The sequence below is a fragment of the Camarhynchus parvulus genome, chromosome 1 (genome assembly GCF_901933205.1).
Source record: "Camarhynchus parvulus chromosome 1, STF_HiC, whole genome shotgun sequence".
In the NCBI taxonomy this organism is placed as follows: domain Eukaryota; kingdom Metazoa; phylum Chordata; class Aves; order Passeriformes; family Thraupidae; genus Camarhynchus; species Camarhynchus parvulus.
Genome location: NC_044571.1, coordinates 28,367,830 through 28,512,008, shown reverse-complemented (window position 1 = coordinate 28,512,008; position 144,179 = coordinate 28,367,830). Strand labels below are relative to the sequence as shown.

At 39.5% G+C, this 144,179-nt stretch overlaps 1 protein-coding gene across 2 annotated transcripts; it reads left to right on the top strand.

The window, feature by feature from the left end:
• The first annotated feature begins 53,206 nt into the window (after positions 1-53,206).
• On the top strand, positions 53,207-138,936 carry NCK2 (NCK adaptor protein 2). Of its 2 annotated transcripts, none has more exons than XM_030961542.1 (5): positions 53,207-53,536; positions 85,209-85,280; positions 106,385-106,623; positions 126,369-127,090; positions 136,345-138,936. In XM_030961542.1, exons 3-5 carry the CDS (start codon positions 106,398-106,400, stop codon positions 136,537-136,539), a joined length of 1,143 nt encoding a protein of 380 aa, XP_030817402.1. In that variant the 5' UTR covers positions 53,207-53,536; positions 85,209-85,280; positions 106,385-106,397; the 3' UTR covers positions 136,540-138,936. The 2 variants fall into 2 exon arrangements, with proteins under 2 accessions (XP_030817402.1, XP_030817393.1); XM_030961533.1 differs by having other exon boundaries at positions 106,382-106,623.
• The last annotated feature ends 5,243 nt before the right edge of the window (positions 138,937-144,179 follow it).

The following is a 144,179-nucleotide window of genomic DNA, read 5'->3' as shown; positions in this document are numbered from 1 at the left end:
GATGTCAGGTTTTGGCTTTAGTGTATCAGTGCTATATTGCTGCTTGATTACTTCAGTCTTATGCATGAAATGGTGTATGACTGCTTTTTTGCAGGCTGTTTTGAGCTAGTCTTTATGTAACAACAGATGATATGAGGCAAAACTGAAGGACATAGGCCATACCCCATATATAATCATATTTAGTTTTGCGCCTTTGCTTCCAGCATGTGCTTTCAGGTCTCTGAGATAATTTTGCTATCATATTTTCTCTTGTACTCACCTCAAATAGGAATCTAGACATTAAGCTATTAAAAAAGGTCATTTAGGAGAAATTATTTTTTCTGTTGTGGGGTGTTTTTTTGTAGTTGTTGATTGGGTTTTTAATTATTTTTGATCAATTCCAAATGTTTATTAAAACTATAGAATTTCTGGACTCATTGAGAATGTTGAGCAGCAAAGGGGAGACACATTTGCTAATGGAAAGTAGCCCATCATTCAGCATGGTTGTGATTAAAGCTTCAAATGGTCTTGGATGCAATCTTTTGAACTCCAAATTATGGCTCACATGACAGGTTGATTCAGAAAAGGTTTACACTTCATTATGCTGTAAGATGATGGATAAGCTTGCAACTGCATTTGATCAGTGAAGTGTAGGAACAGGTCAGATGAAGTAGCAGATGGAGCAGGTTGAGAAATGAGGATAGAAAGTTAATTGTGGCCAAGATTAATTTCCTTTATTTGACTGTGTGGGAGAAGGGTTTGAAATTGTTTCAAAGGTGTTTCTAATTTCAGAAGACAATAAAAGTATTTAGCACTGCACATGACTTTAGGCACTAAATTTAATCTGTAGATTTCAAAGCACTGCACAAGCACAGCTGTTAATCTACTTGCTTGCATCTAGAAGGAGAGGCACAGACAATTTAGTGAACTGTTACTCTATTCCAACTTTTCCACAGCAGGTTTGATGCAGAGTCTGCTGTCCCCAGTTAACACACCCTCAGACCACAGATCAGGCATAGAAGCCAGCTCCTCTCTTAATGTCCTTGGAGAAAATTGTAAATGGGGTCTGTTCTTCCTGGAATATCCTTCTGAGTCCCAAGTGAAATCTGCGTGTAAATGGGTGGGGACAGGAGTGTCTTCGACCACATCTTGTGATGCTGTGCCAGGAAGACATCCTAATATTTAACAGCTAAATTAACCTGGTGGCACCTTCCAACAAGGGGCCTAGTCTGGACAGCTGGTTTGTCAGGATCTTAGAGGCATACCCATGCACCTGGCATGCAATTGTCTTTGTGCCTCTGCTGCACGCAGAACATACAGACATTTGTTCAAAATTACGGTGAAAAAAATAGTATTTCCCATTAGATATGTGGAAACTAGATATTTTCTGTGCACTTTTCCTAAGTTATGTATTGCCTTCTTCTTTGTTCTCACATTGCAAGGTTTCCTGAATGTCACTGGAGTTCTCCATGCTCTGTCCCATAACTGGGCATGCAACATCCAATCATCCCAAGTGTAGTTTGCAGTCCCCTGTAGCTTGTGATCCTCTATGCCCCTTAGAAATCACTGACTGATTTCTCACCCATTGAAATCAAATGCCAAAATCCTGTAGACTTCAATGACGTCAATGTTTTTCCCCTCTGTCTCTGAGCTCATTTAGCAGAAGCCATTTGACTTTATGTGGTGGCTAACAGCTGGCCTGGAGGCCTCACAGTCATAGATAACCCTCATTACAACTCCACCAGTCCATGCCATCAGGGCAAAGAAGTAAACATCCCTGTGAGGAAGGCACTGAGAAGCCAGGGAGATTTAAATTCAAACTACACCAGCCAGTCCCTGACAAGCATGGACACAGGCAGCTATTGGCCATGAGCTGGCTGGTAACCAAATTTAGCCAGTCAGGATCAACTGCATGTGTTTTTTGAAAACCCTATGAAAAGGAGCTGCGCTCAGTAAAATTCGCTGCATGAACTGCAGAGTGTCATGTTGTGTCCATCTCCACTGCAACAACTTTACATATTGTGTGCGCCATCATTGTGAATAAGCTGCCAAAAGAAAGGGAATATGAATAGTTTTTCAATAATTTTAGTTCTTCAGCAAATCTGGAGCTGTACACAGACCTTTCAGTTTTCTCAGTATGTATCCTGTCAATTTGTCTCCTCTTGAGAGAGTCCAATATCGTAGATGTCACAGTCATATTATAAAATAAGCCATTTCACAAAATAACTGATTTCACAATGTGATTGAAACATATTAAAAATACCATTTGCTGTATTTACAAATCCTGGCAGCTAACAGCGGCACTCGCAAGCAGATAGGAATCGCTTCAACTAGTGTTTACCAATTTGGGGTACTCTACTGAATAAGATATTTTTGTTAAGGGACTTTTTTATGTAGGGGTAGCTGTGTACTGATGCAAAGTAGGAGGGTAGCTTTTCTTGAGCAACACAATTAGATGTAGTCCTGATCATGACAACTAAATAGCACATCTCCTGGCACTTAGTAGTGGTGCAAAAATGGCAGATTGTTACATCAAAGGAACTGGAATTGGTGTGGGGCACAGATCCCACAGATGTTACAGAGGCAAAATGGCAGTGAAGTAATGAGGAATTTTGGCTGAGCTGTGCCTCTTGTCATTACATGGCTTTGAAATCTGAAAATGTAAGGCTTGAGCCCAATCATTCACACTTAGAATGTGAAAATAAATGAACACATAAAAAATGGTATAATCTAATGGTTTCTTCTCATGTAATCCTGGCTTGTCTGTACATTTCAGGTTCTGTGCATTTAAACAAAATAAAGTGTAAAAAAGTTCAAAGTATTATTTTATCTAAGCCCAAATTTTTTAAAATTATTGAAGGTATAGTTATTGTTGTGATAGCATCATATAGCAGCAATTTTGACAACATTGTTGTTCTAGAACGTTACTACATCACAAAAACAGTCACCTATATGATGTAACAATACATTACCTACTTCTATGGCACTTTTGTCCCAGAGATACCAACATGCCTCACACAGAAGGGCAGCCTAAGCATTGCAATTATAATTACTATTATCACTAGCCAACAAGAAATGTGCGTGTCTGCACAATACAGATGAACCCAATCAATGTATGTGTACAGAACAGAAATGCCTGTAAATATTAATCTGAAATATTATTTCAATAGCACATTTTATTGCATATTAACACAACTGAAGCTCTTTTTAGAAGGGCTAGTGAAAATTCTTTTCTACCAGTTTATACACTCAATACAGATGACTGGAAAAAAGGACAATGACCATGAAACTAGCATTAATCTTCACATATAATTGATGATTTAATTGTAGTAGTCTTTCATGAAGCTAAATAATCACTAGTTGATACAGAATTGTTCTCAAGGTTTACAGAGTAAACACCCATCACATTTTAGACATCACACGATAGCCCAAGCTATAATTATCAGTTCATCATTAGTATTGTTAAACATATCACGTAGACACTGGAAATCAATCCCAAAATACCAAAACCTCAAGCAGCATCCTAATTGATATAAAACAACCTTCATATTCAGGTTATTGACTGATTTAAAGAACTCTGCTTCTGCATTTCAAAGCATGATTCAACATTTTGAGGTAAACTATCATGTTGCCATGAAGAAAAAACTGTCAAGATAATAAAACATGGGAAGTAACAGAGATAAACTCCAGCAGTGGTAGTGCTAGAATATGTTATTCATTTTGGATTAGGTGTCAGTGATGGGTTTAACATTTACACTAGGGATCAGGTTGGAAGGATTCCTTCCTGTCCTTCTTTTCCAAAAATGGCCCCCTTTATGACCTCTCTGAAGTGTGATATGTGAACAATTCATAACTAAACTATAGGATGCTGCTAAAGCTCTGGCAAATAACAAAGGTTGTTGGCAATTATAAGTTGCAGCATACCATAGAGAAATCTTTGTCAGGAGTTTGCCACCATCTTTCAAAAGATGGTGGAAAAATCTTTATTGAAATGGGGAATATATTTGAGAGCAAAGCAAGTGATTACCTTGTTTAGCCAACATCTTGCCCATAGTGCAGTTGGTAACCATCTGCCTTTGTACTATTTGTCTGTGGCTCTGGCTGTGCCTGACCTACATGTGACACTTCTGAGCAGATGTGCATCAGGATACAACAGATGAGAGAATGCCAGCCCCTGCCAAAAGGACTCCACACATATTGGGGAAGATGAATACCAATAAATCAGGATCAGATGGGATGCATTGTATGGCTTTTTCAGAGTAGAGAAACAGTTGAATTGTTTTATCTATTAAATAAATGAATAAAGTATTTAGCAGTAATATGTCTTCCTGATGTATTTGTCTTAAGCAGTAATATAACATTTGTGTCCATCCACAGCCTTTTATTTTCAGGGCATTAGAGACTGAAGCACAGGTCTGATGTCTGGAAATTGAGATCCTCCAAAATGACATTAATTCCATCCTATTACCTTCCACTTACCTTCTATTCATACTTCATTTAACTTGTATGACTGACCAAGGCACATTATCAGAGTTCACAGGCTCAGAGTATATATATTTAATATATTATAGGAAATGGATGGGGGGGAGAAGGGGAAGAGGATACTTAAAAGGATTCAACAGAAATGAGTTGAATGCAAGTATGTTGGAAGAGGGGCTCATGAAATCTATGCAACAGCCAAGACAGGTAAAGTGCTATGCTGTCAACAAGCATCATGGAGAAATGGAGATAACCATGTGCTCAGCTAGTGTGCCATATCTGTCTAATACAAAGTAGCCTGGAACCCTTTATTTAAATTGAAGGAAATGGCATTTTGTGCTAGGCACTTGTCATTTGGAAGGTTATGTTCATTTGGCTAGCCAAGGAGAGCTCATCCAGAGGAATTTTTGAGGAACAGGCTCATTGGTGTTGAGAATAATAGGACTATGTATGGGACTGAAACTTCAATTCTACCATCTTTTCAATATTAGCTTTACAGTTCTGCTAAGTTCTCAACATAGTAGGGTCTTTAATTGCTACAGTATTTTTAATGAAGACTCATCTTAAGATCTGTTTAAAACCAGACAATGCCTGTTAAAAATACTTTGTACAGTGACTTCTTTATACAAAGAATGAAAATAGTTTTCTTATCTAATGTCTGCATGTCATCCATCATCAGTGGATATATCACAGGCAATTTATAAGCATTTTTAACAATGTAGTGAACTACATGATTCAAAATGCCAGAATTTTTCTTAAAAAGAACAAATGGGCAAAAATGAGATGCAAAATTGATGAGAAAACATAAAAACATTTGATTTAATGAGGACACATGCATCTTTTCAAATGCAGATGAATAAATTTAGAACAGAGGTATTTGTGCCTTTTCATATTATGATGATTATTCATATCAATAGCATTAATTTAGCTCTGTGTTATTTTAACCCCAATATGTTTTCAGAATCAGAGATAAGTTCTAGGTATCCTTGAATATACAGTAAAGCTGCATATTTATCAATAATGTTTTTCCTAGGGCTAACTTCCTCACAATATGCTCTTAGAGATCTCTTTGTTACCTGCTCCCAGTTCAGCTTTGCACCTGTTGCAGACATTACTGAGAGCCACAAATCTAAATGTTGTGATCTGAATGGTGACAATAAACTGTGTTACACTATAGTAAGCTGAATTAGGACTCTTTCCCTGAGGCATGTGCTTTGCAGGGCTACCAGGCTTGGTGTGGGCTCTCAGAGTCCTTTGCCAGTGATGCATGGCAACTGAGGAGCAATGTTTCTTTCCATGCATGTGTTCAAAGAGCAGAAGAGTTTTGCAAAATGTGTTGTTTGGCTCACACCCTCTTTATCTGTCTGAGCGCTGGCTGGTCATGCAGTTCTGGTTTAACCTTTCTGTCAACAGGTGACTAATATGCAGTTAATACTTGAGTAATACCACAGGTACCTGATCCCAGCTGGGCAAGTGACTATCTCCCAGAGGCTTAGCTCTTATAAAGGAATAAAACCAGGCCCTCTAGAGATAAGCCTAGGGTGGCACCCTGATGTTTGAGGGAGTGTGCACTAGATGCACTAGTGATGTCCTTTGGTTTGCCATCTCAGTGGAGGTAGGGGATGGAGATCCATGTGGCAGCTAAGACACAAGGGATATTGATGTGTTAGAAACCACAGAAATGCCTGAGAGTGGTAATGTAAGAATTAGGGCTTCTTCCTCACAAAAGTAACAGGAAAAATAGCCCAAATGAAGCTCATTTACACCAATGCACACAGCATGGGCAACAAACAGGAGGAGCTAGAAGCCATTGAACAGCAGGAAAACCATGACACGGTTGTCCTCATGGAGACATGGTGAATGACTCACACATCTGAAGTGCTGGATGGCTATGAACTGTTTAGAACAGATAGGCAAGGAAGATGTGGTGGAGTAGCCCTGTGTGTTAGGGAATGGTTTGATTGTCTGGAGCTAATGATGGTGATGACAGAGTTGAATGTTTGTGGTTAAGAATCGGGGGAAAGGCCAACAGGGCAGATATCCTGTTGGGAGTCTGTTATAAACCAGGATGAAGAGGCAGATAAAATATTGAATAAGCAGCTGGGAGTTGTCTCATGATTTCTGGCCCTTGTTCTGGCAGGAGACTTCAACTTACCATACATCTCCTGGAAATACAACACAGTGGAGAGGAAACTGTCCAGGAGGTTCCTGGAGTGTGTGGAAGTTCACAACATCCTGACATAGCATGTGAACGTCCCAGCTGGGGAAGGTGCCCTGTTGGACCTGCTGTTCATGAACAGAGAAGGACTCAGGGGTGATGTGACACCTGGAGGCCATCTTGGGCAAAGCAAAGGAAGGCACCTTCAGTCAGTTTGCAGGGGACAACAAATGAATTAATTTTACCTTCTTGGAGAAGTAAGGAGGGAGGCCAGCAGAAATGCTGCCTCGGACTTCTGGAGTGGCAGACTTCGGCCTCTTTAGGAGATGTTTGAGGGAGTCCCTTGGGAGGCAGTTCTGAGGGGCTGAGGAGTCCAGGAAGGCTGGACATTCTTCAAGAAAGAAATCTTAAGGCACCAGAGAGCCCATCCCCATATGCCAAAAGACAAGCTGGTAGGCAAGAAAACTGGCCTGATTGAACAGAGTGGTTTGGCTGGAACTCTGGAAAAAAAGGAGAGGAGTGTTTACTGCCTTTGGAAGAAGCAGCAGACAGCTCAGGAGGATTGCAAAGATGTCATGAAGTTATGCAGGGAGAAAATTCAGAAGGGCCAAAGCCCAACTAGAATTTAATCGGGCTACTGCCATAAAGGACAATAAAAAATATGCCTATAAATACACCAGCAACAGAAGGAGGGCTAAGGAGAATCTCCATACTCTGCTGAATGGAGAGAGAAACACAGGGACAAAGAATAAGGAAAAGGCTGAGATGCCCAATGCCTTCTTTTCTTCAGTCTTTAATACCAAAACCAATTGTTCTCCAGGCTCCCAGCACCCTGAGCTGGAAGACAGGGACAGAGAGCAGAACTCCCATAATCCAAGAGGAAGTGGTCAGAGACCTGATACACCACTTACACACATGCAAACCTATGGGACCAGATGAGATCCACACATGGATACTTAGGGAGCTGGTGGAAATGCTGACTGAGACCGTCTCTCTCATTTATCAGCAGTCCTGGCTAACCAGGGAGATCCCAGGTGTTTGGAAGTTGGCAAATATATTGTCCATCTGCAAGAAGAAGGGCTGGAAGGATGATCTGGGTAACTAGAGGCCTGCCAGCCTCACCTCAGTGCTGGGGAAGGTCATGGAGCAGATCATCTTGAGTGCTGTCATGCAGAGGTTCAGGAGAGCCAGGGGATCAGGCCCAGCCAGCACAAACATGGGTTTGTCAAAGGCAGGTCCTGCTGCACCAAACTGATCTGCTTCTATGACAAGGTGACCTATTTAGCAGATAAAGGAAAGACTGTGGATATTGTCTGCCTGAAATTTGCTAAAGCCTTTGACACTGTCTCCTACAGAATTCTCCTGGAGGAACTGGCTGCTCATGTCTTGGATAAATGCTCTGTTCTTTGGGCAAAAACTGGCTGGATGGCTGGCCCCAGAGAGTGGGTGGTAGATGGAGTCAAATTCAGCTTGCTGTCAGGTGCCAGTGGTATTTCCTGGAGCTCAGTACTGGGGCCAGTTCTGCTCAGTAGCTATTGATGACCTGGACGAGGGGAACAAGGGCTCCCTCAGTAAGTTCACAGATGACACAAAGATGGGTGGCAGTGTTGATCTGCTGGAGGACAGGAAGGCTCTGCAGAAGGATCTGGACAAGCCAGATTGATGGGCCAGGGCCAGTTGTATGAGAGTTAGCAAGGCCAAGTGCCAAGTCCTGTACCTGGGTCACAACAATCCCATGCAATGCTACAGGCTCAGAGAAGAGTGACTGGAATGCTGCCTGGCAGAAAAAGACCTGGGGGTGCTAGTCCAGAGCTGCTGAACAAGAAGGCCAATGACATCCTGGCCTGTATCAGACATAATGTGGCAGCTGGACCAGGGCAGTGGTTGTCCCCCTGTACTCAGCACTGATGAGACCACACCTCAAATCCTGTGTTCAGTTTTGGGCCCCTCACTAGAGGACATTGAGGAGCTGGAGTCAAGCGAGTGAGTCCAGAGAAGGACAGGGGAGCTTATTAAGGTTCTGGAGCACAAATCCAATGAGGAGCAGCTGAAGGAGATGATGGTGTTTAACCTGGAGAAAAGGAGGTTCAGGGCCGACCTTATCACTTTCTACAACCACCTGAAAGGAGGCTGTACCCAGGTGGGGATCAGTCTCCCCTCTCAAGTAACAAGTGATAGAACACCAGAAAATTACCCGGAGTTACACCAGAGGAGATTTAGGTATGAGGAAATTTTTTTTTCACCAAAAGGGCAGTCAGACATTGAAACAGGCTGCCTGGGAAAGTGGCTGCATCACCATCTCTGGAGAGTTTTAAAAGAGATATAGATGTGGCACTTAGGGACATGGTGTAGGGCTGAACTTGGCAGTGCCATGTTAACTCTTGGACTTGATGATAATGAAGGTCTTTTCCAACCTAAATGATTCTAAGATTCAATGATTCTAAAAGGTGAGGTGAGAGGAATTACAGTGTAACACTAAAAGTTCCCAGGCACTTTGCAGCTGAGACAGGATCTCCCATCAATATTTTTATCCCACATTTTCCACAAAAGCTACAAGATCTTAACTGGATTTTTAAAATAAGTAGCAGCAATTTGCAGAACCCCAGAATAAAATTACATCAGAATGACAATCTTTAAGGCTGAGCAAGGAAAAATTGTAATACTTTCTTCTGCACTAATGATTTGAGATGTATACCTAGACTTTTGGGAATAAGGATACAGAAATTAATTTTTGGTGGTTTTTATTGGTGCAATCTTTTTGTAAGTTTTCATTTCAGCACTTAAGCTCTGAGATTTCCTTTGCAATCACAAAACAATAGATTAACCACAGCGCTAAGGAAATAACCCTTTTATTTCCTGGAAGTTTTTTTTTAATAGGCTAACTTTTGTCCTGTTAGGAGTAATACAGAGAAAACAAAGCCTTGCCCTGACAGAAAGTCTTTGACAGACTTCCAGCAACAATGGTCAAACTGTCTAAATGGTCTCAGAAAAGTAAGTAGTCCTTGAGATTTTATGGAATGAATGCCAGACACTAATTCTTGATCTTTCAGAGGCTGCAATTCCTGTCACCTAAACGTAGGCATCTATAAAAGAGATGTCACCATCTGAGCTATTTTTTCTTATCAGCAGAGAGAAATGAGCCCTTCTCCCTTGTGATTCATCTTGTCCTGAGGTAATCATCCAAACCAGATCAGATGACTCATGAACTAGAAATGTATGTTTCTATCCATTAGTCTAGGAAGGGAACCCTGGTCTAGCTCAAGTGGAGACATCTACCTGGCAGATGCCTCAGGTTAGGCGGGATGAATGGGATGAATGCTATCAAGTGTCTCTCCAGCATTTCTGTCCTTGGTAGAGTAGACAGGAATAAAATTATTCAAAAGAAGCATTCAAAATAGGATCTTTCCATGTAATAGTTTGCTACAGGGCATGGTCCCTTTCTGAAAGGAAGGAAGAGCTGAAATAAGGCAGTTTCCCTGGAAGTGATAAAACATAAAACGCAGAAGTGGTCTCCATAAAAATTTAGGAATGCAATGAAATTGTACTTTGCTGGTCTAACAAAGGAGCCATCTTTCAGAATTCTAGAAATAAATGAAAGACAGCATGATAGAGATAAAGATCTCCCATACTCTTCTCATCACCCTGCTCATTTAGGGGGTGGGGAGTGGCAGATTCATCATCAAGGATTGTGTAATTAGAGGGATCAGGAGGAAAAGAAAGAACAATAAGGCATTTATAACTGATTTAAAAATTCCAGGTATATATTTGAGGAATACTAAAATGCTCAATTTCCTTTTGTTTGCAGTATATATCTTATTCTAAAATAGGTCTGATGTGAAAAACAGAGCATAGCTTCATATTTATTGCATTTCTGGAGATGTGCCTGTATTTATTACTGGCATCTGCTGTTAGTGACAGATTTTGAGCAGAATCCAGAAGTCCTGAATAACACTTGGCTTTCTTTATTATGGTAAAAAAAATTGCTATTGCAGGCTCACTGCAATTAGCAAAGATTGTATTTTGTTCTGCATGCCCTTTACTAGCAGTAATCCAATATTGAATTGCCTCAGAGGGTCTCAGCAATAACTGGGTCAAACTCTCTCATAACTCTTTCTGCTTGACCTGGAAAATTGACACTTCTATAGGAGTGCACAGTATATATTTATATGACCAAATCACCATGTGTATTTCAATCTGGCACTCAGTTCTTCATTTATTCACCTTCCTTTTATGATTTATTTGAAGTTCATCCATATCTCAATTTTCTTCCCAACATATTTAGCCACTAGATAAAGACCACTTAGCTGCTAGCAGGAGCAGAATTCATCTTCATACAGTGTTTATACTGAGCATGTTCTAATTAAGTCAGTTAAAGCAGCTATCTGCAATTCAGAATGTCTGAGCAACTCTTCATTCATCAGTGATCTCCTGTAAACACTTAGGACATCTTGACCTTGACTGGTTGTGAGCATAGAAAAGGAAACATGACTGAGATTCACAGGCTGCTTCTTGGCAGTAGAGTGGCAGTGTTTTAAGCTGCTTCTCCAAGTTATTCCTGGTCATGAATGCAAAGAACCAGGAGGAACAACTCACAGAGACCACCGAGGCTCCATGGCAGAAATGCAGTGTGCCAGGAGGGGGAAATCTCTTGGTGGGGTCAGAGACATGATGTGATATGATGGAGATTCTCTGCTTAATACTCATGCAAGAAACTGGGTAAACCATATTTTTTCTCCAATGTGAATGAAATATATTCTTACTTGATTTTGCAGAAATCCAGTATGTTAAAACTAGGCCCAGATTCAACTGACATAATATTTCCCCACCTACACCTGCTTTTTCTCCTTTTAGTTGACTCTCAGAAGCCGGTACAGATATCATCAAGGTTTCCTCATTACCATGGTCTGAATGTTCCACCAATTCTATGTACAACACCCATAAATATTTTCCGTTTTGGAAACTCCATACGTAAAGTTAACATTTTAGTAGATGTTATTATCTAGGCTTTTGAACTAGCAGAACAGATTATATGGAAAAAATGTATGGTTTGCATGCATGAAACCAGGACAGGAAAGTATAGCCACTCATGTTCCTGCGTTTTGCCCAAAGTTTAGAGATTAAAGCAATCCACAGAATATGTGAAATCCAGTTCTTTTTCCTGTCATAACCAAAGTGGATCTGAGTCCACACTCACCTCCCCAGAGTGCCTAAGTACCAGGCTCAGTAATATAAGGGTCTTCTGTCAGTGCCACTCCTCTTCCTATCTAAAAGGTTATTGGGGTAGAGACGGGTTCCCTGGTATTACAAGTCCCGAATGAATGCCCTGACCTCTACTCCATCTGTCTTTCTCTCCTGCCTCTGGCTCAATTTATATTTAACCACTAAGCCTTTGTATAAAACAAGCACTACATTCTTTACTTGCTTCCCTGCATTTTGAATGCCGTCTGTACTTTGCACTTCATTTCATGAGGGATTAAAATGCTTGAAATAGATTTGATATGTTTTCCTTCAGCCTGAAGTGATAATTGATATAATTTTCATCTACAGGAGAAATTTTTTTTAAGTTTTAATTTTATCTCAGGTTTCATAGTTCCTGGTTTTAACTTTTTTCAGTTTGAGGGATGAGCTAAAGAATATATATATGTTTTTTTTAAATCCCAATTTCTCTTTGTTCTGTTCTTTATACTATCTGCTGTCAACTGCCTTGAGGTTTTGGTAAGGTTTCAGACACTGAATGTCCTTGCCAGGGGAGACTAAGCTTAATAATTTAACAGCATTTTCAGTTTTCAAAGCTGGGAGAGTTTGAGTTGTTAAGCCTGCTAGTTGAAGTAGCTCAAAGTCCTATTACAGAGTATAAAACACTCATGATTTTCAATCTATTAAACCAGTCTCATTGCATTTTGCTCTTATTCCCCAATGTTAAAAAAAGCGCTAATTAAGCAAAATGAGTGCAACTCCAGTTTTATTTAAGGGAATTTTGCCTAAATTCCCTTAAATAAATTTCTTTAAACTACCCCAGATAAAAACTTTGGAGATGAGGTAAAGTGAGATAAATTTTAACTCTCAAGGAATGGATAAAGATATAATCAGGAGTTTATTATGACCTAGATATTTTTGGCATTCATATATAGACAGCAGATAGGTTTCCTGTATGCCATCCCTCTAGCAAAAGAGAGCTGAAGACAGGTGGATTTTATAATCCTATCCTTACTCCCCTCCCGGAAAGCTAAGGATCACAGTGAACGAAACATATTTTTCCCGCAGAGAAATCACAGTAAGAAACTTCCTTTAGCAGCAGGCTTTGCCTCTCCTCAATTGGCTGAGGATACATCTCCCCCTCAAGGGGTGAGGTTAGGAAACAATGGGGATCCAAAGAGAGGTAGCAGCTTCAAGCTCTTCTACAAAGAAGCCCTGATGAACATCCTGTGCTTTGCCTATTTTTGTCTCCATTGTGCTCAAAAATTTCATAAAAGCCCCTATTAAATTTCAGCATAAGAGCAGCTAGAGACAGGAACTGAAGGTTTGATGACATTAGGCTAAAGCTATGACTAGACTGGTGAGGTGAGGTAACCTGGATAAGGAGTGAGCATTATATACAAAAATAAGAAACACACATTTATATGAGGCCAAAAACCCCTCACCAGCAACTATTTGCATAAGTGGAGTTCTTTCAGAAGAAAGAAGTGATGTGACTATGCTTTTGATCTCACTGAGAAGTAAAGGCTTTGGATAGCATCCCCTAAATGCAGTGAGAAAGTAGTAAAGCACCCCCAAACAAACAGGAGATAAAGGCCTGGATGAAAAAGACATGGTGCTACCTAGAAGCATGTCACTGCCAAAGGTGATATTTTCTGCTGCCCATGTGGCTGAGACCGCACCCTGGGCATGACCACTGGCTACTAAGGAATTGAGGCCCTGGCATATACGCCAGGGATTTTTTGCCATCTGAGAAGCCCTGAAACCCCCAGTAGTTCCAGCTGCTGCTCAAAGGGGCATAGCCCTGTCTGATATCTCCCAGCCCCACATTTTCTATCCATACAAACAACTCCAACAGGATTAGACACTTGCATTTAGAAGCAGAATTCTAGAGAGGCCAAGGCTGCCAGTGGCTGCAATGGTACCTGTGTGTACCCCACAATGCACTGGTCCTTAGGAATAGTCCAGACTTACTACAACCCTTAATCGATTCTGATGAAGCTAACAAAGAACAGCAAGATGTTAAGGGAGCTAATGCTGATTATAAATTAAAGGGAATCCTATTTGACAGCTAAATCCTATTAAAGTAAGGAGGTGGATTACAAACAGCATGGTTGATAATGAAATGGGCATGTGCAAAATGTTATGTAGGCTAAAAACAAGAACACAGAACAAGTTCTTAACACAGGATGAGTGTCATGGCTTATTAACAGTTCACTTCAGTTATTGTGATGGCTGGTGCTGCACATGATAATATGGAAGAAATTACACGGCACACAAAGCAACCGGTACTTGTATATGCTTTCATTTGCTTTGTGATGGCAGGACCCTGCCCATTAATCACCAAATGTAAGACTCATCAAATGCCCATGCTGCAGACAACTGTATGAGATCTGGTAAGCCTGCCATAAACTGATATGTCAAGGATACAAGTTCCCTCACTTGTTTTGGCCGTTCCTCTCAGGGTGGAAAGAAAGAGGCCTATTCCTCTTCTGGTGGTCTGCTAAGGTGGGCAGAGGGGTCCCACTAGAGCTACCTGTGTGCTTCACAACTTGGTGCCCTCTTACACTGGCAAACACCAAATCCAACAGGACTCTTAAAGCTGGAGAACTGAACCTTTATGCTAAAAAGGGCATCTCACAAAATTTTGAGCTTAAGGCCTGTGTATTTTGGTCTCCTGGCTCTCAAAAACTGCTACGCTAGGTAAGCAGATCTGTAGAAGTGTTCACTGAACCTACTTTGATCCAGCTCAGGCTGTGAGCATATCGCTGAAGTTTGGTGTGGCACTCCAAGGCATCGCCGTGACCACTGTAGTTCATGTTGCTGGAGTTATTTTCACTGAGGAGCAGCTGGCTGTCCTGAGCTGAAGACCTGAACATGTGCCACCTTCCAGGGCTTTGTGGTGTGGTGAGTGCACGCTGGTGTTCTGAGTGATACCACACTCTCACACTCTTTACAGACACCATCTGTCACAAACTACGTCCTACTACTGCGTAAAAACCAAATGCCACCTCCAACTCATCAGAAAAAAAGAAGCAAACTCAAACCCCAGCAGCCTGACCTTTTTACAACATCCTCACTTAAAAGCATGCAGCAGTAGACGAAAGGCAGGCTCAACAACCGGTATTAAAGCAAAGGGACATTTGCAATGCAGTGGGAAAGGAAGACAGATGGGATGTCTCGCTGTGAAAGGGCCCTGCTATGACAGCACACAGCCATTTCACCGAGACAGACATCAGATGCTGAGGAGGAGGAGTTGCAGTCACTGAAAGGGAAGTTACTTGCCATGCTAGAAGATATTTGTTACAGTATTTCCTGACTCTGTATGCACGGAAAGCAGTGTTGTGGGAAAAATTCATTCCTTCAGATTATCTACTTTTCAAACCAACAGAGATTCAAAAAAGATGGAAATAAATCCATAATACGTGTATTATGTATCTATGTTCCAAATCAATATTAGAGATGGGCTACCAGTGTGAAAAGCCAGAGATCCAGGCCAGAGATGCATGCAGTATTACGGGGACAGAGAGAAATCTATACTCTCAGCGTATTTCTCTACATTCTATGCCAATATTCAAGCTAGTTTACCCATGTGAAAAATTAGTGCTACATAGTTTGGAGGGGGAGAACACATCAATAGTTTTACTGTGGAAATGTGTGCTAAATAACAAAGATCGCTTTCATGCCATGCCTGTTGAGTGCATCTATGTTGTGCAGAGAAATTCTACAGTCCCCAAAATACTGAAGTTAAGCAGCTTTTTTGAAAGAAAGGTATTTATGCTTTCCTGATAATTTTCTTCTAAACTTCTCAAGTACTGTGAAGTTACTTGCTCCACTTTGGTATTTTCTACAGCACTCATCACGGTAGTCAGGGGCCTGGCCCAGTCTGAGTAGTGCAGCACTGCCTCCACAGGGGCCAGACCTTCCCTCTGTGTCTTGTTTCCTTCCCCTGTGATCAGCAGTGTCTTCCTCTTTCCACACTCCACTGCTTGCCGTGCCTTTGCTCCCTTTTATGCTGAGCCGTTGTGCTTTGCAGTTGTGCAGCACATGAAAAGGAGAGGCAGGTGAAGCCTGATCCACCGTATTCAAATTTATGGGATTTGGTTGTTTACTACTAAAACCTTCTTCTTTTCCCAGCAGTCACTGCAGTATAGGTGGCACAGAGTAGGCACCGGGGGAAAAAAAGCTCCTCTCCTTACACAAGGCTTGCCCGGTCCCAGGTTTCCTTATCTCTGACCCTTGCACCCCTCACCCACATGCAGATTTATTGCTGCTCTCACAAAGGCTGCCTTCTGTGAGCACCAGGCTTGCACAAGCTGCCCTGCCCTGCTGTTCTCTTTTATCCCTCCTCTGTCTTTGCAGACATTTTCTTCTTTTTAGCTTATCAGCACCAGGAGGGGCTGGCTGATCTGAGCCCTTACTCTTTCTATGGCTGCGGTCTCACCCCTATCAACACCTGTCTCTTTCATAAATTAATCCAAAATCAGTCAATAACCCCATCAAATAAACCATGTCCCTTCTTTTGCACACACTTTTATCTTGCTCTGATTAATATCCCAACAATGAGTCACCAGCTGTTTAGCTTAATTTTGGGAACTCTACAATAGACCAGCCTGTTCAGCAGCTCACCATTTATTTTCCAGGTCAACAAAGGAGCCATTTCTTTAGAAAAAAAATACCCCAATGCCCCACTCAACATATTCAGGTCCTGATGAATAACTGTGCCCAAATAAGGCCCTTCCTTATTGAAACAACAAATAATATGAGCATTTGAGGGCTGCTTATGAGTGTACCTTGCAATCTTGTACAATACCAGTAAATCACAGCAAATCTGTAAGGGAGACATATTCAAGCAGCCCTGGGAAACATTTCAGATATATTTTGTTGGGTGTCTGATCTGGGCCTGCTCCTGGACTTGAGCCTGATAAAATTTGCTGAAGGTTCAGGGAAGGGTCTCCCCAGTTTGCCCCAAAAAACATTCTTATGCCTCTAAGGACTAATATGCAAATGAAGGTAATCAAACCCCACTCTCTGCATGCCCCCTCTAAATCGTTTCTACAATTAATTTCTTCCTGAGATGACTGTCAGATCTGTTGTCTGGCAATATTGCAGCTGTGAAGTCAGGAAAACTGATTTCAAGACTCCGGAAGAACAGACTGTGTTTTTATGAGTGTGGGGAGATGTGATAATTTTTGTCAAGAACTGTATGTAACAGGCAGGTAGTAGTTCATATTTTCTGCCATAGGCACTGCAATTAATGATGGAGAGAAGTGGGATTTTGGAAAGTGTCAGACTCATGTATTACACTGTTGCAAACATGGTGAAGAAGAAAACATACACCACTTATATTCAGGAAACATCTTTTTGTTTGAAGTCTGTCTTCTGACTTCTGCCTTATCTGACCATATATATCAGAAAACAGCTCATTTTTAGTTTAGTTTGGAAAGTATGTGATGGGTTTAGGCACTGGCCTGAGATCTCAACCCCTGGAGAGCAATTTCATGTCAGATTCTCATACCTGGTACCTCTGTGGCTTTGGGCGTGCCTGATCCTACAGGGTGCTCAGCATTGTGCAAGACCCAGGTCCCAGTCCACCAAAGATCTTAAACATATTTAGTCCCTTTGACTTCACCAACTAAACTGCTTAGATGGATTCACTCCTAGGCACTTAATCTTCCCACTTGAATTTCAATATTAGCCAAATGAGGATAATTCTTTCTTTAATATAGATGGGTACAGTGAACATTAATTAGTTAATATATGTGGAGTGCTTTGGAGACACAAAGGCTATCTACATGTTAATTTATGCAGTTATTGGAAGAAGTAGAGGGAAATAATTGCTGTATCTCACCTGTTCAGGGTTTCAGAACAGCATTCATTCCCTCACCCGCTGTAGAACAGAAACTAAATGCTGAGACAAGCCCACGCTTAGGAGACACTCAGAGCACGCTTATCAGATTTAACACACTTTCCCATTTAAGGGAAGGCAATCAGCTCTGTATTTGCATTTCCCTTGCAAATGAGCCTCACTGGCTCCTTAGGCTGGCTTTGCACTAGCTGCTTCTCCTGTCTCAGTGCCCTGGTAGCCAACTGCCTCAGCACTGTAGCATGCTTTCATCTATTCTGTGTCTGTACTTAATAACAAACCTGCCAAGGAGGCTCCAGCACTGGCGATTGGCAGATTCTCACCCGTTCTTGTTTTGAGATGCTGAACTTGGGCCATGTGAGATCTTGGATTGGCCAAATGATTACCTTGGATCTATGGATAGATAAAAAAAGCACATAAAAGGGACTGGTTTATCTCATGTCATTCTTTAAGTTGTTCATGCAAGGTTTTTTCCTAACAAGTTCTGTAAAGTGGCTTTGGTTAAGATGCCTTTACCATTGGCTCAGGAGGTCTGTGGATAGTATTGTTATCTCTCCAGAACTGGAAAGCCTTGGCAGCCCCAAGTTCCCTTTCCCACCTGACAGAAGTAATAAACCACTGTTAACCACAGATCCAAGCCTCTTGTCTTATCAGCTGGAGAAAAGCTGAATGGCAGAGACTCTGGAGTTTCCATCAAGGTGTTGATATTCCTGCATGGTGTTTCAAGCCCACCCTATCTGGCTGTGTTGTGAATTTGGTTGTTTTTCCACTGAGAAATTATTTCCCCAGCTAAGAATGGAGCATGAACATAAATGCAAGGCTTTATACTCAGCTGTTTATATGCTTGTGGACCTGCGGAAAATAGGAAGAGACTTAAACAGGGCTAAATAAACTATAAGAGAAAAAAGGCTCCAGGCAAATCCCTTGGAGATAAAAATATCAAGAAACTCTTTCTAATCCTGGTGGAGTTAAGCCTGAAAATACCTGCTGTCTGTCAGCTGGGAAACAGCTTGAAATGTGAGGCTGGGGGTCAGGTCTGCCCCATCCATCCTGTGGGATCCAAACATTCAGCAGGGATTCTGGCACCTAGGGGAAGCCCGGAGCTAGGACAGACATCAGAGGGGTCTGGCTGGGGGAGTACAGGCTACAGTGAGAGCCCTTCATACATCTCTGGGTGATGTGACAGCTCCCCTGAGTGCAGAAATAATTTAAAAATTCACCTTAAGTAAAGCTGCTACTGCCTGGAAAATGTTCCTGATATGTCAGAACAATATCACATAAAACATCAACAGCAACTCTATGTACCCATACTTTCTGATTTATATCTTCTCTTTCCTTAATCAAGTTTTATTGCTAGGAAGCCTGTTGATAATAGAAAACAAACACTCTGGATGAAAATGAAGAGAGTATGTTTTGCTCATTTTTTCTCCCTTGTTTACCAATTCACATTAGGTTCTAAGTAAACTTTTATTCTTTTCTAAGGTGAATACCAGCTATTCTAAATTACATCAATCATGTAGAAAATTACATTGATAATGCAGAAAATACTTGAAACTTCTGACTGATACCTTGTGGCTTCCCGGAAACTTGGACCTTGCCAGAAAAGAGCTGTCACCTGTAAGCCAATTGGTATCCAGCTCATGGAGGTAATAGCCACATGTCTGGGATTATTGCTAGCACAAGAATTTTACCTGCAGACAGCTCTGCTGACTGTTAGCAAAGTCAAGTTTTCAGTCCCTGTGCATAGGACTTTATTCAAATATTTAAATACAGCAGACATAGCCTACAACTTTAAAAACAGGTAAAAAATCCATATAGTAACACTATAGGAAAACTGCCAGTTAGTGTTTGCTCTACAGCCAACCCATCACAATGTTACAATGAGCCAGATTTTCTTAAAATTTATGATTGTCTTATCAGAAGCAAAGCACTTCAGTATTGTTTATTTTTTTAACACGCAAGCTTTCAAAAACTCAGCTGTGTATTTTTGTTTTTGTTATGGTATCATCCATAGGCTCTGCTTGAGATTGCTGGACACAATATAAACAGAAACAAATCAAATCAGAGAAGACCAAAACCAGACAGAGAGAAATGAGAAATCAGGAATCAGAAGCTGTCTGTACCTTGCAGGATTTATACTCTCAGCAGGTGAGGCAGATAGAGAGAGAGAGTAGTGCTGTAGCAGGGAAATCCATGTAATGATGGAGGAGCAGTGGCACAGAGAGATGAATTGACTTTGGCCAAGGTTATGTGAGAATCCTGAGCAGAGCCAGGAAATGAGGCCAGAGCTCCCGAGACCCTCAGCCACAAGGTAGTCCTTCCCACTCTGTACACATTTCTCTTCCTCTCTTTTTAAGGCAGAAAATGTTTCAGCTGAACATCTGCAATTCCCCAAATTCCTTCTACTGTTTGCCAGTCTGGGATTTTGAAGCCAAGCAAACCCCTCTTTATCTGGGCACACCCTCACATGTCTGCTTGTGTTTGACAGGTTTATTTTCAGGGACTGTCCTGATGATAATAATCATGACAGTGAGATTTTCAAAGCAGGGATAAGAGAATGACAATTTATTTGGCTCAGTTTCTCTGCCTAAACTAGTAAACAAATATTATCAATGCAGATGTGAGTAGGAACAGGATAGTCTCCCGCTATGCAGCATGCAATTCCCCACCACAGAGGCTGCTGCCTTTGGCAGCCTGCATGATTTCTAAATTCCAGTGTAAATGTCCATCACTGGGCCAGGTGACAATGAAAAGCAGCCAGCCCACTGGGTGGTGGGGGAAATGGACCATCCAGGACAGGAGGGGTATTTCCAGCTCTGTTCATCCCTGCAGCCTCTGTGCTCTGTGAGCCACAGCCCAGGCACAGATGAGCAGCCGATAGCAGGGCAAAGGCATCCAGTTCTGGTTGACAAGCCAAGCAGCGCCCGTGCTGTGGTGCAAATGAAAGAGGCAAGCAGCCACAGCTGGGGAGCTTGGAAGCGGGACCAGCTGAGTGAGGCTGACCGGTCTAGGGCTGTCTGGGAGCAAACCTGCACTACCACCTGATGCACAGCAGTGATGTGGGAGCAAGATGTCACCCAATCCAAACCATGTTGTAGATGGCTTCTCAGCTTAGCTAAGCAGTTCAGAGGGAGCAATAGTGTAATGTAATTACAGTGATGCTGGGATCAAAGCTGCATTGCACCACTGAGACATATCAGCTCATAGCCAGGAGAGCTCCAGCAAGGCATGGCATGCACTGGATAGAGCAATCCCTGTCTTGCAGAAATGCATATGTATGTATGAATAGCAGATGATGCTGTGGAGCAAACCTTGTGAGTACCATTTATGCAGCCAACACAGCTCTGGATCCCAAACCATGCAGGTGGTGCAGTCATGTTGCAACATTCACTTTTGGGATAATTAAAGGCACCAAGTGTTTCAGCAACTTGCAAGTGACTGCAGACAAAGCCTTTAGGATTCATGTTACTCATCTGTTCTAAATGCAAAGGGATGGGGAAGATCAGCTCGACTAGAAAAGCAAGGCATTCTTGTGAGGCATGGGGGGAAGATATTCTAAATAGACTTAGATAACATAGAAGAGCAGTAAAAATATGTTTACATGAAATAATAACTTACAATGATGTTAAGGAAGAAAAGAAGCTTACTTCTAAGTGCCATATTAGCCAACCTCTCTGAGCAGTGTTGTGTACAGGTTCATTATTGATATTTGCAGTACAGATGATGAAGGATGTCAAAGCAAGGACATCTATTGATCCAATATTGAAAACCAGTGGAAATGAGGATCAGTAAAAAGACCACAGTTCTTGGCTCCAATTACTTTTGGATGTCACCCTTTGCCAGCCAGTCATTGGTGCGCATGTCTGTTTCCAGTGATGCCTCTGCCACCCTGTTTAAGCACTTGTGAATGGAAAAGGTACTCCACAGGGAATTAATTCAGTGTTGTCAGTAAAACATTTGGGACAGTGTGGTTGAACAAACTCAGCCTAAAGAATGTAATTTCTTAGGAATGTAGGTGTTCATTTGCCTTGTCATAGTGTAGGTGTGTCATTATAAAGACCTCCTGAGTTAGTAAATGTGACTACTTCGTTCCAAATTTATACATAGCACTCTTGATAGAAACCTGAAATCACTGAGGCCTCAAGCCATCAGATGAAGTCCTTGCACAAAATGATAGTCAGCAGGGGCAGGAAGGGCACATGACCCTGAGCTGAACAAGGTTGTTTGCACTTCCTCGGTGAATCACCTGAGCATCCACAGCAGTCATTCTAACGAAATCTCACACTTCAGAAGTTCACAGGCAGCCCCAGTAGACTGCAGTTAATTAATGCATTGCTGTCAGCATTACTATCATTTTGACTTCTCCTGAAATATGAGAAGATGACTTGCACAATGATGGCTGTAGGATGGGTAACAAGGCTGGTGAGCCACACACAGGAACTTTCTGTATGCACTCAGACTCAACCAGTAGTCACAACTCTGCAGCCTGTTCTGTGGGGCTGGTGCACACTGCCAAACTCTCAGAATGACTCCTTCACAAATGAACTGTATGCAACTTTGCAAACACCTGCTTTGCACAGAAGGGATTATTTTGATACCAGATTTGAAGCTTCAAAAGTCAGGATGTGTCTACATAAACAGGTGTGGATGAATGCATGTGCTTTGCATATTCTCAAAGGCAGGTGCAGGAGGAGCACATCTGCCTGCACGCAGCTGGGCTACTTATTCTTAGATGTGTTCAAACCACCTCCTTTCTCTTTTCCCCTCCAAAGAAGGCTGACCAAATCACTCAGTCAATGCTATGTAAGTGGTTCACTCAGTTTATTTACTATTTCATCCTCTTTTACCCCAAAAAGAGCAATTGGTTTACATTTTTTCCTAAAGCATGCCCAAAACCAAAATAAATTTTCAGATTAATTTTTAGGCCTTTAAGGGAATAGAACTGCAGGTGTTTGTTACACATGCAAAAATGGGAAGTTGTCTGGCAGCCTAAAATTTTTACTGTAAGACACAGTAAATAATGAGACAGCTGGTGAACTGTGGGAAATCTGTGGCTGACAAAACTTTGGTGCAAGAAAGCTGATTAAGTGATATTCACAGTGCTTCTAATATTGACAGCAGCAGAAGCACAGCAGCAGGCTCAGCTTGGAGCATGAGCCTCCCATCAGTGGTGAGAGCAGCCCTTTCTAGACAGGCTATTGCCCTGTCCTGCATGATCAACATGGATGGGGAATCTGAAAGTGACTATTTGCTTTTCTTGGTCAGATAAACTTGCAGGGAAATTATGCCCATTTTCAATTAGATAGGTGTGAAGAGTGCAGTATCATATGATGGTTAGACTCATCCTACCTTTCAGACAAGGAAACTTCATGTTAAAAGGTGAGACAGGTTCTATTAACAAACCACAATGAGAGACAGGATAGAGAGGGAAAGACGGATAAATGCAGGAGTGCCACACTTCAGACCTGTGCAATAGATTCTGCTTTCTAATAGCTTACAGTTCTGGAGGTTCTGGAGCGAGCTCTATTTTGAGGTCTTTAGTTCCGACTATCCAATAACATGGAAGGCTAAAAACACATCCTGCTTTATACAGAAGGTGCAAGGAGAACTATGAAAATCCCATGGGCAAGGTATGATTTTCTTTCTGAGCCGCTTTTACTCCTGGGTAGCTTTTACTCTGTCATTTCTCTGAAATAAGGGCAGGGTACTGTGGTTCAATTCTGCTGCTGCTGAACTCCTAACTCAGTTCACAAAACACAACACTGGGACACATAACGTGGTGCACAAGAGAGGGTTCTCACAGTGTCTGAACTGGATGAACGTCAATCTTAGATTGGAAACTTTAGTTTTGAAATGAGAATGTGCCTTGAATGAGAGAAGCAGGATTTAATTCAGACAAAAGAGATTCTCACCTTCTCACCATTGTTTCTGAACACCCGAACTGGTGACTGGTGCAACCTCTTCTCCCAGGGAGTTATTACTGCAAGGGGCCAGATGGGCTCTCTTTGAATCAAAGAGAACACAGTCTAAGTAAAAACTGAAAAGTTTACACTGTCTCTTCAAGTGCTGGCAAGTTAGGTACATTCCCAAAAGGTATGGAAAGTATAAAATCAGTCAAGTTTCATAATGAACGGGTTTACTAATTTAGCAGACTATGGTTGAAGACTTTCCAGACTAATGTAATATCTTCTCCATTTCAAAATCTTACATATATAAAAGCAGTGATTTAGAAATAAGAAGTCTATTCAGCAAAGATGGCAAGCTACTGCACTTCCAACTAGTAAAGGGAGGGAAAACATGGAAACCTTGTGAAAAAGGATTGCCTAACAGAACCAGTGAAATCCTTGTATAGATGTGAAATAATGCAGAGTGCCTGGAGACAAAAAATGAGTGGAGGATAAATACAGGGCTATTGCAAGGCACAGACTGCCCATCTGCACCTTCATGCCACTTTTTGAATCACTACAGTGCCTTGGGGGTTAAACCAACAAATATGTCCATGTGCTTGTGAGCTCAGTTGGCATTTTAGAGCAGCTCTGCAAGCTTGCTTCCAACACACACTCATAGATATTGGATACTAAAACCTGTCACATTAAATGTGTCTCTGAATGTTCTGTCCACAACGTGACCCGAAGCATTTTCTTCAGAGTGGCTGATACATTTCAACTCAGTGCTGCAGCCCTCGGTGCCATGCTTGATTGAACAACTTGTCTCCACTATTAAAATGCAGACAGAACTTAGACAAGCATTTAGAAGCTTTGTCATTAAATAGTTTTCTTGTCAATTGATCTATCTTGTAGGGGAAAGACAACTACTAGATCCATCAAGTGCCAGCAAAAAAACTCGGAACAGGTCTTAGTCAATTAAATGGGCAAGTGTTGCTTGACAGCTCCCTTCGGGAGACGGTTCATTTGGGGCCTGACTATTCAGCAGGATTAGCAGCTTCAAGCACTGGAAAGCTGACCTTAGCTGAAGGTGAGCATGCATCTGCAATGTGTCTGTGGAGCACCACTGTGTAAAGGAGCAGCACAAACCTCTCTCTCTGCTCCCCTGCTGAGGACTGTAAAATCTCTTTTTTATTCTTTTTTTCTATGCCCAAGAGTTTCATGCAGCTTTTAAGTGCTATAATTTTTTTGCTGAAGCCTCGGTCTTTCCCCTTTCTGTTGATTTTTTTATTATCATGCATTTCGTGACCTGTGGTGTTCATCTCAAGCCCTGGCAGCTCTTGCTCCTCCCAGGGTGCCATACCTTGAACGAGCAGCAGCACATGTGGCTGGGGAGGTACACTGAGATGGAATTGGGCACAGACAGAGAGCTCACTGAGTCAAACTCTCTCTTCTCATTAATGAATGGCCAACAATGACCATACACAGAGTGCAAGGGAAACACGTGTTTACCTACAGCTGTGTCACACAGTGGCATCTCACTGAGCCATTCCCTGCCATTCCCACTTCTGATCTGAGTTTTAAGCATTCACTGTACACTGCCATTTTTTCCCAGAGTCCCAGGTCTTCCAGATGTCCCAGGACATCTCTATATCAGAAAAGCCTTGCATGGTTGTCACAGACACATCCCTGTTACTCTCTTACTCCTTGAGAAGCTGTTTCCATCTCCTTCAGCATTAGAAATTGTTTGTCCTGACATTTCTAATGGTTGCTGCTAGCAATGCTGCTCACAACCCCTGTTCAGCAAAGCCTCCAGGCTTGAAACAGGAGCCAAGATCCTGCGCCCATTTTATGAGTAAAACTCCCTAAAAGTTTCTCCATCTCTTCACTGAGTACCAAAAACTTGCTTTCTTCATGGGATTAGCTTGTGCAGGTGTGTGCAGAATGTGCTAAGAAAAAGCCAAGTGCTGAGCAGGACTTGATGCACAGATACTTGTAATATTTTCAACTCTATCATCACTTTGCAGAGCTTACCAAATCTGTTTTGCTTCTACTGCATGAAAGTAGAGTAACTCTCTCTTCCTGCCTGAGCTACGGCCCAAATGCTCTCAATGCACAACTACACTAATTATTACAGTTAGAAGTAAGGCAGCAGACAGTCAGATACTGTACTTCAGGCAAAAATCCCTGCTGAGATTCAGCCACTGCATGAGAACATAGCAAAATTTAAAATGTTCCCAATTTTTCAAAGCTACAAATTAATGCAAAAACTCAGATGAAGATCTTGCCTATTTAGAGATGTTAAAGATTGATAAATCATATTTGCCACCCTTGCAATCAGTTTGAATTTCAATTTAAGTAGAACTGAATCACCCAAGCATTTATTTCCATTACAGATAGGTGGATTCAGGCTGTAAGGTTTTCATGTCTAGATTTATTTTCCTTATGTTCTGCATCAATTAATTCTCCAGACTAACAAAAGTTGCAGAAAATAGTATTCACAGTGGATGTGCTCCAAAAAATTTGAAGCTCTGATGTCCATGAATACTACCAAATAATTTGGAAAAGTGATTTTCTGTGTCCTAAATTAAAACTAGATTGGTGATGGAAGTTCAGTTGTCTTTCACTTAATGATGTCATCACAGATACTGAGGGACATGCTCAGCCACTAATTACAAACATGGAGTTTACAAGGAGTCTGGGTGGAGATGAGAAATGCAATGGCCACTCTGTGGAAGGAATCACTGCTCATTTCTCCATTGCGTTTATAGAAAGTGATGCCAATGAATTCAGCAAAATACAGAATGTTTCACTGCAATCAACCCTTTAACTTGTAACAATTGCAATAAATCACCTTTCAGCCAGGGTAACATCTTTTGATGTGTTTTTACCTCCTGCCCAGCACAGCATGGCCATGCTCCAGCAGTGGGATTCCTTCAGCAATACCTGTAAGGGAGCAGCAGCTGCCAAGTGGCTTCAGCACAAGGGAGAACTTGGCTCCCTCCCACTCTGCACCTGGGGTGCTGCCAGAGGGATTCTTCCCACCCCTAGAGGCACAGCACACTGCCCATGAGAGGTTTTGCTGTACCTCTGCTGAGGACTACTTTTCAGAAAACCTCTGGAGGTTTTTTGGGGGTTGTTTTTTGGGGTTTTGTTTGTTTGTTTGTTTTTTGGTTGGGGTTGGGTTTTTTTTTGGTTGGGTTTGGTTTACTGGGGTTTTTTCAATAGGAAAGGAAAGCTCAGTAGCACTGCAGTCCACAGTCAGGAGCTCTCTGGAATGTGACTGCATTCTCTGCTCTGGGATGCCTGGGAGACCACTGAATCCCATTGGATGGAGAAGATAGCCAGACTGGGTTCAAGGTCTGAACCAAAGCCGGTGGTGCCCCAGCTTCTGCTGTCCTGCATTTGGGATGTGGATGAAGGGTGACTTGCCACCTTTCCACCCATGGGGAGAATTCCCTGGAGTGAACATGGGAGAGGCAGTACCCCAGACTCTGTCAATCAAAACCACTTCAGCCCTCAAGACCCATCTCCCAAGAGCTGCACATCCTAGTTGTTGGCAGCAGAGCACCCCCAGGGAGGCTCGGTCACAGAAACAGAAATGTTCCTGCTTCTCATTCAATGTAAAATAATTGCCTGAATCCATGTGAGGAAATCCTTTCCCCAGAGCAGCTTTGGGGATATGACAGAAGGCATGCTCCACTTCTGGCAGAGATAAAGCAATTTATCCTTCTTTTTGCTGTAGAAAGCCCTGAATTTCTTTCAAGAAATGACAGTGGTGTATATTAGTACATGATGAGGAAAGAAATTGCAAGAAATTGTCTGGGGTGGTTTGGTGGACTGGTTTTTTTGGACCACCGCAGGGCATTTTTATCTACAGAGTTGTGTCAGCGATTTCTGTGAGTTTATCCCCACTCTGTCGTTGTTGATGTTGGTGGTGCTGTAAATCTGCCTGTAAGGCACTGCCTGCAAAAGCAGCATGTAAAGCAGAAATTTGTCCTTTGTATTTTGAGCAAACTAGAGGCAGAAATTACATAAGCTGGCTCCCCAGTTCTGTCAGACAGTCTGTTTCACTGGTCTCCTCCCCTTGCAAAAGTTTTGGGGCTGAGGTGGCATTTATATAGCCCATATATATACACTTATATATTTGCATTGATACAAGCATGTATGAAAGTACAGATATATGCATATATGTGTGTGTATGCATATATATATATATATATATGCTTCTGTGTGTACATTTATATATATATACAAGACAGGTTTCAGATGAGGGGCTCTGTATCTGTAATTATCTAGATTCTTTTGGTGAAACTTATTGAACACATCTTTATTACAGAGAAAATGACTGAAGGTGTATTTTACATGTTCATTTCTCCTCTTCAATATCTATTTCAGTTTTGATTTTTTTTTTTTGCATTTTGTTCCTTCTTTTCCCCTTTCTGTCTAAACATATTGAATGATAAACAGTCTAAGATCAGCTTTGCAGAAATAGTGTTGTGAGGTCTACTTAGGGAGGAAAAAAATCTTCTGAAAAATTGTATGTAATGAAGATGAATTTGAATATACATTCTGTGTCTCTCATGAGCAATGCTCATCCCATATTTGCAGCTTAATGTAAAGATATCACTATGCTTATATGACATGTTATGGCAATGTGGTATTCAAGCACATATAGAAACATACACTTAAAAAGAATGATGAAAATAACATAAATATTTGTTAGCATACTTAAAATTCATGCCTACATCTCAACTCTAGCATCTTTCTGTATGGGTACATGTGCTTTGTTTCTGTAGGTATTAGCCAGCCCTCCTATGAGTGCATGTGTGTGGGAGGAAAGGATATGATTATGGATTTGCATAACATCCTGCATGAATGTAGACTGAAACTGAAAACATGGACGAAATTATATAATCTATTTTTAAAGTCTACATTACTGCAAATGTTGCTTCATCAAGCTCTTATCATTGCTGATTAATTATGTAGAATGCATGAAGACGAGTTCTAGCCTTATATTCCATGTCTGCATTGGAGAAAAAATTTAAGCAGGGACACTTAGGTGTTTTGGCAGACAGTGGAGTACCATAACCTTATTTTTTTGTCCCCTGGACATTCCAGTTACTGGTGTCTCTCCTCATGCATGAGATTATTGATCTTCATGGTAGTAATGAAAGATGAAAAGGTCAACTTTTAAATGTGAACAATAGGGACCACTTGCTACTACAGTGGCTGATGTAGGCAATGTCTGCCCTTGCCTTTTGCAAAGATCTCCATTATATCAATAATATTGATCTAATTGATCTAATCTAAGATTTTGCTCTCTTATATTTTTGTCTTCATACCACTTCTCTCCAGCACTTCCAGAATGAAACTTTTTATAGTTTTGATAGCTCTCTGCTTCCTAATTTTCTTCTTTTCCAGCATGGGAGGCCCTAAAGCACAGCTCTTGGCTGTGCTGGTGCCCTCCTGATGGCTGCTGTGGGAGGTGACCCATCTGGAGGGCACTTTTCCCACTACAGCACCCCAGCCTCTCCTTGCAGCCCCCAGTGGTGCCAAAAGGTGCCAGCACAGGAGAGAGCCCCTATGGCTGTTCTTGTAGGGGGGCTGTGCAGATCCAGGCTGTGCCCCAGGAGACAGAGGTGGGATTGAATGCACTGATGTAGTTTGGTACAATCAGATGAGGAAAAAGGGAAGCAGGATATGGGGAGTTAGGTTATTATATTTTGTTATTTAGGGAAAATGAAGAATGGGTACCAGGGATGAGAGCCCAACAAGAGAACCTGAGAAATTCCAGGAGTGACAGCCCCACATCTTGGGAATACAGGGACCAGGGAGCACCCCACCCTCATACCTGTGGTATGACAGTTACTGCAAATATCAAGGCATTTCTAAGCTGCAGACACAGCTGCATCATGTTTCAGATAATAAAGAGATAGAGTGCCTCAGTCTTGTCACCCATTTTTCCTTCCTTCCTTCCTTCCTTCCTTCCTTCCTTCCTTCCTTCCTTCCTTCCTTCCTTCCTTCCTTCCTTCCTTCCTTCCTTCCTTCCTTCCTTCCTTCCTTCCTTCCTTCCTTCCTTCCTTCCTTCCTTCCTTCACCTCTTTCTCTCTCCCGCTCTGTCTTTCCTCTCCTCTCTCTCACAGACACAGTGAAAAGTATAAAAGGATGCCGGTCCCACATGCTGAAAGAATTGAATCAAAAAAATCCTAACTTCTTTCCATGTTTTCTTGAATTCCCATGTTTATTTTTAAAAATCTTTTTAACAATATCACACAGTTGTAGACAGGAAAATTGATCTTCAGTTTTCTAGTTTTTGAGGGTTTGGTGCAGCTGTGTTTCTGTTAAGGAAGATACTAGCCTGAACTTATCTCTGTTCAGCAAGGCGATGTATTAGGCATGTGAGAAGAGTAGGAAAGCTTGATGCTGGTATTCAAGTTCAAGCAAGCAAACCCAAAAAAGGCATTGTAGAGGAGACTCCCACTAATAACCAGAAGTTTTGGATTAAATGTTTATTACAGGAGGGAAGAGGCACAGAAGAACATTTGGAAGGTATGAAGAAAACTAGTCACTATGATGCAGTGGAATACATCAACAAACAAGCCAACCAATGTGAGTTTCTGAGAAAGCTGGGGAACTCGAAAAGGAACCACAATTGCAGCATGTCTGTCTACATTCCCCACTACTCTTCATCCCTGAAATAGAAAACAGAACAGAGGAAGAAGTAGGCAGTGTGCCTTTGGAAATCCTGCTTGTCAGGCTCTGCTCAAGTCCCTGGGAAGAGATAAAACTAGCAAGAAAACAGAAGAAGTGAAGGGCAGCCAAAGGAGCATCAGATAAGATGAGTTCTGTCCTTAAGAGGAAGCAGACCCCATTTTAAAGAGAGAACTGAGATAAATTGTTGTGAAATGGGAATGATGCAGAACTATATTTAAACATTGTTTTATGTAAACTAAAATGAAGATGGATTGCTGGCAATTAGGAAGCATCAACAAAACTTTATCTATTGATAAAAAAGCATGTGAGACAACATTTGGTAAATTAGCTGTCTTGACTAAATTAATCCATAATATTGAAGGGATTAATATTGAATTGCATATCATTTCTCATGTCTCAGAAAAATGGAAAAATACATTAAGATGGGGAAACAATATAAGGAAAGAGTCAGCTTGCTGATTTAAGACACCCATAAGCAGGGAGGTACCTACAAAGGATGGATGCATCAGATGTCCCATTATACTTGCTAGCAGCTTAGGGCTTTGTTCAGTTGCTTACACATAGGCATGGCCTGATGGCCCAAGGGGACAGCAGACATGCACTGGGGACTAACAGTAGTATGACAGGAACTACAGGAAACCCATGTCTCTCTGGAGCATAGGAGTGGATGCCAGGAAGGAGAGGGCAGGCCTTGAGCATCTCAAAATGAGCTAGGCACCTCTGGTTCACAGCCAAATCAGGAGCTGGGAGCAGGAGACAGGTCCAACTTAAGGCTTCAAATGCCTGTCACCACAATTTAGCTAGATAGCAGATGTCCTATTGCATTCCCCTAGTGAAAAATAGTTCAGTATATCTATTGGCATCTAAGGATCATAGCTCAAGATTATGTCAGCTGACCTAAGGTACGGAGACCCAAGGCCCTTGAGTGAAAGATGCAGCAGAAAACATCAGCCCAGCAGCTGGGCTGTGTGATACATGGTTACCTTCACCATCCTGGTATCACTTCAGACCTGTCCTTTAGAGAGGTTTATGATGGAGCAAACTCCCCCTCCCCAGCTAATGAAGAGAGAGATGTACAGAGGTGCAATCTCTCTTGGCCCAAAGCAGACCTCTAAAATAAAAGGGATTCCCCTTCTTAAGTGTTTGTTGCTCCTGAGAGAGTGATTTTTCTTAGCATTTAGAGCAACAAAGCCAGGTTCCTGATGGTGCATGCGAAAGGAAAGCAGCTCTTTTTCTTCCTTCTGGGATTTGGACATGATTTCTCTTGAAGATGCTAGGAGGGCTCATTATATATGGCAAAATCAAAAAAGAACTGCAACATGCCTAATTTTCATCTCTGGCATGTTGACAACCATGCTGTAAAGTGAGCAGAGGCCTTGACTCCCCTCCCTGCAGAGCTGGATCTCCTACAGAGCTGGATCTCTGCCCCAGATCTAGCTTGTTCTGGCACTCAGGGTCCCATGGGGAGAGGCACCCACACCCATGGGGTTCTGCAAGGGTCCCTGGTGAAGATGGGACACCCAGAGTGAAGTGTGAGTCCCAGTGATGGGCCTGACCCAGGAAATGAGTCAATCACTCACCTTCACCCCTGTCGGGGTCTCATTAGCTACAGGCAGTTTTATTTAAAACCAAACCTCCTTCAGCATGTAAATGCATACTAACTTAACACCACGGCACAGCAGCCCTTGCCCATGGCTTCCTGCATTTGCTGCCTTCTCAGAGTGAAATGAATCCCGGATTCTTCTGGGTGAGAGTTGCAGGAAGTGTGCCCACAACAACACAGTTGGATTGGGTGATGAGCTGGAAAAATGGAGAGTGATTTTTCAGACGGAGTGTTGAGAATACTTCCTGCTGACAGTTTTGTGCCCTGGTGAAATACATCACATCTCTACCACTGCAGCTGCTGAAGAGGGCAAGTAAAATGCCAAGGGAAGGGAGAGATTCCTACAACATATATGTATATATATCTCATACAACTGGAAGAAGTTCAATTTGCAGAGATTAAGGTGAACATTAGAGCAGAAATTCCATAAGGATGACATCTATGAAATTACAGAGAGCAATTTGGGAAACTGTGCTTCTTAAGCACTAAGGGAAACAAGAGTGCATTGTAAGGCCCAGGATCTCTCATAGTTAATAGCTGTATTACAGTGATGTAGTGTTCATGCTATAGTTTAACATGAATCACAATGCTGACTGATGCATAAATACCATATTATTTTATATAGGCTATATATGCACCATGACTATGACATTATTTTTATCTGCCCCTATAATGCAAGTTTAGAACTTCCCTGTGCTAGTCCATAAGAGTTATGTACAATACTGGGCAAAACCCTTATGAAGTTTAATTTGACCAGTGCTTAAGGAATGTGCTAATTAATTTTTATTTTTTGCATTAGGGAGTAAATAAACTTCAGAAGTTTCCCTTGACAGTAAGCACAAGTTTATCGTCAAATGGTTTTGGACTGTAATGCAGTACTTACAAATGAAACTTGGGAGTTCCAGTAGTTATCTGGCAAGTGACAGACTAGGGTTAAGAATGTGACCATCCACTATGAATAGTTCCCACTTACATCTTTAGTATGTGTATTTATAGAACTACTTATTTGATGCTTAATGCATTTAGTGGTGAGATCACTGGAATTTGTTCCTGGGCCCACTTTCCTCAAAGAAAACAGTACAGACTGCTGTCTGCTTGGGGTTTGACAAGAGATGGTATTTAACATTTATCCTGTTTACACCTAAAATTGAGGAAAGAGTAAGCCTGGTATGCACAGATCTAAGCATTTGCTTGTCCATTTGCCAGTGAACATTCAATCACAGAAGTAGCACAAACAAATTAGGCATACAGCTATACAAACCTAGTTTGAAAAATTGGGCCATGAGTGGGTGTGTGCATCTAAATATTTTACAAGCTGAACAATTACCCTGGAGTATTTTAGGTTAGAGATAGATAAATGAGATGTCCATTGAAATTTACATCTAAGCAAAGATTCAAAGATGAATATGCATAAAATCTTTCAATTATCAGGTTTTCAGGCATTATGGGTGTCCTTCCTTCAGAACAATGCTGGGGAGAGCTCCATGTTTATGCAATTCAGTTACATGACACAGAAGTAGCAATAAGGCTACTGCCAGAATTCAGGTTAAGAAAAAGTATTTCCAGTAATCTATTTCATTGCTGCAGTATAGCAGATGTTAACAGTGATGAAAGCACTCAAAAAAGTGAACCAATGGAGTGGCTGAGAGAGGGGATGCCCAGTGCTACACTCAGCCACAGATGGGCAATGCTTACTGACAGGTTCAGGAGTTTGAGGGGAGTTTGTTGTCTCTCCTCAGCATTACTTCAGTTCAGCCCACAGGTCTCCATGCAATGTCTGGAGCCTGGTGATGTGGGGCTTTTTGTGGATGGGCAGTCTGGAGCCTTGCCTTTATATCTCAAACCTCCTGGGAGCAGGCAGCAACATCTGCTCCATGGTGTCATCTACATCCCTACATGGCTGGACTTTGTCCCCTCTCAATGGCTTCACCTTCTCCTTGATGAGGGCACAGATCTAGCAAGAAGAGTGACAAGCCTTACCCTCCTGAAGTTATCCTACCAAACCATTTTCTTTCCTGAATCCAGGACCTTCTTTTTATGTTTCATGCTGCAATTACAGAATCTAGCTACTGGCCCATGAAGTGGTCTGTCAAAAGTAAGCCTATGGCTAAGTCACGAGCAGAATTTGGGAATGGATTCGGAAACAGACACTAGCTTAGACCAAAGGACATCGTTTGTGTTCCAGCAGTTTAGTCTCACTGTTCAAGGGTGCTCCCAGGATTTCCAGGTGACTAAGGTTACCTCCTGGCACCAAAGGCTTCCCTGCTGTACTCAGTTGTACTTCAAGGCTCATATCCCATATTCACTTAAGTTAATTATTACTTGTATTGAAACACTCCCTTTTAATTAATGGGAGAGTTGATGATCTCATATGTTTATCTGTTAGCAGTTTTGTTACTTTTTAATAACTAGAACATTAGAATGACACAAACCCACTGCATCAAATGATGGTGCCTGATTGTCACCTCAAATGGTAGAGAGGGCTGTGGTTTGGGGAAAACCCTGCTATTCAGGGCCACGTTCTTCTATGTGGTGTTTGGTGTACACCATCAGCTAACAACCACTCTGAGACATGCAGCAAGTCTCTTTGAAGGACAGGCAATGGAAGGGGAAAAAAAAAGTCAACAACAATAACCTAGCAGCTTTTACATGACACACCTACAAGAGAGCAGTGCTCATTCCCATGAGGCCTGCAGATTACCACAGTTGCAGCTGACTGATCTGTCAAAAATTATGATTTTCTCTTATTTTCCTCAATGGAGATATTTTTATTTTGTCTGCTGACTTGAAAAAGCATCGCAGACACATACTTCCATTTCAGTTTCTACTCATCAGGATGGGGATGCAAGTGAGGGGAAAGGGAAGAAAAGAAAATGTGAACAACTCCCCACATGAATTTCCTGGTAGTGTCAACTGAACTGGTACATGTCAAGTCCAGAAATACAGAAGACAGAGCATACCAGAACTGTCTACAAACTATCACCTTTACCACTTTTCCAGCAGCATTGCCAACATGACATTTCTCTGCCCAGAATGTTCCTGAAAAACCAAGACTGGGAAAACCTGTGGGAAAAAAAAGGAAGCCCAAGCTACCTCATTTGCCCACAGCAGTCCCTACGGACAGCACCTATGTGTGTGCCTCTCCTCCCTGTCCCCCTGCCCTGAAATACTGAGGGCTGATGCCCATGGGTCTGGAGGAACCTCCTGAATGGGCACTGCAGAGAAGGCTCAGCCCACTTCTGGGTGCGGGACAAATGCAGACTGTCCAGAGAAGATCCTCCTGGTACAGATTTCAGAAAGTATGTTTTCTTCATCAGTAAACAAACAATGAGTCATTGGCTGTCACATGGGAGAAAATGAGATTACAAAGGATGTATAAGTAAATAAATTAGTTCCCATTAGTCATGGCAACAGCTCAGTGTTTCCACCCAAGTGTTTTATTCCAATTCATCTTTCTGCCTTTATTTTTGTAATATTGTTACTCTTTTACTTTGGGGAATGAAATTCTAATAAGATTCTCTTGTAAATACAGTTTTAAAAAATGCAGTTCTTGTATTAGACTACTTTTAAGGACACACACTTTATTTTTTTCACATTTATGTTCAGGGATGGAGCTGTGGGGGAAGAAATGAAGCTGTACCTACCCTCTGATAGTACTGCTGGTCTTGCATGTGGCCGTTTGTCACTCAACCTTGCAAAAGGAGCTTTTACCATACAGGCATCTGTTGCTCAGCTCCCTGCCCAAATGTGGGTGTATTATACTTTATCTCTTTTACAGATGCCATCCAATAGAGCTCTGGAGGTTTGCTGACCCCTGTCCCCAGGCATCAATGCCAGAATATTGTGATCCAAAGAAGTGTGTCTCTCTGAGGAAATGTCTATTTTAAAACATGCTTCTGCTCTGCTCCTTTCCTTTACATCTGCATCTCAGAGTAGTTGATAAAAACTTTTTGTGTTTACCCCAGATCCCACAGAGATGGAAATCTTGCAGAAGAGCTGTGTTTTCATCTGTGGTTTTAATTTTTTTTCCAAAGACTTTGTTTTGTTATAGATGCTAAATAGTCTACAAATAATATATTTTAAATATATGTATTTATTACAATTCCTATAATCTCAGTCCATGCCAAAAGCATGCCCTCCAAAGTAGGAGAAGTTGGAAATTATCAGAGTCACAACTTGATTTAAATGTCGCAGTTCTCATCTCTAAGCAAAAGTGGTTGTTACTGTTTTCACTAAGATATGAAAAAGACTTCAGAAATTATTCCAGAGAACTGAATTATTTAAGTATTACCATTATTGACAGATTTCCCTAAAACTATTTTCCAACTGGTTTTGTCCGCTATTGCAAGATGTAGGAGGAATTTAGGGCGATGGTGCCTTTTCTGGTACATTCTTCAATATGTGCAACAAAGAAAATCACTTCCTTTAAAATAATAACAAAAAGCATCTCTCTCCCTCTCTGAGTGCAACTGTTTTTATACCTGCAGATGCTGTTAAATGTATCTGTTCTAATTGTAAAATTCACTTCAAGCTGTAAAGGTGATGGCATTTTCTTGGGGCCGCTGCTCAGGGGTGACTCAGGAGCCACCCAGCAGGACTACAGATGTATGCTCCCAGGCAGCACTAGCAGTACAAGTCTCTTCATACTCTAAACAAATCAATTTGACTTGGTTGAAATTTTTAGGTCAGCAGACCAAAAATGTACTTGGACCCTTAGTTCCACTGTAATTCCTGCATTTTCAACGACAATACTTTATTGAGAGCATTGTCTTTAATCACCCAGCAGAGGTGATGAATGAGGAGAGGAGGGAAAGCAGTGTGGAAGGGACTTTAGCCCCTGTATGCACCAACAGGTGCTGCAAGATTTGTGAATGCACCAGGTAGACAGCCTGGAGCCATCCCTGCTGTTTATACAAGGACTCCTTTTACTCCTGTCTTGCAAACATGTTTAGGCTGCAATAAATTGAAACTTCCTTGTCAAATTCTCAAGGCTCTCAAAACTTGGAGGCAATGTTAATAAAAATTTTAAATAGGGGACTTCACAGATTATTCATGCAATCAACTTAAAAGGCTGTGGGATTTGTTGCAGTACAGCAGAGAATTTTTTCATTATTGGTGATAGCAATAATCATAAGCTGAGGCCTGTGATTCAGTTCATGGTGATCTTAATTTATGATGGAAAACTTTATATTTAACAACAAAAGTGAGAGGATAGCAAAATTCTGTTCAAAGTAATTAACTCCACAGATGCAAGGCTAAAGGCTGCTCTTAAGAGTGACAAAAACTCCAATCTATATGAGTGATGTCTATTATCCTCTTTCTTTCCAGCAGGTTAACTTTAAAGTATCTTCTTTTTTTAATTGGCACTCTTAATGAAACATTTTAAATACTACAGAACTATGTTTAGTTCCACTTATTGCTGTTGTCAAGGTCATTTCTACATGAAACCTGAACAAGAAAAGGTCAGGTGGAGCAATGTGTGGGTGAAAGCGCTTCCTCTACACAGAGTGTAGCAAGACAGATTGTACGTAAACAAGTACTGATTCATGGTCTTGTCTTTGAATGAAAGGGACAAATTTGTTTCTAAATTCTCCATCTTCGTTTCTGACTGGAGAACTGATTCTCTGATGCTGGACTGCATAAATCACAGCTTGCCTTCTGTTATTTTGATTTTTGCTTTTATTTAGAGGGTTTTTTTCTTTCAAGAATGGAAAGTAAATATATGAGTCTCACAGAGAAAAAATAAATTAATTTCTTTCAAGGCAATCCATCTGATTTGAGTTGTTCATTTAGCAGAGGAAAGTGAGGTTGAAAACCAACTCTCCAAAGGCTAGCTCTGACAGACAAAGAAGGTAAGAATTCACCCATCTCAACCTGTCAAGAGCTGATGCTATTAATCCCTACACTGCTGCATAACAAATGTGTAAGGTTAACAATTACAGGATGGATATTTTCATTCATTTAGATGATGGGTAAAGTTATAAATTGAGGGATGGGTTTATTTTTTTCAATACTTTTGAGACTTCAAAAGCACTTGAAGCAAAATAATTTTGATTCTTATTTTATGAATATAAAAGTATTTGTATTTTATTGTTGAGACAGTGGGTAGGAGCAGTGAAATCAGGAGCTTTGTATTGAATTTCATCTCTGATAATGAATTCATTTTTGATCAAAGGCAAGTCTCCTAACAGCTGCACGCTATAATTTCTTTGTCCTAAATGTAGCTGTATATAAAGTACACCCGCCTTTCGGGAGATTTCAGCAATGAATAGAACTGTATATGTTGAAAGTACTACATAATGCCACTGTAGCTGATATTTAGGTAGATGCTCTACAGCCTGGGTGCTCTCAGCACTTCTCTCGTTACCTCATTATTTTCTTTACTTGTTTATATGTGGTCTGTTCAGGTAGAACCCAGTGATAAGGCAGTGATAAGGAAAGATGTTTATAGTCAAGTCACTAAAAAGTCCAGAGCTTCTTTAGATATTTGAAATAATTGCAGCCACAATTGGAGGGGAATGGGAAGGATGGAGTTTGGACTTTGGGGGTTTTGTTTGGGTTTTTTTAAGACTCTGGTATCTGCAAACATTTGGAATGATTTAATGGTTCCCAAGTGTTGCCTAGCTCAAGATGATACATAATATGTAAATGTATCATCTATTTTCTGAGATTCTTGGAAAGTCACAATGTAGACTAAGGTTACCACCAGAGTCACACAGGTAATGTAAAAACTTGTGCACCCCAGAGTATTTATTTAGTAAGAAAAGTTTATGCAGCTTATGGAAGGATTACTCTGCAAGGAAATTCAATTTCAGTAGCTTTTTTATCTCATTTCCTCAGTTCCTCTGTCATCCCCTGAGCTCAACCCCTTCTTTAGGAGCCCTGAGTGAGTGGGGAAAAATGTGTTGAATTTAATGGTTGTCTTGGGAAGTCTTCCCCAAAGGACTGTTTGTCCACTATAACTGGCTGTCTGCTGCACTTATTTTGTTTTACTGGCTATAAGGACATGAGTACTTACATTTGCTCTCTTTCTCAAAATATTGTGGTTTGGCTGAGTGGTTTAGACTAAACTGAAGAGATATATCAGTACTAGAGAGTATGGTTTATTTTGGTTGTTTTACCTGTGTGTTTTCAGACTCCATCTGCACTGTGAGTATCGGGCTGTGTGTGGGAGTGGTGCTGCAGTGGGCGGATGTGCAGGAGCAGCATTCCTACATAGAGACAGAGAAGGGTTTTCCCCAAATGCTACACTCTGTTGTAGAGGGGAATTTGGAGATGGGAGCAAGGCTAGGGACCTTTGTCTAGGGACAGAAAGCTCGGTGTGCTGGGGGAAAGGCAGACTTCCCAGGGACTTAGTACCACGTCCCTCACAAGCACTGTGCAATTTAGCTGTAGGCAAGGCAGGGTTGACCACACTGTGACTTGCATTAATCACACCACCCGGACTGAGCCAGAAGACAGACTGCAGTCAAGGTCAACCAGGGCTGTCCTTGCAGTCACCCTGGCCTAACCATGGTACAGAGTGGCTGAAGCCTCTCACTGCCCCTTCAGCTTGGCTGTGGCGCACTGCTGTTCCTTGAGGACACTTTTCAGCTGAACTGCCCGGCTGTGCTGCTGTTCTGCTGAACGAAGGGACCCCCACCTTTCACCAGAATCACCTTTGATATAATGTTTCTTCTGAGGGACGGTCAATACGCCTAGGCCCTCAGAGCTCCCCAGTGGCTGTGTCTCTGGCAGGCTGTCCCCTGCAGTCCCATGCCAGGACGCCTGCTCGCCCACGGACAGCTGGGCTTGACGCCCGAAGAAACCTGTTCTCACTCTGGCTGCACTGAGTCCGGCAGCCTATTGCTCACTCCTTCTCTGGGAAACACTGCACTTAAAAGTCTGCAAAGCCCCCCTGAGCACACTCAAGTCAGATGCAGAAAAGATTTGGATTACAACTCTCCAGCTGCATGTGCAGCCCAAGCATTCTGGCCTTGTGCAAATGCAGAGGACTTTGCCTATTGAACTATTTTTTCCTCTCCAAGAGGACTTTCTTATGAGACAGTTGCTCAGAAATTAATTTGTGCCTCAATAGTGATTATATTGTTACTGCTCCCATGCAGCTATGGATAAAGACAATATTTTACAGGAAATCATGAAGAAAAGACTATTGCTTTGAACAAGGCTGTAATTTAAAGTTATCCAGAGGACATGACCTATGCTTGTAGTCTCACCTCTATAGCGTTGCAAGTGGTACAATGCCAGCTCTAGTCCAGGTGATGTTCTGACCTAGGTTTTCAACATGACCATGTTTATTCTAATTGATAGGTTTAACATTTTAGACCTGGTCCATAAGCCTAAAGTATGAATTAGTGAGCACTTAAACCTGAGGCAAAATTTTCTTGGGTATGAATAAGAGATGCAGGAGTCCAGTATATGTACTCAATGTAGAAATGCCTTCTCTCTTTTCCTGCCTGGGATGCATGAGATGTGTCTGCAGTTCATGGTTTTATTTTACAGAAGGTATATTTTATTCCCTCAGATTTCATGAAAATGAAAAAATCAGTGCTCATACTCAATTAGTCTAAATAGCATCACTTCATCATTTGGAACAGGAGACAAAATAACCTAAAAATATGCCCATGTAAATTACTTCTTGCATACATTCTATTTCTTTTATGTCATTCTAGTGTGAACATCCCCCTTGAACACTTTCCTGTACTGGACCTACTGATTACACTGTTCATTTAGCAAGCAGAAAATGAATGAAAGTGTTATTAAATATAGCAAAATCATTTGGATCAGAATATATCCACTTCCTTGAAAAATGAAGGTTGGGAAGAGCATGTAGGAATAACAGCAAACTTGTAAATGTAGAAGATGCAGTTCAGTCTGGGAGCTGAAAATGGAGGTGATGCTCCTCTATCTGGCTCTGCCTGGGCTGGCAGCAGCCACAGGGCAGGGTGAGTCAGGGCTTCTCCTCTCTGGGATCAGGGGTGTAACTGGGAGCAAAAGAAAATGGGTGGAGGGGATAGGATTACTGCCTGCTGTCTCTCCCAACCAGAATGAGGGTCAACCATGTTCCACCGATTTATTTGTGGGAGAGGAGTTAGAGGAATTAATTTACTTATCCTACACCCAGCCTCTCTCTCCCTGACTGCAGTCTTCCACTAATTTCCCAATATAGATTCTGTCTTCCTTTCTGCAGCTGTTTGTTATTTGTAATTCTTAATAAAAAAATGCTATTTCCTAAGACTTGGAGACTTTTATTTCTTCATAAAATCAACTTCCACCTAATGTACATAAAGGATTTATTCCTAATACATAAAAATCTGTAAACTAAAGCACATGTAGTAGATTTTTTCTTGTCTAAATACATCAATCAATTAAATCTGAGGAAATTAGACACCTGCTCTAACAGTAAATGAATGTTCATGAAAATTAGGGAGAATTAGAAGGTCAATTCTTCAATCACTTGCAAATCATTAACATATACTTTTTGAGTAGCCCTGAAATAGCTTGCAGTAGTAGTTTTCAGGTGGCTAAAGATGGCTCACTGCACTCCTGTAAGTTGCTCAGGTGAGACAATGTGGGGGCAGTGGCTCTACATGACATTGCTTCAGCTTCCTGATTGTATGACTGCAACTTAATGAGCTGCTTAGGGCTCGACCCAATGAAAGGTTTAAGTGTCTAAAAAAAGGCTTATGTATTATTAAGATTCCTGTACTCAACATTGCAAATCCATACCTTCCTGTTTGATTTCGTAAGTCTCTAAATGCTGCCAGCTCTGCACCTGCACGTGTCTGGGACCATCCCTGCTACTCTTGTCATGTCTGGCTGTGATTGCAACCCAAAAATACATCACTTATTTGCCTTAAGGTCCTGTCACAGTAGGCTTGGCACACAACCATTGGACAGATCCATCACAGAGGCAGCAGTGGTTATGGAGCAGCTTTGGCTATGAATATGCTCCACCTTTGTTTTTGAAGGTAAAGGCAAATCCATGGGGCAGGGAAAAGGGTGTGTAGTGCCACTGCGTAATATGTCAGGTACTTATATGGAAAAGAGGGAGTCAGTAAACTCCAGAGATCTCTATCTCCTAATCAGCAAAGCAAGTTCAGGATCTCTTCATCCTGGCCAGAGGAACAGGGGTGGGATTTCTAAGAGATGCTCATGTACCATGTTTCTTGGTGCTAGGTTGCTTCCTGCAGAAGGTGCTGGCAGAGAATGTCCATATTCTGATCCCTTTGCCCCAAGGATTTTGTATCACAAATCCCAGGGAGTCAAATAACCACTTTGTGCCCCCCAAAATTGAGGTCCCACCCATCACTCACAACCCTGACACCACAGAGTTTCTCTCTGTATCTTATGGTGACACCAGCACTCACATGTTGGCTTTGTACTTGAGTCACCTCAGTTCAACAACCTGAAAGAAAACAAACAACAGCCAATCCTACATAGCTTTATGCCACACTAGTGAGTCAAAGGGAGGGTCCAGTTAGGGCCAGAGCTGTTATAAGCAGGATGCAAAAATGGGAAAGGAGGAGAGGCACATGTTGCCTCTCTTCTTTGTCCTTAGCTGAACACTTTGGTGCCTGTATCCACATGTGTGCTCTGCAAGGAACACACTGCTGAAGAAGACCAGTAAAAATTAATTATAAAAAAATTAAGTAATATAAGAATAGACACCTGTACAAAGAGTCACAGCTCAAATGGTGGTTCCTGGGGACATGTTTGTATTAGATACATGCTCTCCTAGCTTTGAATAAATGTTTTCTCTCAGAGCAGAAACCTTTATGATTTAATCTAGGAATTAGCCTTAGAGACACCACAAATGTCTAGGGTAATATTAACCTTTGTCTCAGATAATCAATTGTTGTTGGCCAGCAAATAATGAATCTGATTTAAGGAGTTCTTAGGTGACACTGGTCAACCCCACACAGTTCTGCACTGCTGCAGGCAAAGAACTGCGACCAAAACACAGTTCTAAATGCGACAGGTTGCTTCATCCTTGGCACTAGCTCAACATGTAGGCAGCAGAGATCAAGCTTACTAAGACCTTTCTGCCCACCCTGCCCTTTAGAAGGCAAGAAACTGCTAGATGAGGGGTCATAAGTAGACCACAATTTGAGCTAGAGATACATAAAACCAATACAGCATTCATCTACTGAGAGAAAATAATTGGTAGATATGTTCCTCAAGCTGCTTTATTCTGCTTACATAGAATGTTACATTGATTGAAGACATAAGCAGGAAGAACTTGAGAAATGACAATTGAAAAGCGGATTTGCTATATGTCCTAATTTTACATTATAGCAAAAAACACATACAGGCCTATTTGAGATTGAAATCCTTTTTTAATATGCATATTATTAAAGAGAAAGAAAAAAAGAGAAAAAAGAAATTTAAAATAAAACAGGAAAAGGGAAAGCAGGAAAGAAAAATGTCTTTTGAGAGTTAATTCTTCAGCCATTTTCCTCTGTTTGTGAGCTGGCACTCCATGACAACATTTCCATTATATGTTGTCTCTGGGGTATTGCTATCAAAGCATACAGGACTTTTCCATTGAGTGGAAAATTGGTGAGCCTTTCTTGTTTACAACTGCAAAGGTAACAACTCTGATAAAGTAATGGACATAATTATGACACTTTTAGCTAAATTGTGGAAAAATAACCTTACGTTCCCTTAGCCTGGCCATTGCACCTGAATGTGTTATTCTTAAAATCAACACTGGTGTTGCTTGTTAACAGCATCCCTGCTCAGAGAGGGCTGTGCACACTCAGTGACCTCCTGGCTTCAACAAATCACGGTAAAAACACCTTCCTTGCAAGTGTAGCTTAAGGATTTTCACAGCAATTGGTGCTCTCAATAGGCTCAGCTTTGGAAAAAGAATGTGAGATTGACTTCTAGAGGCAGCAAGTGAAGCTCTAGGCTAGAAGGGGACTGGGCAGTTGTATCCCTCTCAGCAGAGTCCCTCTGCAGTCCTTCCAGGCTCCACTGTGGACTGCTGCTTCTTCCCAATCGCCCTTAAAATGTCAAGTCCCATCTAAGGCTGAAATACAAATGAGTAGATGCTGCATGTCATAGAATTATAAAATCATAAAATCATAGTATAGGCTGAGTTGGAAGGTCCCCATCAGGACCACTGAGTCCAACTCCTGGCCCTCTGCAGGACACCACAAGAATCCCACCATGTGCCTGAGACATTGAGTCCTTTCCTCTCCATCTCATAGTGCCTCAGGTATTGTAGGCTCTCTCACCACAACACTCCCTCCCCATCCTCACAGCTCAGGGAGTCAAGCACTGCAAACTCCCCTGAGCATCAAGCTCCAGACTCCAGCAAGTGCCTTGAATCCTTGTCTTCTGAAGGCAATTCCCTAGGAAGCAGCCTACTCTTTCAATGCTTTACCTTTATGGTTCTCAAAGCACTTTATGAATGTTTATCAAGCTTATGCTGTAACACCTGTGAGGGGTTAAAACACTGCTATTTTCCCAAGGTTGGAAAACACCCAGAACTACCAGCTTCTGGTGCACATAACTTGTGACTCAAAATAAGCACTATTAAAAATGCAATGGTGGGCTTGCTTTTATTTACCTCCCAGTAAAAAAAGAGTATAGAAGTAAAAACATTTTCAAGTGTGCCTCCACAATTCTGAGAGTAAGAAACTTTTTATTTGCTTGTACTTTTTTGCCTGAAGGGAGCTGAGACAACTTAACTAAAGATGAAATTCAGGCAGTTTGGTCTGTAAGTAAAACAAAGTACACACCATATTGGATGACTCATAGTGAAATTGCAAGAGCAGATGAAATCAGTGGGAGCCACGAGCTTTTCCGTAAACAATTTCAAAGTTACTGACACCAAAGCACAAGGCAGTGCAGTGTTAGGCACCTGTTAGGGGAAGATACAATTAAAATACATGATATTGTGAGGTGATGTGTTGAACAGGCAAACAGCAGAGTGGGGACCAGCACAAAACAGCATTTTAAACATCTTTAGATCAATGTGAACAACAGCACGTCAACATAAAGGCACATTTCATTCCCTCTGGATTGGATGTTTCCCAGGAATTCCCCTCCCGGGGGTATTTAGTGGAGAGGACCCAATGACTAGGAGGTTTGGGACAGGAATGAGGAGAATGCAACCACTCCCCGTTATCATTTTTCCCACCCACCCTCCCACAGTGAGGAGCTTTTCTCCCTCCCAAGGCTTTCATAGGAGCTCTGAAGCAGCTGGCAAGGGGAGGCATGCCAGCTACAGCCGTGCTGGTGGGGGCCCTTAAGGGGGGCTGCAAAGGCAACTGACCCTCTGCAGGGCTCCCTGTGGTTTGCTGGGAAACTCCTAAGGTAAATTAAACTGTTCTTCAGGGTGAGGGCAGAGGAAATGGTCTTTTCCTGAGCGATCTGCAAAAGGACTATCACAACCTACCAGTATCAATACAAAGTAAATTAGCTGTAATTAAGTTTGCCTACACAATTTGCCCTGTCAGCTGGGGACCTCAACCATCAAATTTTAAATCCCAAGAGAGCAGGTTACTGCAGTGTTGAGCTCCACAGAAAGTCAAAGTGTAGGTGATTTCAAACCTAGAACAGACATGATTGTTACTATTGGGTCAAATAACTCATTGATTGGACTGCTACTTTTTCGTGTGGCAGCTGGACAGCGCTGCGCCTCCTGTCTGGCATGCATTCACAGCTATGGCAAGCAATCTCCACTCAGGAGAGGTTTGGCATTGAAAGAGCTGCAATATTTTAAATTGGGATTTGAGGAACCATGCAGACCTTTGGTCTGGAATAGACTATTTCTTGCTGAGTAGAAATTGGTCCTGTATTTGGCAGACGTCAATTACTCAAGCGTTTATCCAGAGTGCTCTGATGCACATGTCCATTTATGTTCACAGGCTACAGATAAACATGCAGTGACTTAGGTTAGCATGACAAAGGTGTTTGGCAAATGAGTGTCAAAACTACAAACACAACTGATCCTCCCAAAATTTTTTGAAGAAAAAATAGCACCTGGTATATATCAGTTGGGTACTGGATTTGTCAGCTAAATCAGGACTGATTTTGCTGCTGCAAGCTGTAATGCTAAAATATACCACTTGTAAAGGATGCCCTCTGTGCTTTACCTCTACAAATTATCCCTCCATCATCCCAGTGAACTATTACTATAATCATATTAAACCAAGGAATACTGAACTATCAAAGCTTTCCTGACTAAGCCAAAGCTATACAGCACTTGGGTGACAGTTGAAAAACAAAGACTAGGAACACTGACTTCTGAATTATTTTTCCTGTCTCTAGACAATTCTTGTATGTAATAGAGATCAGGTAAAAGAATGGTAGTGATGCAGATCCAAGTTTACATATGCTCAGCCTGTTGTTATTGCCATGTCTTTGCAATAGCAGCTTAAAAAAGGGATTGCTTTAAAAAGCCCTACCCAAAACCAAGACAGCCCTAATTGTATTTTGAAAGCTATTTTTTCACAGCTCCTTTGTCATTATTAAAAAGTTTGTTCCTTAAAATAATTGTGATACAATCAATATTTAAAATAAATTTTACTTTATATCAGTTAACAACCCATAGCTATGATTTTGTACAGTTAAAAATTTTTTTAATCTCTGATTTAAGAATTCAGTTTTTCCAGATTTTTTAATGTAATATTTGTATTTGACCACTGATTTTTATAATGCTGTCTGGTATTCAGTTTTTCTGTTATGTATAATCATTCAGCAATTCCAATTATGACTGATGGAGTCAGGAAAATTTCACTTTCAACCATATTAAGTTCTTCACACTATTTTCTCCCAGCTAATTGTAATTTTAATTAGATTGAGCAGCAATTGATTGTACTGATGTACTATTCAATTAATTCCACAGTGATAACTGAGGTTATTTGCTGAGTGACAGCAAAATACCAGAGTACACCAAATTTCACAATAATTATGTACCAGTTCTGTTAGAAACAGTGGTCCATCATCTTGTATACTCAAATTCTGATTTTAAAGTCACACCTATTTAGGTATTTTTAATCAATTTCTCATTAGAAAATGAGGATGATGTCATTTGTTAAGTGTAGAGATCATAAGCTCTGTAACATTAAGAAGAAATTTAAAAAACTGACTATACAAAATATCTCAAATTTAAATTTTTCATCAGAGGCAGCTGGAGTCTTGGTTTATTGTTGTGTGCCCATTGTGTTTTGCCTCCCATTATTGTAGATCACATAGATACAGGGAAAATCATCTAGTGATCACACTACTTATGGTCTTGTCTTTTAATTCTGGATTGAAAAACAAAATACAGACTACACTTCTGTATTTTCTGAACCAGAAAAAAACAGATTAGACTATGACCATTGTAGATGATGTTTGATCTGCATGGATTGTACATCTGTCTAGACTGTAGACTAAAATCTCGTGCACTGCTTGGTAAGAGTCTGCATTACCCATTCAGACAGGAAATGTTGCATGAAGGTAAAATTCATGCCAGCATATAATAGCAGAAAATGACTTACACTGACTGACCTAATTCAGAATCGTCAACCTCAAACATTCAAAAATTCCATCACAACACCAATCATAGAACTAATGTAAAACCCTGATTTAAAAGCACATTGGTTTTTCTTTTATCTACAGGTTTCTAAGTTCACAGACAGCAGGCTTCCAGACCTTCCCTGGCAGTCATGAAGGACTGAAACATTGTCTTGAAGGTTGCATTTCTCAGCATAGGCTTATGCTTCTTGGGATCAGTGCTCTGAGAGATACAATACATTTTGTAAAACAATTAAAATAATTTGCATAATAGTTTTCAAAGGCAGGGCCCATGATTAGTCACCAGTTATTAGAAAATAATTGGGAAGGCTAATGGGGAGCATTTGTTTCCTTCTCTGCAGTTAACTACAGCATTGTCAGTTTGTGAAACTGACACCAGTCAGACCTTTCTAAAGGGTGAAGTCAGTCCTTTGATACGAAGTTGATAATTAAGGCTGTAGACACATAGTAGAGAGCCAAGTAGGAAGTTAAACCCTAGTCAGCGTGATGTCACAGGATTGTCATGCTGCCTTCACTCACAACCTGCAGCTGCTTTTTCAACCTCTTGGCCCAACACAGTCCCACCATCCCTCTGCTCCATTTGCCCAGGCTCTTGGGGTGACGTGATAAGGTAATGCATCTGTGGTTCTGCAGCACATCACTTTGCCACTTTTTGTGCTGCAGATCCACAGATACACTCTGCCTATCCCAGCTTGGTACAGCAACCAGACCATGGTCACTGTACCAAGATGGGTGGGCAGAGAAGAAGTCCTGTCCAGGCACACAAAAGCTGCAAGGTTGTGGCTGTGGGTCCTCAAGGAAGCTGCCATTGAACTTGGCCTATGGAATGAGCTGCCCTGCATCAGTAAACTACATACACTTGGAAAATGTTCCTCCCAAGCAAAGAAAGCACTGGTCCCTGGCTTTATACAACACATAAATTGGTAATGCAGCCTACTGGATCTCCAGGTAAGATAACTTCCTCTGTTTCTTTTCTGTTGCCTCTCCCTACACATTTTTCAGTCATGAGAGGGGAGTATCAGCTTGCAGCCCTGAGCAAAGTCCAATGTGGGCAATCCCATTTTGCTGACATAACCTACCATAGCAGTGGAATGCTATATCTGCACCACTGGCTCTGAACTGTTGCACAGCTGTGGCACATGTCAGGGGGTTGTGCTCCTCCCTTGAAATGGCTGCCCCTCATGGCTGGAAGATGCAATGCCTGTATCTCTGCACTGTGCAGAACAGCCAACTCTAGACAGAATCTGGTATTTAAGTGCAAAACGGAGATTACACAGCAGAGTCAAAACATTTAACAGCAGTATTTTGAATTTCAAAACTGTATGAAAGATCAGTTTTAACCTTTGAATAGAGTTCAAAAGATGTCCCTCAGCACACATCCACTTTTAAATAAACAGGAGAATCAAGGGCCCTGACATTTCCAAAGCCCAAAACACCAGTTTGTTTTCCTTACATAAATACTTTGAATCTCAGCAACTGTCTACAAAAGATAACGATAGAATTTGTCATAGTTAAATGTGATCTGCTGATAGATTTAGCTTGCAGTTTTACAGCACCTTTGGGGAGCTTTGGTCCATTGAATAGAAGAATTTGGATGTGTTGTGAGCTCTAAAGACACGTTCTTCCCCTCAACGTTTTTCATAAATGTCATTGAAGATGCAGCAGCCATGCAGTAAGCGAGAAAAGCAGCTGCCTTACCGTCAGGCTGAATTAGAATCATAGTGCAAATATACTTAAGTGACTCAGCAGTAACTAAGTGAGTATTTGAGATCTACTCTCCCCTGGCAGTGGTCATGTAATTCCCCTTCATCTACATGGGAATTGAACACATTTTAAGCAGAAACTAAATATGTAGTGATGTAAACCCTCCAAGATTTTTTTTTGTTTTTGAGAGAAAATACACTGACAGAAGTTTTCTGTTATCTTCTGTTACTGTTGTTTGTGTTATTAAAATGAGCATTTTTTGGCCAGGTTAGGGAGAATTAAAAGTCCCCTTTTTTCTTCCCCAAAGTGCCCAAGGTTTTTTTACCTTTCCATTTGTTACTGACACAGTAGTAACAACCCCATGTGTATAAATGGCATTTATTAGACTACTGATATCTTTAAAAGGTAGTTTTGAAATTCAGGAGTAGGGGGTTTTGAAAGAGGCTAATCACAGAATCATAGAATAAATTATGTTTTGGAAAGACTTCTCAGATCATGGAGTCCAACCTATATTAACTTAGATTAGGTATATTTTCACCCCAATGGACTAACACAGAGTGACCATACAACTTTACTGTACCTCTGAACTGGACAATGTTGTTCTCCAGATTTCCAACCTACGAGTCCCTCTGTCTCACATCCCTGCTAAAATGTCTCCCTATGGGAGTAGGTATTAACTCATACACTATATAGAGCAGCTGGTGAGAAAACCTGCTGCATCTGGAGAAAAGACCAGGTATTTGTGCAGAAGGAGCCACATCTGGGAGGTGGTTGTTGTCTCCTGCCCCTGTGTGTGTAAATATATTAGCCAGGTTTGGATCTGCATGGCTGGGATCCATTCATTCACATGCCCATCCTGTGGAAGCCACTGCTCTGCCAGGCCAGTGGGAAAGCACAAGCAGCAGCACAGAGGAGACAGAAAATGGGTAGTCATGAAAAAAGAAAGGTAGAAAAAAAAATAAGAACTATAAGCCAAAAGACATGCTATTGTTTTTTTTTAGCCTCTTGTGCAAAACATGAACATCAAGATGAATTGGCTACCATGATGTAACTGCAAAATAGGTCTATCACACAACCTCTGGGTCTGGGGTTTGCATGTAGCCCTGCCTGAAGCAGCAGTATGAGGCATGCTGTTTCTTTGCCAAAGACATAGATACATATTTCTATTACTTACCCTTTTTTTTTTTTTTTTTTAGTATGTAGTTATGCCCTTAGGCTGGGAAAAATATCTATGCTCTTCTCTCCGGTGTATATATTTTCTAAGGACAGCACCACTCTAATGCATATGCAAAAGTGCATACTTTACATATTTACTTTCTTTATACAAAAGTGTGCCTGCCACATCATGTACTGCTTTCACTTCTGTGCATATTCCCCCAAATTTATCATCTTCTCATATTTAGAATGTAATTCTCACTCAAATCACAAGCAGCCAGCTCTTCTTAATAACAGTTATTTCAGAGATAACAGCTAATTATAACATTTTAAAAAGCATACATTAATATTTCAGTAGGCTCAATGTTTTGAAATACTACTCAGGGCAACATCTTGGTTGTTTTTGCGGGGAAACCTAAGGATTCATTCAGCAAATAGGCAGTTAAAACATCCTTCAACAAACCCTTGCAAACACTTTCTACAGTGTCTTCTGTTCATCATAAGCCACATTTTGGAAAAAAACCCCAGCTTTAATAGATCACTTCTTAATGTAATTAAGTATATTTAACAACAGTATGCTTCAGAGTGCTTAAATTAGTCCTTTGCCTCAAGACAATGTATTCATCTAAATTCCTCCCTAAAACATTCTTAGTCTGTAAATCCTATTAGCATTAATCTGCTAAAGTTAGGTGTGTTTTATAATTTTTTTTCAGATACCTGGAAAGCTTTGAGAGCTATGGCTCATTCAGCAGCTTATGGTTCCTTCTGGAGGTCTAACTTAGCCTGCAAACTTTGAAGGGTTCATGCCACCTTGCCTTGGACATCCTCAACTCAACAGTGCTATAGGGAAAAGAACAAAGTGGAGCATTTATTGTAGGATGGCATTAGCAAGGGTGTGGTAAGAAGGGAGAAAACAGAGACCGAAACCTAACTGTGTACTATAAATGCAAAGGAGAGAAGGGATAATTCACCTCTCTTTTATCAATTCCACAGTGCATTTTGTTCTAGAAACAACAGAGACTTTTATCTGAAAGTCCTTGGATGACCGATCCCATTTAAATTCAGCGTAAGCCTCTGCAGGCTGGAGTGAGGCCTGACCATGCTGTGAGGCGGAGCCAGCAGGGACCCCAAATATTTTCCAGCTCTAAAAAAGCATGGTCAGATTATTGTTTCAAAAGGAAGATTAACACCTCTCTGAACTGAAATCAAACGCATGTACAAAAACCCAGGAAAGGGGATTTCTGTTCCTCCCTGAAGTGCATGCAAAGTCTTTATTGGAAGAAAGATGTGGCTGCATTTTCCTTTCAGGTTTATCTCACAGGCATGTGAAAGGCACTTGGAACTTCCCAAACCATCAATTCAGTGCTGTGAGAATTTGTAAAAGTCAACAAGGGGAAGAGGGAGTTATTTGAGGATTTCTAAACCATTTTAAGCAGGAGCATGGAAAGATTACCGAGCACACATTTTTAAATCATCATATTTCAAGCTTCTAAAATTTTTGTCCCAAGATCTCACTACTATATTAAGCTTGGTCACAGAAAACAAGACAGCAGGGCTGCTGACTTTAATTTGGATTCAGAAAGAGTAGTGTTGCCTAGCCTTGCCTCCCAAGCCATGAAATGTCTCCTGAGGAGAACCAGTACAGTTCCAGAACCAGTACTTAACACTCCAGCCTCCTCTCCCTCGAAGCTGCCATGTTGTAAAGGATTTACAATATTTTTGAGTGGCTTCCCCTTTGCCCACCCTGAGGGATGATCTTTCCCCATAGCCCAGGGAAACTACTGGGGGAAGCGTGCCAAGGGGAAAGCGCTGGGGCTGACAGCTTGACTATTCCCACTAGAGACCAGGGCCACCAGGGGGATGGGGGGCTTCTGTCCTCTGCCTTTAACCACTCGTGGAGGTCTTTCTCTTGAGTGGAGGGGCACAGTGGCTGGCAAGGGCAGGACAAACACCCAGCCACGGAGCTCTGTTTTGGAGCTGGCTTATCCCAGGGACCAGCCTGAAGTGTGTCAGGGGAGGTTTAGGTTGGACATTAGAAAAAGATTCTTCATGGGGTGGCTGGGCACTGGAACAGGCGCCCCAGGGAAGTGGTCACAGCACCAAGCCTGACAGAGTTCAAGAAGCATTTGGACGACGCTCTCAGCACATGGCGGAATTCTTGGAGTGTCCTGTGCTTGGCAAGGAGTTGGACTCGATGAACTTCTGGGTCTCTTCCAACACAGGATATCCTCTGATTCTGTGGCTTAGGGTCTTGGGGTGGCTGCCATGCCCACCATCCTCTGCCGAGGGCACAACACCTACCAGTCACCGCCCGACCGGGCCGATACACGGGGCGCTGAGGCTGAAACTTCGCCCCGGGCCGGCAGGAAAAGAAGGGCCGGGAAGAGCTACGGCTGCGGCCGCCCCGCGGCTAATGGGCGGCGGCGGAAGCGCCCCGATACCGCGGCTGGAAATTCCCCGGCGGCAGCGGCCCCGCAGTCCCGGCCCGTGGCAGCCCCAGGGCGAATCCCGGCGCACCCCTCCCCGCCCCAGGGCACTTCCCGCGGCCCAGCCCCGAACAGCGAGTGTCCCCCCCAATCCCCGGGTCTTTCAGCATTCGCCAATACTTTTCCCGGGCGCTTTGGCTCCCAGCGGGGCAGCTTCTCCGGGAGCGCCGGGTCTCACGGGGATAGAACGGGAAAGAGGTGTCAGGGTGCTCCTGCCGGGCAGGGCCCCTTTGCCCCGCCCCGCGGTCCCGGAGCGGTCCTCCCGCAGAGGGGAGGGAGCCACCCAGGCTGTCCCTGCCCGTCCTTCCTGCGCTGGGGCGGGGGAGCAGCGGCCCTCCCGGCGGGCAAGGGGGAGCCCGGAGAGCTCCTCCCGCGCGATCCCGGCAGCGGCAGCGGCAGGAAGGGCAGGGCGGGGGCGGGGGCTGTGCCTGTGCCGGGGGGGGCGGTTCGCGGAGGAGGGGCCGCCGCCGCCGCCGCCGGGCGCAGCAGGCAGAGGGAAGGCAGGGAGCGGAGCTGCCGTTGCCGCCGCCGAGGGCCGGGGCCTTGGACGCGTCCGGCGAAGAGCGCAAGAGGAGAAGGAAGGGGAAGCGGGGGGAGCCAGCCGGCCCCTCTCGGAGGACGCGGCCCGCATCCGCCCAGGGAAGGGCAGAGGGAAGCGGAGGGGGAGCGAGCGGGCGCCGCCGCCGAGGAGACAAAGAAGCGGAGCCCGCCTGGACTGGGAGCCTCCCCGCCGCCGCCGCCCGCCCCGCTCCGCTCCCCGCCGGCCGGCCGGAGGTGAGCGCGGCCGCAGGCGGGACGGGGCTGGGGCCGGGGCGGCGGCTGGGGCCCGCCGCAAACTTGTGGCGGCCGCGGCGGACGACGCGGGCAATGGGCGTCGGGAGCGGGGAAAGGCGGGTGTCACCTGTGCGGCCGAGGCTCCGCGGCCGCCCCGCGCAGGAGGGGGCCGGTACCTGCCGGAGGCGGCACGGGGGGCCCGGAGCGGGAGGAGTGTTCGTTGTGCCACGTCCAGTTGCGGGGGGGGCTCGGGGGCGGCTCCTCCTCATCCTCCCGAGTTGCTGCTCGTGTGCGTGTGACAGCCGCTGCTTTGTGCCGCCCGGCCGGGGGGCAGCGCCGGGCCGGGCCGCCACCCCCCCCGCACCCCTCGCGGGGCTCCGGTGAATGGAGGCGGCGTATCCGGAGGCCGCGGGGCAGCGCCGGGGGAAGGCGGGCAGCGCCTCCCGGCCGGAGAGCGGCGCAACCCCAAAGTTTCCCGGGCGGGAGCGGGAGCGCCGCCGCCCCGCGCGGGGACCGGCGGGCGAGCACACCGGGCTGCGGCGGGGACATCGCCCTCGGTCCGCTCAGTTCGTTTTTCTTTCCGTCACCGACTTTCGACCTCAGTAGGGCTGAGGCCGGGGATTTTCTCAAGGAGCATGGTGCGCTGTGGCCTCGGTCGATGCCGGTGTAGGTAAAGGACATAAAGGTAAAATTACGTCTCACGTAAAGATTGTTCAGTGAAGCGCATCCCTGCGTGTTTTGGGAAGAAAATTACTGAAGTTTATAAGTCTTCTCGCCCTGTTTTTAGTTAAAAATGTGCCCAGGCTAACGGCTACCCCTTGCTGGCATGGTAGGCACTTCGGCCTATCTAAGATCAGGTTGCCAGATCGGGATTCAGGTTTGTAGTTCAGGTCTGACTTGCAGCTGGCTGATCATGAAGGCTCTCGGCTCTAGTTTCTATGTTAATATCTTCCACTGTTTTTTAACAGTGAATGTGGTTCTCTGTGTGCATCAGGGTTATTCCGTGAATTCTGTGCAGTATTTCACTCGGAACTATCATGTTTTTGTAAAACAAAAGAGAAATCTTTTGTTATTTTAAAAGTTGTATGGTGACTGAAAGTCGGCAAGAATTTAAAGCATTCTTCAGCTTGAAAAGTGTTTCCTCCCGTGGAGCTTTTTTGTTTCTGAGGAACATACTGCTGCTGTTCTAGCAGCTTAACGTGGGAGAATTAGACTTCTCTTTCATGAAATGTGGTAGTGGCCTTTGTAAAAACAAATTTTCATGGCCTAACCACGCGTGGTTTGTATCATCGGGAGTTTGGACTGGTAACTTAATATGGAGGAATTTGAACGGACTCACTGGGTAGGAGATTATGAAGAATTTCTGTTTGAAAGTACTTGTTTTGCCATTGCTTTTTAGGAATCTGAAGGAGTCAGCACCACATAGATGATGTCACTGCTATTGTGTTTTCATTTTTAGGATTATAATTTCTGATGTAATGTTGTCGCTTCTCTGAAATATTGATTTCACAACTCTGGAAATCGAAAGCCTCTGTCTCACCCGAGTGTGTTAAAGAAGTTAAGCAGATCGCTTTGTCTTTGTAACTGACTTTCTTCTTGTGACTTTGACAGAAGATGTCACTTTTGGGAACAGTGAATAAATGTAGCAATAGAAGGCACCTGTACCATGAAGATCAAGGCTGTAATTAGCAAATATTTTTATATAGGCCATGAAACAGATACAGATTCATTATAATGTTAGCTCCTATTGCTGTTGTTCTGTCGTTGCAACATTAGCTGTTGCATTTGCCTCCTGCTTCTACCAGATTACATTTCCGATTGCTTTTGTGAAAAAAAAATTATACACAAAATCTCTTTTGCGATATTTTTCCAAAACTAACAGAGTTAGCCTGTGATAGTCTGAATGATCCTTTTTACTACATCTTGGCTACTGAACATATGATAAATTCAGAACTTCAGCCTTTGCCTTGTTGCATTACAGAAATGGAACTTACCTCCCCTTCCTCTCTTTTCTTCTCTATTTTCCTGGCTAGCTTCTGAAAGCTTAAGGAAAGGTGTTTGCTCTCTTCCGTGTCACCTCACATCTTCTGTTGGCTAAAGAAGAGGGACAAGGTCAGCAGTGTCTGCTTCTTTTCCAGACTTTGTTTTTTGGGTTTTTTTTGTGCCTTGTGTTGCTGTTGGTATGTTAATCCTTTGCAGTGCTCATGGCTTTCCTCGGTAGAAACTATAACGACTGGAAAAGTGATACCCAGATAGCTCTGTTTGCTGGTCCTGGTCTTGAGCAGCAGCAAAACTACCCAGAGTATCTGCGTTTTTCATGCTCCTTGAGCATAAAAGCTGCTTCCAGACTCATGGAGACAGGTGCTGTATCAATTTACTTGCAGCAGGTTTGAAATCAAAACCAAGGCATCTTTGAATGTAAAGCATAAGTTCTAGAAAAATATTTTCTGTTTGTATTGAGAGACTGATGGTTTCTAAGCTGTGGATATTCCCAAACCCCACTCCCACTGTGTTTTGAGGAAGGGAGGTTGCTGATGTGGATTTATTAGAGGTGTTTGAGGGAATTTGAAAATTGAAAGCAGGCACTGCCATGTTAGGGTTAGTTCAGTCAGCCCAGGGTGAGGTGCTGGTCGCTGGACACCCTGCTCCCCCAAAGTAGGTCATCTGGCATGTGGAAAAGGCAGACAGTTGAGGCTCTCTGCAGGAGAGCTGCTTTCTGCTTCTCATCAAATAATGAACTTAAAGGTAGTACACTTTGTCCTTGTGTTTACTAGGTATACAGAAATTTTGTAGAACAATAGTTTCCAGGGAGTGAAAGTCAGGAATTCTTGCTAGTTCCTGAAGTGAACGATGTTTACTGGGATGGGATGGTGTTTGCAGTGGGGGAAATAGTGTTGTTTTGTCATCCTGAGGTGAAGTGAGGCCTGCACTAATCATTTCACCTGTGCACCATTGTCCAGTCTTTACTACATGAGATCCTGCTATACCTTTTGAGAAGGGACTTTTCTGTTTGTTTTGCTTTGCAGATTTCTGCATGTTGGCCCTGGAATCCAAAACTTACTTCTGTTTTAGGTAGTTCCATTTTAAATTTTTTCTGCAAATTAATTAGGCCCATTAGTTTTCTCATAATAATGTAGTCAGCAGTGTTCTGCCCAATTAAACTGTTGCTCTGTTCGGTAGTGTGTAAAGTAATTCTTCAAAATTGTAAGTTTTTGTTGTTTTGGTTTTTTTTCCTTAAAGTAATCTTTTTTCCCCATCATAAGAATTCTTAATTGTTTCATAAATGCTAACGACATGAGTAAGTTGAAAGTGCATTGCAGTATGAAATATATATTTTTATATTCATTAAGTATATGTGACACAGCAAATCAATTTGTTTCTCGCTATTAATGAAGGGAGTTTATAGTTTAAACCCAACATAAATAATAACTTTGTGTGCAATGAGGTGGCCTGACAGTGTACCTTTTTTAGCTTTCATAGAGTATTGAGAATTTTAAGAATTGAGGCGCAGAGGAATAAATCTTGATTAGAGAATAGCAACCCATTGCATTTTGAGTTACTGCAGCTATACACAAAACCCTGGTGTCAAGTAAAGTTTTAGGAATACTCATGCTATGAAAAACATTTGTTAGAGTGGAAGCTCAGGCATGCTGGTATAGCCTGTATTTGTTCACAATTGTCGAAGCAAACTTTGTGGCTTAGAGGCCTTTTTGCACTGTAGGTTTGCTATGCTGGTTTTGGTCCTGATCTCATTAGCCAGTATTAATATGGTGACATGTAACTACTGTTGATTATTTGGTGGAGCAGAAAATGTGGTGAACAAGGGGCACGTGGCTGATCCCTGAATTCTCAAAAGTGTTGATTCGCTCTTACAATCATGACAAAATACAGGTGGAAAATAAAATACGGGTGTCTTTTTACCTACCCAGTTTTCCTCAATTCATATCAGTTACTGTATGCAGACTACACACAACCATAGAAACAACCATAGGAACAGACATGAAAACAGGTAGTGAGATAAACCACAGATAGAATATAGCAGAAATTTTATTAGACAAAAAAAAGGTCATATTTTACAGAATCAGGTAGCAACTTGTCTTAGGCAACCTGCTTTTTAAAATATTTAAAAAATTAATTAAATTAAATACAAACTTTGTTTCAAATAAAATCTTTTATCAGAAAACGAAATATAGTTAAGGGAGCCTGTTGTGTTTCAGCAGTTGTGCTATTTGGATAGCTGGGGCATTAATAACCAAAAATAAATGAGCAGGCCTTCAGTTTATTACTTTTTTGATAGAAAGGCAGATTTTAGCCTTCTGAGGTGTTTGAAGTTTCTACATTCCAGAAATGATCAGGGTATTTATGAGGGCCTTAATAAAGAGAAGCGACACGAGTGTGAAAGCAGGTACTGAAGTTTATGAAGCATCTGGAGGCTGTGGATGCTCTTCCTGATGCAGTCCTCTGAGCGGGTCGCATCCTCTTACAATGTGAGAAGCTGCTTTTAGCTGAGTGCTGGCTCTTGCCTGTCTTTCCCTGTGGGTTACACTGGGTCAGCTCTGTGCGAGTACAGAGGAGCCATCAGACACTGCAGGAGAACAGGAAGAGGGGTAACAAAGGCAGGTGCTTTTTGCTCCTGCTGGGGTGGGATTATTGATTCTGCTGGCAGTGCATCATTTAAAAAGTATGTGTTCTGTTTTTAAGAAAATAGACGCAAGCTCTTGGAAAAAAAAGGTCAATTTTGCTTTGGATTTAACTATATTGTTCTTATTTATATTATTTTCAAAAAGTCATTAAACACTGTCTTGTAACCTTTCCTTCAAAATAAGATTAGATCCTTGCAAGGCTGGGAAGGTTTAGAAAGGAATAGTGGTATTCATTAAGCATATAAACTATAAATGAAGTATAGTAGAATTTTCTAACTCATCCTTGTCGAATTTAAGTTGGCTGAAATAATGCTATTTGTATACCAATTAAGTATTAGTTAACTATATAGTAAAATAAACCACTTAATTCCTTCAGTCTTTTCATAGGTTTGGGAGAGAAGAGGAACACTATGTCCTGTTAAAACCTAATCTGTGTATGGAGAGTTTAACTGCTCTATATTTTTCAGAGCATTCTGGACTAATAAACATTTCAGGGAACAGTAATAAGTGAAGCCTCCTGTTTAGCAAAACCTGGCACTGATACCAAAGCAGAGTCCCAAGCATTGATCATCCTGACCTCTTGGTTTTAATGCAGTAAGAACACCCTGAGCCTACCGTGGCTGCAAGGTTTTCCCTTCCTGTTATTACAATAGCAGTGTATCCATCACACTTGTTTTCTCCCACATCTGTTGTGTGTCGGACTTGGCTCCCAGTGCCATCCTGGGCCACTGCTGTTTCAGGGGAGCTGACTTCTTAGTTGACATCCTAATGATGTTTAGGATGACGACAAGGAAAGTATTTTTCAACCTTTTAGTGCAGAAGGAGAGATACGTGGCTCTGTGATATGCTCTCGGGCTGAATTTTGATAGCTGTCATGACAACAAATGACACGTTCATTTCCCTGAATGGATGGTGTCCTTCCAGACACACGCTGAGTGATATCAAATTTGACAGGTCTTGAATGATGGCATGTCAAGGATTCTGGGTTCCACCACAGGAGACTTGGGCTGCTGCAAATGCACACTGCCACCTGGCTCAGCAAAACTTTAGGCTTTTTCCAGGTTTGAGTTCAGGGTTTTTTAGTTTGTTTTTACAAGTATCCTTTGAGTTTTCATTTTAAATAGATTTAATATTGGTTGAAAATTTAGTTGGTAATTTTAGATTGAAAATTTGTTTGCTAAATGGTAGAAGAGAAAAAAAGGTAGTTGGACCTCATCCAGTCACTTTAAAGAGGCATGTGTTTTAAATGCCTTCAGTATTTTCAGTAAAAATTTCAGCAAAACCAGAATGATAGGTTTTGAGTATTTGCTAGGTTGGAAACAAGCATTCTGTTTACTAATTTTTTTTCATTTTGTGTTAGTGCTGAACCAGCACGGTCAGTGGTGGTACAAATACTCCATGGTAGCTCAGCTGTAGAGTGCAGGGCCAGGAGCTGACACCTGTGTAGATGGGCTACAAACAGGGCCAGTCTGGCACAGATGGCTTATTTGGTTTATTTATAGGCTTGGCTGATGTTTATTTGTAAGGTTGCAGTCTCAGTTGACCAGGTGTTTCTGGTTTAACTGGACTGAAGAAGTCTTAAAAGTTGGGTAAAACTATAAAAATGCTGTTTTTTCTGTGATTTGTATTGGAATGTTAAGCTGGATTATGGTCTGTCAGTACCTAGTGCTCTGGTAACTGACTCAAATGACCTGCAAACAGCAGTTTTTCATGTGTGGTGGTGTATTTATTTATTTATAGTTATGAATTACTTCTGTTAGCAATACTGTCTGGCAATACCTGTAATATAAGTGAAATGATAACTGGTACTGTTTAGGTGTTGGGAAGAAGGTACCATGTTTGTATCTTTAATTAGTCCTTCCTACCAGAACTTGGAATTCTGTGTATGTAGCAATTTTGGAAATATAAGTGAAGACATAGAATTTTTCCCAGTGAGTATTGAAATTTTTTAAAAATCCCTGCTATTTTTTCAGTTTTGTGGTTTAAATTAAGAATGTTTTTGTTCCAGTCATAAAATAATTTGGTTATGGTATATCTTGTTTAATTGTGCTTTCCTTTAATCATTGCATGTTGAATGCAAAAAATGTAGGTGGCATTTACAGGTATAAAGACAGGTATTTTTACATCAAAAAAAGAGTGAAGCCATTTAGAGTATAAACATTCTGAGCTTTTACCTTTCCCGTCTTTCAGAAAAAAAGATTAAAAGAAAAATTGATGATCCATCACCTTCCTTTACATTTTTAGGTCTGTTGGCAGTCTTTCTGCTAGTGCTGCAGGGTAATATAGAAATAATTATATTGTGGACTATTCATAAATTCACACTGTTTTGAATTCCATTTAATTCAAATAGAGAAAGAAATTAATGCTAATATCCCAAATAATTAATGCCATAATAAAGGATCTGCCTTCCACTTGACACTAAAGAACTTATGTTCCATTACATCAAAAGACCTAAATCATTTTGAGCATTCAATATTAAAATTCTAGTTCATGAATATTAGAAATTTAATCAGATACCTCAGTGAGGACTGTGTGAATTGTGTTGGGTTTAAACACTGGTAATCACAAAGCTTGTGTTTAGTACAAGTATCAAAATATGACACATCATTTTTATGAGCTTTGAGGCTCTTAAGGGATGCATGGGGAATCATAATGAACTGAAATGTTACAGACTTCCTATGGCAGAAAACTGTTAAAGTCTGGGTAATGTCATTATTGGGACAACGTTTGTCTTCCTCCGTTAGTCTTGTCTTATAATACTCATGGTTGTATTCCTTTAGGATCTTTTCTGGTTTTGCTGACAGGAGATTCTGGATGTTTATTTTATTCAGGTATTTCTTTCACCACTCTGGAAGACACAGTGTCAAAGCTTTGCCAAAGTTTCATTCTTTGTTTTGTATCCCAATTTCTGTCTCCCTTTTTGTGGCCCTGTGAAAATGCAAGCATGGGCTCAGTACCACGAGTGGTCCTATTGGAGTGAACGTGTCTTATTTACAAAACACGAAGACGAGCCATATGCCCTTCTCTTCCAAGACAAGAACCACTGTTACATTGCGGGTCAATTCTTTCTTAGTTACACATTCTTTACTTGTCACAACTTGTATGTTGAATTATGGAACTTCTGCTGTAGTGTCACACAGCCAGCTTATTTTTAGAGACGTTCTTTTTGCCTATACATTGTGTATGACATGACTTTTCCAGCAGTCCCATAAAGTCAGTGTGGCTCCTAATAGTTTAGGATTGTTTAATGAACAGTAATACTGAGCTGTTGTAGAACAGGTGTGGATCAAGCAGTGCTTGATATAATGCCTGCTTAAGCTGATGGAAAAGGAAGTTACTCCTTCAGGGAAGAAACAAGGAATTAGTTAGTTTTGTGTTTTATTTAAAAATGTGGAAACCTAGAATTTAAAATAGAAAACCAAAATGAATGAAAACAGGAAAAAAATAGGAAAACTAAAATGTGATGCAAGAAAGGCTCTTGAATGCATTGAGGATTGTAATTCCTGTTCTGGAGGAACCCAGGTTTGAAAATTAGTATATTAATGCAGATCATGGAAATTCATAACTTTTAAAATGCTTTGCCCCCCCATGTTTTAACTGTATTAGATTGTTTAATGGTGCAGCTAGACCTGATTTCAGTGTTCTGTTATAAAAGTCTTTTCAGACTTGCTTGCCCTTGTGATTTGTCTGTTATGTTCTTCGAGATTTTTTTCCTTCTTTCCAGATAGATAATTTTAGTGGTTAAGTAGCTGGTCATTTAGATTCCTTTGAGTTAATATAAGTGATATACTTGTGGTTAAAAGAAGATACCATACATAACTGCAATCTGAATTAATGGCCATTGACTTACTCTTCTGCAGCAACGGCATACATACCATTACTGAGTGTACATAGCATTTGAAGCAGCTTGGTATTTAGTAGATTATACAGTGCTTGCTAAGCAGGTAGTAAAATTTTAAATGCTTCATTCTTCAAAAGTAGCAAGAATCAGTGAGTCATGAATGCAGGTGAGTCAAGGTGGAGTTGTGCTAGAGAGGAGGTCATTTTTCCAGTGCTGCTCCCTGGTTGGCTCTGCCTGCTTGTTGCCCACCTGACTGGTAGCAGCCCTTGTCTTGTTCCTATGCCATTTTCCTGCCACAGGCTTTTTTGAATGTGAGGGGTGTGCCTAGTTTGCAGGATGTCATGCCTGATGTTAAGCAGCTGGATTTCAGTGGATTTTTAAATTGTTGATACTGTTGTTCTAAAATTGTGGCACCTACTAGATATTAGGAAGACCCCTACAAAACACAACAGCAATCAAAACTCCAAATCTCAATATTAGTACTTGCACCTGGTATCAATGTAATTCATAGTTTTGACAGTTGTGTACATGAACCTTTAGATTTTCTTAGGGAAGGGCCATTCTATTTTATGAATCTGTAAATACTTAATTCAAGAAAATCTTCAATGTAGTTGGTGTACACCTTGATTATTGTGCCGTCCAAACTGACGGTGATCATCTGTGTCTTTGCTTTGTTAATCTCTTCCCTCTGCCTTTTCCATTGCACAGTATTTTGTAGATAATTAGGATTGGGAATATCCTTGATTGTGGGTGGATGTGTTTTTAGATTGTCTGTAATCCATTCATACAGCAGAAATATTTAAGCAAAGAAAATAAAATATTAGATAAAACTAGGAAAAATGTAATCTGTCTAGCATGATTACACACATTTGGGAATGGGTAAGATTTGACTGGAACATTGCAGTTACATTGCAGAAGTAGAGTTGGTGAACTTTCTGAAATGAGGATACACTTGAACCCTTGCTTACAATATTTCTGTATAATTGATTTTAACATCCTTCTTCTATGAATATTTTCTGGAATTAGGGGTTAGGGTAGTGGGGTGAGCTCCCACATGGGTCAGTCAATATGCATCTTTCCTTAAATGAGAAGAAATGTTTTTACATTGAGAAATGTAATAAATAAATGTTCTGTATTGTTTTTCTAGAATTTTCAGTGGCATTGATTTGAAGTACTGTAAATTTATGGAAGGCTAAAATGACTGTGTGTAACTGTTTTGCAGAGAAATCTGTTTTCCTGCAGCTGCTGTGTGCGATACGTTGTCTTGCATCATGCAGCCCTTTGCTCTAATACTTCTTTCAAAGCATCCAAATCTGCCTCCTTACCCCATCTCCCTTCTGCTCCCTTTGCAGTCCCGGGCAGCACCAGTCTGCCTCAGAAAGCCACATCCTGTGGTTAATGCACTCTTTCCAAGCAGCACAGGGCTGTCAGGTAGCTGAATGGCGTCCAGCTGCTGCGTTATGAAGCCCTTTGTCTAACGATCTGCTGTTAAAGTTCCCGTGGAGGCTATTACTCATGTATTCTTCATGCCGGAAGAGTCTTTCCATTAAATTAACAGCTGTGAATGGGATCTGGATGAAGATATTTTTGTTAGTGTTTTGTTGGCTCTCTATTCTAGCTAAATATGTAGTTGCACGCAGTCACGGAAATAAGGTTGTCTGATTGCCTATATCTGCTCAGGGTAGGAGAAAGTGTAGGGTGCTTTACAAGTTATTCTGCAGAATATCAGTCTTATTTTCTACCTTCATATGTATATGCTTGCAACTTGGTATTTGAGAATGATTAATTAAATCTGAATTTAATGTGGTCCAAATTGGCATAGGATTTACCAGTATGAGCTGTCTTTGGGCTAAGATGAATTGTATAAAAATGACACTGGACTTTCCTTCACTATACATCCTCCTCCTGCTTGTCCACTCTTTGTAGTGTGGGAGAGCTGCTGTAGAGGGAATTGTGTGATGAGGTTCAGCACTGGATCCCAGTGTCATAGAATGTTGGGGCAATGGTAGAAGCAATATTATTTCATTTTTTTTTTTTCTGTTTTCCAATACCTGGATATTCTCTTTTTTGTAATATTTCTTCAGAACATTGCTGTTCTGAAAAATCTGTGTTGTTCTGTACTGAAATGAAATGTAGCCTGGGGTTTTCAGCTTGTAGATGTGCTGTAATATACTTACTGACACTTGCTGATTCTGAGGACTTTATATGCAACAGTGATCTGAAACTTACAAATTTTAAGGGCAGGTAAAGGAAAGAGAGTTGGAAATAGAACTTTTGAGTTCAGGAAGGGTTAGACAAAGGATGCATGATTCACAGTTAGTAGCCTTAATTGTGTATGTACATTTAAAAAATTTTCATGTGGGCATACTTCTAAGATTGTTTTTTAAAGTATTTGTTTTGTGCTTATCAGCTTTTGCTGCAAAGTGGACATAATACAGGTTGCTGAGTCATTGACCCTTGTAACCAACAATTTGTATATCTTCACCTTGTTTAGCTTCATACCAAGAAGCAGTAGAAATGTGATTTTTATATAAAATCACTAGGTGAATATACTTGTTCACAAAGGAAAGACTTAAATTTTTCTCCAGTATGTCTAATTTTTTATCATTATGTATGGACTTACAGAATGTGCTCAGCTGAGATTGATCACTGGTGTGTGAAATGACCAAATTATAACAATGGAGGATTTTCTGAGGTGGGTAATATATTTTCATATGTAGCTTCCAGCAATGACTTTAATACACTGAAGGCCACACTTTCAATGCTTCTGTTATTGAAATGTAGTGCTCTGATCGTTTTTCTGCTGAGCTTCAATTTAGAACTTCATCTGGAAAACATCCAAGAAAAAAAGCATCAAAGCAAAATAATAATTGTCTCGAAATGCAGGAAGATCTTCAAGTATAGAATTACAATAGGTAGCAAGAGCTTGAAAAAGTGCACTGGGCACCTTAAAAGCTAAATCTGTAAGAAAGAAAGGAAAAGACTGACATGTACCTTGATGTTGTAATAGTTTGCTAACCTTGCATACAGGAAGTAAACTTCCACATTCTTACTGTTTATAGCTTTGTTTCCCATCTTGACTCTTTTGGCTTTGCTTTGCCCAAAGGATTGTTACCACTTTACTGATAGATCCTCAAGAAGTATATTGCCACTTGCAGAGCCCTGAATTGGTCCTCAGCTGCACTTCAAAGCCACCAGGTGAACTCTTCCAAATGTTTAATCAACGGAGTTATGATACTCAAGCCACTTATGAATGTGTGTAGTTAACTTTTCTGAGGTTTGGATTTGGGACTTTGCAAAGAAAAGCACTTATAGGAAGAAGAAAATGATGATTAAAAGAAGTGTATGCACAGTTGAGAATTGGTTCTGATTCTTCAGTTTTTTAGGTGTGCCACTGTGAGAACAGTTTCTGTAGTTCTTCTGTCAGTGTAGTAATAGCTGTGGGAGGATGGTGGTGTGTGTGAGGCTTCAGTAGCTGACAGCTGTTTTGTTTCCTACAACTACAATTAAAAGTACCACAGAGGTTAAATTTCACACTGCTTTTATTGGAAAAATGATTAAAGAAGAAATGTAATCTGTATTATCCAGGAACACCTCTATGTATCATGCTGAAGTCATTCAGATTTTCCTTTCTTTACAGTAGGTCTGGACCTGTCAAACACAGATTTTGGTGGTTATTGAATTGTTCTGGCAGCATCAGCAGATGGTTTCAATGCCATCTGCAAAATATATGGAAAGTTCTGTAAAGTGTAGGTTTTCTAGGGTTTTGGTTGGTTTTACTATGCTTTGCAGTGAATATTAAAATGCTCAGGAAATTTAGCATGCTTTATTTGTCTGCTGGGCACAGTAAAACTTTGCTGTAGCATGTGGAAACCACTTTTCATCCCACCCACAAGCTCAGTGTATCTGAAAAACCCAGTTATTGGCTGTGGAATGTGTTGGGGAGAGATCTGCTCTTCAGCCTAAATCTTAGCAGACATGGGGATTTGCTTCACCTTTTGTATTACAGAGGACTCTTCTGCTTGCTTTAGTTTCTGCATTGTCTTTTCAGCTCAGCCCACGCATTTTTCTTGCTTTTCTAGGGAATAGCTTCCCTAGATGGCAACACCAGTGGCTGGCAGCTCTGTGCTTGTTATGCCTGGGGGAAAAGCCCTGGCTTTCTCAAAACCCCCTGCCTCTAGCAGCAATGAGCTGATACCTGCCACTCACATCTCCTAAGGATGAGTGTGTCTGGTAGTCTTGTCTCTGTAAGGCTGAAACCCTCTCATCAGCTGCAGCAGCTGAAGGGATCCTGGTCTGGGATGAACTTGACGGATTAGTGTAGGGGAAGAGTGTCTGTGCTATGTTACATATCCCAGTCAATGCTGCCATGAGGTGCTAGGTGCTTGCAAATATACTCTTCCCACATACAGTTGAAATGCTCTTGATTTACTTCTTTATTCATAGAAATGTTGTGTAGATCTGGATTGGACTCTGATAATAGAATCACCTGTATTTCCTTGCCAATTTTTTCCAAGTCACCTCTGCATACTTGAATAAATAGCACACGTTCACTGTCTCCAAACCAGGTATTTCTATGGAATATGAACCTGGGAAGTTTGTTGCAGATTATAGCATCCACCCCCTGGAGTAAGATTATTTTCTTGATTTCTGTGTGTGTGTGTGAAAACTTAGTATCATCCCTAAAGGAGGTCATGTCAACAGTTACCACTCACTGTTAATTTTCATCTTAGGGGTAAAAAGATGTGTGTTAGGATAACTTAGTTTCAAGATGCAATATGAGGTTTAAAGAGAGGAAGGGTGTGTGCCTGCAAAAAAGGGCACGAGTCTCTGTTTCTCTGTATCTGTGATTACATCCTTGGAAGAAAAAAGCAAGGAGGAAAGTTGTTTGTGGTCATGTCATGTTACTTAATTTCAGCTTGCTAATCTGAGTTTTCTTTCTCAGAAAAGAAAGATCATTTAATCAGAGATTGCAAATAGTGAAAATTAGACGGCCCTGGAAAGTAGAAATTATAGTAGAGGGATGAATTAGTTGATTTCTACCTACAGCACAGGATTCGCTCATTTTGGCAAAAGCAAGATGTTTAGTTCAGCTCTGCCAATTTTTTGGAAATCTCGCTCTAATTTGCTGAGCTTTGAGACCGTGTGATTATTTCAGCCAGCAGGAGAGCCTTACTTCTTTTGTCAGTTTTTTTTTAATGTGTTTCCTAATTCTTTGGGGTTTTGTTTGGGAGGTTTTTTGGTTTTTTTGCATGTTACTTCATCATGTGCACCATTAAACATTTTATGTAGGAATGAGAAGTAATTATTTCTTCTTCAGTAGGTTCACACTGGAGTAGCCATAAAACCCTTGATCCTGATTCTGCACTGTTCTGCAGCTTGTAAATCATTTACTTTGTGCTCCAAGTGCAATGTGTTTGTATAAATCTACTATTGATGTTGATGTATCATTTCTACTTCACTCTCACTTAAGGCAAGTGTAAATAACTTTACAGAGTTGCAAAACAGTAGGGAAATAAGCCTCCGCAAGCTAAGGCATCAGATTTATTTTCTGGGGCAAATGAAGAGATTCTTTGAAGCCTGATCAAAGCCCAGGCTCTCCAGTTGTGTGTAGTATAAACCTGGTGTAGTATTTGAGCAGAATTTGTTGGCTTCAGGAGTTTTGGTTTTTTTTTTTTTTTTTTTAATTTTTTTATTGGGGTTTTATATCTCTGGAACCCATATTCAACATATTTCTGGAAATGACAAGTGTACTGCCATATGGCATACCAGATTTCAAACCACTCTGAGGTGCATGTGTGAATTTTAGAGTGCCTGGAAGAAATGAATGAAAACTACATTCTCAATTTTATCTATTGCTGAGCTCTGTAGGCAGAGGAATGGGAAGGCTTTGAAGTAAATTCTGCTGGAGGGATTGTGTGCTTATTTCTGAGCTGCCATCCTAATGCAGCAAGGTGTAGATGTAATTTATGTTTCAAAATATGCACTAATTTCAGCAGGGTTGTCAGTTTATGTGCTGCTGTGCTATTCTGGGAGATGGTAAGAAATACTGAGCATCTTTTTGCTACTGGCACCTGTTACCATTTTCAATTCTTCATTTCCAACCCTTTTTTGTGCCTAAACCTTTTTTCAGACTTTAATGCGTGACCTTAATTCTTAAGTATTGTCGAACTGTTATATTTCTGTATATGCTCTGCTTCCTTAAAAGGTTCTGTATTGATTGTACTTTTGAGTAGATTTCTTAAGCTTGTGTTGGTTAGTAAAAGCTGAGGAAGCATTACTAAAGGTATTTGTACCAGGATTATTTTTCATTCTGGAGACTTTATGTAAACGTTTTAAATGCAGAAAAGATGTTTGGGGAAGTTGTGTAAGGTTTTGGTTATATAAATCTTCTCCTCTTTGCAGAGGGCAAGCTATTAAGGTAGTTCCTTATGACCAGTTGTGTGATCAGCTTACACAGTTTTGTGAATTTTCTTCAGAATCAGGCAATTAATTTTTAAGTTTTTTTAATGTAAAAAGGGGGAATGTGATGTAGTTGTGAGATCACTAATTTGAGTGATTAATATTTTGCCACGATAGTTGCTTAGCTGGTAGAATTTGGTAAAATTAATTCTTTCTTGCTCTAAGAGTAACTGAATGTTCACAGGGAAAATCGTGTTATGCTCCTTAATAATTTCCCCCAGATTTTTCTTTTAAAAAATGTACCTTGATACAATAATTGTTCATGACCACTTCCAACACACAGCCTCATGCTCTTTGATTTGTGTGAAACCATAAGGCTTTTCATAAAATTCTGAGTTTTCTTCATGTTAGGTCATCTCCATGATTCTATATAACTTGTTGTGTGTCAGTTACTTGCTGTTTCTGACATTGAATGATAGAGTATGCTGTGTGTTCCAGTTTTTTCAAAAAAATGATGGCAAAGGAATGATGTTGCAGGCATGTAAAGCTGCAGTTTTACAGGTGTTTATAATTACGAACATTTCTGATGTTCTCACACGCACGGTGGAAAAATGTTTTCCTTCTTCCTAGAAAATACTGATTGTTAGGTCTATTTTATTTAATAAATCAGTTTGCTGTGGTTAGGCTGTTCTGATGAGTTGAGAAGCAGGAAGCTGTGGTTCTTGCCAGTGGTATCAGGAGGGCCAGGAGCTGCCCTTGGGATCTGTGTGTGTGCAATCCTCCTCTGGCCCTTGGGACAGCCCTCCCTGGTAGAAGTCACAGTGGGGGGTTCTTAATGCTGGGAGCATGTACTCTTGGGTGACACTGGGCAGCTGTTGGGAATTCCTGTAGTTTTCAAGGAGGAGAAAACTATATACCTTCTTTCTTTCTGAATAGTTTTGGGTTTTTTTCCCCCAGTGTGCGATTGGCTGTCGAATTATCTTCCTCTTTTTGACATGGTGGCTTTCTTTTTTAATAATTTAAGCAAACTTTTTTTAATACGAAATTATAGTTTAGATCCGTATTCCACTTAAAGACTCTGGAGTACAGAGATCCCCACAATAGTAATAAGTCATTGTTCTTTGCTTTTGACATTCTGTGAAACCATATGTAGCACCAAGTATATTTTCAGTGAAAATTTTTTATTTGAAATCAAGAATTTGGAATTTTTGAAATGCAATTTCTGTGTGTCTTGGTAGGAATAAAATAAAGGACATTTTAGAGTTTTTAACTTCACCTACTTTATGCACAAACAATTTTGAAACATAAGGTTTTGTGTCAGAATGGCAATACACTTCTCAAATTGCCATCCATATAGAAACTGGTTTTGGAATGGTTTAAGAGGGGTGTTAGTACACTGAATTTGTTAGATAGTCCTCTTTCTTTATACATTTGTTTCAAAACTATTCTTCCAACTTTTCTAGAAATTCTGTGTATATTCATATCTTTAAGAAAATCTGGGTAAGAAACACTTGGGAAAAATCACAAAATAGAACATGTAGTCAGCCATTTGAAGAATCCCTGTATGCTGAACTTTTCATCATGTATCTCTGACTTGGATCAGAATTAGCAACAAATATCTCCTCAGTTCTTCCCTTTCTGAAAGACTGACTTGAATTTGTTAGCATTTTGTTTTATCTTTCAGAATTGGACTTTAAGCTGTCAAATACAAAACACTAGCTAAAACCTGAGCTCTTTTGGTGTAATGGTCATTGCAGGTGATACGTGTTTCCTTTATTCTTTGTAAATGTTCTTGAATGTATTATCTCGGAAATTCCACTGCATCAAAACCAGTGTTTGTTCTGAGGATATTACCAGCCAACCCTCATTTTCTATCAAATTGTTCTGAATACTGTAATAATTGGTGGTTGTTTGTCATCAGGTGAAGTTAAAACTAAGCTCTGCTAGGTCTTCTGTGTGTATTTTTCCTTCGCTGTCTGTGAAGGGATTGCTAATTGCTTAAAACCTTTCTTCATCTCTTTCAGTGTTCCTCTAACATTTTGGCTGTTCTTGTCTTGTTTCTTCATCTTCTTTTTCACTGCTTGACCGTCTCATGTGAGTTATCTTTACTAGCCACTTACTAAAGGACTATATCTGTTATCCATATTACTGTTTTGAAAACACCAGCAAAGAGCAATTCTGAAATAAAGTTGTGATTGCATGCCCATCCAAGTGTTATTGCTTGGTAGATATTGCAGGTAATGGCACTAAGAAGATATGATAACATGTCTTAGCAATCAAAATGTAGCCCTGGTAGATTTGTAATCTCGTTTACGTGTTGGTACTGTTTGGAGAAGCTCTGTAGACTTGAAGCAGAATTCTTGCTGCCCTTAGGCCATCAATTTACACATACTTCTGGTTCTGCAAATTTTCTTTGAAATGATAGATGTGTGTGGTTGGCTTGTTTTGTTTTGGGTTGGGTTATTTAGTGAAGAATTGTTTCATAACATTTGGTGGTAATTAGCCTGAGTCAGTCATTTGAGATGGGGGGAGGAGAAATCCTGCCCTGCTGAGAATAACAGAAATCTTGTGACTCTGATTTTTGAGGACCCCATGATCTCATTCCATTTTTTGGTAAAGCTTTTGTATAGGTACACAAGATGCCATTCAAAGTTTGTGGATGTGTGTGTATTAGACTAATGGCTTATTCTTTGACATTATAAATTTGACTGATAAATATGTGCCAATAACTTTCCAAAGCTGGTGCTCGTCAAGATTATCTGCGCTTCTGCTCACCAGTGTAAGTTGTCTTCAAGTAGCAGGTCCACGCAGTCCTCCTGCCTCTCTGCTCCAGGGACATAGGAGCAGATAGGAAAGAGAAGTTTTTTTGCCTGTAGGGACATTGAAAGGCTGGACAAAGAAACAATACTATCCTCCTTTGAGGTGATTCTTCCTTCAAGCTTTATTCAGGAGGCATTTTTGCCATGTGACAGTTTTGAGTTTGGTTCTCAAACCCAAAGTGGTCATTTTGAAGCTCCCATCAGGATGTATTCTGCAGAAAAGAGGAGTCATGTTTATGTGGTGAAGCCAGCCAGTCATTTTTAGGTGGCAAAGCTAAAACTGGCTTCTGAAACACAAGCTAAGCAAAGTGTGTAACATTTATCCTTACAGTTTATAATTGGGCACTGTCTACTTCAAAAATTTTTTACATAGGCATAAAAACCCCTGCTAGAAATTTTGGTTGGTATGTCCTCTGTAGGGTTGCTCTTTTTTCTGTCTTGTGTTTCCTTTGTATCTCACAAAGTAAGATAGTAATATGCCTTTAATAAAAATAAATTGCCCTGAGTTGCTTTTTTTTGGATATTTTTTGAAATGCTGAATATTGATTGACTCTTCTTGAGCTCATTAATGCCTGTCATCAGCAGGAAATATAAGAATTCTGATAGAAAGAAGTTTGCACATGTAAAGTTACTACAACCTGGTAAAATACAAGGTGAGAATAAGTTTTTTTTTTTGCAAAGGAATGAATTAATGAATGGTGTACCCCATTTCTGGTGTCAGAACCAGTACTAGATGATGCATCATGCTTTTTATCCTTGATATTGTATTGTCATGGTAGGTTTATTTCTGATTCCTGGAGCATCACCAAAATTTTGAGTCCTGTTCACACAGCATGTCTGTTCCTGGGTTGATTTTATTTTTAATTTTTTTTTTGTTTGCCACCATATGTCAAATGTGCTAAGAACGTGAAGCTTGTTGTACTGCTTCTTAAGGACCTAGTGCTTCTAAAAATTCAGTAGCTATAATTTGAGCACTTGATATGTTCACAGTCTGTAGGTAGGTTCTAGTTTTGAAAATACTTAATTTTTACTGGGAACTGTTACTTCATATTTGTCAGGAAGAAAACACTTGTGGCATTTTCATATTGCTGGTTTAAATGAAAGGTTTGTTATAACTAGTTTTTTGGAGAAAAATTGTGTGTATGCTTTAGCAATTAACAGTGAGTTTTTGAGACTTGTTCTTAGGTTTCATGTCATAGACTGTGTTCTGAAGCATGTGGGATGCTTGTGCTCTTTTGCAATTTGAGATGTGTAAGGTCCCTAAAGGATCTGTTCTTGTCATAAGATTCATATTTGCCATCATAATCTACTGAAAGGAATGGTAAATGACAAAGAAAACCAATATAATTAAAATCATGCAGAAAGGAGAGGTAATTGTTCTGCCTCCTTTGAAGTTAATCAGGAATTTAAAAATTATTTAAGTATACAAGTACAATTTAGTATTTTCAGATCTTTATTAGTTTTAAAAAACTCAGAGATTATGCTCTTAGCTTCATTTTTAGGCAGAGATGTTCGGATCATGAAGCCAGTGTCTTCATATTTCTGTTAGTGAAGCTTCTATTCCTGCAGGTCGATAAAGCCATTTTAAAGTGTATGCAGAAAACCCCATGGAAATGCACCAGAGAAGCCCATGTGATTGAGAAATATGCATGGAAAAATGACTCTGCCTTTTGTTTCCTTTTGTCACAGAAAGGAAAAAAACCAAACCCCAACCTCATATTATTGTCTTTTACTCTCCCCTGCACCAAGAAGACTCTGGCCCAGATCTTCCCCTTTTAATTGTGGAATTGGAGTACCAACCTTGAAATTATGTAATTACTCTCCCTCCCCCCATCAGCCATCCTCTCTGTCTGGAATTTATCTGTTTCTCAGGTTGTCAGTAGGCATGTAAAGGACAAAATTTAATAAAACTGTAACTAGAATTGTTTAATAAAATGACTGAAATATTTAGAAGTCTGTTCTTTGAGCCTTTCTGTACTAGAAACAAAGTGTTTGGCATGTGTGTTTGAAAGTGGACAGCAGATGTTTTCTTGGCTTTTGTTTTTTAGCAACAGATCATGTGTTTAAATGGCAGCATGACATTTTGATTTCTAGCCTGCGTGAGGAAGATGATTTAGTCAGGTTAGCTATTGAGAAAGAGCTATTCAACAAGGCTCTTGTGTACTCTTTAGAGAGAGCTTTGACTGTTGTGACTGCCTACTACAAATGGGGGATTTTTTATTTGTTTTCTTTTGTTTGTTCCTAAAAGAAGGGACAGACTTGGACATCTATAAATGTTTGGGTAGTTGGGTGAGCTTGGGAACTACTGTATGGAAAGAGGGACATGATTATTATGTATCCATAAATAAACAGCACTGAAGTGGTGAAGTATTCAGAGCTTCTGAAAGTTGTCTAAATTTATGAAATATTTAGCAATGATAATTTTAAAAATCCAGATAGGATAAGAGCTAATTTTTTAAATTTTCATCATCTTTTCAGTACCCTTCAGGGTGGTGAGGTTTTGCTTTGATCTCCCCTCCCTGTTTTCCAACATGAAGTAGCCCTGTGTCAAAGGGTTCCTTACTCAGGAAATCTTTAAAAAACAACAGACAAAATAAAACAAACCCTAACAAACAAGAAAATGAGAACTGGGACACCATTGGAGTAAATGTTGAATTCACCTGGTGGTTGTTGTTATGGTTGACATACGTTTTGAGCACTGGGACCAGGACCAATTTCTCTGCCACAAGCAGGATGAACAGTTGTTTGAGAACGATGAAATAGCTACTGGCTTCTTCAAGGGATGGTGGGAAGAGGCATTTCCCAAGTGTTTCTGAAATGCCTGGCAGAGAAAGGTAGCTCTGAATTTTCTTTCTTGTAAATGAAATTTTATTAAGCTGTGATTGCCATCTATGTCGTACTATAAAGATGGTTGAAAAATGTGCTGATTCTCATTTCATTCAGTTTATTGTCATACCGTATGGGATTTAAATGAGACCTAATGGAGTAGTAATTGGATTTGATTGGATTTGCAGTGCCTGTGTGACATGAAGGAGGATTCATGGTACTGTGCTCATTCTGTTGTAAAGAGCAAATGCAAAAATTAAATCTCATACAAAACTGGAAACAAATAGGTTGATTGAATATACTCTTAAAAAAAAAAGGGAAGTTGAGCAAAATTGTGGCTAAAGAATTTCGTTCTAGGCTTTGTCAAAATGCTTCTGATGGGCTCATTGACTGCATGATTCAGTTGGGAGATATTTTCAATTTACTGTATATTTTCATATATATATATATAAACTGTATATTTTCAGTATATTAACTGTATATTATATGTGAATACCATAAAGTTGTTATTAGTTTAGAAGTTTAGTTAAAATTATTATGTCTGATATTCTCTGTTATGCTTTAACAGCAGAAAACATATGGGTTACTGATGTGAATTTGGTTCAAACTGGTAATATCCAAAATTGCTGCCTTGCAAAGAGATGTCTGTGAATACCTCTGAAAAGCGATTTTGAGACTAAGTGCCCTAAGAAAATGTAGCTGCTCTTCATTGGCATTGCTTTTAAATTAAGGCTATCTTGAGTTCTCGAGTGCAGCCCTGCATTTGTGTATTTAGGTGTTTCTTTGAATTTTTTGAATTAGCTCTATACTCCAGAATGCACCAGATTTTGACCAAGATATTTTTCTGAGTATTGCTAATGACTGTTTTCAGGGAAAAAAAACCAAACAGAAACAAAAAGTACCCACCTGTAATTGGGTTAGTCTTGGTGTAAGAAGCACAGGCTTGGAATACACAGTCCTAAATATAGCCACATTAATAATGAATGCTTCGCTCTCTCCTGAATTTTGTGCTGTCTTGATACCAGAAGCGCTTGCAATATATATGTAGTGAGTTACATCCTTACCACTGAAAATGTTCTGGGCAGATCAGGTTAAGAAACTTTGTCTGAACCAGTCTTCTCTTTTTGATCATCATACTTGTATTTAAAGGTTTATTCACCTATTCATAATAGAGATAAGGCTTTCTAGGTAGAATGCATTTACTAACCAACATATATTGCTTCAGTTATTTGGCACCGCAATTTTTTTCTTTTGTTTCATAGCAGTCTCTTGAATAGCTTCATTTAAAAAACAGGTAAACTTACATTTTAATATGCCTGCAAAGAAAGAAAAAAAATCCCTATTTTTCTTTGTTGAATTAAAATACTATCTCCCTTTCTCCTTGATCATTATCTGTTTAAAACAACAGATAAACTGAATCATATTGCAGGGTTATAGAATAGAATAGAATTTGCCACATAATTCGGCAGTAACACATACTTCCAAAGAAAAAGGGAAATCAGAAGTTAAAATGATTTAAGTAAAGCAGCAAGAAGTCATACTCTTAAATTAAAATACCATTTGTCAATGAATACCATTTGTCAAAATGAGGGAAAATATTATTTTCTTATGTAGAAATACATAAAAATAATGTATATAATGTGAATAATAAAAATATTATCTTTCTGTATGTAGAGTTCAGGTACATTTATTTTGTGCTTCTGGGAAGTTGGCGTGTTATACTACTGCTGTTAATGTTTTGTTGGAAAGAGAAGTTTTGGAAAAACCAAAATGGTAGGTGAGGATGGAGAGGTAAGCAGAAATCTTTGTAATTACTTGAGTCAATATATCTTTTTTCAAAGAAGTGGACCTGGAAGCTATTATCTTGGGGGCAAATTTGGACAAGGTAATTGGCTTTGACCTTTTGCCAGATGTCTAACAGTTCCTTTTCCCCTCTCCCTTGCATCCAGATAAATGTCATGCCTTTAGGTTTTTGTTCCCTTGTTCTAGTTTCAAGAGTGGAGCTGCTTATGTAGCTAATCTGCACTTAAAATTATTTCCACTTCTAACCCCAGTAGGACTCTCTTTTGGGGTGTTCAGACAGAATTGACATAATTGGATTTCTGCCCAGATACTGTATTTAGATAGCTTTGGAGATGTCATTAATTTGACAGCTGCCATAGGAAATCTTTGTTTTGACTATTATTAGGGGCCTGCAATGTTTCTATTGCATTTTCATTTGTAGTCTGCCACTGAACTGCTGTGATTAAAATGAGTAGAATAAGACACCATTGAATGTGTACAAGACATGAAAGGGGAAAAAAATCAGTGCTAAAAACTTCAGAAGGTAGGCTGTTGCCAAATGTTATTTGAGTATGATGAGATTCTGGAATACCTAGTTATCTTCCAAACACCAGTAACAACACAGCCTGTGGCTAGAACTGCTGTGTGCTGTGATGGAACCAAAGCTGCATTAACACTTCTCCTGTTGCCAGCCTAAAGCAAAGTTTCTGTGTGGTTCAGGCAAAAACTGCTTCAGCTGCTTTTCTGATGGTTAACTTGGAAGAAAAAATAGGTTTTTGGGGGGACTGTGTTCTTAGGAGTGGAGGTCCGAGCAACTTGGCCATTATTTCCAAAAGGCAACATGGATCTAAGGATCTTTGTCCTGCATGATGAACATGGAGATTTTGGGGACTGCTGTTCTGCCATGTTCAGAGGATGGTCATTGTACCACCTGCCAAGTTGTATAAGTGGCAAAACCACTTCAAAGTTCCATGTGTTTGTCTTCCAGTTCTCTTTGGCTCTTAGATGTGAACCTCTAGTTTGGTAGTTTTGTACTTGAACCTTATGCAGGTTATTGCAACTTGAACTTTATTGTTTTCCCTCAGTTACATCATCAGAAGACACTCAGAAAAACTTAAAATCTGAAATACCAGTTTTTCACAACCTTTGATATACAAATAAACTGTGGCAAAAATACCTTGCTCCTCCCAAAGAAGATAATTTTCATCCAAGCATTACTGAGTACTAAAACTAGATATTATTTGAGCCTATTTGGTGTCAGTAAGGGATTTTTTGTTGAGTGCCTCAATGTTACTATTGCACTCATTCTAGTTTAGTGTCTGATTATGTGTATTTTTCAGCCCTGTGCTTTTTGGCATTGTAAATGAAATACTAAGTTTCAGTAAGCAGTAGTTTTCTGCTCTTCTTGATGGTGGTGGTTTAGAGAGGTTTCTTTAACTTGCTCCCTCTGCTGAAGTTGTCGTATATTTCTTCACCTGAGGGCCTGGGAGCCTGGACTTCTTTCTGCTGTCCTGTCCAAGTCAAGTGGCTCGTTCATGCTGACAATACTTCAGATGTAGTTTGCCTTAACAGAATAGAGCAGAGCTTGCAAAGTCTTCAGTGTCAGATACTCTGCTTGGACAGTAATGCCTAGAGCATCCTTATTCTTGGTGGCTGAGCATCTGGAAGAAGGATGAAACACAGACACCTTCAGCAAACAGGCTCAGGTGTGGGGAACAATGGCAGTTGCTGATGGCAGCTTTTGCTGGGGAGTGCCCAAACCATGCCTTGTTCTGTCAGCATAAATTAACCACTTGCCACTTTGCAGTTTGAGTTATCAAGAAGTTTCTGACGGTGGTTTCCTTGAAGACATCAGTCACAATCTGCTCTGTGCATTTCCTCTAGTTCTTTGTATCTGCCTGGCGGCTTCAAAGACAAACACTGACCTTGACCCTATCCCTCTTAAAATCACCATTGCCATATATTTTACCACCAAAACAGTAGTGGCAGTATTCTTTTAAATTCAGACAGTGCTGTGTTCAATGTACACATAGGGAAAATTTTCTTCAGACTAAGAAAGAATGAATAATTTACCAGAATAGAAACTCTAATAAGGATTTCAGTCAGCCTTTAACTTGAATTGCCAGAAGGCTAAATCTGCCTTACTTGACCCTCTGTGGCCCGTGGTACAGTCCATTTTCTGTTACATCTCACCCCAAAGCAAATCATCTCAAACCGTGTAACTGTGAGATCTATTTGCTTATTTTAAGTGTTAGTCATCTTAGCTATGAGTGGTCACCAGTTGTGTCTGCCTAGTGTTTCTCTGATACTGAGTTAATGTTACATTCTTCTGTGTTAGCTAATTTATTGGAATATGTGGTTTTAAGTTCTCTAAAAGGCATCTGTGAATCTTTTTGCAGTGGAGGTGTTAATTTTCAATAAACCACATGTGCAGATTACTAGATTACTCTGAAGAGTATATTAACGTGCTGTTTGTGGTCATCTTCCACAGTCCTGAAATCCATAGGCATTGAGTTAAAAGCTCTGACTCTACTAGAGAGGTTTGGAAGACCTGGTATAATTCAGTGGGTTGTATACATCTTTGCCTTTAAAATGTTTTACATAAAGCTGCAATAGGAAAAACAGATTTGTGAAGGAGCTGCTTGGGGCTGGTAAGTTGCTAACCACTGGGGTCATCCTCAAAAATTCCGAGCTGATTTTATATTTAATGGAAAAGACTGTTGTACAGTTTTTACAAAAAAAGTATTAAATTATTGATAGGAAAAAGGCTGAAGCTCAAATGGAGCCAGTTATTAAACTGTTTATGTTTAAAGCACTAGTTTATGAAATTCTTACTAATGATAGATGCTCAGATGTTTCTAAAAATGGTATCTGTAATTTGAATAATAAAGCATCCTATTAAGGAAACTAAAATAATTCTTATGCTCAAACCATGGCCCGAGAAGCTCACTTAGTGAAGTATTACCTAGGGCTGAAGTCTAATCCTTTCCTTTCCCTAGAGACACTGTGAGACAAAGTTTAAGCACACCCTTGGTACGTACAGTTCAGTTTCTGCTTATCTATGGTTATTGGCAGTTATAATTGGCAATGCAGGTCTTTCCACGTACATTTGTAAGGGTTCTTGAAGTGTTTAGAGCTGTCCTAAGCATGAATCAAGACTTTTGTTGCTTCTCCTGTGTGGGCTTTAGGGGTATTTATCCATATCCTTACAGAGCCAGCTTGTAAACCCTTAAAAAAAGAAGATAAGAAAGATTGCAAGCTCTGTTTTCTTACTGCAGACAAAGAAGAAAAAATAGGGGATTGATGTAAAATGGAGTTTGAATACTTCACTTTTTGCTGAAAGTTCTTGAATAGGAATGCTAAAAAACCTGGAGCTGGCAGGTGAGGGTGGCACAGCACCTTTGTTGTAAGCTTCCTTCAGCTTGCAGAGTAACTGGTCACAGCTTGCACTTATTTTGGTGCTTGATTTTTGGTCTGAACAACAGATATGTGGGGTTTTGGTCATGGGGGTTATTTGGTTTTGAGACTGCAATATTGCACGTCTTCTCAAAGAGTTCATAGCCTTCCTGTTGGGGAAGCTTTCTGGCCACCCATTCATGATTTTTTGACTGTGCTTTATGTTTTTTTTTGTTGTTGTTCTTATGCAGGGACTGCTACAGAAGTTTGCAGCTCGGCATAATCAAATATGAATTAGATCATTATCAGCAGGTATCAAGGTAGAAAATCCTGCTTAATCCAGGAATTTTAAAAATTGCATATTGCAAGGAGTTTAGGTAGTAATTTGTTATCAGTATTTAGGTTTTTTAGTAGCTCAGACTTTTGGGGGAGAGCTAGAAAATGTAAAAAGCATGTGATTTCTCTTAAAATAATGTAAATTTGTACAATATATATTGTAGAAATCTCAGCAGATGCATCCACTAACAGATGTATCCCTCCTCATTCCTTTCCAGTTTAAAAAGATGCTAGTCATGCAAGTGATTGGAGGATGTACATACAATAAATAAGAAGCTTGCAATGGCAGCTAGGTTTTGAAAGACAGTATTTATTTTAAATACTGATTTTATTTAAACTACCAACTACTTGTGTGTCATGAGTATATCAGGTGGTTGTGCAAATATATGTAAAAATATTCTTGTTTTTTGGAAATACGTACTCCAGAGAATATGCATTTTACTGCAGGAGTTATGTGAGAATACAAGTCACCATAGATTCTTTAATTGTGTGTGATTAAAGTGTGAGCCATGCATGTTTTTTCTAGCTGCATTTCTCTTCCTATTCCCCCCCAAGTATATGTTTATTTAAAGAAGAAATAGTTGTTTGAAGGACCAATGATACGTGTCTAACTGCTTTCTCTTCGATACAGACAGCATGGCCAGAGGTGCACGACAGCTCTTCCATCCAGACAGGAGCACAGAGAAGATGCAGAACCTCCTGCCTGTGTGCTGTTCAATAGGCATGAATTTCTTAGCGTAACCTGTGCAACCTCTGGTGATGGCTCCAAACCTGGACTGCTTAAAAAAGGCCATTTAAACACAGAAATTTGTCTTTGCTTCAAGGGCTAGTCCCATTTTTATAGCTGGCATGCAAGCGCAAATTTTTCCCAGTGTTTTAAGTATCTCACAGTCTTTTCTGCAGGCAAGGCAGTGAACCTATTCTTGTGCCTTATTTCACTTGCTTCCTCACTGTTAGGGAGCCACAATCTTAAGAGAAGAAAAGCTTAGTTGTATAGACTATATAGTATGAAAGGATTTTAACTCTTTGTGTTTTTTTAAATTTTCTACACATTATAATGCAGTGTTTTAATTTGCTGCCTTTTTGAAAACTGAAATATGATGTAAATTCACTTTTCCTTTTTCTTTTCCCCCTGTGTTTCATACTGACTTTGAAAATGGTTATTTTAGCATAACCATTTTCTTAGCTGTAGAAGAAGGTAATATTAAGTGAGTTTTGAGACAATGTATATGACTAGGAGGTTTAAAATACGAAGCATATACTAGAGTGTTAAAAAACTTGTCGGGTTTCTTTTCCCTTTAAGCAAATTCAGGCATTGAGCTTTTGAGTGCTTAGCCTGATCTGTCTACTGCTCCATGGAACTGGATTGTGCTTGCCCAATTGTCTGCATAGTTAAAATATTTTGAACATAGCCTATTTTAATGTAAGTTCTTTTGAAATATCTGCCTAATGGAGAAGTCTTAATGGAATACTTTAATAGCCCAAAGTGGTTACCTGCAATTGCTCCAGTGTATTTCAGTCAATTACAAAGGAAGGCAATATTTAATGTTGGAGTGAAGCTAGATGGTGTAATGAACTGGCAGATTGCCAACTTGATCTTCTCCACAGGAGAATTTGTATTAATGTGATGCTTTTCATTTGTTCTCCAGAAGGTCACCAGTAATGTGTCAATTGGAGTTAAAATTCCCACTCTGTGCAGTACAGGTTTATGGTCAGATCATTCTTGTGTATTAGCATATTAAGTATCAAAGAGATTATTTTAGCTATTTCATGTCAGAATTTAAATAGGAGGTGGTTGGGTATTGGGAAGAGAGCCTAAGAGAATTGTCATGGAAATTGTTGCTGTAAGGCTGAATCTGGATTTTAGCCATGGAGATAAAGAAAATGGGGCGCATTAGAGCTATTAATGAAAGAAGAGGTGGTTAATAACTGTGGATGTTTCTTATAATGTAATCATTATAAGACCACTAATTTATTCTGTGAGTTAGTAACCTTTATAATAATATTCTTATATTAGATGTTATTGATATTTACCTTCTGGTACTCATTTGCAAGCATCAAGTTCAAACTTTTATATCGGACTATTGACAGAGGCTTTTTACTGTGAAACTTTTATAGTCCTTGTGTTTGGAAGACCTTGATTTACAAAGCAAATGAGTGACTAAATTTATTGTTGAAGACTAGATAAATTTGTCTTCTTGCTTTGTGTGTTTGTAATCCCACGTTCATCCAATTCCTATTCACTGCCATTCCTATTCCTTGTCATAGTCTTCTGTTCCTCTGCTCTGGGCCTCAGGGGAAGTGTAGGGAATGAGGAGACTCAGGAGCGCTAAGGAGCTGTGGCATTTCGCATGCAGCAGGGCTGACAGTACTCCAGTAGTAGATGCATTGAGTGAGGCGTGGCAAATGGGCATCGTGCTAAATGGTCCAGAACTGATGGGCACTGGGGCTACTGTGGGAGAAGACTGCCCACCTCTGTGCCTCCATTTGCTTTGCTGACTTCCAAAAAAAGTTGTTGACTTGATTTCCCAAGTTTCCAGTGTTGTGCCAGTTTGTCTTTTGGGTGAACACTAAGTCCTGTGTGCTGCAAGGCTTTTGAAGGTGATTCAAAATAATTTTGTACTCTACTCAAAATCTAACAATTCATTCCCCAGAATGTCTGTGCTATCAAATATTTCTTTCTATTCCTGGCTAGTAGGACATAGCAGGAGAACAAGAAAACTCTATGTGTGGTGCAAATTCTGCCTGGGGGCAGGTAGTCCCAAACCCTGACTGCTGTTACAATTTTTTGACCCTTGAGAAGAAAGGTCCTGAACTTCTGTAGCTGAGGATTGTTTCAAGGAACACATTCTAAAGGAACATTTTAAATATAATTGAAATATTTGAGGTCTGGGTTTCCACCCTCAGTTTGTGTCACTTGGCAAATCACAGAGTTTTGGGCAAAACTTTGGACTGTGGGGGTGTGTGATGGAAATTGGCTACTCCTCTGGGGAAATGACTGTTAGTGTGACTCGTAGCAGAAAACTTCCTCTGGTTCTTCCAAAGCCAAGTGAAGATTTTTATTATGAGAAAAATAGAAAATGGGGTCACAATGCAACAGGATTGAACCCAAGGAGGACAGAGACTAGTCTGCATCTTGAGCTTGTGTATCTGTTGGGTTAACAGAGTTTTATTTCAATATGAGTGTTGTTAGGAGTGATGGTTTTTTGTGCATCTTCTTCCTTTGACTATTTGCACTATCACCATTAACATTCCAAACTACTTTCAATGTGTTTTAATTGAGCTGCCAAAATAAAACTCTTCTCGCTCTACAGAAGGAAGTTAGCATTGTTATGTTGAGATAAACACATGACTCATTCTTTTCTTACGCGTTTAGATGAAATTTGGACTTTTTTTTCCCCAACTGTACTTCTCTATTTGACTAATAAATACAGGGCTCATTTTTCAGGTATTGATGATGAATAGTGCTGTTTTCCAGCTCACTTTCAAACATATGTTCTATTTGCAAGTGTGCATTTGTGAAGGTGGAAGCAATAATTAAGGGAGGTATTGTGTTTTTCTTTAAGGAAAACAAAAATGCCCTAGCAAAATCAGAGGCTTGGTACAGCACTTCAATAATAGATGGTAATGAGCAGTAGATGATTTGTGAGGTAGGACAAGGAAAGATAGTACTTATTCGGAAGATCTTGTACCAAAAAAAATGAGGAGATTTTTATTCTCTTTTTTACCTCTTAATATTAAAAATATCCTTGTATTATTGACAGGAGAAAAACATGTACTACAAAACATTCAGCCAGCAGGAAAGTAGACCTGCTCTGCCTTGGGGTTTTAATGTTGCTTCATTTATTAAAGCCTCTCTCCCATATACTTTATATCTGTCCTGCAGTTTCAATAGAGCAGTTTTCAGTGGGAACACAGTTAAGGTCTGTAATTGATTAGAAAAATTGATACAGCAAAGTGTTGTTGCCTGTGGTCTGAGTCTGCAGAACACTGAAAACCCAGGTGGGACAGCAGCTATTCCAGCCACCACCTGGAAGAGGAGAAGGGATTGGTCACCCTTGAGTCTTCTTTCTGCTCTCACAGGCAAATCTTCATTCAGGTGGTGAATTGGATCCGGAGGCTCTTCTGTTGGAATAACATTTTCTCATAATTTGCCATCCTCCATTATTCATTTATTTTTTTTTTTTTAATCTTATGTGTTTTTCAGGAGGGCTGGCAACAGTTTGTCTTCCTTTGCAGTTGCTTGGGACCAAAGGGTGAGCTTGCAGGAGCTGAGGGTCAGGGAGTCTTGTGTTCTTTTCCCCTTAACAATATGTTTAGGTTTAAATGTTTGTCAAACTGTGACTTAAGTAGTTCTCTTACTCCATCTATTAATGAATGGGAGAGTAAATCTCACTTTGAAACATTTGTGTAAGGTATTTACAATACCTTTGTCAATACTGTTTATTCTGCCCATACTTCGTTATCGTGCATGGGATCACTGGGTGACTTGCTCCTTTGAAGTTAATTTCTTCATAGGAGGCTGTTGTAGAGTCACAACTGCTCGGAACCTGTCCAGAAAAGACTTTGAAGAGAAACATTTGTGCAGGAGTGGCCTGGGGTTGTGTAGGGGTTTTAACACATCGTCCTTATGAGGTAGAGGCTGCAGCACAAGAAGTTGCTGAGAATTTTTTTCTTCCTTTTGAATTGGATCTTAATGGGTTGACACAGCCTGAATTTGTCAGACATCCTGTGGAGTTAGAAGGGTCATTAAAAAACAGAAACAAGTGTTTAAATACTTTGACCTCTCTTCTGAACTGTTACTTTTCTGGCTTGAAATACTTAACAGAACAGTGGAGTCCAGGAGGGACCTCTGGACAAGCCATGCATGTTCTCTCAAGGCTGAGGCTGCACCTGGGGCCATGTTCAGTAGAATTTGAGACTCTCCCAGGCAGAAGGCCCATCACTTCACAGGGTGTATGTGGCTGTGCTTGGCCACCCTTGTGCCTTCTTTACATCCAGCCAGAATTTCCCTGAATGTGGTTCTGTGACCCTTTGACAAACTTCATCACTGCTGTCAGAGCTCTCTCGTTGGGTCACCATCTCTTGTACCAGAAGGCTTCAAGCCACGTGTGGTAGTAATCCAGCTGAATGACACATCTCTGTGTGTGTGAGGGCCTTCTGGATGGAAATGCTTCACTGCCCCACAAAACTCCTGGCTATGCTTTTGTTGCTGTACCTCTTTTCCACACGGAGAGACATTTTCTTTTTCTTAGAAAGTACAGTCAAGTTAAACTGACTAATACAAAAGTGAAGGAAACAGTAAATAATGGTGCTTTATAAAATATAGTCTTTCTAAAACTAGGCTGAATTTTTAATTCCATTTCTTGATTGATTTTTCTCTGTATTATGAAGGCTTAACTTGTACATAGTTTGGATTGTTTGGGGTTAAAATCAGCTTGTATTCATTAAAAGAAGTTAAATATGAAGATGGGGTCTGTTTATGCTGAACAGGTGGATCAAGTTCAAGCCATTCTGCCTGCTCTTCAGCATCTCATAGGAGGTTTTGGCCGCCTGAAAGCTAAATTACCTATTTGGAAGTGTTGTAAGTTTAGTGCTAGAACTAAAATATATGTTTTTTGTTTCAGGCGGTGGTGTGTAGAACTTTGTTGGAGAGTCCTGCCTTTCACTGCTTGGATCCTTTTAACAGTGTGTCAAAGGTGAGTGGTTGAAGTTTGGTGGTTATTTTCATAACTTAAGATAACAAATGAACTGGATGTATTGCTTGGTTTTGGCTTTTATGTAATAACAGTGTAGTTGTGATTTTTTGAATTTTTAAACTGCTGGATGAATTATTAAATAACCTGTCTTTTTCTGTCCATGATCTGGGGCAAATTGGTTCTAGTTCTTACATTCAGAAAAAAAAAATACAAGAAAAAGTGATAGGTTCAGACTATTAATTGAGAACTAGATATTGCTTCCACTATTTCATGACTGCTGTCTCCTGCTACCCGCTGTTTTGACTTGGGATGTTTTCCCCTGAAGGTGCTGCCTGAAAGCACAACATGATGGTGTGGGAAGTATGGAGGAGAAGCAGTCATCCATAACCCATGGCAGGGCAGGCTTCGTATTATTCTTTGGTTGAATTCTAAAAACTAAGTAATAGCTTTGAAAGTGTTGAAAGTATTGGGTGTAAAGAAGGTTTTTGTGTTTTCTGTGAGAGCAGAAGAGAATTGCATTTAGTATAGAGAGCATCTTTCTAGGCTGACTCTGAAGACCTGAAATAATCTAATGAAGCTGATGTTCCTGTAGAACATTTCTTTGTGGTAGAGTTTGGCTGGCTTTTTTCTTTTAATTTGTGTACACTATTGTCAGTTTCTAGTAGCTGTAGTTGGTCTCTGTGGCTTAGTAGGAATTTATTAACATTACTGCTGTACCAAAAAATAGAAGCAAAATGGCAGAACACTGAATAAGCATTCGGCATTGTAGCAGTGCAGCATGGAATCTTGGCTTTATTCAGTACTTTACCATGTGGATTTCGTACTTCTTACTCAAATTCTCTGTTTAAAAAAAATGTTGCCTTCTTCAGGGGGAAGTTATGAAGTCCAATTATTGACATTTTGGAACCTTCAAATGGAAAGCAATAAATTAAGTTGTTGTGTGCCTTGATATTTGCTGTGAGTTCTATTAAATACTTAATTTATTGCTATGAGATGTTGAATTTAGATTTATTTATTCAATAAAATGAAGGTGAACCACTTAGAATTTAAAATGCAATCCAGTTTTAACTATAATGTCTCCGTATGCTTTTGCAAATGATTGATTTTCCTTTAAACTGAAAACGAAATTCTGAAGTAATACTGAGATAGTGGGCTTTTGCACTATATTTTCAAATTATCTGACATATGTCTTTAAAGGTACTGGAAAAAATTTGTAACCCTGCCCTTTCTAACAAATCGGTGTAACCTTGAACACTTAGGTGTTTAAAGACTGATAGTGAGAAACCTAAACAATTAGTTTTCTTTAATAATTTTTCTATGATGTATAAGTAGCAAAGTCAAAATATTCTTGAAAGAACTGTAAATGTGAAAACAAAATAAATACACAACCCTAAAGCAAATTACTAATCAAGCTTTTGACTTAGTCATTGTAAAATTATTTTTCTGCAATAATTTCTTCTCAAAATTAAGCCAGTATGTTGTTGGCTATGGACTAAATTATGTATTTATTTCAGATGTGTAATGTAAAACACAGAGTTTTATCTTTGGAATCTCTTACTTGTCCTTTTTTATAATAGTTTTAAGTTAAATATTCAGTGAAAATAATTTTAAAAATAGTCCACTGCTCACTTAAAGGAAATAGGTGTCTGAAGTCTTGGTTATGTACTTAGTCATCTTTATTTCTTGAGCTAGTTGCTGTGATATAGAGCATATTGAGCAATTTTTCTTTTACTCTTTAATCCAGTAAATGTGAAGGGTAGCCAAACATGCCCAAAGTGGAGTTCTTTATATCAGGTGAAGGTTTTATGTATTTTGTCAAGAGGCAGTAAATAGATAACAGCTCACTGAAAGGAGTTGAAGAACTACCTGGACATGTCATTTGGTGGGGTGTGCAAGGAGTGTCTCTCCATTTGTATCTTTTTTTCTCCTTTTTTATTGAAGAATGAGTAGCTGGGATATTTACTGTGTATAGTTGGACCACACTCAATTTCAGTAACAAAATTAAATCTAACCGTATTGATATTTTGTGCCTTTTTCCATCATTTGTGTGCTTGTTTCTGCTGAACTGTATTCAGCTTGGTAAATATGTGAATCTGCAAAACCTGGAGCAGTCTAATGTTGTTCTCAAAGGGAAATGAATGTGTAGGTGTAAGTTCATTAAACTCTACTTTTGTAATGCTTTGTTGAACTAGGATATAGTAAACCTTTTGCCCTTTGAAAAGGAAATGAAATTGGCAACAAAGTAAATTTTCAGAAATTATACTCAAGTCCTTCAACTTCACCAAACTGCAGGCAATCATGTATCCTTACAGGATTTTGTTGTGGTTATCAAGGTCTGCCAGGTAGCTTTTATGTAGCTGGGCAAGCTGGCTTTTTTCAGTTGTTTGCTTTCCCTCTCCTCTAAAATCTTATTTTATGTAGTGGTATTCTGTACTTTTGAACTTGTCCCTCATTCACTTGCAGTAATGGAATCAAAACCAAGATCTCATATTGTATTTTCACAACAAAATATTTTGAAAAGTGATTTCAGTATTGATATATGCATTGAGCATTTTGTATTTTAGATTAAAATCTTCTGGGAAATGTTTTGTGATTTTTTGACACTTGATACACTCGTATGGAATGATTGCTTCTTTAGGGTTACCTCTATATATGAGAGGGAGATTGTTAGATGAGATCAGAATCAAACTGGTACGAGCAAAGTTATCGATGTCTTCATACTCAGCAAATTTGTCAAAGGCTGCAGTACCACAGCATAGAACAGAAATCCTTGTCTGTGAAGATGCTCAGAACAACCATGATAGAGATGAGCTCCTCACATTTTGAGACTGGGGACCTGCACACAGCTTCTGAGTGACTGATCCTCCTCCTCTGTTCAAGAGCAAAAAGCACCACAGACATTTCAGCTTGTTGGTACTGTTTGTGATACTGTATCAGAATATTTCTTGATATTTTTCAGTGATTCGGCATGTTTGTAGTTGTTGATTTTGGATATTTTTTTTAACCCAAGGAAAATGATACCTATTCTCAGTGTTTCATATGAGTTAGTTGTGGGAAACTTTGATTCTGACAGTTACAAAGAGAATGAAAGGTATGTACTGAGTGGATGTCTGGATTCCTTTCTCTTAAAAAAATATTCCTGTAATTATGCCAGTTATCTCAGGTGCCCAAAGTGATTGTAAGACTTTGAATGCAACTTCAGTGTTACCTAAATATATTTACAGACATTAAGTACAATAAATGAATTTATAGAATACTGCTTGTTATGTTATGTGAGTGGCATAATACTTTCTAACCTATAATTGAGGATGGTGGGGAAGAGCACTTTCAGCCCACTCTTACACTTCCGTTACCACAGGTACGCACTTCAAATAAATTGATCTTCCCTAAATTACATTATTTTAGTATTTGTTTTTTTAGATTTTTCTTTCCTGCATTTTTTCTGTTTCTCTTTGTAGTAATTGTAGCTCTTTACTTGAACTATGGGCATATTTAATTTAGTAATAATATGAAAGTTAAGAATTAGTTGTCTAAATTTTTCCAGTTCTGATAGTTTCAGGTGCAACTCATGTTTGTAGGTATCAGCAGTACCTGTTACAGCCCACAAATGTCCTTTGCAGTGTACTTTAACTGCAGTCCATATGGATTCCTCATCAGAGAACACTATTTAGCTTTCATCAATGCAGGAAAATTAATTTCAGTAAAAATATAACAATGACCACATTTCTTTCATGATGGAAGTAGTTTGGGCATATGATAGCCAATGTGGAGTTTGTCTTTGTTGTCATCCAGCTTGTCAGTTTTTCTGAGCCAAATGGTTTGGTGTGTCATCTGGATGTTGAAGTTGGTGAATTTCACAGAAGGGAGGAATATTTAAAAGTTAGTGTGGTATATTTCTTGTGGAATTCCGTTTCTAATAATTTGGCTAATTAATCTTGGATTACGATTACTGTTTGCACTGTAGTAACAAAGCTTCAATTGTACTAAGCAGAGAGAACTGAGAAAATGAGCTTTTCCTGTTTTTTTAAGCCAGTAGCAATGCAAAGCATAGAATACCATGCATACAGATGCAAACCTTTTATACTTTTTTTTTCCTTTCCCTGATTTTAAGTTTGAGAGCCTTACTTTAAGACATCACAGGCTCCTTGCCATCTTGTGGACTGAAGCCCCGCTTTCCTTTGTGCTGTCTTTTCCCACCCTTTTGTTTCAGGGATCACCTGCAGCTCTCATCCCTCCTTATTTTGGAGGCTGTTGCTTGTGTCAGCTGCTTAGTTGTTCCCAGCAGTAGAGCCTTGGTGTAGCCTATTTTCTACCTGCTCCATCCTCTCTTTTATCTCCCCACCTTTCTTTTAAATGATCCTTCTCTTTTTTGATTCAGCAGCTTTATGCGTAATCCTTCCAGGTACTGTTTTTGCCACTCAGACTGGTTTTTTTCCTCACTGGTTTAGGTCCTTGAAGTTGTGTAGAACACCTTTTCCTTGTGACTGCTTTTTCCACTTTTTCCTATTAATATTTAAAATTTACCAGTAGCCTGATTTTTTATGTTCAATACCATCAGACATGTTCCTATATATGAGGTAGAAATCTACATTATGCAAGCAACTACAGCAGGTGATGTCAGAGAGGTTATTTCCCTGAAGCAGCAGGTTGTTGGAGGATCCAAATTTTCCCAAGAGGGTGATTTAGAATTCTCTGTCTTGCACCAAAATCCATCGCTCTTAGCACATTCCCTGATAAGCTCAGTTGTCTCATACCATTAGTTCTCAGGTTATCACATACCAGCCCCAAAAATGCTGTTGAATGAGGGTTAGAGTTCTCTTTATATTTGATCTCTGAATTTGTTTTTCAAGATTAAACAGTCAGAGTATTAGTTTTCCTTGCTTAGTTCTCCCTGAGGATTACTAAATGGTATTTTCTGCCAGCCTTAGACTTGCATGGGATCTGGAAAGGTCTGTTCCATTATTGCTGGGTAGAGGGCTGGTTTATGATGGTGAAGATCAGGATGGGTGGTGATGTGAAACATTTATCTCAAAATGAAAGGGTGTTGACATCCATGAGTTTACTTGAATGTTTGGACTAGAACTAAAAAACTTGTGTGTGTATTTATGTTTATAAAATTGATTTTGAAACTGCCTCATAAGCAAGGCTTTGATAGTTGTGCTCCATAGAATTTGAATTTACTGTCAAAGGGATGATGGAAGCTGGTGTTCTCAGCTGCTGACTTGCACTTCAGGCGCTCTTTGGATGCATGGCTGCTGTAACATACTTCCTGACTGCAGTGAGTTACTGAAACTTCAGGAAGTCTTGAGCTGTGAGCTGTAAGTCTTCTTCCATGTGTCTGCTCACACATCGTTATGTGGCCAAAATGGGGGTGTGCCATTTGTGTGAAGAGCAATTGCTGCTTTGTATTCTTCAGGAAAAAAAGTGGTGGCAGAGAGATCTTAAGCCTGCTGGTTGTTGTGACCTGCTTCCTGCCTGTGGTTTAGGAGAAGGGGAGAAAAATGACAGCACAAAGTAGGTCACTGGTCAGCTAAAGATTCTGACCTGTAGGTGGGTGTCTGGGCATTTTGGCATTTCCACATCCTGAGTCACTACCCTAACTAATCCTGAAAAATTCTTGAAAATAACAAGAAACAAAACTGAGGGCAATATCTGATGAAATTACATAGTGCTGCTTAGCTTTACAGACTATAGTTTGGTTTCAAGGTGGAGTTTTTTGAACTCAAATAACAATTCAGACCAAGACCTGTTCCTCAGAGTTTATTTTGCAAGAAGCTAAAGAACAAATAAAGTAAAAATACTTGGTACTACTCACTTGAAACAGTCAGGGTTTCTATGGTAGAGGAAAGGAAAAGGGATGTCTCTTCTGTAAGTTCTTCCTGGGGTCCAGAGAAGGAAGGGGTGGGTATATGTTCCTACTTGTTCCTTTCATTTTTTTTCTCTATTTTCTCTACATTCAATTTTATTCTCTGTTACCTTGATGTGATTCGTGAATTTTTACATACTGGCTCCTATTTTTGTTTAGTCATGGGATTGTAACTTGCTGTTCCGTTAATACACTGCACTACAGCTTCCAGTATTTGTGTGTCAGTTTTTGTCAGAACGCATTTCGTTGAGGCTTGATCCAGATTTGGTAACACTGTTGTCTTGTTTGAATAAGATCTGAGTTAGATAATGAAGAAATTGTCTATTTCTGTTGTACCGTTACTTTTAACAGGGTTGTGGTCTGTCGCTTTTGGATATTGACTACAAGTAACTCTTACCACTTGACAGAATCTTGTAGTACTGTAGTATTTTGTATGGCTTCCAGCTGAACTGGTGTTTGAGAGCAATGGCATAGTAATTTTTATTGAAAATCAGTAGCAGTATAAATTTTTTAATTTGTACTAATCTAGAAGGAACAAGAACTCTGTGGTTAAAGGTCCATATTTCAGACCTGTGGTTTTGAACCTGTCTTTTTCTTTATTTAATCTTTGTTCTTGAACAGATGTTAATCCTCACAATCTCTGTCCATATTTGGAAATAATTTGGCTGCTATTATTTCCCTTTCATTTTTGTTGATGCATTTTATTGTTTTCTGGTGGGAATGGGGAAGAAAATGTGTCTGTGAGCGTGTGAGGGTAAAATGTCTCATCAGTGCAAGAGTACATAACATTTCTGGATGAAAGGGAATGTGATGTAGCAGCCAAAACCAAATGTTTAATTTTCAACCAAGTTATTGCAGGGAGGTTTTATTCAGGAAAAGCAAGCTTTGGAGAAATTTGACAGAAGATAAAAATAATAGGAGGAGATTCAAAGGCATTTGAAAGTACTCCATTTTGTTCAAGCACTGAAGGTGAGAGTAGGAATGAAGGAGGATTAGAGTCCAGCATCACAAGGCAGTGTTGGTGTCTCTTGAATGTATATTTTGCTTTTAGAAATGTGGACTTTTCTAATTGCTTATTTTTGATTTTGGGTAACTGTTTCTGTGGAAAAAGATATTTCTACAGTGAAAATTTACTTTCAAAAGCTTATCCTTTTGAGCAGCAGATCTGGTGCAGTGGAAAATTGTGTTGGGCTAATAGCAGTGTAACAACTTTCGAGATTGTCTGTGTAAGCCGTCTTAGAGCAGCTGGCACCTGAACTGCAACATAAGAGCTCAGAATAAGGAGCATCTTCCTAACGTACTTACAGAAGCATGTGTTCTCTGGGGCACTCCTGGGGTTTTAGAAGAAGGGTTTTAGAAAATCCCCTTTCATCCTCTTCCCTCTTCTCTGAAAGGTGTTTCTCTCTTGGCTTTGTGTCCCTCTCCATCAACTGAGGAATTAGCAATAGCTAGCTGCTGTAATTGTGTAGCAGAGCACTCACAAGTACAATTTTTTGGAAGAGGTCCTCATTTAACTGGAGGAAGATATGTAAGAAATAATTGGATTGAAAGAAATGAATGCTACCAACAATCCAGACCAAAAATGTGGTCTTGGTTTTAAATTTACAGCATTCTTTCAAAGTTGTAGGACAAGTCATTTTGAAACCTGTTTTGTTTAGGAAAGTTTCAGGGATAGTGTTTCCTCTGCATTTGTGCTTTGGTAGCAGTGAGTGGATTCCTTGTATTGACTCTGAAATGCTGTTAGATGGAAGAATAAGTAATTTTGAGGGGAGACTGTCATTGCCATTTCTTGCCTAGGCTTACCCTTGCTTGGTTAGCACAGCAGTCAGCGTGACTGACAAAAGACTTGTGAAGCTGCAGCATTCGCTCGCATCTCATAAAAGATCCAAGAGTGTTTCTTTATTTAAATTGTGCTTTCACTGGGTGCATGTCCTATCAGGAAATTAAAAGCATAGCTTCCTGAGTAACTATCTCATGTTCCAGTCATTTTCAGGAAGATGTACAGATTTATACAGGAATAAATTTAATACCATTAGCTGTCTCTTAATGAAATCTAACACTGCATTTTTCAAGCTGCCTCTTTGGTTACATGCATAAGCACAGAATCAAGAATGGTATCTTATGTCCAGTGATTATTTTTACCTGTACTATTCAAAGACCCTGCCTGTAGAAAGTAGATTTCTGTCTGAGAAACTCTCCTAGATATGAGAAATAAGTGTTCATTAACCACAATTCAGCTTTGGAACTTTGCCTTGAGATTTAAATTGAGGAGTAACCTTTTTTCTCCCCCACTTCTACATGCACCCTTTCATATTTGGTAAAAATTTTGGTCCAGGTGACTTGTAAAGAAAATCCAGAAATCTAAGAATTTATTCAGCATTCAAAATGACAATAAACTGGGAAGTTTACAGGAGCAGAGTCTGAACAGGACCTTGAAATTAATTAGTACTCTGTGGACTAGAAAGTTTAAAATTATTATAGCAATTAAAATTGTTTTCTCATTTTCCTACTGTTATGAGGTAGATTGATGGGGTAATTTTTGGAAAGCAAATGATAAATTGCTTAAGACTATAGAGTGAATGTTGTCTAGGAATGGCCAATATATTCTTTTTTTTTTTTCCCTTAAAAACTTTGGAAATAAATGGGTTTTTGAACTGAACAAACATCTCTTCCTCTTTCTAGTTAAAAAGTGAATATATGATTTTTCCATTGGGGAACAGAAGGTCAGCAGTTCAGTTTTATTTTCAGCATTTTATAGACAGTTTTAAGTGAAATCCCTTGAAAAGTAGGTAGCTGTGTTTCAAGGGATTAGCAGTAAAACGTAGCAATCCACAGTGATTCTGAGCTTTGTCCTTCTGTGTGAGATCAAGGTTAAACTTCTTATGTCTGAGGACTGTTCTTTGTTTATACAATACAGAAATGTACTAATACTTCCAGTGAAGTATAACTCCTGCAGACCCTTGAATGTTTGACCTATGGGAAAAGAAGCAGCAGTGGAAGCAAATCTTTCGAACAGTTTATTATTTGGAATCTTGAAAGAAATTCAAGGATGTCTCCTGTATAAAAATCTCATGGTGATCACCATGTCCTGAGTGGCTGGCTGGTTTAATTTTGAGAAGCAAGGTTTACTGATAGTAAGGATGAAAGTCTGTGGACAGGGGTATACTTAATTTCTTTCATAGGGCAGGGATCATCAGTCTGTCATATAGCTATGTTTACCTAAATGTCCTCTCAGTAGAGCGTCTGGCTTTTTTTTTCTGACCTTGTGTGCTTGGTTCCCTCCTACTCTGTTTTTGTAAAGAGCTGTGGAGAGCTTGTTAGGTGTGAAATGGTTTGTAATTTTGTCTTATGTAGACACCTAAGGTATGTTTTATTCTTCCTGGACTTTCCCTTCTCTTTTATCTTATTTGTTTTTTGTTTCATGTGTTTCTGAATAGAGAGGTGAACTTAAATGCTGTCTGCTGGGCGAAGTGGAGAGAGAGCCATCCAGAGCAACAGCAACAAACATTAAGCTTGTCTGTGTCTGTGACTTTGTAGAAACACTGAAACACCCATAAACCAGTGCAGAGATATGGTCATTAATCATTGCTGCTGATTTAGACGTGAGGTGAGATCTCCTTTCCAAAAGTTTTCTTTAGGGCCACAGAGTTTATTAACTGCACAATTTTTTCTGGAACTGCTTTTAAAAGAATTCAGGAAAAGGTGAGCCAATGCTCTTTTCTGGCCCTCTTGCTATATCTAAATGTGAGGCAGTCTAAGATTCTGTTATGTTTACTCTGCAGCCAAGAAAAATGGGTCGAAAAAGCTGCCATCTTTCTGTTTGTCTCATGTTGTTTTTAGTCAAAAGGTCTGAAGATACTCTCTCTGCACAGTCTGGGTATTCCCACTGCTGTCTAGAATGTACCATTGCTCTTAGTTGCCTTCAAAATAAAGCAGGAAGACTTTTTGCACTAATAGTGGAAAAAGTCACCACAGGTTGGGTCATTCACAGTCACTGCATTTGCATTAAGCTGCTGAAGTAGGCAGAAAAAAGCCTTGCAGCTGCTGCCTGTACTTGCCTAAGTCCTGCCTGCTGCTGGGGATTGCAGCAGCAGGTGCAGGAAAGGGAGCTTGAGGGCAGATGGCACAAGCACAGGGAGGGCAAAGGCTGGAGGAAGGGCTGGCCAAGAAGAGGGATATTAGCCAACTGTCTGTTGTTGGAGTTGCTTTATATTCAGACTTTTTTTTTTTCTTCTCATCTTTCAACAAATTAAAATCAGCAAAGATGACAGTTCACATTCCCTGTGTTTTCTGGTAAGTATCTGATAAAAGGCCATGGAAAGATATATAGCCTTCAAGATAGAAGGAAATACCTTCTTCCAAAAATACAGTCTGAGATGAAACAGTAAATATCATATAACTGTAAAAATCCTTTTGTTGTTTTTGGGGTTTTTTGCTTGGTCTCTAGAAAGTTGCCAGTACTGTCTGTTAATCTTTGTCCTGTTTTCTGAATGACATACAGATACACATTTCTCAGAAACATCACACATCCCAAACAAACTGAAACATGTTTGTTTGTCTTTCTTAATCCTTTAAGGTTGTCATCCCATATTTATGGAAAGATTTGAGCTAGGTTTTTCTCACAAGCCCTTTGCCCTGTCTGTTGGTGACTACACTAAGCTTAGTTAAAGACGTGATGAAGTATTTTCTCTGTAATTTCTATTACTACTGCTATTTATCTTCTAAGCATAGGTAAGTTACAAGGCTTGTGGCTAGTACTGTGTAACTGTAACATGAGCTGCTATAATACCAACTTGTTCCTGTAGAATACCAGCTTTTTGCCCTTTGAAATAGTACATTAAATTTAAATCATCTTTCAGAAGATGAAAACGAACACTGCCTACTTTATAACAGTCATACTGTTCCAAAAAAGGCTATAAAAATATCCTTTTCAAGTAAAACATCAAAAGACTAAAAAACTCAGCATCCTGAAACAGCAGAGCGCTTATCACATAAATAGAAAAGATTATACTTAGTATTATGTGTTTTAAAATCTGCCACATTGATTAAGCATTTGTTTCTTGAACTACATCAGATGAGGGAATTTTGTGGTATAGCAGTATTACTAATGAAAATCTTAAAAAAATATTGAACTGAGAGGGTTAGCTTGTGTGAAAGTCACAACATAAAACAAGAGTGCATAAAATTAGAGTGGTATTGCATGATTAGTAAGCCAGAACTTAGATTTGTGTTCTGATGTTGCAGCAGCCTACCTTATAACAGCCTGGATGGCTTTCTCTTTGTACCACCAGAGAAGTTAGCAGCCCAAAGTATCTGCTACTTTTCTTAGAATCGTAGAATATTTAGGGCTGGAAGGGGCCTCTAAGGGCATCTAGTCCAACCCCTCCTGCAGTGAGGAGGGACATCTTCAAGTAGATCAGACTTCTCAGAGCCCTTTCTAATCTGACCTTGAATATTTCCAGGGATGGAGCATCTAGCACACTTCTGGGCAACCTGTTCCAGTGTTTCACCACTCTAATAATAAAAAAATAAATATCCTTTCTTATATCTAGTCTAAATCTACTATCTTTTAGTTTAAAACCATTGCTCCTTGTCCTATCCCAATAGGCCATGCTAAAAATCTGTCCCCATCTTTCTTATAGGCCCCCTTTATGCACTGGAAGATTCTATAAGGTTGTCGCTTCTCTAGGCTGAACAACCTCAACTCTCTCAGCCTGTCTTCATAGAAGAGGTGCTTGAGCCCACTGATCATCTTGGTGACCCTCCTTTGGACCTGTTCCAACAGTCCCGTTCTTTCTGTGCTGAGGGCCCCAGATCTGGATGCAGTATTCTGGGTGGGGTCTCACCAGAGCAGACTAAAGGGGCAGAATCACCTTTGACCTGCTAGCCATGCTGCTTTTGATACAGCCCAAAATACAGCTGGATTTCTGGACTACAGGTAGACATTGCTGGGTCACGTCCAGGCTTTCATCTTCCAATGCTCCACAGTCCTTCTCTATAGGGTTGCTCTCAATCCCTGCATCTCCCAGCCTGTACTGATACGGAGTTGCCCTGACCCAGGCATAGTACCTTGTACTTGGCCCTTTTGAACTTCCTCAGGTGAGCATGGGCCCAGTTCTTGAGCTTGTCCTTGTCCCTCTGGATGGCAACCCATCCTTCAGTTTTGTCAGCCGTAGTTCAGTGGTATGTGTAGATGTGCTGAGGATGTGCTTAATTCCCCCGTCTGTGTCACTGATGAAGACATTGAACAGTGCTGATCCCAGTATGGACTCCACTTGCCTCTGATCTCTATCTAGACACTGAGCCATTGATCAATGTCCAAATACCCTCTGGATGTAACTATCCAGCCAATTCCTCATCCACTGAGTAATCTATGCATCAAATCCATATCTTTCCAATGTAGAAAGAAGGATGTTGTGGGGGACTGTTCAACATCTGTACAGACAACATCTGTATCCTTTCCCTTATCCACAGTTGTAGTCACTCTATCAAGTTGGTCAGGTAAGGCTTGCATTTGGTGAAGCCACGTTCTCACATAACCATTAGCAATTTTATTCCTATTTGGTATTTTCCAAAGTCTTATGTTGTGTTTCTTCTTGCAGCTTTTGACATTGTGTGTATGCCTCAAATTATGAATTTGTATTAGTCTGAATAGTGGGCAGCTGTGACTGTGAGGTGACTTTGGCTTTCAAGAAAGGAAGAAAAATGTGAGCTGGAAAATTGCCCTCACTGCCCTCATTGTGCTCGGCAGCCCCTTCTTTTAAAAGCATCCCCACTGGTCTTGTACAACAGACACTTGTGTTGCACCTTCCTACTGAAGGGGAGCTTAAAGAGCTGGAAAAACCTACAGCCATCAGATATTGACATCACTAAGAATCTGGACTGCAAGCAAAACATAAGTGGGTCTTGCTCAGGAGATGCAGCCTTTTTGTTTAACACTATTCCTTTTCCTTAAATGTTGAGTTTACATTTGAAGCAGTTCCTGCTTGCTTGTTTCACCTGAGCAGACTCATTCCTGTGATAGACATCGTGAAAACTTTGGATGAGAAATTTTCTTACTAACATCTATTTATACATTCTTAGATAAACACATAAACACACAAAGATTTTGTTTTTGTTGAATGGAAAAATGCTGTACTGACTCCTTAGCAGGAAAGATGTATTTCTGGGTGTTTCTAACATATATTCTCCTTTATTTCTTTGTCAGCCTTTTTAAAAGACTTCTAAGCCACTTACAAGACAAAAAAAAAAGTGTTTCAGCTCTGTGCTCTATTGGAGCTGTGCAAAAATTCGTTACCACTAAACTATTCTTGAGGTTTCCTGTTTTCAGTTGTTCTGCAATGCGAGATACAAGGTGCCGGTGTGTAGCTGCAGCTGTATTAGAGATTGGCTTATCAGATCTCTTGTGGGGCCAGGAGAGGCCAAGCTTGCCTGGCAGCTGTCACAGACATTTGGCTGCAGAACAAACTCCAGCCCTCGCACCACTGTGCCCGTGAACAGTGGCTGGCCACACCGAGGGGGCAGGGTCTGAGGTGTGTAGGTAGCAAGGTCAAGTTAGTACAGCTCTAAACTGCTGGTTAATTATGAGTGATCCTTTACCTTTTTTTGAGATATACCACCCTATTATGTTAACAAGAAGTATCATCTAAAAGCTCCATCTTTTCTGTGCCTGTAGAAGGGGACTGTGGCAGGGCTGTCCTGCCTGGGTGCACGGGCTGTAGCACTTCTGGTGCCATTAAGTGTTACACCAGCCTGGATCACCCTCACCCTTTCTTTTATAATTATGCCTTTCTGGTTGTTTTTTAAATTTTTTTTACCCCTAAGCGACTTGAAAGGAAACCAAGTATTTTTTGGTGCTTTAGAACAAATGTCTCAGTGCTGCTAGAAAAGCTCATGGCACCTACGAAGCCTGCCTTTGAGTCACTCCTGCATTATGGCTGGGGCTATCCCTCAGCTGATTGATAAATCTGTCCAGCTTGGGTGGATGGGTAGACCTAAACCAGGATCTCAAAAGAAATGGAAAAAAGAAATTTAGGGAATAGCTAAAACTGTAATAGCTTTGTGGATGTTTCTGATATCTTGGGGTGCATTTGAACATTAAAAGTGTTTTAATTTTTCATATTACTTTTATATGCTAGTTAATGACAAAGAAGAAAATGGTTGTCTCTAAAAAATAATCCCATATGTAGAAATAAGTATTAAACCTTTTTTTCCTGCATCATGTGCAGTCAACTTAATATTCTATCTAATTCTGTACTTATACTTTTGCTAATACTTAAATTATTCCAAGGCAGTTTTAATACCTTTTTTTATAGTTCTTGATGAGCTGAATTTTACTTCTTTCAATATTTTCAGTTTGCATTTCTGGACTTAAGCTTATTGCTGTCAGTTTTTCTTTTTCATGGAAAGGACTAGGGAGAGGGGACACAGAAAACCTCTAGAGCTTTTTATTTCACTTTTTTAGCAGATCATTTTTTTCACCAATTCTTCTTTTGTAAATGCTAAATTGTGAGAGTAGGTTGCAAATTGTAATAGAACATTTCTCCTTTGCTGTGGATGAATTTATTTACATCTTTGTTCACATTTATTTTTTACAGCCTTCCACTCATCTTTGTTTTCAGCTTTGGAAAACTGACCCTCTAAAATATAGACAGCAGCATCTATTGATTGTGACTGTGTCTTCAGTTTGCACATCAAAGTAAATTAGATAATAATTACTTGCACTTACTCAGCTATCACTTTTAGTTCTGTAATCAATGCATCCTAATGAGACCTAATGGTGAAATCCCCCAAATTAATTGTCAAGCTTGTGCTAAAACAGTCAACTATTTTAGGTTGCCTGGGTATGGGGGTGTTTTTGCTCAGGTATGGGTTTGACACCTCAGAACCACATAGCTGGGTGATGAATGCTTGTTCACTACAGCTATTTAGTTAACTTCCTTTAAAAAAGAGAGAGGGTAGTCTGATGCAGTGACCTCTTTCCAAAGAAATGTGTCTCTTGGGGTGAGTTGACACACATTATATGAAGTATTAAAGTCTTAAACTGCAAAAACAGTTAGACAAAGTGGCCTTTATGTGTTCCATCTCTATTTGTCCAAGCACCAGCAAACAGCTCCAGCATATAGCTCAAATAACAAAGCATGGAAAGGGTTTTACTAGTTAAAACAAAGGTTATAATTATATCAACTGGTAATAATATGGGTCAATTTGTTTACTCTTTTTAAACCTCTCATTTTGAGATTTTCTTGTAGCAATCATTAGAAATATGTCTTCCTTGGTTTAGGTTAACTTTGGCCTTTGAATGAAGTAGGTGATATTTTCCTGTTTCCACTGGAGATACCTAAAAGTATATCCAAAAGGTGTATTCTTTTTCACAAGTGTTTATCTGAATTCACATTACTGGTTCTTCTTAATACCTTCTGAGTTTTGTATTTGTGTTAGTGTTTTACTGGTCTTCGAGAACCAAATGAAACAATTTCAAATGTAAAAATGTGTTTTTTTGAAATCTTTCTATATGTCAAAACTATTCATCTAGGCTGATGTAAGAAAACTAGCCTCACACCCACTTATGCAACAAAGAAAAAACTGTTGGTGAAAACAAAACTTCAAATTTCCTGAAACTGTAGGCAGGTTTACCAGAGATTGCATCATCATAAACAAGAAAGCTTCAGATTTAGAGTGTACTTCAGATGAAGTGATCTAACAGAAGTTACTAATTGCAGAATACAGTAAGTATATCCAGGTACTATGAAACAAGTCTGTATGAACACGGACTTTTTAAAATTTATTTTCTGCAGCTATGTTACTTTAGAGGACCAGATATTGCCTATTTGCCGTAGCTTATGAAAGATTAAACACTTGGGCACTAGATAGCCGGCCTGTGAGCAACAGATGCTGCACGGTTCAGAACACATTTTGATTTTTCAGAGTTTGGGGACAGGAGGAGAGATTGTTCAGCCTTCAAATCTTAGAAAAAACCATGATACATCATTAGGTAGTTTTCTATTCTTCCCATGTAATTAACAAAATATCATATAATAATTCTGTTTTACTTAATATTGTATAGCAATTAGATGGTTTATGTGCATCAGTGTCATGTAAAAGCCTCTGTATCAATTCTGTCCCTTTCTTTCCGTGTGTCTTAAGAAGACATCCAGTTCCAGAACAGTCTGTTATATCAATTGGCACTGCCTATTATTAGAATTTTTGCTTGTTCCCTTGGTGAGGGATTACATTTCAAGCATTACTGTCAATCATTTTTCAGTGATGTTCCTTTTTGCAAAACAAATTGTGAACAAGGAGAGCAACTGCTTCCTTTCTCACTGCATGTTTACCTTCTGTTTGTACTGTCCTAACTAACCCTGACATAACTGTGAGCCTTCCTCTTGAGGCCAAGCAAAGATGCTGCCTTTCTACCCACTGGACTAGGGCATGAAACTAGATGGAGTGTTGGCTTGTGTCAGTCTATAGGAGAAGATTGCAGTTTGGTTGGCATGCTGATAAGAGTCCTTTCCTGCTGGTCATTATGGTAGAAATATATTAGTCCTATATGGGGAGGGGGAGAGAGTGAGGATTGGAATCCCAGCCTGGTAAAAAGAGAATGGGATCTGCATAACAATTCTTTGTATTTTGGTATTTAAAATGACACCAACTGAATAAATCTTACACATGAAGAATTGCTAGTAGATTTATAAGGTTGTTGGAGCAAATTCTCTTAAGTTCCTCTATCTTTAAATTTCCATCGTCTCAAATATTACTTGTATGGTTCAGTTTTAAGGATGGCTTCAAAATAGCATAGGTGTTTCTTTGTTTAGTTTGTTTTTCCTGTCATTGCTAAGTTGTTGGATTGTTGATAGTTTATTGAACATAACCTTTTCTTTTCTGGACTTTCTTCTCATAAAGTCATACAGAAGCTACAGTACTATATCCCACCAATGTCTGCATTTATTCTGCCGTATGGTTAGTTAATGTTCCTCACTTGTCTAAGCAGACTTTCAGTACAGCCACAACTGTCTTGACTTTGGCTGAGTTTTTATTCATTGCCTTCTTGGCTGGACAGTTTATGAGTTTTGCTCTCTCTCCTAAGGATAATTTTCTGTAGAAAAATTTTCATATGAGCTTCTGCAGTAGGGCAGCTTCCATTGAAGACAGGACTCCTTTCCTAACAAAACCTAAGCTGAAGGGAAGTAACTAAGTGGCTGAAAATACATTAGCTCAATCTAAGCTATATTAGTTTTAACGTTTCAGCAAAAATACAATGTTGGTTAAATAAATTATTTTTTTGAGACTGATAGCAGTGACTGAATTGCTGGATTAAAAGGAGTTGGAGTTGTGTATTGGTATTTCAAGAATTAACTTTTGAAGGTCTGGGTTGTGGAGTTCTTTTGCTCTCATTTTATGTGGTGTCTTCATTTTGGGTTGTTTTTGGTTTTTGAGTTTGGAAGTTGGATTGCCATAGAGGTAAAGCAAATGACCACTTGATGTGGTAAGGTAAAAGCCAGGGTCATGTGAAACAATATTGTATGGAGGAAAGACTGTTGCAGTTCCTTGCAGACCTGTATCTATATTTCAAAGCTTTTCACTGGTGCTTTCAGTGTGGAATGTTGTTCTGTCAGATAGGAGAAGACAACTCAGTATTTCAGCGCTAGGACTTCTGAGCTTTTTGAGAAGGAACTTTCCAAAATGGTGTACACTTTTAGCAGTAACAGATTTTCATTTTCTTGATGTGAAGGAATCTTATGTTGCCATTAAAATCTTTGGGAACTGTGGTATGTTTTATTTTGCAGTACGTAAGCAGTACACTGAAGAAATTTCATGCTTTCAGTCTGTGTCAAGTTTTTATGGTACTCTCAGATGCTTTTGGAGTCTGTGTTATTGTTTTCTTTTCATTTTCCCCCAGATCTCGTTATGTTGTCTGCTTATAATCTTTTATTTGGCACATGGCTGTGTTGCAGAAGCATTTCAAAACTATTACCTCTACAGCCTCCCTTCTGGGGAAACAAATATGTCCTTATTTACATACTAGGAAATCTTAGCTCTGCAGATGTCACAGGAAGAGCCATATTGAGAGTGTGGTGCTGGTAACACCAAGGTTGTGGGTTCAATCCCTGTATGGGCCTTTCACTTCAGAGTTGGACTTTGATGATCCTTGTGGGTCCCCTCCAACTCAGAACATTCTGTGATATTGTCCTTGATGGATACAGTCTAATAATGTAATCATAAGAAAATAATTTGAAGAACTTTAATGTATTTTCCCACATTAAAAAAAAAGAAAATAAAACAAAACAAGCAATCAACCCCAAAACACAAAACAAAATTTGCTCCCCCAGAAAGAACAGACCAAAAATTAAAAAAATAACCCAGCATAACTGAGTTGTACATACATATACACAGCTTTAAATGGACAAATGTTTAACTGCAATTGTATTGTGCATTTTGACTCTAAATCCTGTCTCCACTTGAGAAGGAGAGCTTGTGCCACTAAAAATTTAGTAAAACCTGGAGACTATTTTACTGAAAGGTGTTATGTGTGAGCATGGTGCTCAGGAAACTTGGCTTCTCTATTCCAGAATATTTCTACCAAAATTGCATCATGCAAGGGGTCTGCTTGTGAAATGACAGCATTTCTCAGGCATAGTGATAGTTTTACGTGTCTACACTAATGGGAATTTAAGAAATTGAGTAGGTTTGAGCACCATGTCCTGGGTAGTTTCAGAGGACTACAGTTGATATTGTCAGCCCTGGTAAATAGTTTCTTCCTGTGCTTCTGTCCTTGCCCAACACTGTGGGGAAATACTTGATGACTCTTACAAAAGGGCCCAATTCAAATTGTTTTTTTCTTTAGAGGTATAGGAAGAGTTTAATAGTTTTCCACTAGTCACTACTCAAGTATTATTCCTAATGTGGGGTTTTTATTATTATTAATATGCTGTAATATTGATAATTTTAACTTTCCTGTATTGTGAAAATAACCTTTTTTAGAAGGGGAGCGTATGTAGTGACAACAGCATCAGCCAACTGCACTGATGATGTCCTATTTCTTCATGTTCTCCATGTCCCCAGGAATAGTAAGAATTGACCATTTTACAATTGCTGAGATAAAATAAACCAACCTAAATTGGAGAGATAGATTATATTGACAACACCAACCTCCAGAACATGTTTGATTGCAGTCCCCTGTGGCTACATCAGCTTATCGACCTGTAGGCTCTCTGTCCATTTTATGTCAGTCAGGAAGCAGGGCAGTTTATTGGAGACTGAGGTCCAAAGTTCAGACTCTTCTCTATCATTGTCAGATGGGATTATTATTTTATGGGGAAAAAATGGTTGAATGGTTACTGACTTATTTCTTGTAAATCTATCAGTTCCTCTGCGTAAGTCACAGCCTGTTTGAGCTGTAAGGATTGTGCTTCTCTGCTATTCAAAGCATCATAGCTCCTTTTAAAATCCATCTAGGGGACCTCAGCCATGCAAATGTATATCTGAATAATGTTTTAATTGTTGTATGTTCTTTCTGGTTTTTGATTGGAAAATGAGAATGTAAACCTGCTCAACTCAGCTTCAGATTTTTAAAAATCATGTCTTGCCTTGGTCATAAGGAGTAAATTTGCTGGTGTTTGCTATCAAATGGTTTAGCAATTGTAGCTCAGGCCAATATGATGTGCTCTTGGAAACAAAATTCATGATAAGAGGCAGCTATTAATTTATGATAGGGTCCACTATTATGTTTTATGATTATAGATTAAATAAGTAAAGCACTTATTTTTCCTAGAGTAGATAAGCTGGGTTGTCTGGCATGCAGTTTTCACAGTTTGTACTGTAGCTAAAGGGGGAAGTGTGTGTGTGTTTGTGTGTGTATTTACAGACTGCAGAAGGAACCCTTTTGGAATATAGGTGATATAATTTACATGCCGAACAGAATTTCTGAATGAAGTTTGTTTTTTAATTACCTTTCTGTCGCATAAGCTACTAGGTATCACAGAAGATAGGGTTGTGGACTTCTAAGACCTAGGCAACAAAGTCAAATATTACAGAAGTCTTTGGACATTAATAGTTTGAAGCACTTTTGCACCTTTTTCTACTATTCTGTAGTTCAAATGAAATCTACACCTTTTATTTTAAAAAAACCCAAAATCAGACACATTGATTTTCAAATATGTTCTCACCTCCTACTCTCTCTCTCCTCCTCTTCCCTCTCCCCCAACCTGCACGGCAGCAATTAGAACATTTTAGGTGACTTCTCAGAATTTAGAAGGTAAAGTCAACATGTCTTGGTTGGCATTATAACATATTTGAATGTCATTGGTACTAGTATTGGACCTTTTCCTTGCACACTATTGTGCTGCCTCGCATTGTTCCTGGTAATTGCTGGGATGCGTAGGAAAACGTGGAGGCATGCAGCTGTCTTTGTGCAGCTGACAAATAGCTTTGAAAAATACCATTGTTCTTACAGGTGAGTGAGAGAAAGACAACTCATTCAGTCTTAATGGAACTCTGGATATGTTTCAGGTAGGGAAGAAATGAAATCCAGTGGGTGCTCTTCTCCACCCTGCTGACTAATGCCTGGTGCAGGACTATGCTGAGCTGGGATCTTCCTGGGAAGAAAGGGGGAGTGAAGACTCTTAAAGGCAGTTTTGTGCTGCCTGCACAAAACGGTGAACAAAGGCTTGCTAAAGACAGTACCCTCTTATTGATGGTAGATTTCCCTGCTGGGTTACATTGCTTCTTGAATTATTTCTTAACTTTCTACTAAATAAAGATGGACAACTTTGTTTAAATGCAGAAAACTTATATGTGTGAGATTAGTATGAGGATGCGGAACTAGTGCAGAGGGAAAATGCATTTTTCAAATGCTGCTGTTTTATTTTTTTTCTCAGATCAGAACTTGGAATGCCACATGTGGGATACTTTTATAATGCTATATGAAAAAATTAAACAGATTTTATAAATAAGCTTCTGTTAATATATATCCATGTAATATTTTATATACATTTGGAGGATGTGAATATAATACATTATGACTAGAATTTACTGTCAAGATGTTGCCATATTTTAGTGGCTGAAAATGAAGAAAAGTCATTATGACTTCCCTTATTTTTAAGAGGGTTTTCCCTGTATGACATTCTCATTTTCCCCTAGCCTTTTTCCTACTTATTTGAGAAGAATTCAAAGGAAAAAAAGAGTAAGAATTATATGACAAAGTTTATGAGGATAATGTTTTATTATTTTGTTGCAGAAGGACTCCATGAAAGATGACAGAAGAAGTTATTGTTATTGCAAAGTGGGATTACACTGCACAGCAGGACCAAGAACTTGACATCAAGAAAAATGAGCGTCTTTGGCTATTAGATGATTCTAAGACATGGTGGAGGGTAAGAAACGCGGCCAACAAAACGGGATATGTGCCATCAAATTATGTGGAGCGAAAAAACAGCTTGAAGAAAGGTTCTCTGGTTAAAAATCTCAAAGACACACTGGGTAAGTCCTTTTGTATTTTGGAATAAATTTAGTAGACTTGATGAGTTTCAGGTTGGGAATGTAATGTGGATATAAATATTTTTTAACATGTGTGTTTGGTCTTTATGCTTAGTTTGAGGTGACATGGTGGGTAGGTGATTGAGGGAGGGAAGGAGGGAGGGAGAGACAGAGAGAGTGGGTGTGGGTGGAGAATCACGTGTAAAAATCTGTAATATGTTTCCTTCCATCATATCCAGAAGAAAAAGATGTTACTTTTGCTCCAGTTTTCAAAGGTTCTGTATTTTCAGTGGCTGAAGAACTGAGTTTCATAGACAAATCAACTGCTGAATCCTCTCCTTTCACACTAACTCCTCTTACTTGAAAGATGAAGGATGTAAACTGGATTGTTCAGCATTGGTATCATAGCCAAAGCTAAATCACTCTATGAATGGGATTTTACAGCTTGGCTGTATACAGTTAAGTTTCTGTGGTCTGAGATGTTCTGTCAACTTCCAAGTCCTTAAATATGTATTCTACTTTCAACTTGCACATCAAGTCTTCACAACAGTATCTCATACACATAAAATAATCTAGCTTTGAAAAATTTTGTGTGTATTTTAAAGATCTATTGAAATTTCAAAATCTATTTGAAATTCAAGTTAAATGAGTTTTTTTCTCTTTGATTTTTAAAGACTGATTTAAAAGGGCTTTGCATAGAAAAGGCTAGAAAAGGTTATAAACACAGTGATAAGTTGTTGTTTTATGCCAGGAAGACCTACTAGTTGTATTTCAGGACGTTATGAATAAAACAGAAACAGGCACATTAAAAGTGTTTTGAGGGGTTTTCTTTTACTTTTGTTTTGGTTTTTTGCCTGTGTTTTATGAAGTCTTATATAGAGAAAATTTATTCTGTTGCAGACTGCTGTACAAAATGACTCTTCAATAGAAAAATTAGTATTCAGGGATTGGACTTACTAGAAAGTTAAAAGGTTCACTTAAAAATAATATGGCAATAGCTTATGCAGGATAATCCTTTGCCATTGTTGCTTCTAAAAGGCTTTGTTTCTTAGTCACTCCTTCATTACCATGTCTTCCACTGCTGAGTTGCCATAAAGCACATGGAAATTAGGGACTAGAGGATGGGTAGCAGGCAAACAAGGTTATCATAAATTTTGCCATGGTAATATTTCGAACCACAGTCCTTTCTACAGATACTCTTGGAACATACTGATTATAGTGCCAGGAAATGTGATTATGCCTTTTCAAAGATTAAAGTTCCAGTTATGACATTAGGCTCCTTTTATATAGATTTATGTTGTTTAAAACATAAATAGAATGTATGTATTTTGTCTGAAAGGTACCTTAGGAAAATATTGCAGTCCTGTTGTAATAATATTTTGAGTGTTCATGTAAGATGTGGGCAATATTTGCTTGATGCAAACACATTTTTATTTATGTCCAACAGAAATCTCTTTAAGTGAAGGAATAGAGGTTTGTCCTAGCCTATGTGTGTGTTTATTTTCAGTCTTAGCAAGACTGCATGGTGCAGGGTGCTTCCCTTCACTCTAGAGGTGAGTGATGAAAAGGTGTGAGAAAAAAGCTTGGTGGTTTCATGGCTGAACCATCCCTAGGTGTCACATCTCCCAAGCCTCAGCCCTTTGTGCACACCTGCATGGGTTTTTTAAGTTCTGAAGCACTGTTATGACAAGTAACAGTGCTTCAGAACAGACAGACGACATTCCATGTTCCCTTTCTAATGGTTTTCTCTGTGTGTTTGTTCAGCTGAGGCAGAAAGTGCCTTATGATGGGGTCTGGTTTTTGTGTGCTGTGACCACACTTACCTGGTGAACATCCAGAGTGGGAAGCACCTCTCATGCTCTTTTAAGCTCATATACCCTGTGACAGTGAGAAACTGCCTAAGGCATACCTTACTCACAAATGGATTCAGAATATTCTTAATATCCACCCAAAGGAGCTGGTGCTTAAGAGTATTCTTTTTTAAAAGTTTAGGTGCTGTGAACTCCTTACCATAATGAAACATGTATGTGCTGTCTACCATGTATCTGTACAGCTTTTTTTACCTTTCCTGAATCAGTGTCCACAACTAAACTACAGTATTTAAGCCTTTCCTGTCTTGCTGTACAGTAATTTCACATTCAGAACAAGCAGAGCATGTGTCCTTCCTTAGAGGATCCATTGTTTTGAGAGGCCATCAAAAATGCACTCCTTTTTAAACAAAGGCTTGCAAATTGCAAGACTGATGCTCCATCTAGTGAAACAGCTTTTGAAAGTTTTGCTTCACCCAGTGAAGTTCTTTTTATAAAAATATGTCTAATATATCACCACGCCTGCCTCTCCAAGGATCACAAGAAAATTCTCATTAAAATGCCTCCCAACCAGTACAGTTGGGAATGGTGGTCATGAGTATTAGTCCTTAAACCAAATCTGTTTCCAACTTTCATCTTCAAACTACTGCCAAAATACCAGGTACTGAACCTAAAAAAAACCCAACAAAGTGTCGCTTAATAGTCTGTCAATAATTAATCATGAATCCTGTGAAACCTCAGGAGAGAAACAGCAGACTCATAGCTGCTTCCTGTGACGTACCTACACTCCCCCCTTTTCATACTTGTGTCACTCAAGCAAATGGTTGTTCCCATGGAGATGCACTTTTCCCTGCCTCTTTCTTAATAGATTGCATTTCCTTGTGTTAAAAAAGAATTCATCTGAAAGCATCGTTGTCATGCAAATGATGTCATGTGTTGTGTATGTGATTACCTGTAACTATCTGCCACTCTTGTGCTTATCCACAGTAATTACTGGTTCTTGATTTTTATTTTTATATTAAATAAATATGAAAAGTGCCAGCCATAGCTCAAATTGTGGCAGACCCCGTAGGAGCTATAACTATTTAATTAATAGTTCCCCTCGTTTGCTGTTGAACATGCATCATCTGAATAGCTGTTCATCTTTGGCAGTCTGTTTTCTAATGAAACTTTATGCCGCCAGTTATGTTGGTGTCTTGTACACAAAAACTTAAAATCTCATCAGAGAATTAAGTCATGCCTATTTGATGCTAAAAACTAATTTTCCCTGAACTGTTGACTGTCATTAATTATATCTCAGCCCTTGAATATTTTATTAATAGAGTCCTATCAGCTTTACAGTCTTTTGGCTCAGGGTTGATGGAAGGTTGATGGACATATGGTTACCTAGAATATGCAGCTTGATGTTTTAAAATGTCAGCCCATTTTTAGCAATTTCTTAAGGCTTTCTTGAACTTCCATTTTATTTTGGCATTTTTTGAAAAAAAATTTAATTAAAATGTGTTCAGAGACAGCTCTCCTAAATGTGTTGAGTGCTTCTTAAAACACTGATTAATGCTTGTATAGCATATGTTCTTTAAATCAGTTCCCTGTGGACTGAAAAACAGCTCACCCAAAATCTCAAATGACCCCCAGTACTTTCTGAAGAGATACTTTAGAATCATCCTATGCCTTTTCACAAAACAATAGCATTTTCTACACCATTCACTTTGCCTTTCTAAGGGCTTGCTCTATTCTGTTGTATCTTCTTTTAGTCCTGACATCAGGGAATTTCCACAACTTTTAACTTTCCTTAAATTACTTGGAGAAACTTTGAGTCGTGTAATTCTTTGATTGATGGATGACTGGTTTTGTAATTTTTCTGTTTGATATATACTACTTGTGTCTTCTTAAATCTCTTTCTTGAGTGAGGTCTAATGAATACTCAGCTACAATGGCCTAGTTTTAATTATGGAAATACAGTGTATAGGCCACCTATTGAGTATTTTAAATGATTCATCTTCTCTTTCCCTTTTTTGTCTTAACTGAGTGATACTGCAAGTAAAACGTTAATGGTAATTTGGCCATTTCAAATTGCTGTCTTCTGTTTGCTCATATTGAATGAAATCTGGTAATTATAACTATTCTTAAGGCAAAAGCCAGCTTCTATGCCTGTGATTAAAATTTCATCTTCATTCATTATAATGAAGCTTAAAATAGTTTCCTTTTACAGTATTTCTTTTGCAGGAAGGGTATTTTCTATACATTTTGAATAAGTCTTACTAAGCAAGAGACCTCCAGCGTGCATCTTTTAAACTGTAATTTTCTGTAATATAATTCTTCCCATGTGCTGGGGGGTGGAAAGGAATTCCCATATCCATTTGGTTGGAGTGGGTGTTTGCCAGCACCACCCCCAGAGCTGCCTCTGAGTGCAACTCCATGGGTTTCCCCATCTGCAGCAAAGATGATCTATGCCTGCTGGCTCATCTCTGTCATACCAAACAGAAACCTTATCTGAAGGAAGCCAAAATAATTGAGAAGTCAGTTGTTTGTGTACTCAAAATAAAACTTCTACATTTTTTCCATCCCTTTGCAAGTCATTTTCCTGGCAGCAGCACAGCTCCCCAGGCAGCAGCGTGCCATTAGAGACTGAAGCGTGTGATCCAACAGCAGGGTGCCATTTTCATGGGAATCCATGATTTTCTGAATGTTTTTGCTGGTTTTGCTGCTTTTGCTTTACAACCAGCATTGCACATAGGCTCTTCTTGCAGGTTTCTGGTCTTGTTCCCTTTAGTGAGCAACTACGTAAGAAACCTTGAGGACACTTCTGCTCTGCTCTGGATGTGGGTTTTTGAACAGATGCCCTGCAAAAGAAAAAGGTTTAATAAAATGTGTATTGAAAAGGAGATTGGACACCAAGAATACAGGAGAGGTGTTTGCAAATCTGTAGGAACAATAGAAACAGATGAGTTTTGGTGGTGATGGCAAGTGACAGTAACCTTGATAACATTTCACAGACATGTTTGAGTTGCATGAGAGACTTTTAAAATGACTCCTTTATTGGGCTTCTGGAAGTCTGCAAAACTTTTCAGTAACTTTTCACTCAGTATACCAGATTTAGAAAGTAAGAATTGCCAAGTGAGACATAATGTAGAGAAGCCAGTTCTTGCTTGCATCAGTGTTCTAGCAGGTTATTTCACAAGTGTTATGAACATCCAGGACTATTTCCTGTGTTTGTCAACCCCTGTGGTGTGTCTACCTGGGTCACTCTGTACATCTGCAGGAGTCCCTGAATGCCATATATACTGGTGCTTCCAGGAATCAACAGTTTTATATCTCTCTCTTCTCCCCAGTTATTGTTATGAAAATGCTAGGTTTTTTTCAAGTTTATAACTTCATATTTTCTCATTTGAGGGCTACTTAGTGCTACTTTCTCAGTGCTTATTTGGAAATTGACAGGGAAGTTAGCCCTTTTTTGTTTGCAGGATCACTGTCTAGTAAGAAACAGAAGTGAGGAATTGCTCATTCTTTAATGCAATGTTTTTTTAGCAATGGAAAAACAGTTCCTTGTTGCTGTTGGTTAAGAGGCTTGGTGAACTTCTGCTTTGCATATAAATATTTTAACCCAGATTTAAACAATTACCATCATAGTTCTGTATAACATGGTTATGAAATCTCATTCTCCAGTTATCAACCTTTAAGTTCTGGTGTGTGTGTATTATTGGCCTTTATTGTTTTTTTTTTCTTTTTTGGTTTGATTTTGAGGACTTTTAAAAAATATTTTAGTGATCCAATTTTGGGAGCTCTGATATGATATGTGTGACGGATTTAACTGTATAAGGTGGTATTTTGACATTCATCAGATAGTTCCTAAATCTTGTTTTAACTATTGAAATTTGATTACTAAAGTCTTTCATTGGTGAAAGTTACTTATGACTCTAACGTTGCAGGTTTTAGCTGAATATTTTCCAGTTCTTCCACACTTAATTTTTAAAAGTGTGTAATCATAAGAAGTATGCACAGTATTTTTGGCACAGTCAGAGCACTAAGTTGAGTCTTCAGTACTGTTTGCTTGATGAATTTGTTTGTTTATCAGTGACCTGTCTGAGCCTCATCTGCAAGATTACAGAAAACACATTAAATTTGTAATAGACCCAAGTACCAGTTTGAAAATATTTCTATTAATTCTTAATTAGTTATTTCCAATTATAGTCTTCTCTGGACACCCTAAGGGCAAAAAATTTGCTACGGAATGAAAGAATGGTGGAAATAAAAATAAATATGCTATCACTGTATAATAAGTGTATTGTTGTATAGCATAGCCTCTTAAGCCTTATACAATTCATGTTAATAAAAACAGGCCAACCATACAAGACAAACAGTTATTTTAATCTCTCTAGAACTCCAAGCTTCCAATGTTTTTGGCCTTCCTTGTCACAGACCTGTAAGAAATGCTAGTCTTTCCATTCACAAACCATTAATTAAAGTTGATTTTAAAAAATAACTTCTTAAAGTATATAGATACTTGTCAAATTATTTATCACATATAAAAATTCCTAAGAAAGAATTGTATGAAGTTTTTGTTTAGCCTAACATCTCTAGCTGAAATCAGTGATAAAATCAATCCCCTTGTAAGAATTCAGTAAAAATAAAAGTATTTTTTCTGTGTCACTTATTGTTGTTTTGAAGCTTTCTAGCTTGTGGGCATGACAATAGTGGCATGTCTGTTGTGCTTCTTGGAGGATTGTATGAGAGTAAGTCATCTCTATTTGCACCTTAAAGGAGTTGGCACGCAGGACTTTAAGTTCAAATTCAGGGAGAGGAAGTAGTGGAAGTGTTTATATACAGCACAAATTCTTGCTCAATTTCCTAGAATCCTAGAATAACTCATTTCATGGTTGATTTTGTTTGACAGAAGCACTTTCTCTGCTGTGCTTCATCCTGCTTTGTAGTTGCGTTGCTCAGAGTAAGCATGTTTGTTTGTGAGACAGTGTGGCAATGGTGGTGACTCTTCACCAGTGATGAAATGGAGGAGAACATGGTTTTGTGGTAGTGAGGGAAGTGATGGGAACTCCTTTTAGGTGTGGTGTCTTTAGTTCCGGGAGAAAAATAAGCTGGAACAATTGCATTTCTTCCATGTTCACAGTAATAATAGATGATTGTGGTTACATAGATTGCTGAGAAAGGAGGAATGGGAGATGTTCACAATGATTTCAGACACAAGGAAGAGATTTCTTCTAGATTCCCATCTAGAGCATGTGGAGTTAGGTGCTGGCAGTGCTGATGCCACTGGAGTGGTAGCAGATGATTTGTATAATATGTAATTGAAATACTTTGCTGTTTCTGGAAATGTATCTGCCTCACAATCATCATTAAAACCTAGACTTGATTAAATTAGTCATTTTCACTTTATTGATGATCTTTGAAGGTATGGAGACATACCTAATAGCAATAGTTTTGCATATAGAAAATGACATACACTGATGACAGGGTAGGGTCTGCCTTCTGACTATCAATTAGATACATAATTGCAAAAAATACATTAATTTTGAATTAGTGTTACTATAAAATGTTTAAATATTTATTTAGAATGCAAAACAAACTCATGAATTTATGGTTTTCGACCTGTTGTACACCCACAGTCATTTAACTAATTTTGATATGCATATCAACTGTGTCCACTGAAAGTAACATTAAAAGAATCCAAGTCTCTGCTTGGTGGAACGGAAATGAGACTTTCTAAAAGATACTGTGTTGTAATTTCTAAAGAAACATCTGCTTGAGAAGGAAAAATCTGAAGTTGCAGAGCAGACCAATGCAAAACAAACAAACAAAACCACAACAAAAATCCCCAATGAAAATTGAACACAAACTTCATGCCTTTTAAAGAGCTGAAAGCAAAGCATTTTGGTGGATATTCTGGAGAATTTGTTGTACAGAATAATGCTTCTTTTATTGCTTGATAAGAGTTTCTCTGCTGGATGTATGCACCAGGCCCTTTATTTGCTCCAAAGTGAAAAGCCAAATAGCAGCAGTGAATGCAGAACCTGAAGCTTGTTGCAGTGCTAGCTTGTAATGATTCAGAAGTTTGCTTTTCTCAGTTTACAATTGTATATATTGTATTCTGTTGAAATTTTAGCTTTATTGGGGTAGATTATTTATTGGGGTAGATCATTTAAAGGATGTGCTGCTTCAAGAATAGCAAACAAAACTATAATGGAAACCATGATGTGTTCTACCTTTCAGCAGAGTTTTCTACTGTGACGGTTGCAGTAAAATGTTGCAAGGTTGAAGGCATAAAGAAATCCTCCTATTTTTAATCTATATTGAGTAAATAAATTTGTTCATTGTATTAGAAGTTTTATCTAATAGGCATACTTTTCCCCCCTTTCCCATGCAGAATGTCTGTGTGTGCTTGGAGGTACATTGGCTTTTACAGATCAAAGAATGAGCCTTTATTCATAATTATGTGTGAAAAGATAAAAGGATCACCTTAACTTAGTGTGGCTGTGTGTACTGATGTCTTTGGTATTCTTTCCCTCAATTGTCTCCTTGGAGGACCCTTGGTTTTGCCCCTTTCTGAGCCAGTTATGTTTCAACCTGTAATGTCTGGCCTTAGAGCAAGCCCAAAAATTAGCTCCCAAGGTAGTTTCACAGTTCACTATTAAAGAGAGTCACTTCATTGCCTGTAGCTCCTCCTACGCCCTGTTCCAGCTGTGGAGGTGGTCTTTTACTTTCTTAGCATTAAAAGTTCATGTCTGAACCCTCAACTCTTTTGATGTTTCATTTTTTATGTAGAATAAAATACTTAAAGCATTCTGCTAATTATGTCTCTTCTTCTGAACCAGTGAAAATAGAGTGTGTTTTTTTTTCCCAAGGACTGTCTTGTACTGGATTCTTTGCACAGTGTTCCCCTCTGTCTTCCTTTCCCTCAGGTTCCTAGGAGAACTGAAGTTGGCCAAGGCAGCAGGACTGGGGCTGCAGTGAGGGTCACTGCATTGTACCTATCTGCCTGGGTTGGACTTTTTCCATAAGCACATGTTTATAGGGGTACATGTATACAGGTGCTCTGCATACTGTCATCCCCTTTGGCTTCATGTCCTAGCACATGAAGGTGGAAGCAGAGAGAAGAAACAGATGACAGTAGCTGAGGTATTAGAGGTATTGTGTGCCTTGTTTGGTGGGTGGAGCTGGGTCGCCATTCTAAAGACCAAGCAAAGGTAACTGGCAAAAGTCAATAGCCTCTGTATATACTCTGAGGGACACCATTTTCCAAGGAATTACAGTGACTCAAAGGACAAGAGATTTTTGAATACATAGGTGACAGTGGCTATTCTTTCTCCCACCTTAGAATCATTGGGGAATTCTTCTCCTTCAGATGTGGCTATTTCCTTCAATATGCAACCTTAAGTAATTCTTTTGGTTTTACTGGATGGATCTCTTTTTTGTGTGTGTGTTTGTCCTTGTGGTGTTTTGAGGTTTAATATTTCAGGGTATATTTTAAGTATTAATTTGTTTCTTTTTCTCTACGTGTTTCCACTTGGGTTCCATTGCTTTCTGTTTCTCAGGTTTTTCGAAGACCATGACACATTCTCATACCATGCAAACAGAATTTGTAAATTAGCATTCACGCTAAAAGAAAACTAGAGTTTGTCTTAGAATGCGTAAGGAAAGGTTTCCTTCCATTTTCTGAGTCTCAAATGTGGTTTTTTTTGTGGAGTCTGTCCATAAAACAGGAACTGACATGCGTGGAGTGTATGTAGATAAAGCACAAAGCTGCAGTGCTGGAGAGAATGCCCATCTCTCTTGTTTTAAGGGGAAAGGTTCCAGCACAGATGACTTTTTTTGAGAGCTGCTTCAGTGGTGAATGTGATTGTTTACTGACAAATTATTTTTGTGGTCTCAGCAAGTTCATTTGGACAGACACCTCTCTTAATGGATGGTCAGTTTGGACAGGCGGACATTTAAGGTTGCTCTTTCTAATAGATGACTATTTGTAGCTGTATTTTGCACTAGAAATTGATTTAGGAATTAGGCTGTAGACTGTCTAAATTGTATGTAGTCATTGCCATAATGCCTGTTTGCAGTCTTTGGAATTTTGTAAATTAAAGGACACAGAAAGTGAAAGAAAACAGAAAGGAAAAATGAATTTTGATGTGGTGGAAAGGTCATTCTTCTTGTATATGGGCTCTACCAGTTTCCTAACCAACCTCTAAGATATTTTTTCAATTGTTCATTCAGGAAATTGTTCTCTAGAACAGGAGATAAATGTGTTACTTATTACTCTATAGCTACTGAGTTTAAATGTACAGAAGAAATTGTTCTGGTTTGTGTGTGAGTCCTGGGGTTTTGTGTTTTGGCTGTGAGGACTAAACCTCAGAGGAGGTGGGCTGTTTTCTTAAGTGAGCCATTTCATCCTGTTACTTCCCCTTCAGAGATGGAGAGGCCTGATTTTGTGTATGTAATTGCAAATAACCTGAGAGCCCTTGATTAACGAAGCTATGTGCATTGAAATTCAGAGGGGAAGTCAGTACAGAAAAGATGATATTTAGTTTGCTTTCCTCTTCCTAAAAGGAGTTTGTGAGAAAACTGCAGTATCAATGACAGGCTTCTGAGGAATTTTGAGATTTCTAAAGAGAAAATGTAATAAACATCTTGTATTTTCTTGTAACACTTACTTAATGTTGGGAAACCTTAGTATAGTATAACATGGGCACTCTGGCCTTATGGTAGAATTAGTAAGGCTTAACATCGTGCTTGGTGTTGGTATGGGTCAACTGGAGTAAAACATTGTAAACTCAAAGGGTAAATGACTGTTGTACTTTCAGGAGGGACTGTCTTGGGCTTTTTGATGCTGAGATACTGCCCTTTAGTCAGTATTTGGATCATTGTCTTCTAAAGCATTTCTTTGAGCTGAGGGGCTGTATAATTGCTGCTTTGTAGTTTCTCTGTTCGGGTTTAGGCTTGGTGATCCAAACTTCAGCCTCTATCTGTAACACCTGTTACATCTTTGCTTTTCAGATACAGAATTGAGAGTAAATTTGAGCATACAAGAAGTGAAATGACTGTTAGAACTATAGTTACGTGTATCTAAAATAGAATAATTCCATCTTGGTTATTTGGAAGGGTCTTTAAATTGGAGAGTTGTCATCTTGCATTCAGGATAGTCTACTTTGTACCTTGCTGTATTTTTTTCGCCCAATTTCTTTTTAATTAGGTGGGTTAGTGTTAGGAAGTCAAATTTGTATCCTGAGCTGTCATGTGCACCTCTTTCACTTCATATAAATGTGAGATAGCTAAATAGAAATCATCTTTCCACCAAGTGCAGGAAGGGGTTAGGGAGCAGAAGCTGTGATATACTTCCTGAGGGAAAGGAGTATGCATTGAGGTAGACAGTTTGGAGCATCTCATGCATGTTAGTGATTTCTTCTGTCAATATTCTCTGTTGGCGTTTGTGAAGGAGAGGCAAAATAGTGTAGCTTTTCTCCTCTACATCAAGGGAACAGAAAGCAATGGGAAATCCTACATGGCTACTGTGCCTTCTCCAAACACTTTATAGATACGTTCTTAGAATTATTGGGCTGCCTTAGATTTAAGGTGTTTCTGCTTATATTCTCGTATCAGGACATCTTTCAAAGTCAAGATAGCATCATTTATAAAATTCAAAATTAGGTGGAAATGTTTTTATTTGCATTTGAAAGCGGGGACTGCCTATTTAAAGCAAGCGAGCTTCGATTTAAATATGTAGAGGGAAATTGGTAGATCTTGAGAAATCCCATTCATTTTATATGCCTTCCATTTGAGACCAAGCCTGCTGTTTTCCTGTTATATAGAGGATTTTAAATCCTAAGACCATTTAAATTTGCCTAATGAATTTTCCACTTCACCATGCCACTGAGTCAGTTTATGTAAGCCTGCAGATTGTGCATTTGTCTGTGTTCACATATGTCCCTATATTACATCTCTATCATTTTAAGCTTTTGTTCTAAGAAGCTTTGGGTACAGAAAACTCAGTACCTGATATTGGAATTTGAGTGTACCTTTCCTAATCACAAATAGGCATGTGTAGCACAGTGTAAATTACAGGAATTAATGCAGTAGTTGTTCTCAAAATAGTTGTTGAGTTGATTTCTTTGCAGAAGCCTCCTGACTGAATAGTGTTTGATGCATGGAAAACTTTTTGTGTATTTGAAAAGCAGTGATAAAGCAGCCTGGTTGTTGAAATGTCAGAGTTTCACTTTGACATTTAGAGAAGAGTTTCCATTTTCTGATTTGTTCTAGTGTGCCTTTTTTTCAATTGAGCTTCTTAGAGAAGATACAAAAAGTCATTAATTGAGCTGCAAAGCTTTCTTTCTGTATTACAAATGCAGTTGAAGGTTTCTGGAATTTATAGCAGTGTCCTTTAAAGAGTGCTGTTGATGGATATGTTGCTTCTAAAACACTGACTATCCCATATGGATCTTAGCCTTTGAACATTTTCTTGGAAACTGGACATGTAGGTGGAGGGGGAGAAGAAGAACTGGGAGGTTGCAGTCTGAAAATGTGCAGAAATGTTTGATTTTTCTTTCTGTGTAACAGAAGAAACTTTGGTCTTCTGAATTCCTTAGCAATAAAGAAGCAAAGACTAGTTAATTTGAAATTATAAAAGTAATAATAAATAACAAAACTACATGAATGTCTGATTTGAATATTCCAGTTGACAAGAAGTTGTGTTTAGCTCTGTATTGCGTGGATGAATTACTTAATTTACATTGCATTGTGGTGGGTTTTTTCCTGAAGAATTTCCTGAAAAGTTAATTGCCTCTTTCTTAATGCAATTTTTAGTTTATTTCAAAACAGACACTCTACACTTTGCACTCTTATTAAATGTATGCATTAATATGCAATATAATTCATTGCTGTAATATTCAGAGATGAATAACTTATTTGTTAAACAAGAAAGGATCATTGTTTTTAACTGCATCTCTGTGAAGTCAGATGGAATTTCAATTTTCTTAGAATACACAAGAAAAATAGTTTTAGTTATCTTAAAAATGCCTAAAATGTTGGAGAAATATTACTTCTAAGTTAAAAATTAATTTTGAAAAAATTGGTTGTTTGTTACATCTAACAGAAAACATTAGATTAGGAAATTGAATGAAAATTTCTGGTTGCCTTGACTTTGAAGATTTTTAAAATAAGGAGAGCTGTTCTGTAAAATGTGATTTAATGTTTAGGGGTACTAAAACATATATCGATTTCAGGTGAAATTTATTTCTTAACTTTTTATAGAACTCTGAAATTAGCAGCGATTATGTTAATTTTTTTTCTCTGGGTATTTATACTGGGAGTTCTCCTAGTTGATTTGACTTCTGCAAATTTATCAGCCTCAAATTTGTTTATCTTGAATCTTTCCGCTCTTTAATGGAAGTCGTTGTTTTCAGATATTATTATAAGGTTAAATTTTTCAGCACTCTGGAATGCTTTGTTTCAGTTTGAATTGTAAATAACAAAACCCATTGCTATTAAAAAAATGGTTAAAATGAAAATATTTCCATTAAAATTGTACTCTGCTTGTGTTCTTTGTCCGGCCTCTATAATTTTATGGGATTCTTTGGGGGTGTTTTATAGCTATAAAGCAAGTGGTACTGTTAAAAGCATTTTACTCTAGAGTGAGGATGGCTAAGTTAAAATGCATTAAAATTAATATGAAGAATTTTACAAGTAATTGCTTTGTTGTTTTGGGGGGTTTTGTTGCATTTGCTTTTTTGTTGTTGTTGGTTTTGTTTTGTTTTTTGGGTTTTTTTAAAATTCAGATAGTAATGGTCAGTAATATTTTGAAAAATTGAGTTACTGGTTAATTCGTATTTCCCATGAAAGATCTTTTTTTTAAATTATTTTTTCCCATAAATGAATTTTCAAATATTCTTGTGAGGTTTAAAGCCCGTGCTTTGACAGCCTATGTGAGAGTTGTGCATGTACATGTGTCCTTTTCAGCTCTAGTATCAGTTTCTGTGGTTTTGTTAGATGATACAGCATATTTTAATTTTTTGAGAGAAATGCTTGTTGTGTTTGTAAATAGACTGTGAGAGTACCTGTTTGATGCACCATTTGATGCACTATTAATTCAAGCTATCTCTTTGACTCTTTTCTTGCTCAAGTTATGTTTTGTCAACTTACAGCTTTGTAGTAGTATATAATAACCGATCAAAAACTAATTTCAAACATTAAAGGTAGAATACATTATAGAAAAATTAGTTCCAACTTGTTATGAAAAAAAATCGATTAAGATATGTGAATATAGCAAAATATGAAAATGCACAAATAGTTGTCTTTCTAATTGCCATGGGGAGAACTAACAGCTTTACTGAGCAGCCTCCATTTTTATATTTCCAGCTGCATATTTAGACTTAAAACTGGCTTCTCTAACATTGATAGAAGATATTTGAAGAACACCATTTAATAGAACTCTAGTCCCTTAAAGAGAAAGTAGTTTTCAAAACTCAGTTGTAATGAGACAGGTTTGTTAGTTTTGCAGGGTATTCTATAGTTTAAAGGTGACTTTTGGAGGATTTTTAAGGAATTGTATCTATTGTATTTCGTATTAGTTGTACCTATTGTATTTGGTCTTTTTCACCGAGTTCTGAATTGAGGAATTCTGCTTTGGAAATTTGGTATCTCACAATTTCTCAAAGCAATATTTTTGTCATATTGCAATATTTTTCTGAAAGGGTTTTTTGGGTTTTTTTTGTCCTTTGATTTTGATTTGATATGCAGGTGAGCTGCAAAAAAATCTTTTCTCATCATTTGTATATTAAAATTATATATTAAGATCAGAGACAATTTCTCAGTTCAGTTTCTCAGAAATTTTCATTTGGTACTGAATAATGTTTTTTGTATACAGAAGAGGGAAAAATAGAAAAGGCAGTAATATCAAATCAAAAGGCAGTAATAGCAAATCAACTTTAGAAAAAGTCAGGTGTCAAATCAACTTAAAATTCCTTCAAAAAAGAAATGCAACTGTATTTAGTCTAAAGTTAAGCTACATACAAGATTTTACAAATTTAATGGGCAGTCTTGGGAAGGGGATCGTAGAGAATTTGACTGCAAATACCTTTGATATTTGGTTCATGTTATTCTTAAGCAGAAGTTAATAACCGTGAGTATGGATAAGCCTGTGGAGATGTTCTTTCATCTCTGGGGATGATCAAATGCAGTTAAAATACAAAATGTGGTTGTTCATTAGTCTCAGAGAAGAATACCAGCTTGCAGGAACGTGGAAAGACTTGTCAAATAAATCTTAGTAAAATTAGGAAGTTGTCTATTTTGTAAATAGGCTTTTCCTAGTAAAGGTAGTGTGGAATATTAAACCATGATTAGCAAATGGAATACATACCTATACTAGTGGCAAGAATCCCTTTCTATTAAAAGTGTTATGTATGTGTTTGATAAGGTATGATTTAAGATCATGTTTTAAATATAGTTAAACTTGTTTATCCTACGAACCAATTTTCAGAGAGGTTGTAGCTCTGCAGCCTTGTTTCAGTGCCATCACTGAAGGCAGAAGAGAGAGAAGAAACCCTTTTGTTTTTAGCAGGAGCACCTGGGCAGTTGGGGCATCTGTGCTGACAGGCAGCCAGTCTTTGGGCCAGGAGTGTGGCCAGCTTGGCAGGAGATGCACGTAGGGGCAGGGGAGCTGGCACTGCCCAGCATCGGGCCAGAGGAGATGCATCGGGCCACAGGGAAATTCCACCACTTGGAGCTTTGGGGCTGGGGGGAGCTCAAGACATTTCCTAGGAAATCGAAGGAGGGTGAGCTGGGAGGGCTGGGAATGCTGTGGGGAGAGGGAAGTGGAGGTGCAAGCTTGAGGACCTTATAGGTACAATGGAAAGACTCAGGGACAAGCTGGTAATGAAAGGGTGCTTGCACAATGGAAACTTAAGTGACAGGAAGCAAATTCATAGGAAACTGGTCTTCAGCCTGCTGCTCAAAAAACAAGCTATTCTTTAGAGCCACAGCTGGGCTAGGAAAGGAAGACAGCACGTAGTGATGCGACAGGCATGTTTCTGAGTTTCCCAAGGACTAACTGTGGGGCCAGAGGATTTCTTTCACTGCAGAGAGAAGGAGGATTTGCAGTGGGTCCCTTCTCCAGAAATATTGCTAACAAGTTGATTCTCTTTTTTTGTCTCAGTAGTATATCCTAAGAATTATACCAGCTCACATCACTTGGGAGTGTATTTATAAGAGTGAAAATGAAGTAATTCACTGTGGATTATTGTAGATTGTGAATAGTATTGCTTCCTACAAATTGCAGTAGCAAAACAGGCTTTCTGCTGCTTTGCAATGCTTCTTTTCCTTCCTCACTTTTCCTTTCACTTGAAAGCTGACCTCTTGCTTTAGATTACTCCTTAGGACAACTATTTGTGTTACAAAGGATTGTGGGTTCCACAGGTTACAGATGAACTGTACCCAGTGAGTCAGAATAGGAAAAGCACAGTTTTAGTAGATAGGTAGATAGATCAGTAGATAGGTTTTCATTAGAACAAAGACAATAAAACACACCAAAACTATGACTGCAATTGCAAGTATATTCAACTTTTCTACATGAGACTCCCAAAGTGCTTCAATGTTTTTCTTTCCATGAAATCCTTTCAATGTGTTTCATTCCATTCAGACATAAGAATAGAGACCCCCTTACAAATAGTAGTAAGTAAGCATTTCTGTTAGTAGAATGGTAGTGTTTACTCTTCTATAGATGACTTATGTAGATTGTACTTTTCTTTTTTTAATGGAGTTGTGGTTTTTGATACATATACAAAGTTTATAATTGACCTGACTTCATTCTTGCTTAGCTGTAACGAGCCATCCCACTAAACTGTATTTTTAGACTTTTCTAAGGAAATGAAGCTTACGCTAGTCATGCTGTCACAGTCAGCTGTCATAGTCCGTCCATCTGTCCATCCTTGATAACTCAGCCAATTTTAGGCAAACTTGACAGACTGGCAGAGATAAACTAACTAGTTTTCTCCCAGTCTGTGCCTGGGAGAGTCATGGCTGATGTCCCACACTGGAGGAGAGGCAGGGGGGCACCAGGCGCTGTGCTTGGCTGGCCAGCCCAACAAAGGTAGGGAGGAGGGCAGCTCCAGGGGAGATGGAGTATGCTTCGAGGGCATTTTGGAGATGGCAATGGGGACCTAGAGATATGAGAAGGACCTGGGGATGTGAAAGCAGTCATACAGTAGAGGCACTTACTGTGAATCCTGCAGGAGAAGGGGGAGGAAGAGGAGGAATAGTTCAGCAGGAGGTATAAAGTGAAAAACAGGAGCAGATTTCCATGTTCTGTTCATGGAACAAGAAGTTTCCTCTTCAGTCATGGACACAGTTATGAATGTTGCAACCTCACATTAAAAATTATTCCTAGATAATGTGCATGCCCTTTGCTGTGCCTGACTGCAGATGAGTCTCTGCATAGTTTGTTCTTTTGGTCAAAGGAACTGTAAAGCCTTTGGTGCGCATTGCTGCTATTGCAAAATGTTAATCATTCCCATGCTGTCAGCCTTAAAAAGTTTTTTCACATGAAATGTTAAGCTTAAACCGAAGAACTCCAGTTGTCTTTATTGATAAAAATTAGAAAATTTACTATGTTTCTTTTTTTTTATTATTTTCCCAAATTTGTAAAGATTTATGTTTAATGGTCATGATAGGAAGCAATATTTGAAATGTCAGATGCACTTTTGGAAGGTCTGTGAAAAAAGAGGGAACTTATGCAACTCCAAATGGAAGACAGTGCTTGAATGATAACTTTTTCCTAAATGTTTAGATACCTTTATCAGATTTCAGAAGGGTTTTTGAGAAATTTTGAATTTTTACCTGTTTGTAAACAGTTTTTTCTCTAGATACTTAAGTTTGTCATTTTCCTGCCACTCTACATCCCCATTTCTCAGAGTTATCTCTGTGCTCTGCATTTCAACTAGGTAGGCCAGCTGCCTCACCATCTACTGCTTTTTTCCATAGTTCTTTTGCTGTAATTCCAAGAAGTGGACTGCATATCTTCATTAGTGAGCTGGTAAAAGCCTAGGTTTTTAATCTGGAAGGTTTAGTCTCAGTGGAGGGCTTTATGTAGAGTGAATCTACTGAAATAAAGTTGCTTGTTTTCTATGAATTTATAAAAGTAATTTCCCCCTTTTCTTAACAGAACGACCATTAAGTTGTGTTTGTTTATATCACTGTAATTTAATGCTCATTAGTTCTGAAACATCCTTGTCTTTTTGGTTAAAAATTATCTCTAAACTGATGAAAATTTCCAGTCTTGGCAGAGATCAGAGCCCGACCCGCTTCTGATTAGTACTTGCTTGTACACTCTTTTCCTGTGATTGTCTCCCCTAGTACAATAAGCTGTCTCCCTCATTTTGCCTGAAAGTGCAGCCGCTGGCTCTTGGCTGGAGTGATGCAGTTAGAAAGACAATAGGATGTAGCAGGCTACAGCAGGAAACAAGGCCCTGCTGGGGAAGGTCAGGAAACACTTCAGCATCATCAGAATTTTCTGCCATCTTCTGAGACCATAAGACCACATATTAATTAATGTATTTTTAACCCTTCTAGACAGTGATCCCTTCATGGTTATGTGTGCACTGTTAGTCTGTGCTGTAGATAACTGCAAAATAAGCATGAAGTTTTGTGGTGAACAAACAGATTTGCTGAAGATGCCCACTGTATATGCAAGTACATATATATATCTAAATATATTAAAACACAATTTTTTGGCAGTGGAGTGGCTGGATTGAATAGGCCTTAGTAGTTAAAAACTAAATAGCATGCATGTCCTTATTTCAGATTATTTGAAGAAACACAGTACCTTTATTTATTTTCCTTCCATTAAGTATTCTATAATCGGCATGTGTGCTCTTGTGTCTCAGCTAAATCTCTCACCTGCCCCCCAGGCTCTATGAGTATGGAGAAAAGTACAAATGCTCCTATTTCTGTGAAGGTTTTGCTTTCTGTCCCTTGCATGACATTTTGCTTGGTTGTGCTATACTGCGACATAATCTTTTGTTTCTCAGAAATTTTAACAGTGAATTTCACAAGACAGGGCTACTTGTTCACTTTATTTATTATTTTATTATATTTTTTTATATATCAAGTTTATATATAAGCTTAAGGAGGGGTTGCTGCAAAAGTTGGAAAATACACCAAGTGTACCAAATGTGTTGTGCAGTTTTCCTATATTTAAACAGACATTAGTATGGTTTCTCTAATTTAAAAAAAAATGTTGTGTTCAATGTTATTTTTGTTTCTTCTGTACATTGTATTTAACACTATAATTAAAGCCATGACGGGATACGAGAATTTACAGATTATAGGGAAATACATGCAAATGGTCTTCCTCACCAGCAGATTTCTGCTGTTAGTGTGTGATGAAATGTAGGTGAAAGAGGTGTGGGTTTTGGAAGGGGGGTTGCAGTTGGAAGGAATTGCAGCAGTGCCTGCCTGAGTGCTGCTAGAGCAAAGAGAGCAATACAGTCTGCAGAGAAACTTCAGCTTTTATGTCTGTGCTCGTTAATTTTTGTAGGTTTTCTGTCACTTTTTGTTTGAGCCAAATTCAAGTCATCTCCAAAATTAAAAGACATGGGCATTTGGCTGGAATTTAAAGATAGAGAAAAGCAAGCTGAGAATCAGTTTCAGTGATTAGCTGTTCTCCCAGTGAAGAAATTACCGTGTTTAAGTGTGCTTAAACTCTGCTCCTTCCGAGAAGAGAACAGAAATCATTATAACACAAATTGCTCTTTACCTAATGGTGCATCAGCTGGATGTTAACAAGAATCTCTTAAAGGTGTTGCTATTTCCTGACTATGTTAGTGTTACAGAAGAGATCTCCATTTAGTAGTGTTATTGAAGTGAGGGTACAGCATGTCACCACATCCAGCTTTTGCAGTCTGGGGACAAGCGTTCCAAGTGACCACTTTACATTTCTGTCTTTAACAGGCTTGGGAAAAACCAAGAGAAAGACGAGCGCGAGAGACGCCTCCCCCACTCCCAGCACAGACGCAGAGTACCCTTCCAACGGCAGCAGCGCCGACCGGATTTATGATCTTAACATTCCCGCCTACGTGAAATTTGCCTACGTTGCCGAGAGGGAGGATGAGCTATCCCTCGTTAAAGGGTCCCGAGTGATTGTCATGGAGAAGTGCAGCGATGGCTGGTGGAGAGGGAGCTACAATGGACAGATCGGCTGGTTCCCTTCGAACTATGTGGTAGAGGAGGTTGAGGAGGCAACTGCAGATTCACCCAGCTTCCTCAGCCTTAGGAAAGGCGCTTCCATGAGTAACGGCCAGGGCACCAAAGTACTCCACATCGTTCAGACACTGTACCCATTCAGCTCGGTCACGGATGAAGAGCTCAATTTTGAAAAAGGGGAAACGATGGAAGTCATTGAAAAGCCAGAAAATGACCCAGAATGGTGGAAATGTAAAAATTCCAGAGGTCAAATCGGTCTTGTTCCTAAAAACTATGTAGTAATCATTAGTGATGGTCCTTCCATGAACACTTCCCATCCACCTCAGATAAGCTACACGGGACCATCTTCTACCGGACGATTTGCTGGAAGAGAGTGGTATTACGGGAACGTTACCCGGCACCAAGCAGAATGTGCCCTGAACGAAAGGGGAGTGGAAGGAGATTTCCTTGTTAGAGACAGTGAATCTTCGGTAAGTGGTGCTCAGCCCGCAGGTTTGTAACCCCCGTGCATGGGTTAGCAAGCACAGCACTTAACAGACTCCCTGTCTTTTCACCCTTAAAGAAGCCAGCAGGGCTTCAGCATTACCAACCAATACCCTCCCTCCTTGTGAGAATTGGTCTGTCAGTGAAATGCAGTGACATTTACACTGAAATTTAACAGCTGTGGACTGTATTATCCAAGGGTTTTTTAAATTTGTGGACAATCAAGTAAAATATTTCAGGCTTCCATTTGGCTTTTCATGTGTTTCTCATGCAATCCTCAAATTTAAAGCACTGCATGAAAAAATAATTCTAGGTGATTAAAAATTTGGTCATTGATTTGATCTGTTTTCAGACAGAATCTTTGCATTGGTCATTTGTGTTCTGCTTTTCATTTAATAATTACATAGTTTCTTTATTAGTTAAAATTCCATTTTAATGTGTTTTTGATCTACTTAGATAATTTAGTTTGTAATAAGGTAAAGTTATTATTATATCTAGTTGTTAAGGTTGTTATATACAACAGAGAGGGCCAAGTCAGCAGCTCATATGCCTTGTAAATTGAGCCTTGATGGCATCAGAGGGATCTGTGTAATGCTGGTTATGGTTCATGTCATTCTGGAAGTTCAGATTTAAAATTCAGCTGAAAGGACTTTCATGTGTGCTGAGGCCAGAGAATTTGCAGTTAAAGCACTAAAATTTAATTATCCTTTGACTATGATTTTGAAAAGGTGACAGATTTTAATCTTACGTCATACATAACATTGAGAAAATTGACCAAGTACAACTTTGTAACAGTCCCAGATATTTTTATCTGAAGACAGTATTGTCTGATTAAATTTCAGGCACCTCTCCTTGATGAATGTGCTCTGCAAAAAACGTGATAGCTATCGAACTACCCTTTCTTTGAAGCTCTGTGTCATTGAATTCCTATTTCTGCTTAATTATAATCACTAAACAAAGGCAAATGCAAATAAACCACAGGAGAACAGGAAAAAAGTTAGAGATTAAATTAAAATAAACTAGAGGAAGATAGGAAGAAAAATAGGAATTTAGAAATCATGACTGATTTACAGAGGCTGAGAAGAATCAAATTTGTTTAGTCAACAGAAGAATAGACTGATGTGAGACACAAAGTCTTGTAAAATGTAGAAAGCCACTGGAGGATTATGGTAACCATTAAATTAATTCCTTTTTTTCCCCAACATTCTTTTTCTATCAACATCCTATCAGATAGAGGCACACTGGATGTGGTGGATTCTTCAGTCCAGCAGGTAGAAGCTCACTTTCAGATCTAGAGGCTGCATTGTGATTTATCCTGAGACTGTACCTATCAATTTCCTTTCATCTCTTGTGAAAGTGCCAGAAGGAGAGTTTGAAAATTAATACATTACTTAAAATACAAAAATTCTTACCTATTTCTCAGGACATGATATGCCACAGTGACCACTATGCTACAGCTTGGTTTTTTAGCTCTTAAGAGTCTGCCTCTATCCCTGGAGTAAACGAACTTCCTTGAAAGAACACAGTAACCTTTTTATTTAATGTGACATCATAACACTAAATCCTTGCATTCAAAGCAGTTTCAAACTTTTTGCCTGCATTATGGCTGGAAATCATTGCTTTGGAGTACAAAAAGATTCATTGAGAATGTGCTCTTCAAACACTATTTCTAGCATCTAACACTTAGTGGGATAACAGAAAATTTATTCAGTTCATATCGCAGCAAGTTTTTCGCACACCTGCAGGGAAAAAAAGCACTGAATAGAGGAACTTAGCGTTTTTCCTTCTTTTTGTACTCTTTATCTGGTCTTGCAAATCCTGTATTTGAGCCTTTTTTTAGCAGTGAGAAAACTGCAGTTGTGCACATAAATGCCTCTGTGCATTAGTACTGCATGTGGGTTTTAGTTTTTATTAGGTTTAAAGAAATAATTTACTGCATCTCAAACTTTCATCTGCCCTAATCTTTATGTATCATTCCATCATATAGTGTGTTTATGTACGTGAATTATAAAACACTGGGATACGCTAGTTTTTTCCCTGGAGTGCCACAAGTGATACAATAAGTGAATGGGCATACTTGCTAGCATTGAGAAAAGGATCGTAAAAATCTATTTTGAACTTATTATGTATGGAATAAAGAAAGAGTTTAGCAATGACTCATGAATTTCTGACAGTTGCTGTATTTCACACATGTGACTACAGAGGTTATTCATGCTGTGGCTAAAAGTCACCAGGAGTGTTTTCACAATCTGAGCAGATGGTCTTGATTAGAGGGAACAGACTGAGCAGAGCCAAGCTGTCAGCTCCCTGATTTGCTCATCTGACCACCAGACCAGCGCTTCCCACTACGCTGTGTTGCTAACTCACCTTTAATGCTAGGAATGCAGGGGTTATTCCTTTCTAGAAAGGTCCATAGATAAAACTGTGAGTCATGCTCCTAATCCTGTGCCTGATTTTTGACCTGTTTTAGAGTTTTCTGTAGCCTTCCATCACCATAGTTACAAAAATTGGTCTGCATAAAAGTTTTCCTTAGATTTCAATTTCTCTCTTGTTACTGAGCTATGAAAAGCTGTCCTTGGATAGATGAAGGTTTGTATTATTTGGTATTCACTTGATGAGACTGTAATGTTTTTGCATTTCAAGTATTAGTAGTTGCAAGATTTTACAATATTTCTCTAGATTTAACTTGCCAGATGTTTATCTCACAGCTAGATTTCTTTAGCCAAAAATATTTTCCTCAGTAACACTTAGATCTAGAGGATGCTACCATAGAGGAGAATAACCCGAGATGAACTCTGTAAGGTAGCTAGGAGGCTGATTATCTTCATTAATTACGAAATACTATTATTAGAACCATAAACTTGTTTGAACCATTTAAGCCCATAGTTTATGTAACAGGCACAGTTCCCTACCGATAATATTTTTGCCAACTGTGTTATACCTAGGTAATGTCACCTTAGTTTTGGAGATCTAAAAGAACTGGGCACATGCCTAGTTAGAAGCACTGCTAACTATTGTTCTTTCTGTTGCAGGCTGCTAGGTTAATGAAACCTGCAGTTTGTCTCACTTAAGTAACAAAACAATGGGGGAAAAAAGCTGATTTAACCTCTGCGGTCTCTGTGGAGCCACTTTTTGGATTGCAGGCTCTTCAGCAGTCAGATTTTTGGTCTCTTTGTGTAGCTCCTAACCCAAGACAAACAGGTTTTGGTTGGGTGGGTGATTGTAATGTTTTGAAGACCTCAGATTTCACTGAGTACAGAAGCAAATTTGAATGGGAGAGGGTTGTTTTGTTCAGGTTCATACCAGGAAACAAGTGTGCTAACTAGTACTGCAGCTAACAGGAAGCAGTAGTGTGTCACCTCGAGCTTCTGAGCAGAGCCTTTGCTGCAGACACCTTTAAACTTCAAAGGAAGCTTCTGTCAGAACTTGTGGCCCCCTTGCAGTCCTCTGCAGGTGGCTGTGAAACTGGTGATCAGGCAAACACCAGTACTTTGTAGTCCTATGAGGTCTTCTCATGAAGCGGAGAAGGTGTTATTTTTCTCAGTGTGTTAGTGAGTGAGCTATGCAAGTTTTTGGAGTTATTCATTAGGGAGTATTGGTTACCTTCTGCTGGTAGTGTCACAGCATTCAAGTTACAGTAACCCATCCTAAACAAAGTTGCAGAGTATTGTTTTAAGATGATTCTGATGATTTTAGGCATGTTAAAATGATACTGAGGATTGTAGGTGTGACTGGATTTGTCAGTTTTTGAGATCATATTTAGCTTCTCTGTTCTTTGTCTAGCAAAAATGACAATAGAAGGAGGAGGCAGAGGTTCAGAGTTTGTATGTTTTTTGAGGTGCTAATTCTGTAGCATTCAGTGTCCCATGTTTTCCTGGGGTTTTAATCCTGCAACTGTTGGATAGGAGCAAAGAAATGTGGCAACTGTTTAAAAGGTGAACACTGGTCATGTTCTGTGACATGCAGTGATTGATAAGTACAGCAGACATGAGGAGAAAGTTTTTCTTTGAAAACAGGCGTAAGGAAATATCCTAGTGGCTTATTTTAAATGGAAGAACAGAAATCTTATTAGAGCTGTAGCTGAAGATCAATGAAACCAATTCATGTGTAATATTGATTTTGGAACATGAACATTACATAGGGAGGAGAATGGTATTTGCTTATATCCAAATGAAACAGAAGGGGTAGAAAAAGGAATTAACTCTCCCAGATGGCTCTTTCCAGCCTGACCTCAGATCTTTGAGCCATGACTTTGAGTTTTTTGGCTGGGTGGTAGAGTAAGAGGAGAAGTGAGGAAAAACTTGGGTATGGAAATGGAAGGAGTTGGGGAGTCCCAGGACAGGCTCACTGATGGGAGCTCAAAGGGCCTGGAGTAGTTTGAAGAATGAGAATGAGTGTGTGAGAATATCTTTTTGAAGAAAGGACATTGGCAAACAGAATTGGAATGAAAGGGAAAATTTGAAATAAGTTACAGGATCAGTAAAAGATTTTCAGAGGGAACTGTTTTTCACAACCTTGCCATTTATAAACGATAAAATTGTCATTTCATTCTCAAATTGAGGATGTGAAGAGGGAACTCTGTTTTTCGTGTTTCACTTATTTTTCCTTATATTGCTTTATCACTTGTTTTCATGGTAGTTTTCAATTGGTTGTGGGTTTTTTTTAAAGATCATTCAATTCCTCACCAAAGAAATAAAGAAACAACTTCCTACCATTTGTTTTCCACATGCCGTAGGCACCAGCTAGCTCATGGTCATCTCTAGGTACAAGCAGGTATTAAAGGAATTGAAAACAATTCAAAGTACTACTACACAAGGACTGTAGGTGCATTTAACCTAATATTTAATTTTCTGATTTAGGAATTGATTTAACTTCAAGTTACGTTTTTCAGGTGTAGGTCTTTCCAGTTATGATGGTGCAGAAATATTCATAGCTTCCCTGCCGCAAAGCTACGCTCCGTAACTCTATTGCAGAATCATCAGCTGTTCTATAGACTTAGGGGATTAAAGCTTACTTCTGATCTGCTTTTATTTGGTGTATGTGAATCTTTTTTTCCTGGAAAAGTTAGTGTGTAAACATCCAAATGTAGCAATTAATTTAAGAGGGAGAAGAGAGAAAAATTGGCCAGCAGTTAGAACAAAATAGTTTAAACAGTAAATAAAATAAACAGACTTGGAGCAAATCCAAGGAGGACAGCAGGGAAGCAATTCAAACTGCATCGAACCAGCATACTTTGAAATGGAAGTGTTCATAGCAATAGTTTATTTAGATTTTTTAAATAATATTTTTAATGAATTTGCATTTATGAGGGCAAGAAGGAACCAAAATAAAAACAAAAACAAGTAAAATTGCTTTTGCTGTTCATTCTTGAGTCCTATGGAAGTTACTACTCTGAGACCAATAAAGGGTTTCAGGATTTTTGCAACAGCTGTTTGAGTTCTTCCATCTCTTTGCACCGGATGATAACTCTCAAAAGAGTTAGATCAGCCCTTCCGCTTTTTACATTTTTTTAAATTAAATCAGATAATGAAAAAATAAACTTTGTAACATAAGCTGCAGAAAATATGATAATGCCTTCTACTTATGTATCAATCTAACTAGCAGGCACCAGGGCTATGGAGAATAGACAATAGTTAATGAGAAATGCTCATTCACTAAGGTTATAATTAAACTGGCAGAAAGACTATTTAATATATTGTGTGGATCAGCTCACAAAGATAGACGTGTGGCCAGTGCCTGGGTCATAGGACAGTGGGTCAGAGGTCCAGCATCGCTCTGCGTGTCATTAGCACATCCTTTATGGCCTAGAAATAATGTTTCTTAAGAGATACAAGGAGCTTTGAAAACTCATAATTTTGACATGCTAAAAACAACTGCTTTGTCAGAAAATAGTAAAAGATTTTTGAGAGCAAAGTGATTATTTCAACTTCTTTTTCAACTTTTGCCATAAAATTGTTTCCTGTTCCTAAAACAAACAAAAAAGTTTAGTTCAGATTATGAACTTCCCATTTGTAAGTTCTTCTGTTTTAATTGAGGACCTTTTCGTTACTGGTTTTTGTTTGGTGTAGGCATCACCCATGGAAGCAGCAGAACTTAGTCAGCAAGATTTGATATTGTTTTTGGAATCCTAACTGGCTAATCTGTACTTGCTGCCTCAGTCTGTCCTTGGTGAGACCCTACAGACCTGCCTCTGTTCAGGGCACAGCAGTCAGTACACTGCCCATCCCCTAAACTTCTCCTCCATGAGCCTGGGGTCCCAAAGCTTCTGGAGAGCTTTGTGCAGGCCTGTGCTTCGTTACTGTTTAATGGCTGCTGCTTGGCACTATGGAGGTTCCACTGGAAGCAGGTTCCAGGCCTGTGTGACTGTGGCTGCTGGAGGGTTTGTCCACACTGCATTCAGGGCTTTAACCACAGCAAAGTGTTTGTACAGCCAGGTTAGCTTTAACCCAGTGGAGTAGGTGCTGAAAATAGGCCAGTCTTGGTGTGAGTTCTGTGCAGCCTTCTTTATGATGCTGCTGAGGCCGGGGTTTAATATCAGAGATAGCTGGCTTAAAATAGCGATTTTCGTACTTGGAGTTAGGGATGGATGACAGGGTACAAAATGTATCTTGGGTGGAGCACTGGAAATCCCAGAGATGCACTCTTATGCACATTTCTTTCCATCACGTTCTCCCACCCTTCCCAGTGCCCTCTTGGCAGTCACAGAGAGTGTTCCATATATTTTGAGCCAGTGGCTGCTCAATGCCAGAGGAAGCCTTCCTGATGGAGCCTGCGCTGACCCGGTCAAGGCCCAGTGACCATCTATAATGATGGAACAAGTAATTATCCTATGGGTGTTACATAAAATAATTTTTAAAGAAGTGATGCCTGTTGATCTGGAATGTAGTGGCTTGAGGTAGAAGAGGGTTAGGCCAAGGGTGTGGGGAGGTTGCTGCTGCCTTTAGCAGAACAAAAGGAGAGGAGCTGCTGTCCAAAGCCGAGCCTCCAGTCTGAGTTGGACCACAGCCAGATCAGCAGGCATGGCAGGAGCTTTGTTTGCTGTGGGCAGGGCCCATGGAGTCAGAGGGAAGGCAGAGAAAGTGTTAGTGCTAAGACAGGTGAGGGGGAGATGCAAGAGATGAGATTTTTGGGATAGGCAGGACATGAGGAATGCGTGGGCAGAGACCCATTTTATTGCAGGAATAAAGACAGCGTATCTGAGAAAAAGCTGTCCTCCAGCTCATTTGGGTATGTGCTGGGTGTGTGTTTGACTCCTCACAAATTAAGTGTAGAGGACTCAGGGTGTGGTTTTGTGAAGTCTGGTGTCAGCAGTAACATGTGAGGGCTCTTGACCCCTCCAGTTGGTCCTCTACTGTGCCACGGCTGTGCTCAGGATTGTTCCCAAGGCAGTGCTGTGAGCCAGGTGGGTTTTGTTTAACCTGGGCAGGCACAGGTTTGCAGTGCTGGCCCAGCCAAAGCAGCACCATGGTGGGGAGAGACCAAGGGACACAGTACGGTTGTGTCAAAAGCCTGCCACGTGCCTTCAGTGGTTTGTGCTTGAAGCCATGCCTTCAGTGGGCTGAGACACTGCAGCAGTACCTCCAGAGTAGCGCCAGGCATTACTTAACTCCATGAAGTGCTTGTTACAAACTCCAGTGTGTACTCTTTATTCATTTTCCTGCTGGCTGGTGACACATACTTCCATACACCTCTCACAGGGCAAACCCATGCTCCCATCTGTCATATCCCCCTCCTACATGGAAGGGAGCACCCAAGATTCATCAAAGAATGGCAAAAACCACAAGGGTTCAAAAGAAGCTCATGAAGTTTTATTAGCAAACTACACAGTTGGCATAGAAATTCATGTTTTACCCCTACTCTCTAGTAGTAAGAGCGATAATAAAAGAGGGAAGAAAGAGAAAGTGAAAGGGAGATCAGATGGCAGAGGAAAGGAGATCTACAGCCCTGGATCCAGGATCAGTCCAGCCAACAGGGTATCCAGGGCCTGGGCAGCACATCACCAAGGCTTTATGGGGCTACCTGGTTACAGGTAAGCTTTCTCCTCCCTAGGATTAGATTTCTTCCTCTTCATATTAATGAAATGGCATGAGTACTCTTCTGGATCTTTATGGAAATGGGGGGAGCTTTGAGGATCTTCTGGTAGTCTTGATCCCCCTCTGCTGGACTTGCCTGTTCCTTGACCCCATTCCCATGCCTGCATTGTTTTGTATTGTGTGGTCTGCATGGACCAGAACAGGAAAATTGGCCCCAGAAGGATGCTGCCCTACCTCTGCACATCCCCCCCTTTCCAGCCACATCCTTTTCTAACTTGCCTGCTTGAATGGTCGTTGGTGTTTGAGACATAGATAGCAGCACATTAAATCCTTATTGCCCAGGCTCCTACACCATCTCTGTGGCCAGCCAGCAGCAGTAGGTGGCTGGAGACAGAGTTCAGTTGGAAGCAAGGGACACTGTGTCCTTTCTACCTTCCTATGTGGCATGTGGTGAGGGAAGTGGAATGGTCTCATTCTGGCTGTTTGGATGACGGCACTCGCCTTGTTAAAGCAACTGATTGCCATCATGAAGAGATGTATCATTAGAAATTGTTATGTCCTGAGTAACTTCATTAGTGCATAAATTCTGTCTTTTGTGGGTAGTGGTGTGATGGTGAGATTTGTACGGTGTTTTTCTTCTATAGCTTTATATTTTTTCACAAAGAAAATGTACTCAATGGGAGAAATTATTCCCCATACGTGTGGTAATGAAGATAAAAGGTGCATGTGTTTTTGTCTTTTGCAATGCAAAGCAAGAATGGCCCTCTAGTGGTCATGGATTAAAAAAAAGCGAAATGGGGGGTTTTCTTCATCTCGCCCAAGCAATATTGCAGTAATTGTTTTCTCCTGGGCACTCTAGTGAGAAAGACATGCATGATAAAAATTCTTCCCTTCTCTTTGACATTCTTGTGCTTCTAGATTGAGTAACTAAGATAATATTTGCAGTTTAGTCATGTAATTGGCAGCTTCAAACTGTGTATCTGGGGAACTTTCACTTAACTGACTTAACTGCTCACGTTAATAACAATGGTAATTATTTATTGAATAATAGGCTATTGGGTTTCTTAAGGAGCTAAAGCACCAAGCTGAGGCTAATGTAAATTACTGTCAACTATATGACACAGTTTGTTCCTAAAATTGCAAAATTATGCTGTCATTTTGTTCTCTTCTATGTAATTTTTTCTTTCTTTCTCAATTCTTCTCAACAGCCCAGTGACTTCTCAGTATCTCTAAAGGCATCGGGGAAGAACAAACATTTCAAGGTGCAGCTCGTGGACAATGTCTATTGTATTGGGCAGCGGCGATTTAATACTATGGATGAGTTGGTGGAACACTACAAAAAGGCTCCCATCTTCACCAGTGAACACGGGGAAAAGCTATATCTTGTGAAAGCACTTCAGTGACGTTGAAGATGGACTTGGCCACCTGGGCCTCTTATAACTTACAAGCCTTAGGTCCTAAATTCACTTTTATAGAGCAGAGCAATATCTGAAGCAGGCTTAAGGAATAGGCTCTTTCTAAAGTGTTTGCTCTGTCAGTTGCTGTTTGTCCTTTTTTTTTTTGTTTGCCTCTCTTTGTGTTCCAGTTTTGTTAACCTCTGACCACCTCTCTTCAGGTTGAGAGTTTCCCTTGGGTGACCGTGGCGAGCACTCACCTTCCCAGCAGAGTTCAAAACGCCCCTCTCCTGTGTACGTTTACATAGTTAGCTCAGATCAAGGAGGGGCGTTTTCAATTCAAACCAGTGTTAATCTGTTCAGACTGCTCATGCAGGCAGAACTCTCCCTTCAGAGACATCGGGCACAGTTTGAATGCACTGAAGCTGCAGCTGCTTAAGTGAGAGAGAGTAGACATAACAGTTGTGGCTGTGAGTTCTGTAGCTATATCGCTTACCGAGTAGGATAATACAAAACCTCCTAGTTCCTAGAAGCACTCTTTACACTGTACTCTGCTGTTACATTGCCTCTCTGACTCTTCATAAAGAGTACACTAATTAAAAGCATTTTGTAATAGTACTTCTTAAACTACTATGGTAAGATTGTAGTAAAAGAAAACTAGTGTATTTTGGTCTGTAATTGCAACAAAGAGAAATTTTATTTGAAAGTTGATTACTAGAGAAAGAATAATTGAATTGTAAAGGCTGAATGTTTCGGTAATCTACAACCAAATGTGCCATCCACATAATGCTTTTTCCTCTTGCCCTTCTGCTTGTTTGAATTAAACGATTATGTATTTAATTCTCAAAGTAATATGTATCTGTAGCTGATTGTTGACACTAATACAGAAGATTAATAAAAACTGATCTTGGGACAGGGTGGGGCGGGCTACCAACACTATATATATATTTGCTTTACAGAAAGAAATCTTCGGGTTTTACAGAGGATGGCGTGGTTGGTAGGAAGAGACACACAGAATGTTTATGAAGAAAATGCATTTTTCTCTTTTCTTTACATTTAAACTCCTTTATGGTTTAAATATACAGTCTTTAGATGGCACATTCCTGAGATTGAAGAACGGATCATGAGATCTCAAAATCTTGCATACTCAGTTTTTTGGATATTGTAATAAAAAAGGTATTACGTCATGATGGAGTACTGGATTTATCCTTGGGTGGTAGTCCTGGTGTTATTTTAGCAAGGTGAAATAGAGTAAATAATGAATTTGTTTGTCTTGGAATTTGTGTGGCCTAAAAAGAAATCATCTGCGACTGCAGAGGACAGTTTTGTCTATTGAGCTCTGTGTTTCTTGTTTCTGTGATAATTAAGTCCATTCATAGCTTTAATGAAATCTGCAAGATGGACCTATTTCCTGGTACCTCTTTGCTATTAAAACACATTTCTTACCTATTCTGTTTCAGCCAATAGTAATGCAACTACCTCTGTGTATAACTAGAGCCGGTTAAGCAGATACCAGCACTGTCTGACTTCCTTTGGGGTAAATCATGCCACCACCAGGAGACTGCACTGGCACCTTTGGCAATGAACTGCAGTCTTCCTCAGATCCAAGAGGCAGGTACAATTTCTGAAGTTCTATGCACATACTATTTTTCCACCACTCTTAAAATGTTATTTCTGTAAGGTTTTCTGAATTGACAGCTTGTACTGGAACTAAAAAATGTATTTTTCTGTATGTGCATTAACTAAGAATTGGGCAGTGACACTTGTGCTTGGTAAAGCTTAATGAAAGAAAGCAGTGATACAGAGCAATCCAAAATGATCATGCATTATCCTGAAGAGCACCTACCCACGACTGTCTTCTAAGAAGATAGAAGTTTTCCTTAGGAAGCTGGTGAGGATCACCAGTTGTTTACACCTTACCTACAGAAAGACTCTACATGGGCTTCTTAAACCTCATGAGTGAATTCTGCAGAGAATGTAGGGATTTGCCTTCTAATACCTAGTTTTTTCTTTAGGTGAATTGAAGCATGTACTGGGTATGGCAATAATGTTAAGAAAGTCAGCTATATGTTGTATGAGCATTTTCAGGTTTGAGTGAATTGCTTTTCAGTCATATTGTCTCTTGGTAGTATTTGCAGAAATTATATATGGGAATGGTTTACCTTTTCAGTAAACAGATTAATTACTGTTTCATGCCCCGTGTTCATTTTTTGTGAAATATTCCCTATGTTTCCTGTTTAAGGAGTCTTCATATGCCTCTTGCAATCTTTTCTCACTTTTTTCTAGAGTCCATTTTTACAAGCTCTCTTAGTTCCTAACTCCTTTCTAGTCTTAGTAGCTTAGAACTAAATCAACTAGACATCTGAATGAAGGTTTTACTATATGCTTTATATTTTAATGGATTTATCAAATTTTTTGCTTATTTTTTTACCTCATCCTCTGTAAACAGCTTCTGTGTCTTGAGGTGTAAATTGTAAAGTACTTTGTTTTGGAAGCAGTTAGTTAGTTTATGGCCTGTAAATTACTAGCCCGAGTAATTTCTTTTCTTTTTTTCAAGTAAGTCTCACCTTGGGTTTTTCCCATGCTGTATTTTATCAGCTTGTTTTCCATTCAACAGACTCATTAATAGCTCTTCAGTTGTTCCCATCGTTATTGAGATATGTTCATACGCATTTTGCCACCTTTTCCTGCCCTTTTGATCTCATTTGTTGGACTTGGCTTAAGCATTAATAATCTTCAGTACTATATGCTTCATAAAGAGGCAATAGATGTGGATTTTATTATTATTTTCCTACTTTATACTCACCTTTCAATTACTTGACAAAATCTCACCTTTATTTTTTGACTACTTAGAGCCTCTTTGTCAAAGCTTGTGGTGGGGTTGGGATTTTTTTTAAATATGAGCGGAGTCATGGTGACCTGAATTTCTTTGCTTACAATATTCATTAAAGGCTCAGATAATTTCTGATGGAGTAGAAGTTGTGATTTTTCTTTATGGTGTTTAGTCTGACTTTTGCCATCCTACCTGATTCATACAGGTGCATAAGTTGTACTTCTAAGTACTATTCCTGTACAGCTGTTAATGTTTTCTTGCCTTGCTGGTGTCTTTGGAGGAATGTGAATGACTTGTGAATCCATAACAGTTTCCACACAGTGGCAGAAACTTTAGATCCATGTTTATAATTTTAGCTCTGGGAGCTTGATGACAAGCTCCCACTTGATGTTATCTTGACTGTTTGTGGTATCACATATTAGGTGGGGACAAATTAGTAAAGGATTAACAAACAAGTGCACTGAGAACATGCCAGGTAAACTCACATGGACCTACTGTGTTACAAAAGCAAAGGATTTGCTTCTTCTTTGCCGTTGAAAAGAGTCAATGAAGATACACAGTTGAGTATTTAACATCTTTGACTGCATGAACAAACTCTGATGTCCCACACTTGAATGGTTCTGCTTAGTGTTCTCCATTCCAATCTTCATGTCTCATGAATGTATATTAAATCCTTAAAGTTTACAGCTGTTCCTCCAAACCTTTATCGCAGCTTTTCTGTACTGTAAAGTTTGGTGTCTAGTTTAATGGTTTCACTATGAGGAAACAGAGATCTTCCACACTTCGAACAATAACTTCTGTTATAGCACAAAGTTGCAGTACTTTCAAAACGCCACCATACAATTTCACCTATAAAAATGAGTCAGATTTTTGCCTAAATTATAAATAAAAAACTAGAAAATGGATTACAGGTCCTTTGAAGTAGGTCTGACAATTTACTTGGCAAAAGCTACTAAATAACTGTAAGGGCTTTCATTTCTTCTTGGTCTTAAGGTAGTTTAATTCTGTGCTTCAGTGGTAAATGAAACTTGGGCAATTCCTACAATCTGAATCTGACAGGTTCTGTTTTCTTACTCCAGTGGGATGGGATGACTCATTTTTAAATGGAAACTTGTTAACATATAATAAGCTGTGAAAATTGTATTGCTGAAGTAACACTGATCTCTTAAAATGCTCTAGGAACTGTATACTTTCCTATTAATTTCTTTTCAGTACATTCAAATTCAGTGCCTTTTTTGTGAAGTGGAAAAGTGCAAACCAGCAAGAGTACAGCATGCACAGTCCTGAAGGGCATTACCTGTACCACATGAATGAAAGGATGCAAGTAAATGCTACCGTTCACTCACTATTTTGGTTAACAAGTAAATCAGTTGTGCAATACTCTTCTAGAAAGTATACTGCAATTGCAACCCAAACGTGCACCAGCTTTAGTATGTGAAAACAAGGCCTAATGTATGTTCTTGTGCCATTGTCTTGCAAAAGCAATAGCTTGCTGTCTTTTTCTCTTTTTTAGGTGGGCATCCATGTCGTTGGATGTAGTTACAAATTGGTGGAGAAATCAACACATAATGTTTTTTGACCTAAATTGACTTAATGTGAAAAATAATTTATATATGCTATACTTAAAACTGTAGTATTTTCTGGTCTTTTGCGTGCTGCTGGAACCCTATGCTCTTTTTGTATTTTAAAATGTAATTTTTTTTTCTGGCATATTCTTAGTGTGTCTTTTCTTGTTAGAAAATAGGATGTTTCCCCTGTTGTTACTTGAACTATCCACCCAGGCTGATACAGAAGCTGACTAATAGAAGTGGCATGTAGCCATTGACACATTAGACAAGTTTTTCCTTGCATTTTTCTTTCCCATGTGGTAATATTAAATGGTTGAAGAGTGGGAGGTTAAACAAAAAGAAAGAAGAAAGAAGACTCTTAACTTGACAGATTATCTTCAGCAGTGGGAGTCCACAGTTTTGAGGAAAAAGTAACAGGTAAGAAATGTTCTTTTCTATTTTCTTAAATGGATTTTGTTTGAAATTTAGCTTGACATCATATGGCATGAATGCATGAAGTAATACAAAGATTAACAAATTAATGCTGATTTAGTCCATTTTATTGAAGGAGGGGATGGATAAAGCTGTTGATCTCAATGTCTTACTATAGAAAATATTTATCTTCTGAAGGGGAGAGCTGGGATTTTGGGGACTGCTTTGTTGGTGGTGAGGTGTTTTGATTTTTGAGGGAAGATTTCAAAAGAGGTGCCTTGCTCCAGTTTTCAAGCCAGATTTTGCTTCTAAGCTTCTTCCCAAAAAACATCTCTTGAGTGTGGGCCAGGCCACAGGGAATGTGTTAAGTGGAATTATTCTCCCACCCAGTAATTGAAACTGGTGATGAATAATGGGCTACTTTTTTTTTTTAATTTTGATCTCCATTAGATTGGATACATACATCTATATGGTAATTAATTAGTGGGTTCTGTGGGTTACTGACTTAGTTTTTCACCTGGGTTCAACTCTCTCAAGTTGAAATAAGCTTGATGAGGTTTTTTTTTTAATTCCTTTTTATGTCACAGAACCAGTAGTGCATTCAGTGCAATTATAATTGGTAATGCAAAGAAGCCCTTCAGTTGTGGGCAGCTAGTATGTTTGGAATACTAAGTCCAGAGATGATGGTGGTGATAATACAGCCATAAAGAACTGCAGTAAGGGCACCAGCAGACAGTTAGAGAGAACAGGCTCTGGCGTTATTAACCATGTCTTGATGGTTTCTCTTTGTAGAATTAGGATGTTTATTTTCATTTATATACATAGCTAATTTGTAGAAGTTAAACTTAACCCTTTTTAGGTGTACAGTGTTTATACATAAGTAAATTTGCAGGAATTACTGCAGGAGAGAATGTGAATGTTGAGGTCCCAGGAAAATTAAACATTCTGGTGTTTATGACAGCTTTCCTAATGAAAATCCTTGCAGATATATGTCCCAGTGAAAAGTGGGGTGTTAATTCATGTTCCTTGGTTTTGCACTGACATTGGCCTGTCTTTGTGCTGCCCCAACCCGTCTCCACCAAAGACAGGGCAACTGTGATTATGTTAGAAGAGATTTCCATAGTCTCAGGGCTCTTGTGTAACTAGCTTGGGCTAAGCACAGAGTGCAGTGTGAAGAGAAGAACAAGAAGAACCCACCAGGAATGGATGGATGACACAGAGAACTCATTAAGCCTAGTTATGTTTGTCCTTTGCCCTTACTAATTCAGCAGTGAATGCTGACATCATCAGTGTTGGATGTTTTGTGTTAATATGTCTCAGGGTTGTTTCTTGTGCTAACAGAGATCAGATGTACCACTTCTCTGGCTTGTCTCTGTGTAATCATTCTGCTATGAAGTTGAGAATGGTTCAAGAGAAATTGTATCTTCATTTTAGCTGGCATTTCTGGTGTGGTGTGTAACCATACCTATATTGTCAGCCTTCTGATGCTCTTTAGTATTACTTTTTCTGTAAAAATTAGAAGCCTGAGCATGTTTCAAAAGTTATCATTCTCAACTCACTCCTTTGCCATGTGATGAGCATTAGATTAGCAGTCACGGGCCCCTCCATGGCAACATCCCATGTTGTTTAACAGTGGTCTTGGAGACTTGTCTCCTTAAATTAGCATCAGATTTGTCTTTTTATTTATTTTTTTCTTTCTCTTGAATATTTTTCCTTAGAAATACATGTGTATCTGTCTTTACAGTCTTTTTAGTTCCTGGAAAGTCTCTGGTCCTTGGCTGCCGTTCTGGAACTTTGTGGATCATTTGGAACAATGGCCTTTCCATCCAGTATTGGCTTCTTGGGAAATAATACTCTTCATGATGAATTGTATTATCCTGTGTTGGGGAAATAAGAGCCAAAGGTGCTTTCCTCCTTCATGATAGTTTTGGGAAGCACTTTGTCCTAATAGAATGAACTCTGGCTGTTCTTTAGAAAAGAAACAAAGAAAAAGAGGGAACAGGTTACCCTTCCGATTTAAATCAAATGCTCTGTAGTAAAAGCTTACAAATCATTCTAAAACTGTAATAATGGAGGAGCTCATTATATAATGCAATGTCAGGAACTATATGGTTACTTATGGAAGGAGGAGATTGCTTTCTTCAGCAGTAGCAGGATGTTAATTCTGCAATAGTCTTAGAATTTCTGAACAACAAACCCAGCCTCCTTCAGGAATATATCTGAAATCAAGCTGTGCATAGTACAGATCTGAATCTTTGAGGGTAGGGCACCACACAGTCACCTCGCTTGAATTTTTATTATTTTACTGTTAACTGCAATGATTTTGCTTTTATGATGACTCAGATGTATAATTTGTCTTGTGTTTTTCCTAGTGCAGTTGCATGTGGTCTAGCATAATTTTCATTGAAGCTGGTTGAGCTTCCAGGAATCCTGCTTGTCCTGTGCTTTATTCATCTGCCTTGTCTTCCTGCCTCATTTTGCTTGGTCTACTCTGCTTTTTTGCTTTTCTCACCTGTTTTCTCTTGTGCCCTAGAGCTTCTTCAGTTTTTCATCTCCTTCTTCTTGTGTTCAAGTATTTCTACTCTCCCTTCATTTACAACCTTTAATATTCAGAGCCTGCCTAATGTAGAGGAATGATTGCTTTGCTCCACACTTCTCCCTTACACCCTCAGATTGCAGAGGAGCAGGCCCACTTCCCTGCATGGAGGTGTATTTGTGCTGTGGGAACATCAGAGAACGGATAATCAAGCAAATAACTACATGGCCTGAGCAAACCTGTTCTTGCTCACAGAGGTGGTTATTGGATGGTGCAATGTCCACTTGAATCAGCAGCTTGA

Bases quoted from the DNA above. Each gene is read 5' to 3' on its own strand.
- NCK2 (XM_030961542.1), top strand. From the start codon at position 106,398: ATGACAGAAGAAGTTATTGTTATTGCAAAGTGGGATTACACTGCACAG. The intron at 106,624-126,368 runs GTAAGTCCTTTT...TGTCTTTAACAG, and splicing joins AAATCTCAAAGACACACTGG to GCTTGGGAAAAACCAAGAGA. The intron at 127,091-136,344 runs GTAAGTGGTGCT...TCTTCTCAACAG, and splicing joins TTAGAGACAGTGAATCTTCG to CCCAGTGACTTCTCAGTATC.